Below are 144,179 nucleotides of genomic sequence, written 5' to 3' on the forward strand. Positions count from 1 at the left end.
AAGGAATGGTGAAAGATAAAAATAAAGTTATATTTTGATTATAATCCATGTGTCAATGTTATTCAACACACCAGCTGCTGCTGCTGCTGCTGCTGCTAAGTCGCTTTAGTCGTGTCCAACTCTGTGCGACCCCAGAGACTGCAGCCCACCAGGCTCCCCCATCTCTGGGATTCTCCAGGCAAGAACACTGGAGTGAGTTGCCATTTCCTTCTCCGATGCATGAAAGTGAAAAGTGAAAGTGAAGTCGCTCAGTCGTGTCTGACTCTTAGCGACCCCATGGACTGCAGCCTACCCAGGCTCCTCCGTCTATGGGATTTTCCAGGCAAGAGTACTCGAGTGGGGTGCCATTGCCTTCTCTGAACCTACCAGCTACATGTATAAAATATGTGAACTCCATTCCCATGGAGCAGATAATCTAGGAAAGATTTTACATGTGCACAAATAACTATAATGCAAAATAATATGAAATAAGTGCCACAATGGAGGCACAACCAAAATTCTTTAGTTCAATAGGCAGAAATATCAGTTCTGACAATGCTGAGAAGAGTAAGATCTGAGCTGGGTTTTAAAGGATGAGTGGTATTTAGTGGGCAGAAATGAGAGGGAGAACATGGTAACCTGAAGAAATATCTTGAACAGAAATGCAACAGATAAAACGAAGTGAATGTCTTAAAACCCTTTAGGAAATTCCACTTGTCTGGCAGCAGATGGTATGTGATGGAGGAGTGAGAAGCAAGACTGGAAACATGGATCGGGACCAGGAAATTAGACGTGGCCTTTATCATTGAGTAAAGGTTTGGAATTTATCTTACAGTTGGTCATTGAAGGTTTTTAAATGGGAAAAGTTCTACCAACTAAAAGAGCATTTTAGGAGTGCCTGAAGAATATGTTCAAAAGAAGGGCACGTGGAAGCAGAGAGACCAGCAAGGAGATCTCAGCCATCAAAGAACTGAACTGCCATGGTGGCGGAAGGGGTGAAAGAAGAGGGAGGTGCCAAAATTATTTTGAAGGAAAAATTAAAATATGTTTTTGATGAACGATGATGAATAATTAGATAGGGGGCTGAGAAAGTGGAAGGGAGTAAGGATAACTGAGGGTCTGAGACTGAGTGTTTGAGCTGGGGAGAAGAGAATTTTGTGCTTTATAAACTTGAAGTAAGTTGATGAAGAGAAACAGGACAATGAAAATGAGAGACTGGAGTCACAGAGAGGGCCTGAGGCAGGAAGTAGAGTTTTAGGAGACAGGTCTATAAATACAACCCAGAGAGAGGAAATGAGGACTCAAGGGAGTGGAGAGAAAGAAGAGAAGGGAATCAGCGACGAGCCCTGGGGAGAGACTGACATTTGTTGTGGCAGGAGGAAATGGATGGAGAGCAGGATGGAGCAGAGCAGGGACCCAGCGCTGTTCTCTTGGATATGCCAGGGTCTCCCAGTGCTTAGGCTGCCCCCAGACATGGATTAAATCAACCTGACCACTCTACCAGGTACTGTCTGAGAGTTGGCACACTAATTGTGGTGAAAGACCAATTTTCTTCTTTCCAATGTGTTGCCATTTTTTGTAAAATCAATAAAAGTTAATTAATAGAAAAATGATCCAGTGCTTGGATGTTGTGGCAATGTCAAATTGCTGTGGAACTTTCTGTGGGCTTTCAATTTCTTTACTTAAAATTTCTGTACTTACACATTGTGAAAATAAAATAAACACCAGCACACCTGAGTGGCACTAAGAGGAACTGGGTCAGGATGCTATTCTGGGCTCTGTCAATAGCACTCTGTGTAGGCAAGCTTTTTTAATTTCTCTGGGCTTACATTCCCTTGTTTGTAAAGTTGTTATTCAGTTGCCAAGTCATGACCCCATGGACTGCAGCACACCAGGCTTCCCTGTCCCTCACCAACAAGGGAATTAAATTTGCCCTAAAGTCTAGAATGTGTGGTCCTTAAGTATTAGTTCACACTGAAAGGCCCTGACTAAATTATCATTTTTGCCCAGACTCTCTTCCTTGCCCAACTGAGAAAGGTGTTCTTTTCCTGGGAGCCTCCCCTCACCACGGACTCTAATATTTTGAGGTGTATTGCTGTGTGTTGAGGCTGGAGGGCTAATCAGAAAAAAAGCAAGTCTCCAGGGAGCCTCATTTTCTGCAAAACTCTTCTGAGCTAATCTCGAATCATCTCTAATTGTGGCACATAGAAAACACAGGAAATTTAAAACAAAAATATTAACCCTGAAACAAAGGTCCCAGCTTACACAACAGGATCCATGACTCACTAGCTCAGGATTCCAGGCTACTGGCATCCTGCACACGTCTGAATGTGTGCATTCCCACATCCGCCAGCTGACTTGAGATGGTCAAGGGCATTTCCCATATTCCTGTTCATCATCTATGGTCATCATATGTGTTCATGTACGCTCATCATATATGTTTATCAAATGCTAACATAACATGAGGCATAGTGGAGATGTCCAATAACTCTTTCTCAAATAAATAAATGAACGAGAAAGACTCAATTCCTTCAAAAGCCCTCCATACCTCAGGCTAACACTACTAAACTTTTCTTTATTCACTGTCCCCCTTATTCTGTGAAGAAATTACCCATTTCTGGGACTTCCCTGGTAGTCCAGTGGCAAAGCTCTGGGCTCTCCATGCAAGGGAAGGAGAACTAGATCCCACATGCCACAACTAAGATCTGATGCAGCCAAATAAATTAAAAAAAAAAAACCTGTTTCTTGCCATTTACTACAGGCATTGTGATTCATTTCACAATAGAAAATGCCTATTTGGGCTAAATTGTGTCTGCCTTCTCCTCCCCCTGCTATTCCCCTGCCTTCCAAATTCATGTGAAAGCCCTAATCCCAGTGTGACTATGTTTGGAGATAGAACCTATATGAAGGCAATAAAGTTTCAGAGAAACCATAAGGAGATAAGGCTGGTGGCCTGATAAGAGGAGGAAAAGATTTCCTTCTCTCCCCACCAGTCTCTGCACCCCAGAGAGGACAGGCCTTGTGTGGACACAGTGAGAAGGCGGCCACCTGCAAGCAAGAAGAGAGTCCTCACTACAAACAGATTTTCCAGCATCTCAATCGTGGACTGTGAGAAACTAAATCTCTGTTAAGACACACAGTCTGTGGTATTTCGTTTTGGCAGCCCAAGCACACTAATATAATACCCTTACTTGATTTCTCCCATGCAAACATCAGAAAAAGGTGACTGAGATCCCCTCACATAGAAGGCTTCTAATTTCCTTTACCACAACCTGAAGGGGTCAGGGGATTATGTTTCTGGAGTTTATATTTCATACCTTAGAATCATCATTAACACAGCCCATCTCTCAAGGACAAAGCTATTTTTATACATGAGGCAACTGCCTGTACTAACTCAATCATTTTTACCCTTTTTGCAATCACAGACTCCTTTGATGACTGACAAAAGTTCTACAGTAGCGTTGTCCTCCTGAACTTCCTAGGATGATGAAAATGCCCCATATTGGCATTGTCCAATATGGTGGCTACCTGGCCAGAAACGAACTATCAAGCTTTTGAAATGTGGTTAGTGCAAACTAATGAACTGAATATCTAATTTGTTTAATTTTAATTCACTTAAAATTAAATAGTCCCCTGTGGCTAGTGGCTACCATATTGTATACCACAGCTCTTTAGTGTATAGACTTCTAAAAGTGCACATATATATTTACAATCAAAATGTTGCAAACCACTGTTCAGGGATCCAATAACAGCCATTAACAACAGTTTTATCTACTCAGGTCAGGTGACTTGTATTGAAAACAGAAACCTATGCAAGAATGAATTTTTTTCAGTGTACAGTTGATGTGTGGTCAGTAATTAGAAGTACATAGAGCAGATTAAGAAATCCAATTTCTTCTTTTTTTAATATGTATTTGGCTGCATCTTAGTTGCAGCATCTGGGATTTTGATTGTATCATACAGGATCTTTCACTGTGATGCATGACTCTCTGGCCATGCCGCATGAGCACAGCAGTTGTGGCACATGGGCCTCCGTTGTTGCAGTGTGCAGTGTCTCAAGTTGTGGCACTGGGCTTAGTTGCTCTACGGCATGTGGGATCTTAGTTCCCTGACCAGGCATTGAATCTGTGTACCCTGCATTTCAAGGTGGATTCTTAACCACCGGACCACCAGTATGTGTGCTTAGTGGCTCAGTTGTGTCCAACTCTTTGTGACCCTATTGACTGTAGCCCACCAGACTCCTCTGTCCATGGGGATTTCCCAGGCAAGAATACGGGAGTGGGTTGCCATGCCCTTCTGCAGGGGATCTTCCCAACCCAGGGATCAAACCCAGGTCTCTCACATTGCAGGTGGATTCTTTACTGTCTAAGCCAACAAGGAAGCCCCCCAAAGCCCAACTTCTGTTTCCAAAAAATAGTTAACTAGTGCTTACCAGGTTCTTAATATACACATCCATCCCAACCCCTCTGGCTAATGAAAGATGTCTATCAGTTCAGTTCAGTCACTCAGTTGTGTCCAAGTCTTTGCAACCCCATGGACTGCAGCACACCAGGTCTCCCTGTCCATCACCAACTCCTGGAGTCTACTCACACTCATGTGCACTGAGTCAGTGATGCCATCCAACTATCTTATCCTCTGTCATCCCCTTCTCCTCCTGCCTTCAATCTTTCCCAGCATCAGGGTCTTTTCCAATGAGTCAGTTTCTTGCATCAGGTGGCCAAAGTATTGGAGTTTCAGCTTCAGCATCAGTCCTTCCAGTGAATATTCAGGACTGATTTCCTTTAGGATGGACTGGTTGGATCTCCTTGCAGTTCAAGGGACTCTCAAGAGTCTTCTCCAATACCACAGTTAAAAAGCGTCAATTCTGCACCACTCAGCTTTCTTTACGGTGCAACCCTCACTCTTTCTATATCTACCCTGATTTCTGGACCTTTGGGGAAATAGCAGAGGTATTAAAAAAAAAAAAAAACACATGGCTTTCAATTTAATAAACCTGGATTCAAACTCCAGCTCCCTCTACTTTATTCAGGATAGATTTTTTTATACACTAACAACTCCCAGTTCTCAGTGTTTAACAAAATTTTCTTCTCACTTCTCAAATATCTGCTTGGTGCAACTACAGGGCACCATATTTTCAGTGGTGACTCAACAGTTCAGGCATTCTCCATTCATAGTTTAATCTCTCAGTACCAGGGGAGGGGAAACACTGAAGAATTTTGAGGGACTTTTTACCGCTATAGCTCATTGATAATAACTATTACTCAGCTCCACTTAATTACAAGGGAGATGGGAAGCAAACTTTTCAAGTTTAGGCAGGAAAACATTATAAATATTGATAGACACAAAGCGTTGTCTTCTGCTATGCTAACCTCATAAACCTGACAATTAATCTTTCTTAGTTATGTTACTTGGAAAATAGTGATGATTATATCTACCTCATACATGTGTTAAGTTTATTGTACAATGTTTTGCAAATAGAGTGAACTCAGTGATGGTGGATTCCTTTTCTTCAATAGAAAGGGACTGCATAGCAAACTTGCCACAATACAACATACCATGTCTCAGTTCAGTTCAGTTCAGTTCAGTCGCTCAGCTATGTCCGACTCTTTGCAACCCCATGGACTGCAGCATACCAGGCCTCCCTATCCATCACCAACTCCTGGAGTTTACTCAAACTCATGTGCACTGAGTCAGTGATGCCATCCAACTATCTTATCGTCTGTCATCCCCTTCTCCTCCTGCCTTCAATCTTTCCCAGCATCAGGGTCTTTTCCAATGAGTCAGTTTCTTGCATCAGGTGGCCAAAGTATTGGAGTTTCAGCTTCAATATCAGTCCTTCCAATGAATATTCAAACCCAGGTCTCCAGCATTGCAGGAGGATTCTTTACCAGCTGAGCCACAAGGGAAGCACAAGAATACTGGAGTAGGTAGCCTATCCCTTTCTCCAGGGGATCTTCCCAACCCAGGAACTGAACTGTGGTTCAATCCGCCTGCATTGCAGGCAGATTCTTTACCAGCTGAGCTGTCAGGGGAGCCCCTACCATGTCTCAAACTATCATAAATCTAATCCTTCCTACTTTTAACTATTTTTCCTCCCACTGGTCCTTAACATGGACCTTTCATTTTTTCTATTAGCACATATGGGTAATTAACCATAATTATCCCAACCAGTAGCTCCTATAATTAGTAACTATACAGAGAAAGCTTTAATATAAAATTACAATAAAGTCAAGTTCTAACATATCAAACTCATAGATAAAAGGTGCTTTTCTCCTCCTTCCTTCTTATTCATACATGCTACATAGCCTGAAGTGACTAACATATTTGCTATATACTTGCAATTGTTAGTAAAGACAGATCTGAATAACACTATCAATCACTTTGATCGAATTGATTTTTATACAAAAACATATCTTGCAACCATAGAAGAGGTATTCTTTCAAGTCAAGTGCACATGGTTTGTTCTTTAAAGTAGACCAATGCTAGAAAAACAAGTCTCAATCAATTTAAAATGACTGAAATCACAGAGTCTGCTTTGACAACTGAATTAAATTATAAATCAATAGTAAGATATTTAGAAAAATTCTCTAATTTAGAAATTAAACAACAGACTTCTCAATAGCCTATGGGTCAAAGAAGAAACAAATAAGAAAAACTAGAAACTATTTTGAATAGAATGATAGTGAATATTAAAGTATGTAAATGAAACTAACTCAGTGCTTAGACAAAAATTTATAGTTCTGAATGCTGATTTCAGCAAAGAAGAAAGGTCAGAAATAATGGGTTAAGTTTAGAGCTCAAAGAACTAACAAAAGAAAAGCAAAATAAATAATAAAGAGAAGGTATAAATACCTTGAAATAAAACAAGCAAACAACAAGGAAAGTTATCAAACTCAAAAGTAAGTTCTTTGAAAAGATCAACAAAATTGATAAAGTTCTAGCTAGAAAGAATTTTCAGTATAAGAAATAAAGTATTTCCACAGACCTCACAAACATTAAAAAGACAATAAAAATATAATGGATAACTTTATACAAATTTGACATTTTAGATGAATGGACAAATTATTTGAAAAATAACACCAACAAACACAAAAAGACAGACATTTTAATAGGCCTCCCTACATCCATTAAAGAAATTATATCTATTATCAAAATTTTCTCAGAAAGACTATAGATCCAGGTGACTGCACTAGCGTAGTCTATCATATATTTAAGGAATATAGAATCTTAGATGCTGCTGCTGTTAAACGGCTGCAGTCACATTCAACACTTCGCGATCCAGGCAAGAATGCTGGAGTGGATTGCCATGCCCTCCTCCAGGGGATCTTCCTGACCCAGGGATTGAACCCATGTCTCTTAAGTCTCCTGCATTGGCAAGTGGGTTCTTCACCACTATTACCACCTGGGAATCCCAAAATCTAACATAAATTTTATCATAATCTTACATAAATCTGGTCAGTTTATAGAAGATGAAGTTTTCCCAACTAGTTTTATGAGGTCAGTGTGTCCAAAATATCAAAAGCTCCCAAAAATATTGCAAAATATAGAGAAAGAAGAAAGACAGACACTCAGAGAGACTGAATGAAAGGAAGGAGAGAAGGGAAAGGGAAAGATTACAGACCAATATATCTCATGAACATAGGTGTAAAATATCCACAAAATATTAGCAAATCAAATTCAGCTACATATAAAGTGGATAATACATTATAACCAAATAGTGTGTATTACGGTTAGTTTAACATTCAAAAATCAATGTAATTCACAAAAACGGGGGAGGGGGAAGTATTTGATAATTTCAATGGGTAAAAATAAAGCATTTAATAAAATTCAACACTCATTCATGATTTTAAAAGTCTGAGTTTTTTTAAGGAGAAGGCAAGCCTTACTTGGAGTACATATATACAATTTTTTATTTTCAGAGTTCCTTCAATGTCACAAAGAGTAAGTTATTTGAATTTTTTAAAGTTAGTGTACTGGTGGTACACTGATAATCATCATTCAGAATGGCAACAGGCATGGCAGCCACTCATGCCACAAGTTCTAAATTTATTATATTTAAGGATTTGCAACTTGAGAGTCCTGATAATTAGATCTTTTACTTTTTTTTTTTGGCTGCACCACAGGGTGGCATGTTGAATCTTAGTTCCCCAACCAGGGATCAAACCCAAACCCCCTGCAGTGGAAGCAGAGTCTTAACCACTGAACCACCAGGGAAGTCCTGAGAATCAGATCTTAAAAAAAAAACCTCATTAAAGTTATGAATAGAAGGGACTTTCCACAATTTGATTAAGGTCATTGCCAAGAATTATAAACAGTTAAGATTCCACTCTACTTACAAGTTAACCAAGTCAGCCTGTCACGGAAGCTAGCAGCAGACACGAATCTAGCTCCACTGTAAAGGATAGTTTATTTCTCATTAACAACAGTAGTACCTGCCATATTATCATTTTCTTGTGCTACTTTCTCAAACCCCAGTTTCACAGGGTGACACAAAAGGGCTAGAAACCACCTGCACACACAGTGGCTTGCCTTGCAGAAGAGAAACACTGTTTCAGCTCAGTTCAGTTCAGTTCAGTTCAGTTCAGTCGCTCAGTCGTGTCCGTGTCCGACTTTTTGCGACCCCATGAATCGAAGCACGCCAGGCCTCCCTGTCCATCACCAACTCCCGGAGTTCACTCAGACTCACATCCCTCGAATCGGTGATGCCATCCAGCCATCTCATCCTCTGTCATCCCCTTCTCCTTCTGCCCCCAATCCCTCCCAGCATCAGAGTCTTTTCCAGTGAGTCAACTCTTCGCACTGTTTAGTGAACCCAAATCTCTTGCAACGGGTTGCAAGCAACTGTACCCAGCATTTGCCCCAGAGGGAGACATTATCATACCGGACAGTAAACATCTGATCTGGAGGGAGACACTATATATCCAAACCTTTTTTGCTATACAAATATCCTTGAAAAAGTAGTCCAGAACAAAAGAGTGCTTCGTATATCTGCCTGCAAGATGTGTACCCACAGGATACTCATGGAGAACTGTCTCCCCAAAGGTGACGTATACCCTATAGCTAACACAACCAATGATAAGTATCAAATGCTTTTGTCACAAGATCAGGAGAAAGGAAAGGATGCACAGTTATGTCACTTCAATCCAGCATTGTACTGAAGGTCCTAATCATAGTAATAAAACAAAAGAAGAAAAGCATAAATTTAGTTTAAAAAGCAGAACTATCTCTATATGCAAATGACATAACTGTTCACATGGAAAATCCTAAGGAACCTACAAAACAACCTTTTTTTGTTGTTGTTAAACATTTACTTAAATGATAATAAGGTTACATAATCATTAATATGAAAAAATATATTTTTATTATACTAGCAGGAATCAAATAACTGAATACCATTCAGAATAGTGTAAAACCCATAATATTCATTAGTAAGTTTTAAGTATTCAAAATATTACACTGGAAGTTACAAAATACTGCTGAAATAAATAAAAGAAGACCTAAATAAATGAAGAGCTATACCATATTTATGAACTTCCCAGGTGGCTCAGTGATAAAGAATCCACCTGCCAATGCAAGAGACACGGCTCAATCCCTGGGTCAGGACGATCTCCTGGAGGAAACAGCAACCCAACTCCAGTATTCTTGCCTGGAAAACTCCATGGACAGAAGACCCTAGTGAGCTGCAGTCCATATGGTCACAAAGAGTCGGACATGACTGAGCGACCCATATTCATGGAGTAGAAGATTTAATCTTATTAAGATGTCAATTCCTGGGAAAGAACAAGTTGGCGGAGGAGTAGGTGGACGTGCAGCACATCTGTCTCCATGAATACATCAGGAATACACCTTCAGACATGCAGACATGCAGAACACCAGCTGAGAGCAGACAGGAGTACCTTATCAGAGGAAAAGAATACATAGAAATAGACAAAACTCAGCAGGATGAAGGAACTAAGGGGAAAAACAGGAGTGTTAGTAGGACTGGACGTGTCTTCAGCGGGTGGGGGAACTGAAGCAGGAGTCTGATCCCCACAGTGGGGCAATTATCTGAGTCAGAGGAGAAACATTTAAGGCTGAGAGTGAAACAGCAGATCTGTGGCAGCCTAAATGGAATGAGACTCAGACAGACCTTGCCGGAGCCATACATATCCTAGACAGGAATGCTGGTCCCCTGGAAGGCACAGCAGCTGGGAGCTGGAGTTTAGGGATTATTGAGCAATCCCAGGGCAAGGGTCACTGTTGACTGTGGAGAAACGGATTGAAAGGATGTGAAGGAGGAGATCGTGGTGGGAAATGCCACTGGAGAAAAGTCAGGCAGCCATGGAAGCAAGGCGATACTACTGAGTCATGTGAAGGGGATGGAGCCATCACCATAGCTTCTCTCTCCACACAGCCAGCATCCGCAGCTGAACAACAGAGAGGCTGGCCCATCAAGTGCCTGATGCACTGAATTACAGAGTAGGACCCCACCCAGGGTGCCCCTTTAAGTGCCTGACACACCAAACAACAGAGAAGGACCCCAGGCAAGGGAGCACTCTAAGTGCCTGAACCAGCAGAGCTATGGAGAAAGACTGGCCAAAGAGGCCTCCTGACCACCAGCTACACAAGAGGCTCAAAAAGACTCTGATAGGGTCATAACTTCTGTGGCAGAGGCAGTCTGTGTTCCTGCACACTTGGTGCCACCAGGGTACCCACAAGCCAAGCAGCTGGGCCACCTTCACGCTCTCAACTCTCACTGGGGCAGAGCTGCCACAGGCAAAAAAAGTCTTGCACCTGTGCATACAGGGTCACTTCAGGAGTGTCTGACTTTTGTTACTCTGTAGACAGTGGCCTGCCAGGCTTCTCTGTTAGGGAGGGGGGTTCTCCAGGCTATACCAGAGCGTATTGGCCAATACTGGTTGCCATACCCTTCTAGAGCATTATATTTCCTGCTGCCCTAGCCACCAACTCCTGAGTACCCAGGGCTGCCAGAATCCCTGAAACCCAACCAGCTGCTCCACCTCCACACCTGGCCCTCACAGAAGCAGACCCAAGTCCTCCAGGGTAGCCTCAGGAGCAAACCCCAGTGGACAACACACATGTAGTGGTAGAAATAAAACCATAATTGAAACCCAAGCACAGTGTGGCTAAGGAAGAAGACCCAAAACCTTCCAAACAGCTGTACAAGCTGCAGATTAAATCCATATGATCAACTAGGCAGACTCTTGGTCTATGGAATATATAAAAGGTCATCAAGAGCTCCCACAAAGGAAAATCCACTAGTTCTGAGAGCTGCGGACATTGAAGGCAAGAACACGTAGGAGTAGGACTCAGGTTAGAATCTGAGTTGCCCCCAAAGCAGGTCCAGAGATCAGCAAAGTGTTGGAGGGTATCCAAGGGAGGTAAGGTGGACTGTGACTTTCAGCGAGGGAAAGGCCTCTGATAGCAGTGACTCAAAAAACATTTATTATTCTTATTTTTTGACTTGTTCTGTAGATTCTTTTGGATTTTTTCCCCCTTTTTCTTCACCCTCTGTTGTAGTTGTTGATTTTATTGGCACTATGAAATCCAATTAAGCTTTTTGCTATCACTTTTTTAATTGTTACAAACCTCTGCCTCTGTGTTGGGCTTTTGCAGTTCTGTGGAGTTTTCCTTTTTTTTTCTCTCTCTCTTTTTTAAATTTTTTAAACCGATTATTATTTTTTCTACATTTATTCCTTTGTTTGCTTTTCCTACTGTTCTTTCCCCCTTGTAATCTTTAATGCATATAAATCTTCTTCTATTTAATTTTGCATATCTATTCTTTCTTTCCTTTCCTCTCAACATAATTATTACTTTTATTTTCACTGCTTTATTCCCCAATTGGCACCTTGATTTAGTTTTGTTTTCCAGTTTGTGCTTTAGTTAGTTTTGTTCTTAACTGGTAGATATAATTTTTGGCTTCCTTTTTTTGCCGTGTCAATCTATTGTACTTTTATTTTTGTTGGACTGTTTTGACTTTGCTCATGGGTGTATACGTATATGTGTATATTCCATTATTTTAAGTATTATTTGCCTGATTTTGTAACTGCCATTTGTCTGAGGTTCATCTTTGGTTTCTCCTTTTTGGATATTTGTTTTAATCTCACTTAATGCCATAACAAACCACTTGTGCAATCTTCATTCCTGACCAGAGATCGAGCCCTGAGCTTTGGAGTGGGAGCACTGACTCCAAGACCCTAGACTTCCAGAGAACTAGGGAGTATCAAATAGTGATAACTCACACAAAGGAAACCACTTGAATATAGGACCCAGCAACACCCAACCACCAGAAGCACCCTGTGCAGGATGCCTCATCTAAACAACAAACAAAACAAAAATACAACCCAATCATCAGCAGACAGGATTATCGCCTCACTCAGCCTTGCCCATCAGAGGAATAACAAACAAACAAACAAACAAAAATTTTACACAAATCTCACTACAAGCTCACACAAACCACCGGACCAACCTTAGGAGGGCAGAAACCAAAAGGAAGAAGGAATTCAACCTTCTTCAAGGAAAGAATTCAACTTTCCTTGAAGCCTGGGAAAAGGAGACCTCAAACACAATAAGTTAAAAAAAAATAATAGTGAAAAGACAGAGAAATACTACACAAATGAAGTACAAACTAGAAACACAAAAGTCCAAATAAATGAAGAAGAAATAGGCAAACTACTTGGAAAAGAATTCAGAATAATGATAGTAAAGATGATCAAAACCCCTGAAAACAAAATGGAGAAAATGCAAGAATCAATTAACAAAGACCTAGAAGAATTAAAGAAGAAACACACAGAGACAGCACAATTACTGAAGTCGAAAACACTCTAGAAGGAATCAATAGCACCTGAAGTAGAAGGACGAATCAGTGAGCTGGAAGATAAAATGGTGGAAATTACTTCTGAAGGGCAGAATAAAGTAAAAAGAATGAAAAGAACTGAGGACAGTCTCAGAGACCTCTGGGACCACATCAAATGTACCAACATTCGAATTATAGGGGTCCCAGAAGAAGAGAAAAAGAAAGGGTATGAGAAAACTTTTAAAGAAATTATAGTTGAAAATTTCCCCAATATGGAAAAGGAAATAGTCAATCAAGTCCAGGAGGCATAAAGAATCCCATACAGGGTAAACCCAAGGAGAAACACGCCAAGACACATACTAATCAAACTAACAAAGACTAAACACAAAGAAAGAGTATTAAAAGCAGCAAAGGAGAAGCAACAAGTAATATACAAAGGAAACCCCATATGTTTAACAGCTGATCTTTCAGCAGAAACTCTGCAGGCCAGAAGGAATGGCAGGATATATTTAAAGTAATGAGAGGGGAAAATCTATAATCAAGATTACTGTACCTGGCAAGGATCTCATTCACAATTGCTGGATAAATAAAAAGCTTTTCAGACAAGCAAAAGTTAAGAGAATTCAGTACCAACAACCAGCTTTACAACAAATGTTAAATGAATTTATATAGTCAAGGAACACAAGAGAAGAGAAGAAAAAAGGTCTACAAGATCAACCCCAAACAATTAAGAAAATAACAATAGGAACATATATATCAATAATTACTTTAAATGTAAATGGATTAAATGCTCCAAAAGACACAGACTGGCGGAATAGATACAAAAACAAGACCCATATACCATGCCAGGTATGTCTACAAGAAACCCACTTCAGACCTAAGGACACATATAGACTAAAAGTGAGAGAATGGAAAAATATATTCCATGCAAATGGGAAGTAAAAGAAAGCTGGAGTAGCAATCCTCATATCAGACAAAATAAACCTTAAAATAAAGCGATAAGGAAGGACACTACATAATGATCAAGGGGTCAATCCAAGGGGAAGACATAACAATTCTAAAAATCTATGCACCCAACATAGCAGCACATCAACACGTAAGACAAACACTAACAGACATAAAAGGAGAAACTGACAGTTACACAATAATAGTAAGAGAATTTAACACCCCACTCACACCAATGGATAGATCATCAAAACAAAATTAATAAGGAAACACAAGTCTTAAATGATACATTAGGTGAGATGGATCTCATTGATATCTTCGGACATCCCATCCAAAAGCAGAAGAGTACACCTTCTTCTCAAGTGCACATGGAACATTCTCCAGGATATTAATTACAAGAAAAAAAAAAGTAAGAAACACAAACACATGGAGTTTAAACAACACATTTCTAAATAATCTACAGATTCCTGAAGAAATCAAAAGGGAAATCATAAGAAATTTTAGGAAACAAATGACAATGAAAACACGACAACTCAAAACCTAGGGGATGCAGCAAAAGCAGTTCTAAAAGGGAAGTTTATAGCAATACAATTCTACCTCAAGAAACAAGAAAAAAATAAAATAGATAACCTAACTTTACACCTAAAACAACTGAAAACAGAACAAAAAAAAAAAAACCAATTAGTAGAAGAAATCATAAAGATTCCAGCAGAAATAAAAGACAATGAAAGAAACAAGAGTAAAGATTAATAAAACTAAAAGCTGATTCTTTGAGAAGATAAACAAAACTGACAAACCTTTAGCCAGACTCATCAAGAACAAAAGAGAGAAGAATCAAATCAACAAAATTAGAAATGAAAAAGGAGAGGTTACAGCAGACAATGCAGAAATGCACAGGATTATAAGAGACTATTATGAACAATGATATGGCAATAAATGGAGAAGGTAATGGCAACCCACTCCAGTTCTCTTGCTGGGAGAATCCCATGGACGGATGAGCCTGGTAGGCTGCAGTCCATGGGGTCGCTAAGAGTAGGACATGACTAAGCATCTTCACTTTCACTTTCATGCGTTGGAGAAGGAAATGGCAACCCACTCCAGTGTAATATCTAGGAGTAAAATTACCTAAGGAGACAAAAGAACTGTACACAGAAAATTATAAGACACTAATGAAAGAAATCAAAGAGGACATAAACAGATGGAGCGATATTCCATGTTCCTGGATAGGAAGAATCAATATTGTGAAAATGACTATACTACCAAATGCAATCTACAGCTTCTTTGTGATCCCTATCAAATTACCAATGGCGTTTTTCACAGCATTAGAACAAAAAATTTCACAATTCATATGGCAACACAAAAGACCCTGAATAGCCAAAGCAGTCCGAGAAAGAAGAACGGAGCTGGAGGAATCAACCTTCCTGACTTCAGATTATACCACAAAGCTATAGTCATCAAGACAATATGGTACTGGCAGAAGAACAGAGACACAGACCAATGGGACAAGATAGAAAGCCCAGAAATAAACCCTTGCATCTGACAGCAGTATAACAACAGTAGGGGACTTTAACATCCTGCTTACACCTGTGAGTAGAACATCTATCCAGAAAATCAATAAAGAAACAGCTGACGTGAACACTCTAGATCAATGAAAGTTCATATACAGGACCTTCTATACAACAGCAGAAGAATACACATCCTTCTCAATGAGGATGGAACACACTGCCCAAGAGAGATCTTGTTAGGTCACAAAACAAAGTCAACAAATTGAATAAAACTGAAACCATTCCAAGTAATTTTTATAATCACTTGGAATAAAACTAGATCAACAACAGGCAAGGCATCTGGAAAATTCACAAATAAGTGGAAACTAAACAACACTCTCTCGAATGGTGATTGGGTTAAAAAGAAAACAAGAAGAAAAGTTTAAAAGTACCTTCAGACAAACAAAAATGAAAACATAGCATGCTAAAAACTATGGATGCAGGAAAGGCAACATGAAGAAGAAATTTTTTACTGATAAATGGCTACATAAAAAAAAAGAAAGAGTACAAATAAACAACCTAATTTTATACCTGAAGGAACTAGAAAAAGAAGAACTAAGTTCAAATTTAGCAAAAGGAAGGAAATAACAAACATCAGAGCAGGAGAAACAGAGACTAGAAAGACAATAGCAAAGACCAAAGAAACTTTAACTAGACGAAGAAAAAGGAGAAGACACAAAATCAGAAATAGACATTACAACTGATAACACAGGAACACTAAGGATCGTAGAAAACTACTATGAATAATATATGCCGACAAATAGAGACACTAGAAGAAACAGATGAATTACTAGAAACATACAATCTACCAACATTGAATCATGAAGAGAAATTCTGAACAGAATGATAAGAAAATGGAATCAGTAATCAAAATCTTCCAACAAAGAAAAATCCACGATGATGGTTTCATTAGTGAATTCTACCAAACATTTAAAGAAAAATTAATACTAATCCTTGTCAAAATCTTCCAAAAATTTGAAGAACAAACATTTTCAAACTTACAAGGCCAGCAATATCCTAATATCAGAACCAGACGAGAACATGACAAGAATTCTTAGAGCAAGATGCAAAAATCCTCAACAAAATACCAGCAAACCAATTTCAACAGTACAATAAAGGAATCATACACCATGATCAGTCGGTCAGTTCAGTCGCTCAGTCATGTCCAACTCTTTGCAACCCCATGAATCGCAGCACGCCTGGCCGCCCCGTCCATCACCAACTCCTGGAGTTCACTCAGACTCACATCCATCAAGTCAGTGATGCCATCCAGCCATCTCATCCTCTGTCATCCCCTTCTCCTTCTGCCCCTAATCCCTCCCAGCATCAGAGTCTTTGCCAATGAGTCAACTTATCGCATGAGGTGGCCAAAGTACTGGAGCTTTAGCTTTAGCATCATTCCTTCCAAAGAAATCCCAGGGCTGATCTCCTTCAGAATGGACTGGTTGGATCTCCTTGCAGTCCAAGGGACTCTCAAGAGTCTTCTCCAACACCACAGTTCAAAAGCATCAATTCTTCGGCACTCAGCCTTCTTCACGGTCCAACTCTCACATCCATACATGACCACTGGAAAAACCATAGCCTTGACTAGATGGACCTTAGTTGGCAAAGTAATGTCTCTGCTTTTGAATATGCTGTCTAGGTTGGTCATAACTTTTCTTCCAAGGGAGTAAGCGTCTTTTAATTTCATGGCTGCAGTCACCATCTGCAGTGATTTTGGAGCCCAAAAAAATAAAGTCTGACACTGTTTGCACTGTTTCCCCATCTATTTCCCATGAAGTGATGGGACCAGATGCCATGATCAAGTGGGATTTATTCCGAGGATGCAACGATGGCTCAACATATACAAATCAATAAATATGCTACATTGCATTAACAAAATGAAGGATAAAAATCACATGACCATCTCAATATATGTAGAAAAACATCTGACAGAATTTAGCATCCTTTCATGGTAAAAACTCTCAACAAATTAAGTACATGGTAAAAACTCTCAACAAATTATGTTGGGATAGAAGGTATTCCAAAATAATAAAATCCATTTATGGATAAGCCTACAGTTAACATTCAAGGAACGGTAGCTGCGCGGGCACAGGAGGGCCTAGAGGAGCTATCCCACATTAAAAGTAAGGAAGGGTGGTGGTGAGGAGATACCCCTCATCCAAGGTAAGGATCAGCGGCTGTGCTTTGCTGGAGCAGCCATGAAGAGATACTCCTCGGCCAAGGTAAGAGAAACCCAAGTAAGATGGGAGGTATTGCAAGAGGGCATCAGAGGGCAGACACACTGAAGCCATACTCACAGAAAACTAGTCAATCTAATCATACTAGGACCACAGCCTTGCCTAACTCAATGAAACTAAGCCATGCCCGTGGGGCAACCCAAGACGGGCAGGTCATGGTGGAGAGGTCTGACAGAATGTGGTCCACTGGAGAAAGGAATGGCAAGCCACTTCAGTATTCTTGCCTTGAGAACCCCATGAACAGTATGAAAAGGCAAAATGGTAGGATACTGAAAGAGGTACTCCCCAGGTCAGTATGTGCCCAATATACTACTGGAGGTCAGTGGAGAAATAACTCTAGAAAGAATGTAGGGATGGAGCCAAAGCAAAAACAATACCCAGCTGTGGATGTGACTGGTGAGAGAAGCAAGGACTGATGCTGTAAAGAGCAATATTGCATAGGAACCTGGAATGTCAGGTCCATGAATCAAGACAAATTGGAAGTGGTCAAACAAGAGATGGCAAGAGTGAACGTCGACATTCTAGGAATCAGTGAACTAAAACGGACTGGAATGGGTGAATTTAACTCAGATGACCATTATATCTACTACTGCGGGCAGGAATCTCTCAGAAGAAATGGAGTAGCCACCATGGTCAACAAAAGAGTCCAAAATGCAGTACTTGGATGCAATCTCAAAACGACAGAATGATCTCTGTTCATTTCCAAGACAAACCATTCAATATCACAGTTATCCAAGTCTATGCCCCAACCAGTAACGCTGAAGAAGCTGAAGTTGAACGGTTCTATGAAGACCTACAAGACCTTTTAGAACTAACACCCAAAAAATATGTCCTTTTCATTATAGGGGACTGGAATGCAAAAGTAGGATGTCAAGAAACACCTGGAGTAACAGGCAAATTTGGCCCTGGAATGCGGAATGAAGCAGGGCAAAGACTAATAGAGTTTGCCAAGAAAATGCACTGCTCATAGTAAACACCCTCTTCCAACAATGTAAGAGAAGACTCTACACATGGACATCACCAGATGGTCAACACCAAAATCAGATTGATTATATTCTTTGCAGCCAAAGATGGAGAAGCTCTATACAGTTAACAAAAACAAGACCAGGAGCTGACTGTGGGTCAGATCATGAACTCCTGATTACCAAATTCAGACTTAAATTGAAGAAAGTAGAGAAAACCGCTAGACCATTCAGGTATGACCTAAATCAAATCACTCATGATTATACAGTAGAAGAGAGAAATAGATTAACGGGCCTAGATCTGATAGAGTGCCTGACGAACTATGGAATGAGGTTCGTGACATTGTATAGGAGACAGGGATCAAGACCATCCCCATGGAAAAGAAATGCAAAAAAGCAAAATGGTGGTCTGGGGAGGCCTTACAAATAGCTATGAAAAGAAGAGAAACGAAAAGCAAAGGAGATAAGGAAAGATATAAGCATCTGAATGCAGAGTTCCAAAGAATAGCAAGAAGAGATAAGAAAGCCTTCCTCAGCAATCAATGCAAAGAAATAGAGGGAAACAATAGAATGGGAAAGACTAGCGATCTCTTCAAGAAAATTAGAGATACCAAGGGAACACTTCATGCAAAGATGGGCTCGATAAAGGACACAAATGGTATGGACCTAACAGAAGCAGAAGATATTAAGAAGACGTGGCAAGAATACACAGAACTGTACAAAAAAGATCCTCACGACCCAGATCATCATGATGGTGTGATCACTCATCTAGAGCCAGACATTCTGGAATGTGAAGTCAACTGGGCCTTAGAAAGCATCACTACGAACAAAGCTAGTGGAGTCGATGGAATTCCAGTGGAGCTATTTCAAATCCTGAAAGATGATGCTGTGAAAGTACTGCACTCAATATGCCAACAAATTTGGAAAATTAGGAGTGGCCATGACTGGAAAAGGTCAATTTTCATTCCAATCCCAAAGAAAGGCAATGCCAAAGAATGCTCAAACTACCGCACAATTGCAGTCATCTCACATACTAGTAAAGTAATGCTCAAAATTCTCCAAGCCAGGCTTCAGCAATACGTGACCCATGAACTTCCTGATGTTCAAGCTGGTTTTAGAAAAGGCAGAGGAACCAGAGATCAATTTGCCAACATCTGCTGGATCATGGAAAAAGCAAGAGAGTTCCAGAAAAACATCCATTTCTGCTTTATTGACTATGCCAAAGCCTTTGACTGAGTAGATCACAATAAACTGTGGAAAATTCTGAAAGAGATGGGAATACAGACCACCTGACCTGCCTCTTGAGAAATCTGTATGCAGGTCAGGAAGCAGCAGTTAGAACTGGACATGGAACAACAGACTGGTTCCAAATAGGAAAAAGAGTACATCAAGGTTGTATATTGTCACCCTGCTTATTTAACTTATATGCAGAGTACATCATGAGAAACGCTGGACTGGAATAAACACAAGCTGGAATCAAGATTGCCGGGTGAAATATCAGTAAACTCAGATATGCAGATGACAGCACCCTTATGGCAGAAAGTGAAGAGGAACTAAAAAGCCTCTTGATGAAAGTGAAAGTGGAGAGTGAAAAAGTTGGCTTAAATCTCAACATTCAGAAAACGAAGATTATGGCATCCGGTCCCATCACTTCATGGCAAATAAATGGGGAAACAGTGGAAACAGTGCCAGACTTTATTTCTGGGGGCTCCAAAATCACAGCAGATGGTGACTGCAGCCATGAAATTAAAAGACGCTTAGTCCTTGGAAGAAAAGTTATGTCCAACCTAGATAGCGTATTCAAAAGCAGAGACATTACTTTGCCAACTAAGGTCCATCTAGTCAAGGCTATGGTTTTTCCTGTGGTCATGTATGGATGAGAGTTGGACTGTGAAGAAGGCTGAGCACTGAAGAATTGATGCTTTTGAACCGTGTGTTGGAGAAGACTCTTGAGAGTCCCTTGGACCTCAAGGAGATCCAACCAGTCCACTCTGAAGGAGATCAGCCCTGGGATTTCTTTGGAGGGAATGATGCTAAAGCTGAAACTCTAGTACTTTGGCCACTCACGCGACGAGTTGACTCATTGGAAAAGACTGATGCTGGGAGGGACTGGGGGCAAGAGGAGAAGGTGACAACAGAGGATGAGATGGCTAGATGGCATCACCGACTTGATAGACACTGAGTCTGAGTGAACTCCGGGAGTTGCTGATGGAGAGGGAGGCCTGGCATGCTGTGATTCAAGGGGTCACAAAGATTTGGACACGACTGAGAGACTGAACTAAACTGAACATCATATTCAATGAGAAAAAGCTGAAAGTTTTTCTTATAAAATCAGGAAAAGGACAAGGATGCCCATTATCCCCAGTGATAAAATTCAATAGCAAAACACACACACACACACACACACACACACACACACACACACACACAATCTAATTGAAAAATGAGCAAAGTACTTGAACAGATATTTTTTCCAAAGAAGATATCCAAATGGCTAACAAGTACATAAAAAGATACTCAACATCACTAATTATCTGGGAAATGCAAATCAAAACCACAGTGAGGTATCCTCTCACATTTGTTAGGGTGGCTATTATTAAAAAGACCAGAGGTAACATATGATGGCAAAGTTATGAAGAAAAGGAAACACTTGTGTTGTTGGGGGATGTAAACTGGTACAGTCACTATGGAAAACAGTATGGAAATTCCTCAATAAATTAAATAGTACGACCTCATGATCCAGCAATCCCATTTCTTGCTATATTTCCAAAGAAGTAAAATTATTATTTCAAGGAGATATCTGTACTCACGTTATTCACAATAGCCAAGATTGTGAAACAACCCAGGTATCCTTCAAAGGATGCGGATAAAGAAAATATGATGTATATATACACTGGAACATTATTCAGCCTTAAAATAGGTAGTCCTGTCATTTACAACATGGATTAATCAAGGCATTTCACCAGAAATAAGCTAGACAGAAGACTAATACTTCATGTTACCCGTTACATGTAGAAACTTTAAAAAAAAAAACAAAAAAGGGCTAGAAACAGAGTTAACTATTGATCATGCCTATGTAAGGAACAGTAATCCCAACAGTATAGTGTTTAGGTATCTTCTAGGTTGGCAGATAACATCCACTCTGAGAGGACGATGCACCCCAACTCCACAGCAACAGAAGCTTCTGTACCGGGACTTTTCCAGACCTCACTCTTCATCTCGCTGCTCATGTGTGCTCTTCATCATATCCTTTAGAAACTGAGCAGAAACAGAGTAGAATGGTGATTTCCAGGGGCTGAGAGAAAACGGGAGGGGAGGGGCGGGTGAAAGGATATATAAACTTTCAGTTATGAGTAAGGTATAAGATCTAATTATAGTGTGGTAATTATAGTTGATAGCACTGCACGACTGAAATTTAGGTAAGAAAATCAATCTTGAGCATCGTCATCAAAAAAAAAGTATGTGAAATGATGGATATGTTGTTTCAATTGTGAGAATACTTCACAAACTATTCATATCTCAAATCATCACATAGTACACTTTAAAACAAACAAACAAAATTAATCCACTCCCCTAATTCTGAAAGGTAGATATGAAGGGCAGGGAAGACAGCAAGTAACTGCAAGCAAACACTGGACAAACTGGATGCCTTGTTTTTCAATAAACTAAGTGGTGAGGATCTCAAACATAAAGGAGGCTAACCATATCATACACCTCCTTTCCCCATTAAAAAAAAAAAACCTAAGAGAAAGACATGATTTTTGATAACTGCCATCTCCAGAATGCTTAAATGCTTAACCTTGTGCTGTTCCACTGCCCTCTGCTGGATGTGATCATTCTTTCATCAAAACTGCAAGTTCTAGAGTGGGAACAGTTATTTATAATCACTATCATCACCACACTAGCAGCAGCAAAGAGGTCAAGCACTATGCTAAATGCTTTACATACATCATTTCCTTCAACCCTCCTAACAACTCTATGGCTAGAAAATGCTATGCTCCCTTTGTAGGTGAGGAACCTGGATGCTCAGTGACAAGGGAACCAACCAACATCCCAGAAAATTACCACAGAATTAAAATATCGGCTCCAAAGACAGCTCTTAGCTACTTCCTGTTTTCTAAACTTCCATGCTATCAGCTATACTGGGAGATAAATCTGGAAGGTTATCACCTTTTACAACCAGTTGGTAAACTGTTAATAAAGGAATCACAAAAGTAACTTGTTGAAAAACCTCTCAAAGTATCTTCCTCTAATTTTTCCCTCTTAAGCCCCAAAATTTATCAAAAAAGGAAGTTCACTCAGCTAAGAGCAACAGAGTGTGTTTCTTTAGTTTCTCTAAGTGTGATCCATGAATCAATCTCCTACAATAAAACCTTGAGTTGCTGGTTTAATACACAGAGTTCCAGGCACCAGACAAGTTGTTGAAGTAGAAGACAGGACTCATTTTCTGAGAGACATGAAATTTATCAGTGGGATGGGGTGGACGGAGGGCAAGAGGATGACTCAGGGTTTTGGCTTGGCAGCTGGGTAGGTAGCAATGATGTCAAGTGGATAGAATTGAAAGTGAATGGGTTTTCATGTTAGCATTTTGGTTACAGTAGGTGCTGTTTGGCAGTGAATATAAAACCAGTTTTGCTTTAGACATCAGTTCAGTTCAGTTCAGTCGCTCAGTCGTGTCCGCCTCTTTGCAACCCCATGAATCGCAGCACACCAGGCCTCCCTGTCCATCACCAACTCTCGGAGTTCACTCAGACTCACGTCCATCAACTCAGTGATGCCATCCAGCCATCTCATCCTCTGTTGTTCCTTTCTCCTCCTGCCCCCAATCCCTCCCAGCATGAGTCCTCTCCAATGAGTCAACTCTTCGCATGAGGTGGCCAAAGGACTGGAGTTTCAGCTTTAGCATCATTCCTTCCAAAGAAATCCCAGGGCTGATCTCCTTGCAGTCCAAGGGACTCTCAAGAGACTTCTCCAACACCAGAGTTCAAAAGCATCAATTCTTCAGCGCTCAGCCTTCTTCACAGTCCAACTCTCACATCCATACATGACCACTGGAAAACCATAGCCTTGACTACACGGACCTTAGTTGGCAAAGTAATGTCTCTGATTTTGAATATACTATCTAGGTTGGTCATAACTTTCAAGGAGTAAGCATCTTTTAATTTCATGGCTGCAATCACCATCTGCAGTGATTTTGGAGCCCCAAAAAATAAAGTCTGACACTGTTTCCCCATCTATTTCCCATGAAGTGATGGGACCGGATCCCATGATCTTCATTTTCTGAATGTTGAGATTTAAGCCAACTTTTTCTCTCTCCATTTTCACTTTCATCAAGAGGCTCTTTAGTTCCCTCTTCACTTTCTGCCATAAGGGTGCTGTCATCTGAGGTTATTGATATTTCTCCCAGCAATCGTGATTCCAGCCTGTTTCTTCCAGTCCAGTGTTTCTCATGATGTACTCTGCATATATGTTAAATAAGCAGGGTGACAATATACAGCTTTGAAGTACTCCTTTTCCTATCTGAAACCAGTCTGTTGTTCCATGTCCAGTTCTGTTGCTTCCTGACCTGCATAGATTTCTCAAGAGGCAGGTCAGGTGGTCTGGTATTCCCATCTCTCTCAGAATTTTCCACAGTTTATTGTGATCCACACAGTCAAAGGCTTTGGCAGTCAATAAAGCAGATATAGATATTTTTCTGGAACTCTCTGGCTTTTTCGATGATCCAGCAGATGTTGGCAATTTGATCTCTGGTTCCTCTGCCTTTTCTAAAACCAGCTTGAATATCAGAATGAGAGATACCAAGGGAAATTTTCATGCAAAGATGGGCTCGATAAAGGACACAAATGGTATGGACCTAACAGAAGCAGAAGATATTAAGAAGACGTGGCAAGAATACACAGAACTGTACAAAAAACATCTTCACGACCCAGATAATCATGATGGTGTGATCACTCATCTAGAGCCAGACATCCTGGAATGTGAAGTCAAGTGGGCCTTAGAAAGCATCACTACAAACAACGCTAGTGGAGGTGATGGCATTCCAGTTGAGCCATTTCAAATCCTGAAAGATGATGCTGTGAAAGTGCTGCACTCAATATGTCAGCAAATTTGGAAAACTCAGCAGTGGCCACAGGACTGGAAAAGGTCAGTTTTCATTCCAATTCCAAAGAAAGGCAATGCCAAAGTATGCTTTAGACATATCTGAGATTAAATAGGAACAAAATAAAAATGAAAGAGGAAATTACAAAGGAAATAACTGACACTTACTAAATGTACAACTATGTTTAAGATCTAGCCATGCTGTTTCATGTGTATCTATTATGTATTTAATGGCTGTACAGGACCTGGTATCTCAACCAATGACTATTTCCCATATTACTTCCAAGTCCTGTCACCAGAAACAGAACAGTTAACAAGCATCCTCCTGTATGTTCCCTTTAATAATCAATATATGTTGTGTGTATATATATACATAGGACTCTATCCTCAGTTCCTGACAGTATTCCTAAAATCCTTCAACTCCAAAGTGATAAGAGCACTAAGAACATCTTCTGTTCTGTCAAGATAATTTTGAGTGGGCTCTTGGATTGTACTCATAACCAGAAAGACCAAGCCATGCTTAGAAGTGTAGAATTTTCAGTCCCACCTCCCCATCCTCCAGAGAAGAAAGAGGGCTAGAAACAGAGTTAACTATTGATCATGCCTACGTAAGGAACAGTACTCCCAAAAGTATGGTGTTTGGAGATCTTCCAGGTTGGCAAATACATCCACTCTGAGAGGGTGATGCACTCCAATTCCACAGCAACAGAAGCTTCTGTACCGGGACTTTTCCAGACCTCACTCTTCATCTAGCTGCTCATGTGTGCTCTTCATCATATCCTTTAGAAACTGATAAATGTTAAGTGTTTCCCTGAGTTCTGTTAGCCACTTCAGCAAAATTACTGAACCTGAGGAGACACACTTAATGTGACCACTTACTACCAGTTTCCTCTCTAAAATGGCTATTCCACAAAGAAAACCACCAACAAAAGATACAGCCTACTAAATGGGAGAAAATATTTGCAAATAATGTGACTGATAAGGGGTTAATATTCAACATAAATTAATAACCTATGCAACTCACCATCAAAAAAAAAATCTAATTTAAAACTGCACAGAACTGAATAGACAATTTTTCCAGAGGAAAAGCAGATGGCCAAAAGGCACATGAAAAAATGTAATATTATATATCACTACCATAAAAGAGGCAAGGAAAAAAATGCACAAACAGCTCAAAGAAATCTGTAGTTTACTTAATAGTATTGTATCAACATTAATTTCTTAGTTTTGCTAAGTGTATCATGGTTATGCAAGATATTAACATTAGAGGAAACGAGGTGAAGGATGTACAGGACTTGAAATTCTTCTTAAAATATAAAATTATTTCCAAAAAAAAGTTAGAAAAGAAAAAAAACACTATCACCATTTACTACTACATATGCAAATCAGACATTTAAAAATGACATGAATATAAAAAATAAACTAGATATGAGGGCTTATAAGACTGTCGCACATAATCTGAATCCCAATTCTAAGTTCATCAACAACTTCACTGTTCATCAAACCAACCCCATTTTTCTTGAGTGCTAGAAACCTAAACTCATTAAATGACACATTTATACCATTAACATATCCATTGTTATTTTGGGGTTGTCATTTCCTTCTCCGGGGGTATTCCCCACTCCTGCACTGCGGGTAGATTCTTTACCAACTGAGCCACCAGGGAAACCCTATTTTATATACTAGGCATCCATACCAAGATTTCAATAGGAAAAAAAATTCTGAAACTAATAAGGTTTGACCAACAAAATCATTTATGCCACCTAGTGGTGACTGAAATAAATGACTATTAGCTTAAAATAAGATTTAAAATAATATTTGAGAAGATATATACTTACAATAAGAGAAAATGTTGACAGTATAATACCTATTATTACATATCATTTACAGAGTCAGACACGACTGAAATGACTTAGCAAAGGTATTAAAAAATAGGATATTTCAGTAAAATCAGTGGAGTGCTTAGTTGCTCAGTCATATCTGACTCTTTGCGACCGCATGGACTGCAGCCCACCAGGCTCCTCTGTCCATGGGGATTCTCCAGGCAAGAATACTGGAGTGGGTTGGCATGCCCTCCTCCAGGGGATCCTTCCAACCCAGGGATAAAATCCAGGTCACCCACATTGCAAGCAGATTCTTTACCGTCTGAGCCACTAGGGAAGTCCAACATCAGCTGAAGATTAATTTAAATTAAAGAGTAACCTGGTGGCATACATGAGCAAGCAGGCTATTCAGTCATTATTTTCATTATGGAGATTTCCTTAAAACACAAAAACTGGGTTACAATTGGAAAAGGCAGAAAGATAAAGGGGCACTGAAGGTAGGGAAAAAAAAACAAACCTAGAAACTAACGTTCCTTAAACGCAGTCAGCCACTCCTGGTATGTGCAGGGATGAAAAAAACAGGGACAAGGGCAATGAAGCAGTGACAAAGAGAATGTAAATGGAGTTCTCAAAGGACCTGGCTTCTACTCCTTGGCTCTGTGAGTGTTCTTGCACACTTACTCTCTCTGAACTCCCAGACCCAGATCTATAAACTGTACAAACAAAGGGACTTCTTTAAACTTTAATATTAACTTCATTTTAATGTTAATTAAACTTAATTCAATTGAAATTTTAATATTCTATCCCCTGGAGAGGAAATGACAACCCACTCCAGTATTCCTGCCTGGGAAATCCCATGGACAGAGGAACCTGGTGGGCTATAGTCCATGGGGTCACAAACAGTTGGATGGACACAACTAAGCGTGTATGTGAGCACACGCACACACAGGCAATCACAGTAAGAAAAATATTCTTGAATCCAGAATTACTCTGGAAGTATTAACTTAACAAAATAAGCAACACCACTTAATTTCCTGGTGCACAGTAAGTACTTCATCAATGTTAACTATTTGCTGATAGGAGACTTAGGGAGATAGAGGGAAAACAAAAGAACAAAGAGCAAGAGAAAAGAAGGGAGAGGGAGTCTATGCAGTATTTTCTAGTCCCAGCTCTCACACACATATACACATTTAAATACCTTCCTCATAAATGTGAACCAAAAATACTCTTATCATTCTGTATATTTCTACACTTAAAAAGAATTATTATTAAGAAAAATGCTATTACCACCTTTTTGATAAGAAGCAAGAAAAACAATCTCTTTACACTCACTTTTATTAAACAAATAAGGCTGGTAGTGGAACTTTTTTTATTTAATGCATAAACATAAGTCTCTTTATTAGAGAAATTGTACATACTGGTGAATATGGTCAATGGTCACATCTATGGGTTAATTCCTTAAAAATCAGAACCAATAATTAGGATAGATTCTATGCTCTCTTTGTTACATCGTGAAGTGTCTTGTGTAGTCATATTCTATTGTTGGAATGACAGCTTGTACAAATTTCAAGAAAATTAGAAGATACCTAAAGGTTTTTAGCTAAGGAAAATAGATTGGTAAATAGTTCTCATTTAAGCTAACATTGTAATTACCCATTTTATTAAGAAAGTAACTCCTCAGAAAATATATAGAAGACAGAATCTTAAATCAAGTATATTAAAAAAACATTCATTCACGCAAGCTGGTGTCTATTCAACACAAGGCTCTCTACAATTTTAAGAATGCTTGACTTATCCCGATTTAATATTTGCATGTTAAGACTTCTTAAAGAGTACAAGTTCTTATTAGCCCAAGTATTTTAATATATAAATAAGGACATTGCTGCACATATTTAAATGAGTGGGAAATGGCTTTTTTATTGCCTATAAGTTTTTGAGAGTATGTTAGAAAATGAGACTGTGAAGAATATAAAAATACTGAAGCAAAAGAACAAAAAATAGGTAAAAATCCTCCATAAGGACTGATTCTTGGTTAGTATATGTACCTGCCATAGAATCTGCTATACTGGACTGTCTTTTAACAAATTCCTGAATTTTTTTCCTATGTTCCACTGCACTTAGAAACATTAAGAGCTTAATTTTTATTGATGACTCAATTAGAATTACATAGAGTCTTCCAAGTTGCTATATAGCTTCAAAAATAGAAATGAATGCTCATATTATGCGTAACAGGCTTTCAACAGTAAATCTGGTTTGGACCAAAAACTCCTGGTTGTTTCAATATCACACCAGCTCAATGTTTCTCTAAGGCACACACATCCTATTGGCAATGCTCATGTTATCTATAGTTCCAAGACAGTGGCAACCCCTCAGTCTACATCTAACAGTGAGTGGCACGAACCACTCATTCAAGCTGTTTGGTATTATTGGCTGCTTTTCACAAATCCAGGCTATGGGCATGTGTATTTCAGGATCCAGTAGTTCACTTAATTCCTCTTGTCAACCCCAGAAAAATAAATGGGTGCTCTTATCTGGACAAAAATGAGAATACTGTATTTGAAGACTACCTGAAATAGAATTCATGTGCTTTTTACTTTTCTTCACTTCAGAGATCTCAGACTGACAAAACCCAGCTTTACTTTTTACCTGATAGGAAACTATACTTTTGATAACATGCTAAATTAGGAATATATCTGAGGAAAAGATATTCATGTGTTATCCTCTAAATTCATAGATTACACATCTTTCATCAACAGATTAAGCGTTTTGAGTTTCTTTTCCATCAAGAGTTAACAGTTGAGAATTGTATACTCTCAGCCATTGCCTTCTGAACAAAGGCACTTGGCAAGCTGCCACCTGGAAGCACATATTGCTCTGAAGCACTGTAACAAAGTAGAGTGAACTGGTTCACAAAGGGATATGTGCTCAACAACTGAACAAGGCCAGAACTATCACAATGCAACATTTTCCAAATAAAGACTCCCACTAAGATTTCCACATCTGAGGGGCTAAATCTCTCAAAAAGGGGGAAAAAAAATCACAGAAGCACTTTGCCTCTAGTCACATACACAGACAGGTAAGGATACATATGAACACCAAGTTCTCCCCCTCCTTCTGCAACAGTTTCAATGATTTTCTTCATCACCTCTGCATGCCTAAATGCAAAAGAATAAATATTAGTATAGATCAACTGGATCAAAATAGGAAAAGCAAGTTTTTGTTTGTGAAAATTTGTAAAAATGTTTACTGTCAGTGATTTTAATATATAACAGTAATTATGTAAAATATTCTCCTCCATACTCTCCAACAAGCCAGACTGTTGAGTCATGCAGAATTTTACTGGAGGAGGGGTTAATTTTCAAAAGCTATGGTAGTCACAAAGGAACACAATGGAACTAGTTAGCTTTCCTATGATGGGGGTGGAAGTGGGATAGGGCAGAAAATCAGAGAAAGGGAATCATGCCAGGGCACAATTGCAGAGCAAGGGCTTTCTGTTCTGAGAAAAAAACAAGAATCCAACCAGACAAATTCAAAAAAGTTACATGAAAATGGTTGGTAAAAAACAACAACAACAAAGAGGTATTTATAATGCTGTGATTTTGACTGCTGAAATATTTAACTGAGAATAAGCCAAAACTGAGTTAAAGAAAAGCCAGTTGGTCAAACTTCATACATATATTTTTTTCAGATAAAAATTATCTGATTCTACTTAGAAAAAAATTTTTTGCCTTTATATAAAGGATATTTACCTAAAGTTTTCCACAAATCTTTTCAGGGCCAACTGGTCAATCTCCTATGCTACATAAAATGGTGATATCAGAGTAATTACCTGAGTAAATTAACTGAGTAAAGGGCATCATACAGAAGAAATGAACTTTTATATGTATCCTGGCTTAAATAAAGCTACTTCAATCTCTGAATACAACCTTCATAACAGAGGCAGTCAACTTAGAAGATGAGAGTAAATGTACTGGCCCTGAGAATATGAAGACATAATCTCAAGCAGCCAATGGCAAGCCTAAAATGCCTTGATTATGTATATAGACTCAGTTTCACTTTTTTAGCCCTGTGAAAACACACTGATACAAAAAAATACCAAATTAGAAAATGTACTTGATTTGGCAGGGTTGAGAAGTTAGTTAACTGAAAAGTAGAGGAAAATAGAAATTTTGCATACATCTCCCTTCACTAACCAATAAAAGGAGATTTATAGGTCATCTAGAAAAAGCACAAAGTTAACTTTATATTCCACATTCACAAAAAGATATCACAACAGAACAAACCATTAGTATTTTTTAATCTAAAAAGAATCTTCCAAAATATTCTTGGAGCTAATAACAGGAGTAAAAATCACAAAAATCTATACTGTAACACAATATACAAAAAAAACATTCTTAATGAATTGAAACTTAGAAGAAATTGATAAATTTTGGGGGGTCTTATATATTACTTAAACACAAACATTTCTAAGGAAGACAACAGAATTTTATTTATGGAGTAAATTTTTTTCTGTTCAGACACTGTTTATACAGACTCTCAAGTGGTAAATCCATGAAGTGTACACACACACACACACACACACACACACACACACCTGCATGGGTGAACTGAACACATAGGAGGTGGTGGGAGATGAGGGTGATTTTCAATGGTCACTGTTTTCTTCACATGATCTTGACTGATGTCTTCGTACATGTGCTCAACTGTTAAAGGCTGCCGTTGCTGAAACCATAAAAAATGCTTTGAAATTACTGTTTAAAAACTTTTAGGCCTAAACTTTAGTCTTTATAAATATACTTAGCCCCACCTTCCACATCACTTGCAATTTCAAATTCTATACTATTTAGAATCACCAGATTATTTGGGGCAAAGTACCAAATAGGCATGGAGGAGAGTTTGTCCATCAAGGCTATGTGACATCAGCTATCATCTAATACAGAAAAAAGTCCACAAAAAGGCAAGTTCAGAGCTATCAAAACATTTTATAACTTTATAACATCTTTTAGGCCTATTTGTTTTCCTTTTATAGTCATTGGAATGACAGGTTAAACAAGTTAATTTTATTTTAGTTTTCCTTTAATTCAATTAAGTGAAAGTCTACAGGGAAAAAAACCTCACATGCAATATGATCATTCTGCACATGTCTATCTATAATCCCAAACAAAATTTAATATAACAAACCAACTTCAATTTTCTTCACATTTCGAAGGGGTAAGCTCTAGGGACCAAGGAATAAACGTTAACAGATTATTTCTGTTTAATCCTTAGCAATGTTGTTTCACATTAAATAATTCCTAGTTTCTTCAAAAGAAGAATCGAATTCAACATGAATCACAAAATTACAAAACAAATGATTCCTAAAACTTTAAAGGCCAAAATATATACCCATAGACTTAATGACAAAAGAATTCAACTCTCAAATTTTAAATATTTACACTAAAACAAATTTTTCTTTAGTTTTACCTCATCATAGCCAAACAACCATAGTCGTGGTGTCTGGTAATATTTATCATAAGTGATGTAAAGATCATATGTTCTGGTTTGCAAAATAGCATCTTCACCTCCAGCATCAGTTTTAGCTTTACAAGCTTCTACTATTTTCCTTGTATCTAGAGTAGCCTGGTAACAGTGGAGAAAAATTTACAACCATTAAAATCACTATGTGGCGTTTTGGCAAATCCTCCCATCCTATGTATTTTTTATTCAACAGCAGATATAACAAAATTCAAGCTAAAATGTTATAATGCTATAAACAATGTACACATAAAAAACTCATTTGATAGATCAAGATATTAAGAACACTATTCCCCAAGTTTACTCGTTAAAAATTAACTAAAGAAAACTCGATTTACAAACCTCATCTGTTTCCAACAATCCACTCTCTTCATATTCTGTTATAAAAAGCAACAAAAGATTAATCAAGTTCAAAATAATTTCCTAAACCAAATTACATATTACTTCAGAGAATGCAAAACCTGGGTTTTTGCTTTAGTTTTGACTGAAGATATTGAATAAATGAGAGAGCTAATTCTATATTTCTAAAGAAGCAAATACTTTACCTAACAGTGCCAGAGAAAGTCGGCATACTTGAGGCTTGATCTATTACTAATACTAACTGGCACGATAATACTACAGAGTCCTTGGTGACTCCATAGGGTAGGCAAGGATATTCATATAACTGGATAAGACATGCTCATTAAGGTCATCAGTGATTTCTACTTGCTGAATCCAATGGTAAATTCCCAGTTTTCATCTTCAGTTCAGTTCAGTTGCTCAGTCATGTCCGACCCTTTGCGAACCCATGAATTGCAGCACGCCAGGCCTCCCTGTCCGTCACCAACTCCCAGAGTTTACTCAAACTCATGTCCATCGAGTCAGTGATGCCATCCAGCCATCTCATCCTCTGTCGTCCCCTTCTCCTCCTGCCCCTAATCCCTCCCAGCATGAGCGTCTTTTCCAATGAGTCAACTCTTCGCCTCTTAAGAACATCTGGCATGATTTATTTCTTCTTCCTTGCAACGTTTTCCTTCCTTAGCCTTTAAGATACTACATTTCCCTGGCTTTCCTCCCACCTCACTAACTTTTCCTTCACTATCTCCTATGCAGGTCCTGTTCAACATCTACAGTAACCAAAAGCTCAGTTTTGGGAACTTGCCTCTTCTTCATCCACACCGACTCCCTTGAAGATTTCATCTAGTCCCAATGACTTTAAATGCTGATGACTCTTGAATTTATTCCCTTACTGCAAACATGGATACCCAACTGTTTATTTATGACTCGCATGAATGACTAGGGGACAGCACAAGTATCACATGTCAAAAACTGAGCCCCTGACTTCCCCTCCAAAGCCATTAACTCATCTGAATAACACCTTTCTACACACTCAGGTCAAAAACCCTGGAGTCACACGAGACCACTCATGTCACATTCAATTCAGCAACAAATATTCTTTTAGCCCTACCCTCAAAATATCTAGAATCTTCAGTTTCTCATCACCTCCAGTTACCACCTGAGCCCATATCACAGCTGTTTCTTGCCTAGATTATCAAAACAGATGCCTGTTGTCCCAAACCCCTTCAGTCTTTATTCCCAACACTGCAGTCATAGCCATTCTTTTGAGATCTTAAAATCTCATTCTGTTGTTCCTTAAAAAAACCCCAACAGCCTCTCATCTCAGAGTTAAAGCCAGGGCCCTACACCATCTGGTTCCTAGGTTACCGCTCTAACTCCACGCCTTATTACCCTCTCCTCACGCCTCTCTAAACATAGGAGCCTCCTTGCAGTATTTATGTAAGTCGTACGTGTTCCCACTTCAGGGCCTTTGCACTCTTCCTCAGATAATCAAACAGCTTGTCCACTTACTTCTTGTCAGGCTATACTCAAAAGGCATATCCTCAGTGAGGTTTCTCTTAACCAACCTATTTAAAAATTACAACACTCATCCTATTACAAGCCTCCCTGTCTCTGCCTGCCTTTACTTTTCAGCCTAACACTTACAACCATCTGAGACAGTTTACGTTTTGCCTTATCTGTTGTTTTTGTCTGTGTCCCCTAAATCAAATATTAGCTCTGTGAGATCATGTCTATTGGTTTATCTCCAGCACCAAATGTAGTCTCTGATATATAGATACTGTCTTGCTCAATAAATATTTGCTGAAAAATGGATGAAAATTAACTACTGTATTAGGTACCAATGACACTTTTTAAGCTAAATTCCATACACAGCAATTCTTTCTTTAATTCTATCCAAGGGAAATGTAACAAACATACTAGAAGGTGGTCAGATATTTAAGGCAATTCTATAGCTTAAAACTCTAAAAACTGTTCAGGTCAGTTCAATTGCTCAGTCGTGTCCGACTCTTTGCGACTGCACGGACTGCAGCACACCAGGCTTCCCTGTCCATCACCAACTCCCGAAGCCTGCTCAAGCTCATGTCCATCAAGTTAGTGACGCCATCCAACCATCTCATCCTCTGTCATCCCCTTCTCCTCCTGTCTTCAATCTTGCCTAGCATCAGGGTCTCTTCTTACAAGTCAATTCTTCACATCAGGTGGCCGAAGTACTGAAGAACTAAAACAGTACTTTATTCATAACGTTTCCTGCTCCAACTTAACTGCATACCATTCAGAGACAGAATCCAGAAATGAGCATTTGTGCAAGAAGGTGGTCTGACAACTATGAGACTTCCATGTGGAAATAAATCTAAACAAGTAGATCTGGGTTGGGGTTTAAATGCAGATGTCTTGAGCATAGACATGGTATATGAGGTTCCTGTGATCAATTTTGGTTACAAGTAAACTCATCTGGATTTCTTCAACGAATAGGAGTATACATGGAAATAAGGATAAAATTCTTAGTAGAATCCAGGAACAGATATACAGCTAGGTTTCATGGAAGCTTAAAAGCAATTTAGGAAACAAAACTGAAAGGTACTTATTCTTTTTGAAAGGTACTTTTAAGTCAAAGGCTTCCCTGGTGGCTCAGATGGTAAAAGAATCTTCCTGCAATGTGGGAGACCTGAGTTTGATCCTTGGGTTGGGAAGATGCCCTGGAGGAGGGCATGGTAACCCACTCCAGTATTCTTGCCTGGAGAATCCCCATGGACAGAGGAGCCTGGCAGGCTACGGTCCAACCCATGAGGTCACAAAGAGTCAGACACAACTCAGCAACTAACACTTTCACTTTTTAAGTCAAGGCTACTCTGGTTGACTAGGCTAAGCTGCCACCGCCTCTTCAGCAAACACCACTTGCCATCTCTACAGATACCACCTTCTACTTCTGCATTCTATCTCACTAAATTCTAAGTACTGGGGGGATTTGGCCACCTTACAGCCTCCAAAATGCCTGCCCTGTTATTTTTCATAGTCTCTTTTTCCCAACTGCTAACCCTCTCTATATATATACATATATTCATATTTAAACTCTCATAGAAAATCTAATGCAGTTTACACACCATTCTTCCTGCCAGACTACAGTCTCCAATTACAGAAATTACAACAGTAGATAAAAATCTACCTGGGAGTATAGGGAGTGAGCAGAAAAAGAGAGTGAAACACCATAAAACAGTAACATTTAACAGCTAAGCAGAAGTAAAAGAATCTGGGAAGCAGACTTAGAAGAAACAGTCAAGGAAGGAGGAAAATCCCACATCATAAAAACCAAGGGAGGAAAAGGTTAACAGAATCAAACAAATATAGAGAAGGTTAAGTATTATAAAGACAGATTGGGCTTAATAGAGAGGTTGTCCTGGTGACAGCAATTTCTTCCATCTACTTTTAAATATCTGAAATTTCATATTAAAGATTATCATGCTAATGAAATATGAAGTTTTGAATAGCCATATACTTTTAGACCTGTATTACTGTGTTCTGTTAGTACAATGGGTTTCAAATCTCTTGTAACAATGATTTACTAACACATGAAGTCTAAACTCTCAACTGGCAATCCTAGGAAGGCACTTCAGATTCTCAGGAAGCAGTGGGAGGATTCCATATAGTTTAAAAGGCTCCATTAAGAATAACTATCATAAGGTTTAAGTAGTAAGATGCTATCAAAAAGGAAAAAGAAAATACTAAATCCCTAAACAAATTTTCTTCTGTTCTGAAAGAATTTAGGAATTAGCTTAAGAATCTGTATCTTATGGCTGTCTCTAGCATTAAATATTTATGATCAATACTGATCCAGCAGAAATAATGCTATCAAGGCCATGCTCTGGGTAAAATCCAAGAGCAAGGTAAGTTCTGCACTGATTAAATTTAAACTAAACAAATCCTCTCTAGGCTGTTAAAATTCAGAACTCAATAAAGTAGAATTCTTAATCCACACCAATTAAATATATTCTATAATCAATACTCTATTGTGATTAAAACAAATCCATGACACAAATACCTTCCATATCTGCAGCTTCTCCTTCCTCTTCCTCTTCCTCCTCCTCACATAAAGCTGAGCAATCTTGGAGTTTTATACTGTCCTTTGAAATTAATTAAATTTAAAGTCATTTAAATATGTTCATGAGTTCAAATACTGAGCATCCACATGCCAGCACAGTGCTAACCACTGCAAAAGTAAGCATGATGAGATATTTCTTATACTCAAAAAGCTCCTACTTCATATGATAAACCCATAAACCAATCATTAAAAACCATGTGCTAACCTGGTTAGCACTGAAAAATATAGAAAGTATCATAGAAGCACCAGGAGTCATTTAAAAATTGTTGCCAGTTGCACTTCTGACAAACAATATTTCTAGCTAACCAATTCACTAGTATTAGAAAGTCAGTTCAAAGTTAACTCGTACACTTAGAGAAAAATAAGTATATATATATATTTATAAATCACAATACATTTACATGTTAATATTATAAATCAAATACTATCATATTCTCTAATTTAACATTCCTGGTTGAATTAAGCAATTACAATTATTATAACACATAAGATTTCAGTTCAATTTAACTATATCTGCATTAAAATGACATAATGCTAACCAAAGACAAGCCTAATATAATATACAATTACCACTTTCACAAAATTAATATTCTAAAAATCTGAAGTCAATGTAGTAGGTCAAAAAACTGGACATTTAGTTTCACCTAATTTATAATTTTATTTTAATAGTATGTATTCTAAGCCCTAAATTAAAAAATCATTTAAATTCTGTATTAAATAGGAAATAACAGGGAAGATAAATTCTAGTTGTAAATCATTCCAAGTACTCAACCATTAGTAAGACATGAGAATGCTAAGTGGGATACTAAGTACCATATTAACCATTATTAAATTTATTAAAAATTTCTGAGAGGGTTTATCATAAACCTATCAAAACAATGGATCCACACTCTGCCATTTGTTATTCCCAAAGTCTGATCCATACACATTAATCGCTGGAATAAACAAGAGCTTCTGAAGCAGCAATGCCATTTATGCAATTTCTCCTTAGTCAAATTCTCCAAAAAGCAGAACTTCAAAAGGATGAATTCTCAGACTAATGAACTGAACTGTAATCCCTAACAAGCATAAAATTGTACACTGGAAAAAAAAAGAAAAAACCTTGTTTGGGTTTTTAACACCTTCTGTTAAGCCCCAGTAACAAATCCCAAAATATCCAGGTGACAAAAACACGTAAAGACAAGGATCTTAATCTAGGAACTGCTGCAGCTAACTGTTTCAGAAAGACAAAAAGAACAGTTACTCTGTCAAATATTCTATCCTCTAAGAGAATGGAGTATTTAACAAAATAGTTAAGAAAACATAAAGGTGAAAGTGTTTTGCATTATTTTATATTATTTCAAACTACTATACAAAAATATGAAGACAACTATAATCATTCTTTAGAAATGAAAAGCTAGTATAGATAGTCTAAATTATTGAAAAGTTTCAAGCAGAAAATTTCTACCCGATTGTATATTTTTACCCTTCCTTCAAATAAACTGTACAATATGACCCAACTGATTTAGCTTCCACTCATTCAAAACGTCATGATTTTGGACGCTATAAAGCTTCCTTTAAATTTTCAAAACAAAAAACAGAACAAAAAACAATAACCCCTCAAATCAGCAGTAAATTAAGAAACTTCAGAAGAAATGAATAAACTGCTTAAGACAATGTTTAAACTACAAATTAAACACGATATTATCAGCAATCTATTATAGTAATCAGCAAGTAAGTAAACCCCCTCAAAAACCTCCACTTACAGAATGTGTGGGAGTTCTGTTTAAAAATAAAAAGCCATTTCTTGTAAACTGGCCTAGAAATCTTCCCAAATAGTAAAAATTTATAGATTTTAACCAGTTAGTCTCAAAAAATGTTTTTCTTAACCATTTGACAGAGTAAAGAAAAGAAAAGCTCTGGGAAACAGTGGTGTTTTGGTATGCTGATGCAGAAAAATGAGAGGAAATAAAATAACTGGAATTTAAAAGAGTTGATAATAAATACTGATAGTAAGAGTTTGTATATGAATGATATGAATAACCTCAAAACAAATATACAAGCAAATAACTAGGTCACTGAATTTAAATACATAACTAATAACCATTACCTTGCTTTCCAGTGTAATCTCCTTAACTGCTTCGGTTATTCCTGCAATACCTGTTTAAAATTCAGCAGAAAATAACTAAAATTAAGTTGTAAAGACCTTCAATTTACCTGATTTGAGCAATATAAAAACTTTTAACATTATCTAAATTCTCCAAGTTCTCTGAAATGAGAAAGCAATGTTAGCAGCACTTTTACAAATGAACTCTAATGGGAATAAATAATCACAAAGGTACTTCTCAAAATTAAATAACTATTAAAGTATCAGTTTAATATTTTTACCATAAATTATCCTAGCCTATCTTTCCTCATTTAGTATCCTTCATTTATTTTATTTACTTGCCTGGCATGAGCCTATCAGAATAAATATTCTCACAAAGTAAAGAGACTATAGGAGTCATATAACCTGCAATGAAATTTTCTCAATAAGATAGATAATGGTTATGTTAAATATGCTATTTGCTTCAGAGATCTAGGACCTCTAAAGGAAGTAATATCACATCAGATTTATATGAGACTTTCTATTTTACTGCTTCTGTATTTTATATAGTCCTCACAAACACTGTTTTGTAAGGAGGTCACAGTAATGGTTTCTCCCTATAAAGAAATGAAGTCTCCAGAGAAAGAAACTTATATAAATCTCACAGTTACATGAAGAACCTGGGATTCAAATCCACATCTGCTCTTCGGTTCAATGCTCTGTCCACTGTACCTCATTAAGCAGCTACCTTGGAAACCATTTATCTCAATGAAGGTGACATTAAGAAGATGGCAGGATCGTAAGTCAGCTAAATAATATTTCTAATTCAAAATATCCATCGGTGTTTTCAAATGATTCAACAAGGATGGGAAACAGTAAAGAAAAATAAAAACAAAAAACCTAAACACAAAATATGCTTTGCTCTTTTGTTTATCTTCTGAAGCTTTGATTTATCTGTTCAATATATCCAATCCAAAGAGTCATTTTCAAATAGAAAATGTCAGTCACAATCCATAGCTTGAGCATAAACTTTTATATCAGAGTAGTTTTTCTAGAAATTATTTTATAATAGTATGATTATTAACATAATGGATATCTATTACAACTTACTGAGACTACTTCACAGAAACAAAGAAAATAAACCTCTTCAATCCATCTAAATATAATGCAGTAGCATCCCATTAAATCAGACTCTCCTAAAAGGAGGACATACTGGAAAAGAAAAAGAAAGCTGAAAGGATTCTAATGAAGGTAACACTGTACCAGTTGTGATGGTTAATCTCATATGTCAACTTGGGTCGGTTATTGTATCCCATAGTCCGATCAAACAGCAGTCTAAATGTTACTTCTGAAGGTTATTTTTAAAATGTGCTTAACATTTAAATCAGTATACTTAAGAGTAAAGCAGATCACTCTCCATAATGTAGGTGAGCCTCATTCAATGAGCAGATGGTTAAGAAAAAGAGACTTAGTCTCTTAATAGACTTTTTTTTCTTAAGAAAAAAACAGTTTGTAGAGGAATTAATTCTGCTTCCAGACTGGCCTAGACTAGTCATTCCAGACTCTAGCTGTATGAACTGACCATTACAAGTCTTCAGACTGCTGGCCAGCCTGCCCTTTACATTTCAGAACTGCTAGCTTCCACAATCATGTAAGGACTTCCCTAATGGCTTAGTGGGTGAAGAATCTGTCTGCAAAGCAGGACACCCCAGTTTGATTCCTGGGTCAGGAAGATCCCCTGGAGAAGGGATAGGCTACCCACTCTAGTATTCTTAGGCTACCCTGGTGGCTCAGACCGTAAAGAATCCGCCTGCAATGTGGAGACCTGGTTCAGTCCCTGCGTTGGGAAGATCCTCTGGAGGAAGGGATATCCAGCAACCCACTCCACTATTCTGGCCTGGAGAATCCTCATGGACAGAGGAGCCTGGCAGGCTACAGTCCATGAGGTCTTAAAGAACTGGACACAATTGAGTGACTAAGGACAGCACAGCACAATCATTCCAACACCTGTTTACCTCTGTGACGAATGCCTTTGTAAATATGCACCTGGATTCTGGGACAGGGATTAAGGAACACAACTAAACAACTGAGAGTTTCACTAACTTGACATCAGAAACAGAGTGCTATAACCAGTGGCTCTACTCTGTCAATAGGCAATTTCTTACAGACCTGCCATCCACATCTTCCATTAATGAAGACAAAAACAGAAAACTGGAAAGATTTTGGGAAGATGCAGGGGAAAAAACATACAAAAAGTCTAACAGCACTATTCAGCTGAGGACAGAGGATGATTCTGAAATTATTTTAAGAAGTTGTTAAAACTGCTATTTTCTCTAGGCCTTGACATAACAATATTCAACTCATTAAGGAACAAGAAAGCTTCAAGGAACTCGGGTCCTGAATCTGTTTCTGAATCATTTAAGGAAACAGATGGCAGTGTCCTTTAGTCAGAGCAGAGGAAAAACAAACTTAAAGAGGTACTTTTCCCTGTGCAGATTATTTAGCCCTCTGACTACTGCAGTGAATCTCAACTGAGAGCAATAATTTTGCCTTCATGGTGTATTTGGCAGTGTGTAGTGGCAAGCAGCACAGTACTATAAAATGTGGTACACTCCAAGGGCATTTTTTCCTAATTTGTTCTCCAGCTTCTTTTCAGGTAAAAATCTTCTGGTACAAAACTATGCCTGTGTTGCTTTCTTTATTTTTTAAATCAAGGCTGTTATAAAAGATTGCAAAAGAGTTAGAACAGATTAAACACATGCCATTCTATTCTCCTCTTACCTGTATTATGATAAGTATCTACCCATCCCCCATCACCATCATCTTCTTCAATGATAGCTTCCAATTCATCTGAATATTCCATCTGTTTACACCGCTTGTAGCACGGAACTATAAAGAAATGGCAAGGGCAGTTACTAGGATATATTTTGCTTCCTGTAAATCCATTTTAAAAAGAGTTTATTCCATAAAATATATTCCTACCACCAAAATATTAAGTGAATATTATTTTTATTTCTAGTAAGAGTATTTAAGAGTTACACTCAACCCACAGACATATAATTATTTGATGACACTTATTTTTCCCTAAATAGCTTTGTGAGAAGACAAGTAGAAAGGCTCTACTGAGAGTGTTCAAAGTACCCTCTACCTTTATGATCTGTGATCAGCAAACCTAAAGTCAGAGATGACATTGTTCAACCTCAGGCTAATGAATAACATATCAGTTTAGTGACTTTACTCTCAGAACATGGAGGCACTACTTGTCATACTCGGAGGTGGTAGAGGTGACCTCTGGTTTACAATGTTGAAGTAACTTTCAATATGAGCTTCATAATTTGTATTTAAGCTCCAGCGATTAATAACAGATAAACCAGTGTAAAGTTCACTAATCTGCTAAACTTTACTCTCTTACAAAAACTGGTGCCAAGTTCTTCATATAGCATATGCTTCGATCAACAGGTATTATTCATATAAGCCTAAAACTGAAAAATCATAAGGTAAAAACATTACAATGTGGGGTCAACAAAGTGCTATTAATCTCTTGATTTTTTTTTTTTTAAAACAAGCAAGATAGACATGACCAATCCCATAAAAAACTATACTGTAGGAAATAAAAAACTGATGTTTTGTACATATTTTCCCTTTCCTATAATGAGCAGAACACAAATCAATGCATTGTTATATGTCATTACACTGTGACTGTAACAACCTTTTGATGTTGTTTTCAAATTAGCTTTATAACAACCTCATTAATTTCATAAATATTTGTTTCAGAAACACATCTGTGCCTACAGGTAATCTTTCAATGACACAATGGATAATAAAACCTCTAGCTTTGAGATTTTAAATATCCAAGGTAGTATCAATTATATCTTCCATGAAAAACTTAGGTTTAAAAAAGACTGATATTAAGTAGCTGAAAAGATTATAATTACGAAGTCCACTTAAAAGGTCCAACAAGGGTATCTTTTCACCTTGCTTATAGTTTCCTTTGTTGTGCAGAAGCTTTTAATTTTAATTAGGTCCCATTTGTTTATTTTTGCTTTTATTTCCAATATTCTGGGAGGTGGGTCATAGAGGATCCTGCTGTGATTTATGTCAGAGAGTGTTTTGCCTATGTTCTCCTCTAGGAGTTTTATAGTTTCTGGTCTTACGTTTAGATCTTTAATCCATTTTGAGTTTATTTTTGTGTATGGTGAAAAGACAGCCTTCAGAATGGGAGAAAATAATAGCAAATGAAGCAACTGACAAACAAGTAATCTCAAAAAATACAAACAACTCCTGCAGCTCAATTCCAGAAAAATAAACGACCCAATCAAAAAATGGGCCAAAGAACCAAACAGACATTTCTCCAAAGAAGACATACAGATGGCTAACAAACACATGAAAAGATGCTCAACATCACTCATTATCAGAGAAATGCAAATCAAAACCACAATGAGGTACCATTTCATGCCAGTCAGAATGGCTGCAATCCAAAAGTCTACAAGCAATAAATGCTGGAAAGGGTGTGGAGAAAAGGGAACCCTCTTACACTGTTGGTGGGAATGCAGACTAGGACAGCCACTATGGAGAACAGTGTGGAGATTCCTTAAAAAACTGGAAATAGAACTGCCATACGACCCAGCAATCCCACTGCTGGGCACACACACAGACGAAACCAGAACTGAAAGAGACACGTGTACCCCAATGTTCATCACAGCACTGTTTATAATAGCCAGGACATGGAAGCAACCTAGATATCCACCAGTAGACAAATGGATGAGAAAGCTGTGGTACATATACACAATGCAATACTACTCAGCCATTAAAAAGAATACATTTGAATCAGTTCTAATGAGGTGGATGAAACTGGAGTCGATTATACAGAGTGAAGTAAGCCAGAAAGAAAAACACCAATACAGTATACTAACACATATATATGGAATTTAGAAAGATGGTAACGATAACCCTGTATGTGAGACAGCAAAAGAGACACAGATGTACAAAACAGTCTTTTGGACTCTGTGGGAGAGGGAGAGGGTGGGATGATTTGGGAGAACGGCATTGAAGCATGTATAATATCATATGTGAAACGAATCGCCAGTCCAGGTTTGACGCATGATACAGGTTGCTTGGGGCTGGTGCACTGGGATGACCCAGAAGGATGGTATGGGAAGGGAGGTAGGAGGGGGGTTCAGGATGGGGAACACATGTACACCCGTGGCATATTCGTGTCAATGTATGGCAAAACAAATACAATATTGTAAGGTAATTAACCGTCAATTAAAACAAATACATTTATTTTAAGGGGAAAAAAAAGGTCCAACAAGGGGACTTCCTTGGCAGTTCTGCTGATACGACTCTGCACTTCCACTGGAGGCAGCACGGATTCAATCTCTGGCCAGGGAACTAAGATCCTGTATGCCACTGCAGTCAGTGCAGCAAAAACAACAACAACAAATAGCCCAGTAAGAAGTCCAATTTTGCTTAGAGCCATTCTCATCATAAATCTACACTTTTTGGCAAAAAAAGAAATAACAAAATGGAGATAAAATCAAGTATGGAAAAAATAGTCTAACATAGGGAAAAAAAAACTTTACCATAGGGAAAGGCTACCCACTCCAGTATTCTGGCCTGGAGAATTCCATGGACTGTCCATGAGGTCACAAAGAGATGGACATGACTGAATGACTTTCACTTTCATATAACATTCAGAATTTCATTAAATACCCAATTTTCTGTCGGAGAGAAGCTAGAAGTACAGCTTTAAGTACAAATTACAATCAGTAAGGACGAGGAACAAGATGGCAGAGTGGTAGGTGGACATGGAATACATCTCTTTCCAAGGATACATCAGGAATATACCTTCAGACACAGAAATGCTTTTCTTCCAAGGAGCAAAGGCCTTTTAATTTCATGGCTGCAGGCATCATCTGCAGTGATTTTGGAGCCATTTAGGCTGTCACAAATCAGCTGTTTCCCTCTCGGCCTTAAATGTTTCTCCTGTGACTCGGATGCCCCAATGTGGGGATCAGACCCTTGCTTCAGTTCCCTCACTCACCGAGGGCAGAGGATGAGATGGTGGGATGGCATCACTGAGTCAATGGACATGAGTAAACTCCAGGAGTTGGTGATGGACAGGGAGGCCTGGCATGTTGCAGTCCTTTGGGTTGCAAAGAGTCGGACACGACCGAGCAACTGAACTGACTGACTGAAATGGAGTGAGAATCAGACAGTCCTTGCCGCAGCCATACATACCTTACACGGTGCAGTGGCTGGGAGCTGGAGTTTAGGGATTGTGGAGTAATCCCAGGATGAGGGCTGCTGTTGACTATGGAGAGACGGATTGAGGGGATGTGAAGGAGGAGACTGGTGGGAAATGCTGAGGGAGGAAAGCTGGGCAGCCAAGGAAGCAAGGCAATACGGCTGAGTCATGTGTAGGGGGTAGAGCCATAACCATAATCTCTCTCCCCTGACACGTCAGCATCAGCAGCTGAACAATAGAGAGACTGGCCCATCAAATGCCTGATGCACTGAATTACAGAGTAGGACCCCACCCAGAGTGCCCCTTTAAGTGTCTAACGCACTGACCTACAGAATAGGATCCCAGGCAGGGGGCCCCTCTATGTGCCTGATGCGCCGAACAACAGAGAAGGACCCCACACAAGGGAGCCCTGTAAGTGCCTGTACGGGCAGAGCTACTACGGAGTGAGACTGGCCAAATAGGCCTTCTGATTGCCAGCTACAAGAGGCTCAAAAACACTGATAGGGCCATAACTCCTGTGGCAGAGGTAGTCCATGTCCTTGCACACTTAGCGCCGCGAGGGTACCTGCAAGCCAAGCAGCTGCGCTACCTTCATGCTCAACTCGCACTGGGGTAGAGCTGCCACAGGCAAAAAAACGTCTGTGTCTATGCACACAGGGTCTCTCAGGTTGTGTCGAACTCTCTGCGACCCCGTGGACTGTGGCCTGCCAGCCTTCTCTGTCAGGCACGGGAGTTCTCCAGGCAAGAATACTGGAACATATTGGCCTATGCTGCTGCTGCTAAGTCGCTTCAGTCGTGTCCAACTCTGTGCAACCCCATAGATGACAGCCCACCAGGCTCCTCTGCCCCTGCGATTCTCCAGGCAAGAATACTGGAGTGGGATGCCATTTCCTTCTCCAATGTTGGCCAATACTAGTTGCCAAACCCTTCTAGAGCACCATATTTCCTGCTGCCTGAGCCCCCAACTCCTCTGAGTACCTGGTGCTGCCAGAACCCCTGCAACTCAAGCAGCTGCACCACCTCCACACCTGACCCTCACAGAGGCAAACCCAGGTCCTCCAGGGCAGCCTCAGGAGCAAACCCCAGTGGACAACCGATATCCAGAGGTGGAAATAAAACCATAATGGAAATCCAGGGGCAGTGTCACTAAGGGAAAAGACCCAAAACCCTCCTACCAGCTGTACAAGCTGCAGATTAAATTCACACAATCAACTAGGCAGATTTTGAGTGTGCAGAATATATAAAAGGTCATTGAGAGATCTCACAAAAGGAAACGCACTAGTTCTGAAAGCTGTGGACACTGGAGGCAAGAACACGTAGAAGGACCATATTAGCATCTGAGCTGCCCTCACAGCAGGTCCAGAGATCAGCACAGTGTTAGAGGGCATCCTAGGGCGGTGAGGTGGAAGTACTCTGACAGCAGTGACTCAAGAAAAACATTTAGCATTCTTATGTTTTGACTTGTTCTCTAGATTCTTCTGGATTTTTTTTTTTCCCTCCCTCTGTTGTAGTCACCAATTTTATTGGCACTATGAAATCTAACTAAGCTTTTGAGCTTTTTTTTCCCTCAGTCACATTTTTTATTGCTGTTATAAACCTCTGCCTCTATATGGGACTTTTGCAGTTAGGGGAGTTCTTTTTTAATTTTGATTTTTTAAACCTATTATTATATTTCTACATTTATTCCTCCATTTGCTTTTCCCCTTGCAGTTAACCTTCAATATATATAAATCTTCTTTATCTCTATTTAGCTTTGCATATCTATTCTTTCTTTTCCTTCTTTACTTTAGTCTCAACATATTTGTTAGTTTTATTTTCATTGCTTTCTTCCCTAATTGGCACCTTGCTTTAGTTTTGTTTCCCAGTTTGTGTTTTATAAAGTTTTGTTCTGATAGATATAATTTTTGGTTCCCTTTGTTCACCAGGTCCATTTATTGTACTTTATTTTTGTTGGACTGTTTTGAATCTGCTTATGGGTGTATATGCATATGTGTACATCCAGTCAAGCTTTTAATAGTCATTATAAACCTCTGCCTCTACATTGGGCCTTTGAAGTTTTGTGAAGTTTTCCTTTTCCTCCTTTTCTCTTTCTTCTTCTGTGTTTTTTCTTTTCTCTATTTCATAAGTATAACTTTCTTAAACCTATTATACTTTTCTACTTTTCTTCCTTAGTTTGCCTTCCCTACTGTTCTTTTCCCCTTGCAGTTAATCTTCAATGTATATAAATCGTCTTCATCTACCTCTATTTAACACTGCATAGCTACTCTTTCTTTCCTCTCAACATACTTGTTACTATTATTTTCATTGCTTTATTCCCCAACTGGCACCTTGCTTTAGTTTTGTTTTCCAGTTTGTACTTTAGTTAGCGTTGTTCTTAACTGGTAACTATAACCTTTGATTCCCCATGTTCGCTGGGTCAATCTATTGTACTTTATTTTGTTGGACTGTTTGGACTTTGCTCGTGGGTATATATATGTGTGTATATACCATTATTTTAAGTAGTATTTGCCTGATTTTATAACTGCCATTTGTCTGAGGTTCATCTTTGGTTTCTCATTTTGGATATTTGTTCTAATCTCACTTAATGCCTTAACAAACCACTTGCGGAATCTTCGTTCCTGACCAGAGATCAAGTCCTGAGCCTTTGGAGTGGGAGCACTGACTCCAAGACCCTAGACTTCCAGAGAACTGACCCTAGGCAGTATCAAATAGTGAAAACACCCACAAAGGAAATCACCCGAATACAAGACCCAGCATCACCCAACCACCAGGAACACCCTGTGCAAGACGCCTCATCTAAACAAACAAAACAAAAATACAGCCATCGGCAGACAGGATTATCACCTCACTCAGCCTTACACATCAGAGGAATAACAGACACTCAGCACAAATCTCACCCTATAAGAAGCTTACACAAACCACTAGACCAACCTTAGAGGGTAGAAACCAAAAGGAAAAAGGAATTCAACCTTGAGGAATGGGAAAGAGAGACCTCAAACACAGTAAGTTAAAAAGAAAAAAAAAAAAAAAAAACAGCAGAGAAATGCTACACAAATGAAGGAACAAACCAGAAACACAGAAGTCCAAATAAATGAAGAGATAAGAAGCAAACTACTTGGAAAAGAATTCAGAATAATGACAGTAAGATGATCAAAAACCTTGGAAACAAAATGGAAAAAACCAAGAATCAACTAAGACCTAGAATTAAAGAAGAAACATACAGAGACAAACAACACAATTACTGAAATTGAAAATACTCTAGACGGAATCAACGGCAGAATATCTGAAGCAGAAGAATGAATCAGTGAGCTGGAAGATAAAATGGTAGAAATAACTTTTGAAGGGCAAAATAAAATAGAAAGAATGAAAAGAACTGAGGACAGTCTCAGAGACCTCTGGGACCATAACACACGTACGAACATTCGAATTACAGGGGTGCCAGGAGAAGAGAAAAAGAAAGGGTATGAGAAAATTTTTGAAGAAATTATAGTTGAAAATTTTCCCAACATGGAAAAGGAAATAGTCAATCAAGTCCAGGAGGCATAAAGAATCCCATACAGGATAAACCCAAGGAGAAACATGCCAAGACACATACTAATCAAACTAATAAAGACTAAACACAAAGAAAGAATATTAAAAGCAGCAAGGGGGAAGCAACAAGTAATATACAAGGGAAACCCCATATGTTTAACAGCTCATCTTTCAGCAGAAACTGCAGGCCAGAAGGAATGGCAGGATATATTTAAAGTAATGAGAGGGGAAAATCTACAACCAAGATTACTGTACCTGGCAAGGATCTCATTTAAAATTGATGGAGAAATAAAAAGCTTTTCAGACAAGCAAAAGTTAAGAGAATTCAGTACCAACAACCAGCTTTACAAAAATGTTAAACGGATTTATATAGTCAAGGAACACAAGAGAAGAAAAAAGATCTACAAGATCAACCCCAAACAATTAAGAAAATGGCAATAGGAACATACATATCAGTAATTACTTTAAATGTAAATGGATTAAATGTTCCAAGCAAAAGACACAGACTGGGGAACGGATTCAAAAACAAGACTCATATGCAGGCTGTCTACAAGAAACCCATTTCAGACCGAGGGACATATATAGACTGAAAGTGAGAAAATGGAACAATAAATTCCATGCAAATGGGAAGTTAAAAAAAGCTGGAGTAGCAATCCTCATATCAGATAAAACAGACCTTAAAATAGAGATAAGGAAGGACACTACATAATGATCAAGGGATCAGTTAAGGGGAAGACATAGCAATTGTAAAAATCTATGCACCCAACACAGGAGAACCTCAATACGTAAGACAAATACTAACAAACATAAAAGGAGAAATTGACAGTAACACAGTAATAGTGGTAAACTTTATCACCCCACTCACATCAATGAAAAGATCATTAAACAGAAAATTAATAAGGAAACACAAGTCTTAAATGATACATTAGATGAGATGGACCTCATTGATATCTTCAGGACATTCCATTCAAATACAGAAGAATACACCTTCTTCTCAAGTGCACGTGGAACATTCTCCAGGATAGACCACATCTTGGGTCACAAATCATACCTCACTAAATTCAAGAAAACTGAAATCGTATCAAGCACCTTCTCCGACCAGAATGCTATGAAACTAGATATCAATTACTAGAAAAAAAGTGTAAGAAACACAAACACATGGAGACTAAACAACACATTTCTAAATAACCAACAGGTTCTTGAAGAAATCAAAATATTTCTAGCAACAAATGACAATGAAAACACAACTCAAAACCTAGGGGATGCAGCAAAAGCAGTTCTAAGAGGGAAGTTTATAGCAATACAATCCTACCTCAAGAAACAAGAAAAACCAGACAGACAACCTAACTTTACACCTAAAACAACTGAAAACAGAAGAACAAAAAACCCCCAAAATTAGTAGAAGGAAAGAAATCATAAAGATCCCAGCAGAAACAAATGACAAAGAAATGAAAGAAATAACAGTAAAGATTAATAAAACTAAAAGCTGGTTCTTTGAAAAGATAAACAAAACTGACAAACCTTTAGCCAGGCTCATCAAGAACAAAAGAGAGAAGAATCAAATCAGCAAAGTTAGAAATGAAAAAGAAGTGGTTACAGTAGACAATGCAGAAATACAAGGGATTATAAGAGGCTATTATGAACAACTCTATGGCAATAAAATGGATAACCTGGAAGAAATGGACAGGTTCTTAGAAAAGTTCAATCTTCCAAGACTGAACCAGCAGGAAATAGAAATTATGAACCCAATTGCAAGCACTGAAATTGAAGCTATAATCAAAAATCTCACAAAAAAACAAAAGCCCAGGACCAGATGGCTTCACAGAATTCTATCAAACATTCAGAGACGAGCTAATGCCTATTCTTCTAAAACTCTTTCAAAAAATTGCAGAGGAAAACACTTCCAAACTCACTCTACAGGGCCACCATCATCCTGATCCCAAAACCAGGCAAAGACAACACGAAAAAAGAAAACTACAGGCTGATATCACTGATGAACAGAGATGCAAAAATCCTCAACAAAATTTTAGCAAACAATTCAGCAACAAACCAAAAAGCTCATACACCATGATCAAGTTGGGTTTATTCCAGGAATGCAAGGATTCTTCAATACATGCGAATCAGTCAACGTGATACACCATATTAACAAACTGAAAGATAAAAACTATATGATCATCTCAATAGATGCAGAAAAAGCCTTTGACAAAATTCAGCAGCCATCTATGATTAAAACTCTTCAAAAAATGGGCACAGAAGGAACCTACCTCAACACAGTAAAGGCCATATATGATAAGCCTACAACAAACATGCTCAATGGTGAGAAACTGAAAGCATTCCCCCTAAGATCAGGAACGAGATAAGTGTCTACTTTCATTACTACTATTCAACATGGTTCTGGAATTCCTAGCTAAAGCAGTCAGAGAAGGAAAAGAAATAAAAGGAATCCTGATCAGAAAAGAAGTACAGCTCTCACTGTTTGCAGATGACATTATACTATACATAGAAAACCCTAAAGATAGTATCAGAAAATTACTAGAGTTTATCAGTGAATTTAACAAAGTTGCAGGATATGAAATCAATACACAGAAATCACTTGCATTTCTATATATTAACGTGAAAAATTAGAAAGAGAAATTAAGGAGTCAATCCCATTCACCATCGCAACAAAAAGAATTAAATATTTAGGAATAAATTTACCTAAGGAGACAAAAGAAATGTACACAGAAAATTATAAGATGCTGATGAAAACAAAGAACCAATCAAAAAGTGGAAAAAGACCTAAACAGACATTTCTCCAAAGAAGACATACAGATGGCCAACAAGCACATGAAAAGATGCTCAACATCACTCATTATTAGAGAAATGCAAATCAAGACCACAATGACGTATCTCCTCACACCAGTCAGAACGGCCATCATCAAAAAGTCTACAAACAAATGCTGGAGAGGGTGTGGAGAAAAGGGAATGCTCTTGCACTGTTGGTGAGAATGTAAACTGATATAGCCACTATGGAAGACAGTATGGAGATTCCTTAAAAAACTAGGAATAAAACCACCATGACCCAGCAATCCCACTCCTGGGCATATACTGAGGAAACCAGGGTTGAAAAAGACACATGTATCCCGTTGTTCGCTGCAGCACTATTTACAATAGCTAGAACATGGAAGCAACCTAGATGCCCATTGACAGATGAATGGATAAAGTTGTGGTACGTATACACAATGGAATATTACTCAGCCATGAAAAGGAATGCATTTGAGTCAGTTCTGATGAGGTGGATGACCCTAGAAACTATTATACAGAGTGTAGTGAGTCAGAAAGGCAAAGATAAATATCATATTCTAAAACACATATACGGAATCTAGAAAAATTGTTCTGAAGAATTTATTTACAGGGCAACAATGCAGAAACAGACATAGAGAATAGACTTATGGACATGGGGAGAGGGGAGGAGAGGGTGAGATGTATGGAAAGAGTAACATGGAAACTTACATTACCATATGTAAAACAGACAGCCAATGGGAATTTGCTGTATGGCTCAGGAACTCAAACAGGGGCTCTGTATCAACCTAGAGGGGTGGGATGGGGAGGGAGATTCAAAAGGGAGGAGATATATGTATACCTATGGCTGATTCATGTTGTGGTTTAACAGAAAACAACAAAATTCTGTAAAGCAATTATCCTTCAATAAAAAAGTAAAAAAAAAAAGTTTAGTAAGTAGTAGGGTTTTTTTTTAATATATACGCAACAATTCTTACCATTTTTGGTGACCAAAAATTGTTTGCCTGATGGTAGGTAAGCCTTCACTTTCAATTCTTCCCCTGTGGCCCTTTAAAAAGAGTGAAAAGCACCAAAATACAAAAAACATTTTAAAAGGCAAAAACAGAATATATCACATGTTAATCCCAACACCACACAACCCACACCCCTGAGAAAACTATTTTAGGATTGCTTTGGGAAGGATCCAAAAAGTGATGTATGTTGGGGCAATGAAGAGCATAGCAATAATATAAGTGAAATGTATTTAAGTGAAATGTACTAAGAGACTGCAGACAGACTAAGAGAATTTAGATTAAATTAAAAAAAAGAATAATATGGAACTATATTAAGCAACTATTATGTCTTCCTTGAAACAAAAATAATCTGAACCAGATTTTTAAAGTAGGGCTGATTAAAAGACCAAAAGGAGGCAGAAAAATAGCTGCATGATATTGCATAACAAAGTAGGCAGTTGACAAGATTCACATTCATACTGCTGCATTAAAACTGGAACTCAGAGATAAGATGCTTTGAATCACCAGGTAATGCTGAGAATAATAATGGCAGAAATAAACTATAAAACCTTTTATTGAGTGCTTCCTGGTAGCTCAGTTGATAAAGAATTTGTCTTTTGCAGTGCAAAAGACCCAGGTTTGATCCCTGGGTAGGAAGATCCCCTGAAGAAGGAAATGGCAACCTACTCCACCATCCTTGCCTGGAAAACCCCATGGACAGAGGAGCCTGGTGGGCTGCAGTTCATGGGGTTGCAAATAGTCCGGCAGGACTGAGCGACTAACACTTTCACTTTATTTCTATTAAGTACAGGATCTAGAACTCCAACATGTATTATTTTCATATAATCCCCAGAAATCTAATTAGTGAATAATATTAATAGCCCCAGTTTATACGTTAAACAAAAGTTTAAAGAAGTCACATTGCCCACAGTCACAAAACCAGAAGGTATAAACAAGCAAGGATCAAGTCAAGTTACTCTGGGGCTCCTGCTCTTGAATACTGTGCCCTCTGTGGGTCAGAGCCAGGTATAACATCTCTGATTTGGGGGGCTACTCTGGAATATCTCACTAAGAAATTTCTTCAAAGATTATTCTGAGTTGACTCTTACTAGAACTGGTCAGAGCTGGGGTGGCATGTGGTATCTGTCACAAATATAAATGATTTGGAGTTCTGTTGCCTTAAGCTTCCATCTAAACTTCAAATCATAGATTTGAGCCTATGATAAAGAGGAAATGCCCCCAAACCATCTGTCAGGCTTCTAGGATTTTTTAGACCATTCCGAAGTGTCAAACTCAACAATGAAACGGTACTGCCTGAAGTTCTGAGGGAAGATGACATAATACAGTCATGACGGCACATGTAAACATGAACATACAGCACAGAAATGGTCTGCTTCTAGCACAGATTTAAAGTTGTTCCTCTAGCCCCAACAGTTCAGCCAGAAGCATAAACACTGGAGTGTGATACAACTGAGTTCCAAGCTACAATAAAATTATTCCAACCATCATAATTCGTGAAGTGGGAACTATAAATACTATCTGCTAAACGATGATTCTGTCCACGGATATCAACCCTTAAAACAATACTATAAATCATATAATTAGACAACTAAGGACTACAACAATCAAATCTGAATAAAGAAAATGTCTATCTATCACATATGTATTGAAGAAAATCCTTTAGTTCTTTTCCTACAAAATGACTTATTTTAAATGTTATACACCTATTTGACTTGAAATATATATTGATATACTATAGATCAGAATGTAGCTAAATACAGTTTTAACAACTTAGAAGATGGGAAAAAGTCTAAATCTGAGAGCTTCTATGATATGAACTCAATTTAAAATATGGAACAGAAATACACACAAGAAAGACAAGACATAAAAGTAAATGAACCTGACATTTCAGCCTTTCTTTGGTACACAGGAAACAATGTTCGAGAAGAACTATTTTGGATGTGTTAAAATATAAAAATTAAAGGTAACAGAATAGGCCACAGATGAAAGAGAGTTCCAACTGTGATTTTAAATTGTTTACTTAAGCTCTTTAGAAAACATTATCAATTAGAACCTTGTTAATCCTAAAATCCCTGCTCCCCAATCAAAACTCTACCTTTCAACTACAACTGAAAAAGTGTCACTGGGAAAAAAAAGGATGTAACAAGTTGAACCACTCATATCCAAACAAGATAATAATTCTAAATAATTCTAGCCTAAATAAAATAGTGTGCCAGTATTGGATCACTTTTTCAGCTACTGCCAGGTAGCTTTATCATAAGTACTCAAAGTAATGAAACTAAATTTATTATTATTCAGATATTTTAATGATATATTATGAGAACTGCTAAGTTGCTTAAATTACTTTATAATTAAAAGAAAAGTTAATGAGAAAAATAAAAATTAGAAAAGTCTGTTACAGATAGATTTCTAATCAAGCCTTTATTTGGCATCATGAATCTCTCAACTTTTGAGCTAAAATTCCTAAAATTGGGGAGAAACTTTTGAACCTCAAAGAAGTTCTTATGGTAAAGACACAAGAGATTCTGAAAAATTCTGTATCTATTAATGCCATAAAAAATTCAATACTTTTTAATTTGAAAAATAAGCTAATCAAAATTATTAAATTTTTGAAAATATTTTTTAAAGACCTACCACAAGAACTGACAAACACTGTAAAGAAAGGGAATACTGGCAAAGGAAGGCACTGATCTCAAAAATATCCATCTTTTGTGTTAGCACAGCAAAACAAAACAGGTGTAACATTCAATTTTTCTTTATTTCACTGAGCAATACTGGGAAACATTTAAACAAGCAATCTATAAGAGGAAAATTAAACTGGTTATTCTAGTTTTCATGCACCAATCTATTTGTAAACTGCCATAATCATGAAGTCATACCTTATATGAACTTTGTGTTCCTCAATCAAGAGTACTTACCATTGCCATGTTGGACAGTGGTGGACTAAGTGATCCCCAGCTGCCACAAACTATTCAAGATTTAGAAGAAATATGAAAAAAAGAGAAAAAGAAAAATTGAACATCACTGAATGTAAGGTGGCAGAATACCAAAGGGATCATCTTGTGTAATCTTGATACAAAATAGTCAATTAAAATGCAAACAGCACCAACTTGCTCTACAGCCTGAAGATTTATTTTTGAATATGTATTAAAACTACAAATTTTAACACTCAAAAAAGTCCAAATTGATTTTAGTAGAGTACTAATTTTTTATTCAATTTTGATCACTAGATGAGATAATGCCAAAAGCATCAGTATCATGAAATGAATAAAAGTAATATAACAGTATTTTAAAACACCAAAACCACTTTATGGGTGAATAAAATGAAGAGAGATTCTTGCTAACAGCTGAAAACTCAATGAAAATCTTTGAAAAAATTACTAAATAAACACAGTTCTATGATGTAAGAATAGTTTATTACTTCATAGTGTACAGTTTTTCTTCCTCATTTGTTAAAAAAATTTAAGTAACATAATTTTGAAAGCTTTTTCACACTGTTAAAGCAATCATTAATAAAAGAGAGAAATGTACTGCCAACCAATGGGGAAAAGTGAATTGGAAAAAAAAACTGAATTGGAAAACAATAAGAATTAAGAAATTGAATCCTCCTAACAAATCTTGGTACTTTCTGGTCAGGCTGAATATTGTACAAGTTTTTGTTTTTCTTCAAAAATTCAGAAGACACTTAGGAAGAAGTAGTTTAACCTTCTGAGAATTTCCATTATAAGTGAGCATGGACTGATCTTAATTGCAAGACAGAAATTCTGCTTATTCTTAAAAGCAGAAAATGAGTCTGTTAAGCATAACTGCAGTGTCCTGACTCAAGCAATACGCACACTTTCCCAATTCTATTTCACAACAACAGCTCTAACTTAAAATTATGTAGTGTTCATATGTTTATTACATAGCAAAAAAATTACATTATCTTTAATCTTCTAATGCCTTTCTGAGAAAAGTATTTATATATGTGATATCCTATTTTAATTTGAGAGTAAAACTCTTAAGAATTCTACAACTTCTAAGAAGATAGATTAACAAGATTTAACAGCATACTCCCAACAGCAACTTTACAAAATGTTTCTATTCTTGTATTTAAAGAATGTCTTGACTATTTAAAGTGATTAGGTAAAGACAAAAACCCAAATGAAAGCAATACTTTCTTCCCCAAGTTTTATGCATTTTGGGTCACTGCAATGCTACATAACAACTCTGTGGTTATCAGGAATTAATTCATCACTAACACAAAAGTATTAACAAAATGCAAGCAAAACAAAGAATTTAAAATTTTAAAATTCTTTACTGGTATTGCTTTGAGGTCACAAGACTCTAGTATTTATTCCCTAGCACCTCTGGTGACATCTACTGAAAAAATAAAAACACTGTAAGATACAGAAAACTATAAAACATAGCATCGCAATGATATTTAGTATATGTTATCTCTTGCTCTCATTAGCAGTGGCCATTATTTTTATTACATGCTTCCTATGTTCAAATGAAAGATTCAAATTTCTGAATTCTCAGTACTGCTTACTTTTAGTGATTAAACACTGGGTAACTCTAACAAGATGGAATTAATGTTAACATTCTGATAAGCAGCTTTATTCTTCAAGCCATTCTTTATTACTAGTACTCTACTTACTCAAGCCATATATATGTTGTACATTGAAGTATTTTTAGTCCAAAAATTTCCATATTAATGCTTGTCCCTTGTTTTAAACACAATACTTCCACATCTCTCAATGAAAACAAAAACACAGCTAAATGCTGTCAGCCAGAAGCCAAGAAACAGTAAGAGAAAACAACTGAACAGACCAAATCAGTATAGTATTCCATCAAACCAGTCAATCCTAAATGAAATCAATCCTGAATATTCTTTGGAAGGACTGATGCTGAAACTCCAATATTCTAGCCACCTAAGCAAAGAGCTGACTCACTGAAAAAGACCCCAATGTTGGGAAAGATTGAAGGGAGGAAGAGAAGGGGGCAGCAGAGAATGAGATGGTTAGGTAACATCATTGACTCAATGGACATGAGTTTGAGCAAACTCTAGGAGACAGTAAAGGACAGGGAAGCCTGGAATGCTGCAGTTTATGGAGTCACAAAGAGTCGGACACGACTTAGTAACTGAACAACAACAAAGCATTTTATGTCTTCTGATCTTCTTCGTCTAGGCTCATTCTAAACTAAATCCTGTAATTGTGCTCTATTCTCAATCCAGGATTATGTGGTTGGTACCCAACTGAGCTCGTTTTTGCTGTGCATTTGTTTAAAAAGGGGGAAATTTATAACTCACTTCATGATACAACTAACTACATTGTAGGATTAGTAGCTGTTTTAAAACAGCTTAATTCTATTCAGTGACCACAGGCTTGCATCTCTAACTCCAGCTATCCATTCATCAATGTCACTTCCACACAGAGGAGATAAAGCCAAAAAATATAAGAAAAACAGCATACATTCATCTCTGCTCTTTATTTTAGATGGTGAGTTTTAAGCCAAACTCCTCATCTTAAAATAAGGAAACATGAGGCTTGTGCCTAGATAGCTTGATTTGTCCAGGTCAGAATAGGAGAAATAAGAGAAATGGGTCTAGAAGGCAAGTCTTCCAGGTTTTGTCAGCACCACTATGTGTCTTCCCTAAAAATAAAGACAATTTTAGATAAAACTGTCGGTTCAGCACACCATTCTTTGAACTTAAAAGGATTTGGAACTGAAGAGATTACATCACAATTGAAAACTGAAAAATCAGTTAATTCTTTGACTTCAGGTCTTAGAATTTACAACATGATCATGTAACATGGCTCATTTCAAAATGTTTCTTTCAAAACAGTGAGTTAAGTTCCATTGCCAATGACTGGTACTTTTAATGAGAGCTGAAAGTGAAGATTAAATTATTTGTCATTCATCAACAATAAAAAATAAATGTGATGTAACTGTAACTACTCATAAAACTGGAGTCCAAAAGGATTTTTAGACCAGAATTTATTTCTCTGAAGACAACAAAATAAATTATCTAAAGAAAAAGGACAACTTTTATTATATAGGCTTGATGAACAAGCAAAATGATTCCTCAAAAGTTCAATAAAACACAACTGGTCTATAAGAGAGCCATGAGTTTTAGCATTAAGCAGATATTGTTTGGCTAGTAGAAAAAGTGAAAAGAATGGTGAAAAAATCAGTGTTAAGTATGTAGCAATAAAATATGTAAGCTGAATACTGATAGAAAACTTAATATCCAAGCATCAAGCCAAAGTTTCCAAATGGAATGCCATGAATACTTATGTTTGGGGTAGAAAGAATCAAGACATAACAAATATCAGAGTCCAATGCACAGCTCAATATAATACAAATATGATTGAAGGATAAATGACTACAGGAGTCTTTTCCATTTCTTCTCCCACCCTCATTTTTAAACAAAGAGGAACTACAGAAAAATATGAGAAATGACAAACTGGGAGGGAAGTTAGTTACATTTTCTTTTATGGGAAGTAGAAATCCTTACAAGATTGCTAATACAGTCAACAGCATCTAATTTTACTCAAGATTACATTTCAAGATGTTTTCTTATAAAGCAAAAAAGTCACCCAGTTTTCTGTAACTATAGAATATAACAGCTTTATAATATTTTCAATACTCACCTCTTCTGGGGTGATAACTCCTGTTTCCTTAAACTTTGATTCCTAAAGAGAGTAAAAAGAATAACAGTATTACACTATCTCTCACTTTCGACTGAACAAACATTTGTGGGCAACTATTTGCCTGCCACCAATCTAGGTAATGGAATGACAAAAAAAGAATCTGTCTCTGGTACCTGACCTCAGGATTATGTAGTAGGGGAAATGGACATGAAAATAATTAAAATACAATGTGATCAACGCTACATTAGAGCAAAGCTCTTTGGAAAAACATTCAAAGGTTTATACAAACACTAAATCTCAAAATAATTTTGTAAAATGACCAAATATCATTATTTTACAAGACAGTAAAAATATCTTAAGATGTTTGACATCTTACAATTCAATGTCTCACTGAAATCAAGTAATATTAGAAACCCAATCTAGAAGTCCTAAACCATTTAATATTTTCCCATTATTCTCATCCCATCAAGATAGTATACACTATACTCTCCCTAAAGCAAGGATGTTACTTAACAAATTTTTCTAAAGTTTAAGTTTTACATAAGATTTTATGGTAGAAATCTACAAAAATGAAGATCCATTTATGAACATTACTGATTCAACAAATACCAAATAATTTATACTAAGCGCTATTTGAGTAATAGGGACATAGAGTGAATAAAATAGACCAAATGCATCCTTGTCTTCATAAGAAGTTTAAACTCTAGTGCAGGGAGAAAAGCCAAATGGTAATCAATACCAGGAAGAAAAATAAGGCAGAGAGCATACTAGTGGGGGTGGAAAGAGAGAGACGGTTATTTCAAATGGGATGGTGAGGGAACAAAGACTTCATGGCTGGGTGACTGTACAGTAGAGACCTTAAGAAAAGGAAACAGCCAAATGTTGGAAGAGCATTTCAGAGCAAATGCAAAACCCAAGGCAAGAGAGATTTTTTTTTTTTTTTGAGAATTCTTGATAGATAATATAGAGGTTAGACTGGCTTTTAAGCAAAAGTGACCAAGAGGTTTTGCTTAAAAACCAGTAGTAGGTGAGATAGGACCCTTTATCAAACCAGTATGGGCTTCCCTGGCAGCTCAGTGTTAAAAGAATCTGCCTGCCAATGCAGGAGACTCCAGTTCAAACCCTAGGTCAGCAAGATTGCCTGTAGTAGAAAATGGCAACCCATTCCAGTATTCCTGCCTGGGAAATCCCACAGACAGAAGAGCCTGGTGGGCTACATACAGGCCATGGGGTCCCAAACCGTCAGAAGCCACTTTGCGACTAAACAAAAACCACAAAACAAGTATAGGCTTGAAGATCCCTGTAAGGACTTTGGCTTCCACTACACATATGCCTTTCAAACCACGATTTTTCTTAACTTTTACTTCCTAAGAGAAATCATTCTTTCTTTCCCAGGAATTTAGTTTTTTCCCTCCTTGCCTTCCCATGTCTAGTAGGAAACTATCAATACAAGAATTAGTTTTGTAAACAGGGAAGTTTGCACAGGGAAAAACAAGAAGAGGGTCATTAATTCTTTTTTCCTTATTACTAAAACTACATACTGAGAAGCTAAGACATTTTTTCAGTTTGGTGAACAAGCAGAACACTTCCTAAAAACATAATCTTTTGTTAAATACAACTAGTCAATAAAATAGCAGTTTCATATTTAAGAGTCTTTTTCTCTTGCTTCTCTCTCCCTGAAACTACAAAATTTTAATAAGCATGTATTATTTAAATGCTGTATGCCTAGTTAGACATGTTTCTGAAGAGATGGCATAATATGCATAAGAATCACTTGATTTAAATGTCAAAATCATTTTCAATTTCAATAGACTGAATAATCTTAATTAGGATGGTCTTCACACTAAACAAATATAGGCATAGCAAGTGTTGGAGTTCTCATTTATAAATTTTTTTTAAACTTGGCCCAACAAGGTATAATTTTAAGCAATTCTTAAAAATAAGTATTTAAAAAACACAGGATTAACATTTCCCATTGTCCTGAAAAGGGAGTAAAGTAAAATTTTAAAATACCAGAGTAACTACTTGAATAAAGAGGAATCATTTCCAAGGGTATTTCATCCCCACACTAAGAAATGTAAAATTTTAATTGAAAACTTACAGAAAAAAACACTCAAGCAAGAAATCCTATTCATTTATTTTTCATCATTGCTCACTTTTCAGAAAGGAAAAATAGTTACAATAACAAAAAAATTACCCTGAGTTATAAAAGAAAAACTCGAATGCACTTCGAGAAATTTATTTTTGAAAATAAGAAATCAGTCACCGGTTTAATAGGTAATATGTCACAATTTTTACTTTTAAAATGCTGTTATTGCCAATGTAAAATAAAATTATGTATTTAGAACGGTCAGGTTGCTCACGTCCAAGATGAACTAGTTTCAGCTACTTTAAAACCTGAAAAAGGGGGGCTTTGCCTGTAAACTGGGTTCAGTGGTACTGAAAAAAATGTTGCAAATTTCACCTTGTTCTTTTGAAATCTAACAAAGCTGCGACCTCATTCACAACTATTTCAAACCCCTAATTATAAGAGACTTACTATGAAATTTGAAAGAAAAAAGTGACATGTCATCTCAGTATCAAACACTGATTTTTTTTGAATATTTCTAAAACATAGAAAGTTTTATTACTTAGTTATTTTGTCGTAATAGGAAAAATAAAACTTTCTATGTTTTAGAAATATTCAAACACTGATTTATTTAAGATAAGCAAGAATCCTTCTTTTAAAAGTTCAAAAGATCTCCGATGTTAAAATTTAACGTTCTCAAACCCAGCTGGCTGCGGACCACCTTCCAACCCAAGGTACCTAGAGGAGCTGAGTTCCGACGGGAGTAGACAAGACTACAGACGCACACAGCGTCGCTCCGAGAACAGAATAACCGCGGTAGGGGGCTGCACCTTTTCCCGCGTACCACCCTCACCAGCTGGCTACACCGCTCCCCGCCGGACACCACAGTGACACCCCGGCGCCAGGTCCTCGGTCCCTGCAGAGCCAAGCGTGTGCCTGCCAGCCCCTCGCACGGCCGGCTTACCTTGAGGACCGGGGTCAGGTACTCAGCCACTTCCAGTGCCTTTCCCTTCACCGTGTTGATCACATTCTGCATCCTGGGGCCGGACGGGCGGCCGGCCCCGCGAAGGAGTGGAAAGGGCAGCAGGGGCAGGAACGAGAGTCAGAAAATGTCCCCGCTGCCGCCGACTCGCCTCAGCACCCGGCCGGCGGCACCCGAGGGGACGGGTCGCGACGGGACGGACGGGACGAGGGGGAGGGGCGGCCGGCGCGGCGCGCGAGGGCAGGGCGCGCGCTCCTCTCGCCCCAGGCAGCGCGCCACAGGCCCGGCCCGGCTATCACCTGGCCGCGAGGGAGGGCGACCGGGCCGAGTTGGCGGGGAGAAGCGGGCGCACGCGCACCCCTCGCCCTCTGGGAAGCTGTCTTCACCAAGCTTCACTCGCGCCCCTTCCGGCTTCCCCTTCTTCCTCTCACTCTCTCGCCGTAGCTCGGCCGCCACCTGGGCCTCACGTGACACAGGACTCTTCCCGACACGTGACGCGAGAAAGGCCGCGCTGGGGCGGGATCGGGTCGCTTCTCCCCTCCCTCCGGAAGCGTAACACTGAGCGCGCCTGCGCAATGGGCGGCAGGTCCGCTCATTCCCCGTCGGGTCGTTGTTGTGCTTTTTGTTCCGGAATAGGAGGGTCTTGTCCAGAGGCCTATTCGCCTTTCTTTTCCTCCCATAGCTCCCTCGCTTATGGACCGTAAAAGCTGCCGCTACTGCTGCTGTTGCCGAGCGAGACAGTTATTGTCTCAGCTCTAGGATGTGCGTGCTTCCACTAGAAGCTCTTCGAAGGGACCGAGGTAACCGCGCCCCCCGCGCCCAGGGCAAAGAAGTGCGCGTGCGTTTGAGCGGAGGGCGCAGCCGACCAGATCCCCCTTGCGCATGTGTGACAAGAAGGCGTTCCTAGATGGTGGAGAGAAACCTGTCCTCACCGAGGAGGGGAGATGTCTCTTTGGCCTCTGTAGGCTTAGGCCCGCTTGGGCTGTGGGTGTTGGCATTTTCAACCCGTCTCCCATCAGTTTCCCAGGTCCTGTGTGCTGTCTTTATACTAGGTTGATTTGGGCAAGTTAACTATCCTGCCTAGAGTTTAGTAGCCTTAATATATCTAAAGAAGGCCTTTTAGAGTCATTGATATTTAAGTTTTCTTCTACTTTCAACAGTAATTCAGTATAAATTAACACTAGTGTTTCGGATATTTTCATTTGGTCTTTATGGCAACGAAATCTTACCCACCAAGGGCTTTTTCATTCTATGGAAAGACGCTACTGCGGAGAAAAATACAAATCTGAAATTATTTTCTAGAGCAAAGTTGCTCGTAAGAATGAAATTTAAAGCACTGTTTTTCTGCAGAATTCTGCAGTCCTAAAGTGTCGTTCTAAAGTGTCCAGGTTAGAGGACAGCACTTCTAACCTGGCTCTTGTCTTTACTGTCTAAGGAGTTCCCCTCTCCTATCAGAGATTTGATAAAATTGACTCTTTCATTTCTTTTCCCCTGGTTCTCTTGTACTCCTCAATTTTTGGTTTAGGTGTAGCCATAGCTAGACATTTAAAAAAAATTCCTTTTCTGTTCTTCACAAATAAGTGGTACTTGTATTATGCTTAATCTGCCAGCATGGTTGCTCACGAACTTATTATTCTCTTTAAGGGAATTAAAAAAGAGTGGAATGGAAAGCAGTTGTGGTCATCCCATGTTAAGCACCTCGTCAGCAATGTATACATTCCTGCTGGGGGCCATATTCATTACTTTAAGCTCAAGTCGCATCCTACTGGTAAAATATTCAGCTAATGAAGGTGAGTTAAGATTTGGAATATGTATGGAGCAGTTCCATCTAACCACATTTTCTTGTTTTTATTTTCCTTATATATAAAATGGGAATAATACCCTTAAAAGTTGGCCACCATCTGGTGGCTCAGATGGTAAAGAATCTGCCTGCAAAGTGGGAGACCCCAGTTCAGTCCTTAGGTGGCAAAGATACCCTGGAGAGGAGAATGGCAACCCACTCCAGTGTTCTTGCCTGGAGAATTCCATAGACAAAGGAACCCGGTGGGCTACAATCCAGGGCTACAGTCCATGGGGGTCACAAAGAGTCTGACAGGACTGAGCAACTTTCATCTTTAAAAGCCCTCTGCTTCATGTAAATGATAAAACATGTTTAGATATGATTCTTTACTCTTACATTCCTACCAAGAAAAATTTTTGATGCTGAGTAAAATTTGGGTCAGTTAAGTACAGATCAAAACGTTTATAGAACAGATTATAACATCTGACTGTTGCTTCAGTCAGCAGGTGTTTCTGAGCATATAGCAATATATAACTCATTCTGAAACAGACAGGAGATATATTTGATCACCTGGCATTTGTAAGGTACTATTTTAATTATATTATCAGTGGAACAGTACAGGTTATTAGTTTTGGTAAATACATATTCAAGAAATCTTTTATTATTCCTGATGTAAAAATTTATATTTTAACAGCTTAATTCACACTGTGCTAAATGTTAGTATTAAGGTTCGAAATGCATAAGATGTAGACCTTATTCTCAAGAATCCACAGTTTATTAGTAGAGAAAATACATGTAAACGCGTCAAGAAAATACAGTATAATAAGTGCAGTTCTATACCAAAGATGCAGAGGTAGTTTAGAGTAGAAGGTGATATATTCTCTCTGCGAGAGCGTGATGTGGACTGCAGAGAAATCAGGGAACACTTCCCTGGTAAGGTGACAGTTGACCTACAAGAAGACAAGATGGGCAAAGGTATTCAAAACAGAAGCAGCAGCCTGTGAAAATGGGCAGATGTATCAAGAAGTGGGATGGATTGTGAGAACATGTCATTCAGAATTACTGAGAAAAAATTTTCAGGACTTGGAGGAGGGGAGGAAGGAGTGCTTGGCTAGAGAGGGCAGTAATGATCACGTAGTTGAGGACTCCACGGGCCATGCTAAGGATCTGACACTTTATTCCCTAGGCTGTAGATTCTGGGGGACAGGGAGTACTTGAAGAACTGTAAACAGCTGGGTAAAATGAGAAAGACTGTTACAATAGCTGGGTGAAGACAAGACTAAAGGAAAAGAGAAGTAGCCAGTTGGGGAGTTATTACAAATTCGAGCCACAGATGATGAAAACTAATGAAAGATTTTAAAGTAGGAATAGAGAAAAGAGAATAGATTCAAGAAATATTCTAAACATAGAAAACATAGGACTTGAAAATTCCCTGGTGGTCTGGTGGTTAGGACTCTACCCTCTCACTGCAGAGGGCCCTAGTTCAATCCCTGGTCGAGGGAACTAAGATCCTACAAGCTGTGTGGTGTGCCCAAAAAAAAGACAGGACTTGGAGAGTGTATTGAATGTGGAGATTGAAGGAGATGAAGTATTGGATAGCTCACTCAGAGGTTTCTGGTTTAGATGCCCAGTAGCCTAGTGATGCTCCCAACTGAGATGGAGACCAAAGAGGAAGAGGAGACTGGACAGAACTCATAGAGATGAAAATTTTAGCTATTGTACCTCACATGAGGCTAGGAGCTGTGTCCTGCAATGTGTAGCACTTCACACATGTCAAGGAACTGCCAGTTTAGTGAATAAATAGAAGATAGTTATTCATGTGGATATATTTAGTGAGCATTAAATGTTCCAGAATACAGATTTGGAAACATTAATATTAAATTGACATTTAAAACTTGATGAGCAGAGGGCTCATTCAGGGTAAGCACACAGAATAAGAAAATAAGAGCCAAGGATAGAAATCTGAGGAATGCCAATGGTTTAACAGGTATGCAAACACTCAGAAGGACCTTAAGAAGGAATTAGAAAGATGAGAGAACTAAATGCACGTGACTTGTAGAAGGGAGTTTGAAGACTGGGAGAGAACTGCAATATCAGGATGAGATAAGGATTAAAACCTGCCCTTTGGAATTACTAATTAGAAGGTGTAATCTCAAGGACTAGATAGTTGGAGTAGTGAGGTGGGATCAGAAACCAGACTGTTTGGAGACAAGATCTGAGTGGAAAGTGGGTGTAATGGAGTTGTTGTTTTTTAGGTTGGTAATTTTGAGCATATATGTAGGAGAGAAGAAGACAGTTAATAGAAAGACAAAGAAGATACACTGAAGCCGGAGGAAATACTTACTGTTACAGAGCTCCTGAAGAGAAGGGAAGGTTTTAATGGGGAGAATGGATGAATAGTGAGGCCATGGCTGTCCTCTCTGGGACTGAAGAGAACCCAGTAAGAATGGATGTGGTGTAGATAAGACTGTGAGTATGGGCAGAAGGTGAGTGGAATGATACCGTGGCATGATTTGGAATCAGCCATGAGAAAAATGCAAGGAAAAAAACGAATAACGAGAATGAGTTAAAGAGCAGGGACAAGAATTTGAAAGTTGTGGTCTGAGGCCCTCCATTTTTGTGTGTGCACGTATGCTCATGTATATCATGCCAGAGAATAAAGCAAGTATTGATGGAGGATAATAGAATGTGATTTCAGTCTAGCTTTGAGCTCAGAAAAGGGAGGAAAAGATGTTCTTAGCTAAGCTTTTAATGATGGACGAAGTTTAAGAGGCAGTTAAGTAAGTACCTGTAGTACAGAACACTTAACTGCCAGGTATAGGAAGATGACTAGCATGGTCGCTGTCTTATTAGAAGCTTACATTTTAAGGGTAAGACATACAACATAAAAAATAAACATAATACAATGTTAGAAGCACTGTTAAAAGATTTATAGGTAGTTACCTGAAAACTGGGTTCATCTCTTGGTGGGTGTTGAACCAAAAGATACAACCAGGCCGAAGATCAGGAGAAGAAAGGATTTATTACTTGTAGCAAGTAAGGAGAGCACCTGAGAGCTTTCCCAAAGCAGTGTCTCCCCAAACAGCAAAATTGGGGAAGTTTTAAGTTAAGCTGCATTTTATGAAGGGGCTTGGGTTATTGACAGAATCCAGACTGTAGCTGACTGAAGTTGCGAGGGGCAGAAAAGATCAACATTGCCATCCCGTAGGTTCTGGTCGATCTGGCGGTTGAACACTGCAGTCTCATCTTTACCATTGAAACTGAACTGGGAGTCTTTATAACTAATATGGTCAAATATCTTATGAACTGATATCTTTACTTTTATTGACTATCTTATGAACTGGTATCTTTACTGATATCTTATGAACTGGTATCTTTACAACAGTAAAATTGTAACAGTAAAACTGACTTGTTAGCAGTTACTTTTCTTGACTGATAACAGTTTATTCCTACATTCTTTTGTTTCCATAAGATTCTTAATTACTGAGACCTGTTCAGAGATAAGCATTGTGGCCAAGTTTAGGTCACAAGATGACTTAAGCTAAAAATGGCATCCCTTATGTCAAGAGAGCCATGCCTGTTCTCTTTCTCCAGGGACCCCCCACTTCATCTGCTTACAGTAGTGCTACAGGATTGGAGAAGAATAAAGGATTGATTATGCATGGGTTGAGAAGATCAGGGAAAACCACAGAATAGAGGAAAAAAGGATGTTCTGGGGAGAAAGAATGTTCAGTTGGCTTTTTTTCCTTTCTGCTTGGCCAGTTTGGTTTTTTCATATGACAACCAAGGGAAACAAAGCACATATTTTTTTTAAAATGCATTCCTCAAAATAGTACTGGATAAAATCTACTTTGTCCTTGGCAAAATTATAGAACAAGTTGTTTGTAAGCATTTGGAAAAAAGAAGTAACAGCTAAGTCAATATATACTAACCAAATCTCATTTCCTAATTAGATTGACTTGTAAGTTGGGACATCCCTTCCTAATGTGTCAGTGGGCTTGGATGTGTCTGAGAGCGTGTTTGTCCACCCCAGAGCCCTGGGCCAGTTGCCTCTTGCCTCAGGCTGCTTCCTTCTTGTTACCTCAACATCTGTTTGTCCCAAAGTGCCTATAAAATAATGTTTTCTATGTGGACCATGATATGAAACTGATAAGAAACCTCTGAGTTAGGGACTATCACAGAATGTATGTTGGTTTAAGCAAGGCACATAAGACACATAAGAGGAGCCATGAGCTGGGTAATAATTCAGCTACATAAGTTGATAGCTGGTTGATGAGTCAGGCCCTGATTGTTAATTAATAGTCCATTTAAACGGTAGTCTCTAACGCCGTACCACAAAGCTTTCTTTGCTGGTAGCCCTAGCCCCCTCAGCACATTTTTTCAACAACTTGAATGAAAACATGAGAGATGTAGCTCTCAGTTTCAAGGATAATAAAATACTGACTGAGGTAGGGCTAACTAACACATTAGGTGCCTTGATTCAAACATCGGAAAGAACAAAGCCAACTGGATGAAATTTAATGTAAACCAGTATTAAAATCTATTAAGTTTAGAAACAACTCTAAATTATTAACTGTTAGTATATATAAGCATTATATGTGTTTCCCTGGTGGATCAGTGGTAGAGAATCTGCCTGCCAGTACAGGAGATGCAGGTTCAATCCCTGGAAGATTCCCCTGGAGAAGAAAATGGCAACCCACTCCAGTATTCTTGCCTGGGAAATCCCATGGATAGAGGAACCTGGCAGGCTACAGTCCATGGAGTCACAAAAGGATCAGACACAACTGAGCAACTAAACAACAACAAACATTATGTAGACCAAAATTTATAATTAAAAAACATTTCTGTTTCATTTCAGAGAACAAATATGATTATCTTCCAACTACTGTGAATGTGTGCTCAGAACTGGTAAAGCTGGTTTTCTGTGCACTTGTGTCATTCTGGGTTTTAAAGAAAGGTGAGTCTTGACATGGTACTATATAACTGGTTAAAAATCAGAGGATCAAAAAATTTTAAAACTGAAAGGGACATTTTATGTCAGTTAGCCTAGCCCATTAATTGTATATATGAGGATGCGGAGATACAAATAGAAGTACGATTACCCATGTTTGGCAGGTAAGGAACAGGCTCAAACAGAAAGTGTGAGGTGGTGCCGGGTAGGAGGGGTCAGAGCCCCAGCTGTCCTAGCATCCTGTCCACTCTGTCTCTTGACTTGTTCCTGTGGTGTGTCCCATAGGGAGTAAGTTTGTATTCAAGTTCAGGATCATCTAAATCGCTGCTGTCTAACTTGATATGTAGCGTACTGGGCAGCAGTCTTCATTTCCTTTAGGGCAGGCGGCATACCACTTTGAAGTCAGAGAAACTATATTCTGGGGCAGATTATTTTACTTTTCTGAGTTCCAGTTTCATTAGCTATCAAATAAGGGTACTAATCCTTCCTCACATCTAAAGTAAGTAGCCTTTTGTGGCTATTAATTCTCCAGTTACTGAACCTTACCTCTCTTCTACTTTGGTCTGCCTTCCCACATCAGGTAAACAGAGAACTTTAGACTGCTAAAGGCTTGCCCCAAAAGATGTCTTTTCATTTTCTAAAGTTTCAGTCTGCGACGTTTCTAGTTGGTAAAATACATTTCTTATCTCATAAAATTTATGTGTTATTTACTAGGGCTTAAATTTAAATGGACTTCTGTCTTTTCATTTTATTTTACATTCTCTGTTATAGTACCTTGCTAAGTTTTTGGAAACCTAGAGATAGGATAATAACTCATACTAGGATGAGTAAAAGTTAATTTTATCTACTCCCCTCTATTTAAGTTTTAGTTCGTATCTCCCTTTTGTGATTCCCTCCCCCTCCTCCCCTCACATAGCCCCGCAGGGTAAAAAAAATTCCAGCACGAGTGATTGATTTTTCTTTCCACTTAAAAATTTTAACTTGTTGATCTCTTTTGGCTTTATGCTCAGAGTAGTAAGAGAAACTAAAGGTATCCTGAGTTGCATTCTTCAATGATACATCTATCTCAGGTTAGCAGAAATTAAGAAAATCATAATTCCTAAGGTGTTGCTGATACCAATGATGGGCACAGTGGTGGGGTGAAGAAAGACAGTAATGAAATCCTGTGTTGTCCTTGATTTCTCAAGACTAATAGTCACTTATGAAAGCAATTTGTTAAGCCTCTTTTAAAGAATTGTGTCAGGAGTCAATATAAGTTACTTCCTCTAAAAGTATGTGCATTCTTATCAAGGTCATATATTTATTGCTGTATTTCTTTCTCCAGAAGATCATCACAATAGAAAGTTGAGATGTGGTTCCTGGAAGGAATTCTTTAATTTCATGAAGTGGTCCATTCCTGCCTTTCTTTATTTCCTGGATAATTTGATTGTCTTCTATGTCCTTTCCTATCTTCAGCCTGTAAGTAAATAATGACAAAGAAAACAGCACTGAAAAGACAAGAGAAATTAATCCCAGAACTAACCTTTTTCTCTTTTTCAATTGTTTTCCTTACCTTTGTTAGTTTCTCATTGCCTCACTGGCCTTCCTAAGGTTTTACCAGAATCATCTGAGCACAGCCAATCCACTTGCCAGACTCTCCCACTGTGAAAGATAACTGTATTACACTTTGCTGACTGATCTGAGGGAGCTGCTTCCTGATCCCTGCATCTAGAGCCATCTCTGTCTGTAATCTTAACCTATCTGCCTATTTTCTGAGCCATCCTGTGGTCACACACCTCTAATGCTAATCTCAATACCCAGGACCTCCAAACTGACTCCAGTGTTCAACTCAGAAAATTATATTCTCAGTGTACCGCTCTTATACTTGTTTTAATGTAGCTGATGTGTGTTCTATTGGTATGATTGTCTTTCTGTGCTAGTCCTGTCATTTAACCAACAAGTTGTTTAAGGGTAGAGATTCTATCCTCCCAATCTAAATGCTGTCCATGACTGATAATACTAGACATGCTTTTTATCTCTCCTGGCATTCCCTGTGCCAATTTAGAGAGCCACTAGTAATCAGAATTAAACTTTGGTCTTCTGCTTTTGGAGCAGGAAGTGGGAACCCACTCCAGTATTCTTTGCCTGGAGGATTTCATAGATAGAGGAACCTGACGGGCTACAGTCCATGGGGTCTCAAACAGTTAGACATGACTGAGCGATTAACACACACTTCTGCTTTTACTTATTATTCATTTGGGATCACATGTATTTTTTCCTCTCTGTAACTTTATCTTATAAAATGAAGGTTTCTGTTGCTGTACTTAACAAAATGTGTTTTATTTTCAAGAGCAAATTCATTCATTTTGATTATAAGTAGGATTTCTGTTGACACTAATCCTGTGTTTGAAGCCTCTTTGCTGCTGCTGCTGCTAAGTCGCTTCAGTCGTGTCTGACTCTGTGTGACCCCATAGACAGCAGTCCGCCAGGCTCCCCCGTCCCTGGGATTCTCCAGGCAAGAACACTGGAGTGGGTTGCCATTTCCTCCTCCAATGCATGAAAGTGAAAAGTGAAAGTGAAGTCGCTCAGTCGTGTCCGACTCTTAGCGACCCCATGGACTGCAGCCTACCAGGCTCCTCCATCCATGGGATTTTCCAGGCAAGAGTACTGGAGTGGGGTGCCATTGCCTTCTCCGTTGACGCCTCTTTAGGTATAGCCAAATCAGTTTGAGAGTGGGGTGAAAAGGGGCGTTCAAGAAGGCACTGAGGTAGAGAACAGGAGTTTGATTCTTTTGCACAGTTTAGAAGATTAGAACCAGGCAAAACCAAACTGCTTGATAAAAATAGAATATGTTACCATACTAGCCAAAAGGCAAGGACCTGGGCCAGAGGAGCACCTGAAGTTCCTTCACCTGTGGTCTACTTTCTTAGTAAGGGTTCCTTGCATCTAAACTGTGTCCTTCTAAATTCTTTCACTTTTGTTTTTCAGATCTAAGAATTCCTGTACCCAACGACATAATTTTTCACATTCAACAAGTATATGTTTGTTGTGTTTTGTTGTTATCTAACAGACTAGATCTAAATTTATACCACTTTGCTAAACCCCCAGTACTGAAGCAAGATTGCAGCTTCCTGTTCTTACAACTTATTGCTTTGCTCTTCCTTCCTGATCACTTACAACCACAGATACTACAAAATAAATCCCTTGGCACTCATAGTCTGTGTATTGCTGTGCCCAAGCCTAGTGGGAAAGAATGAGAGATGCATGGCAGTTTGGGGGCAAAGAGCTCTGATAATTTGTTTATTCTGTACTACTGCCTGGACAGAATGGATACATTGCCCCAGGCCAGCAGGCTGTTTCACTGTGGACCTTTGCACTGCTGTTACTGTGACTTATCAGAGCCACCACTTTCCAACTTGCCAGCCACATGCTTTTCTCATCTCCTCTTAACCAGGGGTTCGCAAGCGTTCATCTACAGAGAAAACCTTAAAATAATGGTTCCCATAAAAATGGAGTGGAAAAAGAGCAATGTTGTATTCTTGGAGTTTTTGCTAGTTTTTATTGGATTTACTCATTTCTCTCATTCAGCTGTATGTTAGTCATGTTTACTGGTTGTATAGATTGTGGAAATTCTTTAGGGTTTAATCAATGTAAAGTGACAGGAGGAAGGCAGTAGGACTTGTTTTTAAAAATAATTAACATTGTCAGATCCAGTTATGAGGATAGTGATAAATTTCATACTTTCTGGGCCAAAATGTACATATATTCAGATTAATATTCTCATGTGCAATTTGACTAAATTCAGAGAAACAAACCTTTATAAAAATCTGGCTAGCACTTTTCTAATTTTTTCCCATTGTTCAGAACAATGGGAATAAATCCAAAGGACTGTCAAGTATGAGTTTGGTAATGAATCACTGATATTGAATCACTGTATTTCAACCAAGTAAATTGATTTCATTCTAGAACATTAAAAATGCTTAAAAACCTATACCTCTATCTTCCTAATGTATAAATGAGCCTAACAGTACTTGCCTTTTCTTTCTACCCACAGAATCAGCATTAAAAGACTATGTAAATCTCTTTGAGAGCTTGAAAAAATATGCTTTATAGTCATGATAACCATTATTTCTGGACTTAAACCTTTAGAGATTATAAGTATTTCCAGATCTGCTCATACAGATTGTTACTCAGGCATTTGCTGAACTTCACATTTCAACAGCCTGTACGATGATTTGATCATATCTGCATAAATTCAACCAGCAATAAAAATAGAATTTAATCCTCTAGTGAAGTAGTTGCCCTAATAACCCCCCTGGGTTTTGACCAAAAAGCTCTTTTTGTCAGGTGAACTTGCACCCAGCTGGGAGATTTCTGAGGTCAGTGCTTTGTTTGGATTGTAACTCTATCTTCTCTTTCTTTCTAGGCCATGGCTGTTATCTTCTCAAATTTTAGCATTATAACAACAGCTCTCCTATTCAGGATAGTGCTGAAGTAAGTAACATGTTGTGAAAGCATATATCATAAAGTAGCACCGCCTTGTTTCAGATGATATACCCTCTGAATCCCAAGGCTGGGATTTTATTGCTAATTGGCATTGTGTATTGGGCAGGTTCTCTAACCCATCTGGAAAGCAGCTACAGTGGTAGCCTGCGATTCAGAGTTTGAAATGTTTTTCCTTAGCATCTCAAAAAAAGAGACGAATGACTAGATTTTAATTATTTTAATTTTTAGTGCCAAATTTTCAACAAAGAATTCACTAGCTTTTTTCTTTTTTTAAACAGAATCTCTGTACATTAATAGGGAACCAAGAAGTTCCTAAAATTAATATATTTGTTATTTGGAGTTTGGAGATGATAAAAAGTGACAAATTGTTTTTATTAAAGTCCTTGAGATAAGTATATTATTTAAGCTTTAACTGGCAGAGGATTTGCGTCAAGTTTAAATTGGCTGTGCTGCAAAGCAAAGGGCAGAATGTCCTAAGGTGATAAAGGATCTGGGTACTTAACTCCGGTTTAATTTGTTATTTAATGATGGTGGTGATGATGGAAAATAAAGTAACTTTTTGTTATATTTGTTGTGATTGTTTTAATTTTACATTCACTTTCTGTTTTTAATTTCTTTCTTAGTGTACTGTGACAGAGTGTTTTCATAATTGATGTGCACAGAAGGGTGAAAGGCTTGGTACATAGGCACTCAGCAGTCATTTGTGGAATCCCTTGATGCATTTGGTTTAGAAATTATATGATATTCTTGAAAGATTTTCTTTTACCTTGAGGAAGCATTCAGTTTAATGCTTGATGTAAGATATGGGAGAAAAAATGAACATAGCATGTCAACCAGTTTAAATGTAGAGTAACTGAAATGTGCTTTTTGATCACCCTCTTCATTTATGAATTGTGAGAATAATTCAGTCCAACTAGTAAGTAAAGAATGCTAATCCAAAAACATTTTATAGTCTTTAAAGTCAGCATGAATGTCACTTAGTAGGATAAAAGTTGGCTTCTGAGGAGACATATGTAAGCAATTATATTTTTATATTGAGTACTGTGATAATATCGAGATTCATTTCCATAAAGGAAAAAATATTGGCTCTGACACACAAAAAGGCTCACTATTAGGGGAGCAGTGGTTTCGAAAACATGCATTTTTTGTTTTCTTTTGTTTTACTTTTAAGTTTAAAAAACGTTTTTTCCTATGATATGACAGTTTATGAGTATGCATGGTGTTACTATGTAATGCTTAAGTATTATACCAAAATTATATTAATTTAAAACTGATTTTATCAAAAAGAAGGGTAAAAGTATGTTATTGCCTGGCTTGAGATTGGCCAGTAGCTCTAGCTGTGCCCCAAGTTGGTTGGTTGCTTTTTTTTAGTGACTCCAGAACATGAACAGGGCCATAGGCTGAGATGAGGGCCACTTGGAAAAGCCCTGCCCAGGGTGCCCTGACTGCCATGTGGGCAGCCATGCGGGGAGGCTTTCCATCAGGCAGTGACCAGAAAACCCTAAGGCCTCCACGGGGCCTCTCCACCCGATTTTAACTTAATCCCATAAGGACCACTAATGGTAGGTGCAGTTAGACTGGGTCTGCCTGGAGCCCGGAGCCACTAAGCATTTTGCAGCCTTTGGGCAGCTCCCCTTGGCTGCAGAGGAGGGAGTCTAGGTGAATAGGCTGGGGGCAGTGGGGCGAACGACATTATGAACTATAGTTCAAACTTTTTTTTTTTTTCATGTATTTTACCTTTTAATATTCAAAGCAGTAATGATTCTTAGGCATTTGTTTACTTTGTTGTTAGTATCTTTTTTTTTTTTTAAGCTTTATATTTTGTATTGGGGTATAGCTGATTAACAGTGTTATGATAGTTTCGGGTGAACAGCGAAGGGACTCAGCCATGCATAGTATGTGTATCCATTCTTCCCCAAACATCTCTCCCATCCAGGCTATACAGTAAGTCCTTGTTGGTTATCCATTTTAAATATGGCAGTGTGTACATGTCCATCCCAAACTCCCTAGGATCCGTTCACTCCATTCTTTCCCTCTGCAACTGTAAGTTCATTCTCTAAGTTTGTGAATATCTCTTTGTTTTGAATACTTAGAAGTTACTTGGTAAAGAAACAATAAATCACTCCATTTTTATTATTTCCAGGAGCTTTAATTTAGTTCCCAGAGTAAGTCTTAGTTTGAGTAATTAACAAATCAGCCCTGAACTTACTTAAAATAGTAGAGCTAAAATATAATAAATCTAATAATATATTTTACGGAAATACCTTTTAAGTATTACCTGTTAATTTTAAAGTCAACTTTGTTCTGTTTTGATCTTTTTATTGGTGGTAATGTATGTTGCTTGTTTTCCCCTATGTAACTTAATTTTTGTGACACTTTGATGGTCTTTCGCAATAAAATTTTGACCTAAAAATAGTTTGAGTTTTATCACAAGTTCTTAATTTGTTTGCCATAAATAACTCATTTAGAATATTGAAGATCTTGTCTTATAGTTGACTCTGGCAAAGCCATCAAATACCTTTCCCATACAGGTAAAGAGTATAAGGCTATACAGGTAGAAAAAAAAAAAAAAGTCCGATGACTAATGCAGGAATATACTTGTAAGAATTTGAAAGTGAGAAAAGGAAAACTACCACTATCCAAATGTCTTATTCTAAACCCCATGTGAATGCATAGATTCCCTCTTTGAAGTGTAATTAATGATTCAAAGTGGAAATATAATGAGCATGCCTCAAAGCCCCATTGGTTTGCTCTTAAGGCTTGGTAGAGTTGTATAATCTTGTTTGCTAGGCTTTAGGGAATAATATTTCAACCTGAACATTGAGATTTGGGAACAGAACCAGGAACAGCACTTACTTTTACCTAAAAAATGTATATGAATTTCTCTGATTTCTTCAAAGGGCAGGGGAAAAAATTATTTAAAAACACATTTTGAAACTTTGATGGGTATCTTGGAAGTTGTGGTAAACTTTACTTTCAGAAGTAGCAGGAAAAACAGAAGTGCCACTCAGTAATATAAGCATTTCCCCCAAACCATTCACTCACATGATAACTATTTTTTATAATTTCTCATGATAAGTATGTCACTGGTCATCCTCTGTGCTAATTAGCAAGGTATGATGTGTGGTTTCTTGAAAAAAAGTATTTTTCCACTTAAATATTTTCTTGCTCTGCCTTGGTTTACCACCAAATATGGTATATATATGTATTGTGTATATGTGTATGTGCATATATATACACACTTTAGAAAATATAACTTAAGATATGTGAGTTTCCATTCATCATTCCTTTGATGAAGAGCTAAGGCCTTTCCTTTGTGTATATCTGGGATTTGCTGATAGGAGTTCTTTGGCTTTCTTGCTTGAACCTACCTTCATTACACATCATCCATGGTTTCCAGTTCCAGTTTCTTTAAAGTGGAACAAGCCTTAAAAATATTTTTATAGTAGATTCTTTATTATTCATTCCTCAATCTTACAACTCACCTGCACCTAATTCAAAGGCAGTTTTTTTTTTAATCTTGTGATTTGCCTTTAATCTTCCTAAAGCTTTCAACTTAGTTTTCATAAAAGTAGCAATCCTTTTTTTTCACACATAATATATGGTTTCTATAATCATTAAAATATATGATTAGAATAATGAGCTCACCTGGCAAAAACAAGTTTTGGAATGGACACTTTTTGAGCAAAAAGTTCACTTGGGAGGAAAGGCCCTCGGGTTCAGCAGGCAGCCTTCCAGTCAGCAGCCTTCAGCTCCACACACCAATCTGAATGTTTCACAGAGCAGTGGAGAGGTCAGTTGAGTGTCTGCTGTTGTTCTGTTTCAAACTTGTGTCCGACTCTGCAACCGCATGGACTGCATCTCGCCAGTCTTCCCTGTCCTTCACTATCTCCCTGAGTTTGCTCAAACTCATGTCCATTGACTTGGTGATGCCATCCAACCGTCTTATCCTCTGTTGCCCTTTTCTCCTCTTGCCCTCAATCTTTCCCAGCATCAGGGTCTTTTCCAGTGAGTCGGCGTTTTGCTCAAGTGAGGTGACCAAAAGTATTAGAGCTTCAGCTTCTGCATGAGTCCATCCCCTAAATTGAGGAGGACTCTTCTGGGCATAATCAGTCATCATTTCTAAGAGCACAGATTCTTAGCTCACTTTACAGAATAACTTACTGTTATATTTTCTTTGCTGAAAATCTATTTTCAGCCTAGTCCTTAGTAATTTTTAACCTTCCCCAGAACATTTTTAATGAGTAATTACTTGTATTAGGTACCATTTAGCTTGTATAAGGCTTTACTTTCTTTGGTTCTTTTTCCTCATTGTCAATATTAGTGAAAATTCTATAGCTTCTAAAGGACCTGTAGAGTATTATCATTGTCTCTTTTTATCTTGATGCATAGTAATTGCTTATATGATGATTCTTATAAATTAAGTGCTTATCTGTGTCTTTTCAGTTTCCATCACATTAGCTTTCTACCAGTGAAGGTGTGCCACTTGCACCTTCAGAAATGTGACTGGTTAACCGTTTTTGACCTCATGAAGTAAGACTATGCTAGTCCAATCACTAAGTGCTAGATCTGGTTATTTGAAAGTGTCTGCACAAGAATATATGATAATATGATCAGATAGTGCTGCCTTTAAGACTGTGTAGTTAGTTAGCAGTTTCACAGCATGAAACTCCATGGAAGCATTGGTGAGATCAAACCTGTATTCTCATATAGGCATACTGGGTACTCAGAATTGTATTGATATCCGGGAGGAGGACTTAACAAAACCATGACTCGGACTGCTTCCTTGCTCTCATGAATATATGACCTTAGTGAAGTCAGTTAACCTCTGAGAACACCATTTCCTGCCCTAGAACAAACCGCCTGACCCATGGTAGATGCTCAACAAATGCTCCAGAATTCTTCTAGTTCTCACCTGTTGCTTTACACGTCTGCCTTTGTTTATGTTGCTCTATATTCTTGGTATCCCTCTTCTTCATCTGACTGACTGATCTTCAAACTTGAAGATGTTGTCACCTCCAGAAGCCTCCTTGGCTGTTCCCACCTGACTGCCATCCTCTTCTTTCCTTAGTCAATGTACATTCTTTTAGCCTTTACATAGACTCTTGCCTCTGCCCGGATATATCATCAAGTCTCTTTTCACATGACAAAATTCCATTTATTTTTCATCTTTCAGCTTAAGTGTCATCTCTTCAAAGCAATACCTGATTCTATTTACAGACTCAAGTGTTCCTTCCTAGTTGTACCCTAGTTGTTCTGTGTATCACATGTCAAACGTTACATTGTCATCATTTAGGTATGACTCCCTATTAAAGTATAAACTGTTAGAGAATGGAGACCAAGTCTTTTTTCTCTTTGCAGAATGCCTGGCACATAGTTGCTACTCATTAAATGTCTGTTAAACTGAATTCAGAAGATGGAGTAATAATCATTACATCCTCTTTTTCTCAAAATGTGTTGTTGGACAAAGTAAATGAATACTTTGTCAACTGAAACACTAAAATATATATATATATGTTTTAACTTGTCTTATCCAACAGTAGTTTGGGGTGTAATACCTTATGATGAGGCTGTGGATCAGGGAGCTAGCTTCCTCAAATCATTTCTGGATCATGGATACTTTCGAAAATTTGACAGAGCTTTTAAGGGTCTCCTGGAGAGGGTGGGGAAGGCCAGAAATTCACCTATGTATTATGGAACCTTTGGCACACACTGTAAGAATTCACAGAAAAGTTCATCACATTTTCTTCCAATTCATGGAAACTAGACTAAGAATTCCTGCTTTAATGTACTTTATTCCCAGGTAAAAAGTGATTGTACCAAACAACTAAGATCAGCTCTCAAGGTAGAAAGGAGACTTGGTTAAACATAAAAGTTAGAAGGAAATTTACAATGTGAAGATCCCCTGAAGGAGGAAATGGCAGTTCACTCCAGTAATCTTCCCTGGATGATTCCATGGACAGAGGAGCCTAGGGGAGGTTGCAAAGGAGTCAGATATGACTGAGCGACTAAGCAACACCTAAGAGAAATGACTGGATGGCCTTAAGGGACAATTGCTCTAAAAAGTGAATAAAAATAAGTTCAGGAAGCAGGCTCACCCAACAGGTTTCCTTTGAACTTGAATTGTATAGAATGCTAGCAAAAATGGTGTGGTTCAGGCAACCAAATACTCAAGTAATTGAGTTTTCAATAGAAACAGTTGATGTGGGAGGGGAGAAAATGAGTAATTAAAAATCTCCTTTTTCATCTTTGAACAGGAGACATCTAAATGGGATACAGTGGGCTTCCCTCCTGATTCTGTTTTTGTCTATTGTGGCCCTCACTTCTGGGACTGAGACCTCACAGCATAGCCTGGCAGGACATGGATTTCATCATGACGCCCTCTTCAGCCCATCCAATTCCTGTCTTCTCTTCAGAAGTGAGTGTCCCAGCAAAGACAATTGCACAGCAAAGGAGTGGACATTTTCTGAAGCTCGGTGGAACACGACGGCCAGAGTTTTCAGTCACATCCGTCTTGGCTTGGGCCATGTTCTTATTATAGTCCAGTGTTTTATTTCTTCGATGGCCAATATCTATAATGAAAAGATACTGAAGGAAGGGAACCAAATCACCGAAAGCATTTTCATACAGAACAGCAAACTCTATTTCTTTGGTGTTCTTTTTAATGGACTGACCCTGGGCCTTCAGAGCGGTAACCGTGATCAGATTAAGAATTGTGGGATTTTTTATGGCCACAATGCATTCTCAGTAGCCCTTATTTTTGTAACTGCATTCCAGGGCCTCTCGGTGGCCTTTATTCTGAAGTTCCTGGATAACATGTTCCATGTCTTGATGGCACAGGTCACCACTGTTGTCATCACAGCGGTGTCTGTCTTGGTCTTTAACTTCAGGCCCTCCCTGGAGTTTTTCTTAGAAGCCCCATCAGTTCTTCTCGCAATACTTATTTATAATGCCAGCAATCCTCAAGGTGTGGAATACGTACCTAGGAAAGAGAGGATTCGAGATCTAAGTGGCACTCTTTGGGAGCGCTCCAGTGGGGTAAGTTTGTGAAGATGCTGCTGCTTCCCAAATTCAAAGCATGGTTATGCAAGAAAAGAAATAGATCAGGGCTGTTTTATCACAGGACATATCTGATCTCTGTGAGTTTAAAAAATCATTCAACATTTGTTGGACTCCTTGTGTGTAAGGGCTCATGATAGTACTGTCAGGGGTTGAAAAAAATTATAAATCGGAGTGTCAAGGGCCTTATACATTAGCTGTATCATAGAATATTATAGAGTCATAGAGCCAGAGATGCTTCATAGGTTATCTTGTCTAGTCTCCATAGTTTTACAATGAAGAACCAGACTCTAAGAGGCTCACTGGGTGACAGATGGTAAACTTGTAACAACCCCATGAGGTCTGACTCCTTATCCATTCATTACTCTTCTCACTTCACCATAGTTGAGGAAAAAAGCTTCTTTGATAAGAAAAGTTGATCTTCAACATTAGTAAGTCTTATTAAATGTATCACTAAATTGAAAGCCTGGCTGCTTCCATTTCTTGGTAGTTACTCATAAACCAGAGTGTTCCTGAAGGACTTGCCTTGTTTATCTCACTAAGAAGGTGGTCCCCAAAAGGATCTCTGCAGGTTGACCAAAACTGTTTTCTAGAAAAGTACATATGCAGTTATTCTGAATATTCTTCTAAGTGCTTATAATTGTTTTAGGAAGGTCTGCCAGTCATACTATTAGCAAATGAATAGTGATCTTTTGAAGGCTCAAGTTAGGAGTTAGATACATGTTTAAATAAAACATGAGATAGAGTCCTCTATCTAGGTTTAAATTTACAGTTCTCATGAACCCATGAGATAGTTCGCATAATAAACATACTTTGTGTGATAGTTCATACAATGAACATTTTACTCTGAGACAAAGTTAGCTTATTGCTTATTAGAGTTCCTGGCAAAACTTCCCTCATTAATGCCTCTGAAGTGATGATATGACAGATTCTTAAGATGGAAAAACAAGAAGCCTGCTTTGATCTTAGTCAGAGTATAGATTTATAAATTCTGTGTTCTTTTCCAAAGGTCTAATAACACCATTTGCCCTACTTTTTTAGGTAAAAGAAAATGAATTTAGGTAACAACACCTAGTTTATACCTATTTCTGCAACCTTTAGTCATTTCCCTTCAGGACCAGCAGAGGGCACGCTTTACTTTGCTCTTGTTAACTTTGAAATTCAAATACATTGAAGTGCATTCCAATTTTTATGATCTCATTATATGTCTAAAATTAACTTTCCAAGAATAAGTATTTCATTTCATTTAGCCAGATTATAGTTTAATTAAATAAGATCCATGATTTGTTAGTAAAGGTTCTTGTTAGTAGTCATTGAAAATGGAGCATTTCTAGTTTTGTCCTAATTAATTACTTATTTCATATTTCCTTTTAGGATGGAGAAGAACTGGAAAGACTTACCAAACCCAAGAGTGATGTTGAATCAGATGAAGATACTTTCTAAGTGGTACCCAAATAGTTGGCAGCTCTCACAAACATTTTCACTCTGTGTGATAATTATCTTTTCACTTTGATAAACCAAGAACATTTCTAAAGCATAAAACTCTTTGCATATATCTAACCATTCCCAAAATAATTCCAACCAAAGCTTAGAGGACCTAAAGACTAAAAAGTTCTAAGGAACTTACATAAGAGTAATAGTATGGAGACTGCATTAATGACGTGGTACTTAGTACATTGTGGGCTTACCAGGTGACACAGTGATAAAGAATCCATTACAGGAGATGTGGGTTCGATCCCAGGGTTGAGAAGATCCCCAGGAGTAGGAAATGGCAACCTGCTCCAGTACTCTTGCCTGGACAATTCTTTGGACAGAGGAGCCAGGTAGGCTGTAGTTCATGGGGTCTCAAAGAGTAAGTCAAGATATATTTGCAGATTATTTTCCTCTTCCTCCATTCCAAAAAAACCTTGTGATAATCATGTTAGCTTTACCCTATAAGCATACAAATAGAGGTCAGTTTGCCAGATTTTCATAATTGTGTGGTTCTGCTCTGCATGCCATAGTCTTCCCTTTTTTATCATCATAAATGTCACTTAGGTAGTCCTTTGAATTTTGAGGTCATGGAGATAGTCATTTTGTAATTAAAAAGCAGTGTGACTCTTTGTAAAAATTTGATTGAAGGCCACAACATAGGTTTGAGAATAATGTAGTCTGTGCTAAATATTTTGCCAAAGAAACAAAATTTTGAACAAAAATCTCAGAATTTTAATTTTTAGGAATTTTCAGAGAATTTTAGTTTTAGTGATTTATCCTTTGATGTTTTTCTATACACAAAAAGCTTCAGTTTAGGTGAAAGTTGGTTTCCAGTCCTCAGTTATCTCTTGTATTTTACATCAGTTACAGCTGTGATGGGTTTTTTCTCCACAGTTTGAGCATGTCACTTTTGGATTATTCTATTTCAGAGAACTAATAAGCCACTTTTATTAGTTATTAAATAGAAGTTATGATTGTTATATATATTTATAGCATATTCTGTTCCTAAAGGTTAAGCCACTGGCTTCAGATCCTGCCAGATTGTTGGTAAGACTAGGTGCCGAACACTTTCTTTTAAAAGGGTCACTTTGCAAACAAATGACTTTTACTGAACTATGAATAGTGTTACTCTAAAAAGAGGAAGGCTAGTCATAAATAAAGCACTTTATGGTAACTTATTTCACACTTAAACTGCATGGTATTTTTAGAGGTATTTTTGCATGCATCCAATTGAGTCTATGAGTTAGAAAAGTCAGGTGATAGGTAATTTAAAAATGAGGAAACAAATGATTTGCCCAAGACTGTATAGCTGGATGGCGATAGGACAAGAGCTGACTTCAGCTAATAGGCCTGTGTGTTTACAGAGTACTGTAAATATGAGCTTTAAGGTGTCATTTTCATACAGTTTGTATGTCTTTTTTCCCCCTAATTTTCATGTAGATAAATATAATGCTATTAATCCATCTGTGATAGCCAGAATAATATGAATGGCAAGAATTGGTGGAAATTTATAAATAAAATAATTATTAAACCCTTACCTTGTGTTGCCACTTTATCATATGAGGTGGAATACAGAGTATTTTTAATTTCAAAAGTTTTAAAACTTTCAGGAGATCTTGACTTCTGAGAATAACAAAATTCTTACCTTAGTAATAGCTTTTCTATCAGAGTACTGTGAGCAGGAAGGTTACCTTATTATGGCAGTTCATTTTAAAGGCAAAGAAAATCAGCTCTAGGAAGACCTCACTTTGAAGAAATATAGCATACAAAACATACTTATGAGACAGATAAAATTGCAACAATATTTGTGAAGGTATTGCTTACAGAATATGTTAAATAGCAGATTCCACTAATTCATAGAGATTGGTTTCCTCATTCACAGTTACTTTTTTTCACCGTCTTCAGGAAAGCATTGCTTGCCTAAAGTAAGGTTTACTTGTGCTAACTTACAAATTAGAAGGAAGGAGCGGGAACTGAATAAAATGTGAAGTTCTGATATGGATGCACTGGAGTATAGTTGACCCCTCAACATGGTTAACCTGCGTGGGTCAACTTACATGCAGATTTTTTTCCCCAATAAATACGGTACTATATGATCACTGGTTGGTTGAATCCTCAGATACATAACTGAAGAAATGAAGGGCAGTCTGTGGGACTTGAGCATCCTCAGCTTTTGGTATCCTCAGTAGGTCCTGGAACAAATCTCCTGCAGATCCCAAGGGACACCTGTACTTTGTGGGTGCTACTGTTTGAATAATAAGAGAATAATTCTCTTCATACCTTCGTAAGGTAAAAAGTCTAGAAACCACATCTTATCATCTTGGATGTTCCTGTATCAAGTGCATAATCTGAGAAGAACGAAGGTCATGTGGAAAAAAGTAGACTTCTGTTCTAAAGAACAAGTTATGAGGTAATGCTTATTCTCTCCTTCTAAGAAGGCTCTTCTAACAAATGGTACTTTCCAACAATGGAGAGGGCCCTCCTGAAGAGTAATAAAGAGGAGTAGTAAACTCTCCATCACTGAAGTGTTAAGGAGAGAGTCTATCAACTGGATGATTCAGAAGCGATTCTGTCATTGGTATAGAAGTTGGACTAAGTGATTTCCAAGGTCCCTTAGGAGATCAGCCCTGGGATTTCTTTGGAATGAATGATGCTAAAGCTGAAACTCCAGAACTTTGGCCACCTCATGTGAAGAGTTGACTCATTGGAAAAGACTTTGATGCTGGGAGGGATTGGGGGCAGGAGAAGAAGGGGACGACTGAGGATGAGATGGCTGGATGGCATCACGGACTCGATGGACGCAAGTCTGAGTGAACTCTGGGAGTTGGTGATGGACAGGGAGGCCTGGCGTGCTGCGATTCATGGGGTCGCAAAGAGTCGGATACGACTGAGCGACTGAACTGAACTGAACTTCCTATTTTTAGATACTCTTCTAAGCAGTTATGACCTATAACTAATGCACTGGATCTGCTCTCTCCATAGTTTTTGAATAGCCTTCGGTTGGACCACAAGTTTGTCCTGCAGTGACCTGATTGCAGCTTTGTCACTGGTCCTAGGATCAAACTTCTATCCAGGAATGCACCTAATCCCGAGGGGAAGCAGGGTGTGGCCATTGGTTGTAGAGGGAAAGATGGCTTAGACCCAGGATCCCAAATCCTTAGCCAGCTGTGTCCTGCTGCAGAGGTTTTCAAGGTCCATATGCAGAGGAGACTCTAAGGAAAGAGTTTTGTTTATAACTAAGGCTTTTTGTGTCTGAATCCTCATGGGGAAGCAACAGCTTGGAGCTGAGTTGGGCCATGTGTGGCTGCAGGGAATCCTGCTCTTGTACAGGCCCAGCCCTGACCCAAAACATACCAGGTCCTCCTTTTACTTAAGTCCTGATTTTTCTTACAAACTCTTACCATTCTAGTATGGAGCAGAGACAGAAAAAGCCAAACCCAAAAGGCTCTCTAAAGCCTAGAGCAAACTTTCTGTAATTGAGTAATATATTTGTTGCTGTTGTTTAGTCACTAAGCCATGTCTGACTCTGCAACCCGTGGACTGTAGCCCGCCAGGCTCCTCTTGTCCATGGAATTTTCCAGGCAAGAATACTGGAGTGGGTTGCCATTTCCTTTTCCAGTAGCTCTATCTGTCCCAGAGATGGAACCTGGGTCTCCTGCATTGGCAGGTGGATTCTTTACCACTGAGTCACCAGGGAAGCCCCTGATAATAAATATCCTCCTTTAAAGGAAAAAAAAAAAATCCCCGATCTCAAGAGTTAGCCATTTTCTACTTTACTATAAATGCCTACAAACATAAAGTATAAGTGTCTTGCCTATAGCTTTTGTATGAAAACAGAACACTTACAATTAAAGAATAAAGCTATAAATTAACCAGTAAATTTTCAATTCAAATAGTTTAGTGAGAAGGTGCTATTTTGCTCAGATGGACTCAACGATAAGCTCCCTAACAGATCTGTGGAATTTCTGTCCTCACTTGCTGTTTTACTAGCTTCACACTCCATCCTGTCTCTGCCAAGATAACTGAAACCTGCTGACAGTGCTGGTAATACATTTAATCCTGCTGCGATTTATCAATCCATGTCCCCAGCAATCCCATACGGATGTGGTGTGGGTCGAGCTGCCAACTCCCATTGCCCGCAATGCCCTGGAAAGACTTTTAAAACGTCAGCTTTCTGTGTTCCCTGAAGCTTTGAAAGAGCGCACCAATAAAATCGCCTAGGCATGGCACTTTTTTGACAAGTACTTTTCCACCCACAGTTTTCTTTGTTTCATCTCATCTCTTCTTGATTTACTCCATTTATGTTTTAACCATCTAGGTTTTCAAATTTATTTCCATAGGGATTTATGAATCATTCTCATAATTCTTTTCATTTCCTTTTTTACTCTAGTCTATATTCCTTCTCATTTTTGACTTTGTGTTTGAATAGTGTCTCTTGTCTTTTTAAAAAATAGATCAATGAGCAGTTTCTAAGTAATTTTTACTTTATTAAAGTTTATTGTGCCCTGCTTTTCTGAGGTTTAATTTGTTGTTTTTCCATCTTATCTACTTCAAATGCATTTATTTTCTTTCTTGCTTGTTAATGAACATGTTTATAACTAGTAGAAAAATCCCCTGGAAGTAGAGTGTATCCCAAACACTTTAAAATATAAAATTGTCATTATTTTTCTAATTCTGTTTTGAGTCAAGAGCAGTGTCATTGAGGATTTTATTCATACTTTTCTTAATTTCTAGTTTTTACACACTTGGTTGGAAGGTGAGATCTATACTCTTCCTGTTATTATTTGCATATTTTATTGAAATTTTTTATTGTTGTTTGACTCATCCTTTGTGTAAAAAGCTTTGAGAAAGTTGATACTGGTTTTATGCCAATTTGAAAGTTTCTTGTCATATTTTAGATTTATTCAACTTACATTTCTAGTCTGTTTCATTGCTAGTATTTACTTTTACATTTTAAAAAGCAAACTTCGAACTTTACATTTATAAAAATGTTTCAACCTCAAAATATGGTCATTGACTCCTTTCATTGAAAAATGTGGAACTTAGGTTATTGCATTTCCTTCCAACTCCCAATTTTTCTTAATAAGCTCTGAGAATTTTATCCAGGTCCACTATAGTGTATTTTATCTATTCTAGGACTCATATGTTTTCATATTACAATCTTTGAAGTTGGGATGTGTTAAGCAATGGCATGTTAATATAGCTGCTGCCTCCTGGCAGTAAGGATGAAATTGTCTTTGCTTACACAAACTGGCATTTGGCATGGGCATACAACTTCTTGATATTTCAGTCAACAAACCACTGAGAGACCATTTGAGGAGAGAATAGAGTCCTGGTTGTTGTATGAACACCTTTTGTGATACCTCCTGGTAAGATCAAGAACATGTCAGCATCAAATTTTACAGAATGAGTGTCAATATCTTGGAAGAAGATCTTGGAGACAGCAAAGAAACTCTCTTAAAATGCTTTAGCATCATCACATCTCTCAATGGTACAGGGAACTATCTGCCTGGAAAACCTCAGACATCTACAACTCTTGAGCGTTAAGAAGTGATTCAAGAGATTCAGGCTGGAAGATGTTTTAGAAATAGTTTAATTTATTTAGCTTGTATTTTCCTTTTTTATGCAATCAGAAAATGCTACATGAGAAATACAGAGTCTTTAAGACTCTTTAAACAAAATAAAAAAGGACAATTTTAAATGACTGGAAAGTAATATATTTAACTAACAGTGTTTCTTAGCATGACACAAAATGGTGGTGCCTCTTAGATTTGAGCTGTCCTGGATATGATGAAATTCAGAAGTTCTTTTTAAAATGATTTATTATGAACCTTTCCTTTCAAGAATTAATAGTTTGCCTTCTAGTTTATAGTTCCAATTATCATAGCTAATTAAACTATTTGTTCACGACATAACTTGCTCATTCATGGCTTTTGAATGCCAATTCATCCCAATAGCTGGGAGCTGTCTTAAAATAGAGTTTTCTCTTCTGAGACTGTCTTTGATACACTTCCTGAGGTTTTTTTATTTATTTTTTATTGTCTAATAACTATTAACTGAAATTTTTTTCTAGTCATATTACTACTCAAAGAGGTTTTGCATTTTTATTACTTTCTAAAACTAATATAAATGATGGCCTATCTGAAAAATCATTCTTGGCACCTTTTTTTCATTAGAAATCTCTTTTTTTTTATCATTTAGTGTTGCTGAGAAGTTGTTTCCCTGCTGTATTATACATGTATGTATTTCTGTATGTATATAGTCTTCCCAGCTGGCTTAGTGGTAAAAAATTCTGCCTGTCAATTCAGGAGACGTGGGTTTGATCTCTGGATTGGGAAGATTTATACGATAAATGCAAAGTCTTTACGATTCTGGAGAAGTCTTAAAGAAGATCCTCTGGAGAAGGAAATGGCAACCCACTCCAGTATTCTTGCCTGGAAAATCCCATGGACAGAGAACCTAGTGGGCTACAGTCTATGAGTTGCAAAGAGTTGGACGTGACTGAGAATACACGCATGGACATACTGTTTGTTTACAAACTTAACATTTGAGTGTCATTGCCCTGCTACAAAGATTTCCCATGTTCATGTATTTGAAAGGACCCACCAGACTCCAGAGAGCGCACTCAAGTAACACTTTTGTGTAAGGCAAAGATACAGGTGCAGCAAGAAGAGTGCAGAAAGGAGAGTGTAGACATTGGGATGCAAGAGAGAAGCCATGCCTAAACTCCCAGGGTCCTTATTATACCGAGACTGCACTGTCTCCAGCTGGAACTACCATGATTTATGGGAGGGATCCTGACTTTGGGAGAGCTCAAAGTAGAATTTCCCAGGATTTTTATGCCTCTCTAGCCATGCAATCAAGTTTGCATAATCTATTAGGCCAGCTGGAAAGCCATCATTAAAGAAATTAACCCTGAGAATCCCCAGGGTAAATTCAAACTTAACATTGTAAATCTCACTGCCCTTAACTTGGCCAAGAGTAAAAAAACAGACACCATAATGTCCCCAGAGATAAAGAGAGCTTTTCTAGTCTAACTTTAAACTAACTCGGTCTTCCATATCTATACCCTTATCTCCAAACCTCCTTTTTCCAATTAGGAAGTTAAGGGAAGGGAAAGGCAGGACATAGCATGTCACTTATCTTTGACCTCTCAGCCACAGCTGATTCTTGCCTGGGCCATAGACCACAAGTTATTTCTTGCATTTCCTAGTGCTGTTTCCCTCAGGTGGGGATGGTAAGTAGACACTGCTGCTGCTGCTGCTAAGTCACTTCAGTCATGTCTGACTCTGTGTGGCCCCATAGACAGCAGCCCACTCGGCTCCCGCGTCCCTGGGATTCTCCAGACAAGAACACTGGAGTGAGCTGCCATTTCCTTCTCCAATGCATGTAAGTGAAAAGTGAAAGTGAAGTTGCTCAGTCATGTCCGACTCTTTGTGACCCCGTGGACTGTAGCCTACCAGCTCCTCCGTCCATGGGATTTTCCAGGCAAGGGTACTGGAGTAGGGTGCTATCGCCTTCTCCGGTAAGTAGGCACACATCACTCCAATTTCATGCTTTGAGATCAAAGCTATTCCCTGGTTCCAATCCTGAAGAAGTTTTTTTCTAATATAAATTCATACTTATTGTTCATTTGGGTTTATTTCAGGGAGGGGGTAGTGTTTATGAATGAATTAATATTAGTGCCACCATCTTTCCATGGACATCCAGACAACTTCTTAAATCTGGGAGAGGTAAGAAGTTCCCAGGAGTACAAGTGCCTGCACTGTGAGTATCCAAAAGCCACTGAGCATGGTGACAATGAAGTCAATATGAGGTACTTGTTCAAATCATGTGGAACCTGACAGGAAGAGCAGTGGAATAATTCTAGCCGCCAAAAGACTGAAGAACTAACTGGAGAACTGTCATCACTTTTCTCTCCCCGGTCCTTTCCTCACACCTCTCCCCCCACCATTGATTCTATATTTCTCTATACTGTCTTATAATAGACTGTGTACATGGATGTTCTCTACTAATCTGTACTGAGAGATGTCCTTCAGCTCTGTATTCCTGGTTTCCAGCAGAAAACATAGAAGAATACCATAAATATAATAAATGTTAGATTCATCATGTAACTTGAGCATAACCTGAAAATAGTATCTTGGATTAAGAACTGGAATGACTAGATGGTTCTTTTTATACATCAAGGCTTTCAGCTATTTTTGATCAAGTCTTGTCAAATTTGGGTGTATTCCTGCCTCTGCCTACTCAGGTAGTGCTAGTGGTAAAGAATCCACCTGCCAGTACAGGAGATGAAAGAGACACAAGTTTGATCCCTGAATCTGAAAGAGCCCCTGGAGTAGGAAATGGCAACCTACTCCAATATTCTTGCCTGAAAAATTCTATGGGCAGAGAGCTTTGAGGGCTACAGTCCGTGGGGTCACAAAGAGTCTGACACAACTGAGTGACTGAGCACACTGCCTACCTTGTTCTAATATGGCTCTCTGAAGAGTGCTCACAGCAAGAAGCAAGCCAAAGCTAGAAAAGCTAGAAAAGAAAGCAAACAGAATAACGGTGAAATCTGTAGGACGAATTTACTCTTTCTCCAACATTTTTAGGAAGAAACGTGAGGCTTGCTTACAGAGATTAGCAGTCTTTCAGAAATGGCTTGCAAGATGTTCCCTACTGCCTGTCTTCAACGAACTTCCCCCGTGTTGTAGATGTCCTTGGAAAGGGTGGGACTTTTAGCCTGTCAGTTACACCTAATCAGTTGTAGCCACCTGTTCATGAAAGCCAGAATGGTTCATGAAAGAAGAGGGAAGGAGAAAAGGGCCAGGAGAGAGGAAAGGAATGCTGATGGTGAAGGAGAAAAGCCAAAGAAAATTTTGCCCAAGGTCAGTTTTGGATGTTTAAAATCACCCCACCCCTTCACAAGCAGCCTCCTTGGCATATGTATTAACCCATGGATTGAGGATGGAGGACCATACTTTTGCTTTCTAGAAGGAAGCATTAATAGTTATCTAGAGTCTACCCGAGGGCTGCATAGTTTTCCAAGCTTCAGGTGATGTATGTGGTCCTCAAATTAGGAAATTAAGCATATGCCTGTTGAAGGGACTCCTTAAATGTTCAGGAAGCTCACAGTCCTTGCCAGCCTGAATTCCTTGGAAGCTCAAGCCTGAAGGCAATGATGAGGATGCCAGTGTGTTAGAGGTGACGACCCCTTTGGATCTCTGCTGCAGCAGTGCACTGTGCTGGGAAGAATGTAGTGAAGTTGCTTAATTCCTTCCCCATTCCCATAACAACTTAGAACTGGATTCTGAATTTTGAAGTCTGAGTTATCTGAGAATTTAACATTGATTGGATGATAGGAAATCTCTGAACTTTGCATTCTATTACCTAAAAGCCTATCTTACTTGGAAATGAGAAACTAAGTCCTAGGGAAAGTTAACAGGTCAGGGCAAAGACCAGGAGTTGTCCCAAGTCCAGTGGCCTTTTTGAAGCACCTATCAAATTCTGTTACAACTGGCCCTTTGCCTCTCACCACTTTTAGCTTTTTTGATTGTAATGTAAATGCTTAACATTAAATTTTTGATTGTCAAGGCATCCATTTTCAAAGAATCCATCTCGAATAAGCATGTTGCCAGCTACACAGCTACCTAACGATCCAGCAAACCCATGAAGTTCCCCTATTGGAGACCCCTGGGTCACCTACATAACTAACCCCCACTCTTATGTTTTAAATTCACTAATAAAGAGTAACCCGCAAACCTCACCTCAACCCCAATACAGGCAGAACCCCAGATCTTTGCTCTCCCTCCAGCCTTGTTGTGTATATATCCTCCAGGACCTGTGAATAATAAACCTTTTTTTTTCTTACAAAGTTTCCTGATGTTTGATGAAATAAAACTCATATTTTATGGCAAGATGAGAAAAATTTAAACATAAAATCTTTCTTTGCCTATTTGGGCCTCCTCCCCTCACCCTACCCCCTGTAGGGTGTACTGTGTGTGCGTCTGGATTAATTAGGCCTCCCTAGAAGATAACCTTCCTTCTTAACCCCATCAGGGGCTACTATGACCCATGACCTGCTACTCGCTCTGTACATGTTGATCTGTAAACTGTCAAATGACACATAATCATCTGTCTCAAGAACTCACGTAACCCTACTTTGATCTCTGATGGGTGGAAAGACCATCTCTCAGCTTATAATCCTCAGGTTGGCTCAAAGAGAAACTTCTGTTTCTTTCTTAGATCAACTATTGATTAGCTTTTCATCAACACAGTTGTTGCTGAGGTGCGTTTTGTGATCATGATGCAGACCACAAAGGCCAGTCCACAACACTGGGTCCTGTTGGAAAATGTCTGTGGGGGCGACCTCAAATATGCAGGCCCAGGTAAGTGCCCCGGGCATTGCTAGCTGATAGCATCACCATTGACAGACTAAGATCAGAAGAAACACCGCCCTGACTTTGATTCTTGAATTCTTAGTAGCTAGTAACATGTACAAAACTAAGGAAAATCTTGCACTGGGAGCTTTGCACCAACTCCGAGAGGACTGAAGAAAGGAGTTAGCGTTTTACCTGAGTTGGAAGTTAAGAGTATGCACTGACCACACCCTCTATTTGCACACCCCAAACCACAGAGCAGCCACAGAGCAGAAAGGATTCCTCATTAGCAAAGGGGAATTAGTGGTGGCACAGATATGGACAGAGGTTCTTTTCAAGAGGCTTCTTTTTTTCTGGAATCTCCATATACTGCTAAGTACTGAGATTATCCATCAGGGACGGCCAAGGCCATCGTACACCCTGGCCCTGAGCTATTTTTATGCTCAAGGTTTCAGGAGTTGAGAAGGTGTGGGCTTCATTATCAGCTATAATCTAGAGTATGAGACCAGAGGGCTCCACCAACTCTGCTGTGTCTGGGCCACCACCCTCTGTGGCAGGGGAATAATCTCTCTGCTGAATTAACGTTCACCTTAGAGCCCTGGGCTTCCCTGTGGCTCAGACGGTAAAGAATCTGCCTGCAGTGTGGGAGACCTGTGTTCACTCCCTGGATTGGGAAGATCCCCTGCAAGAGGGCATGGCTCCAGTATTCTTGCTTGAAGAATTCCATGCACAGGGGAGCCTGGCAGTCTGCAGTCCACGGGATTGCAAAGAGTCAGACACGACGAAGCAACTAACCCTTTCATTTCACTTTTAGAGCCCTGGGACTTCTCTGATGAAAAACAGTTCTTGGAATTTCATGGAAGGGAATTATGGCAACTTGGGTGAGGCAGTGTTCTTTTCAGTCTTTCAAATTTCCCTAACTCAGTTGGGTGCTTTTCTTTCAAAATGCTATAATTCCATAATCTTTCTCAAAAATTAGAATTTATTTGTATTTTACCTTTTTTGTTGTTGTTGCTGCTGTTTGGGGAAGGAAATGTTTTTATTTAAAAAAAAAAAAAACAATACCCAGACTTCCAACTACCAAATCTAGAAAACAGAGATTCAGGTTACCTTATTTTTCAGTCCTCCCATTTGCTAAGATTTACTCTGTATTTTCACCGATTCTAGGATTTGAGGACATTTACTAATAGCATCTTCCTCTGAATGTGTGTCCCTTTGCTGAGCTGTGGCTTCTTTATTCTACAGTCCCCTAAATGATTACCCACGACTTCTCCACCCACTCATCAGAGCGAAGAACCATTCCAATGGATTGCTAAAGACCATCTCAGTGCCGGTGAAACCAGAAGAATGCTTGAAAAAGTAACCTCATGTTATGAAAAAGTATTCTCTTTCTTCGGGTGCAGGAGCTAGAACCTTAATAAAATTATTCTATAAGAAAATGTTTATTATTCCTATCTAATTAGTTTCCTTGGAAGATGAAACTCCTTCATTTTTGTATTTCCTGAAATCGAGACAATTTGGGCCCCTTACTTAGATATTGCCCCTATGTAATTTCAGAGGCAATAATAAATAAACCCATTTTTATTGGCAATTTTAAGCTGTGCTTCACCTTGCCAACAATTTAAGCGCAATGCACATCAGCCTGGTTCTTGCACCTGCCCTCCTCAAGCAGCTGGTACAGACTGTTCTAGCAAAGAGGAGGAAAGATCTCCACCATGGGAGGAGAGGTGAACTGGAAGCATAATTTATACAATAAGAAAAGTGTGCTCTGAAGTCACTTGTACTTTCTGAACTTCAGTTACCTGTAAAACAGGTAAGAATGAATGGTCTTTACGGAGAATAAAGGGCAAAATAAGTAATCCCTCAAGTTCATTTGAGGTAGAAATTCCACTTTTACTGTAATTATAAGAAAGTTCAGATGAAGTAAAAGACAGATTTGTGCAAATAGGCACAAATAAGTTAAATGCTGATTGTATTCACATGTGACTTGACAGCAATTATTAATATCTGGGCTCACTAAGTCAATAACCAATAATCAAGATTATTTGGAAGATCAATTTTAACAACAGTGACAAAAAGAAAAATTAGCATCCCCATTACTGACAGAGGCTGACACTATCAGGATGCTAAAATCCAGGGACTCTGACTGCCTGCCTTCAGGCAAGCTCGTACATATTATTTGGTCATTGTTTGCTGGTAAAAAGTAAAATAGTATAGAAGGAAGGAGGGGAAAGAGGGAGGGAAGAAGGGAGAATATTTAGTTTATATGCCATATGTGAAAATCAATGCTCTATTTCAAAGACAAGGATTATATTTTGCACTCCAGTTATAATTTTATCCACTGTAATTTAGGAACACTTTCCTTTGAAGAAAAAAAGAATGCCTGAAAATAATCTCCTTTGTAGTTTTATTTTACAAGGTGCCAGTGTGTAATGGACCCATTAGCAAGCATGCTCAGGAAGTCAAGTGTGAAGAGTCAAGGTTTCGCATGCTGGGAATTCCATGGTACCTGATGGAACTCTGAAAGTGTCACCTTTAGCTGCGCAGCCAGTTCTGGAGGTGACTGAGGGTTTCCTTTCCCCTGACACTAAAGATAAGAGAAACAGGGCAGGAAGTAGCTATGCTAACAAAGTGGAGTTTGGTACTTGCCCTGGCTTTGGAAGTCAGTATCACTGGACTCCTCTGGTATCAAGCTTCAGGAAAGAAACTCACAGTATAAAGCAGAGCCCTCTTAATCATTTTTAGACTGACATTTCAAAAAGGGTTAAGACGCTATCTGCTCTGTCTGTTCCATCTGCTCAGATGTTTATTTGAAAACATCTGTGCTGTGATCTTTAACAATCCTAGTTTTCACTTACCAATTAATACTTTTAAAAAAGTAAAACAGAGGTATAAATACTTATTCTCCAGTTAGAGAAGCAATTCTTTTGAACATCTTTATGATTTAAGGTTTCTTGACAACTCATGAGTAGGCAAAATGTTGCTATTTATTTAATCTTGGAAGAACACTGAAAGAAAAAGGCAGGGAGTGCAGGCAGTGTGGAAGAACTCTCCTTTATGTAGCTGGCCACATGTGACTTTAACAGTTGCAGGGGAAACTGGCTGAGGCTAAGGTTACATATTTCTGTTCAGTAAGGATATCCATGGTGGTAACTCTCATGATGACGGTAGTCATCCTGGTAACCATCCTGGTATCCTTGATGGTAACTATGGTAACCATAGCCTGCATACTCATCTTCTGGACAGCGCATCCCCAGTGACTGCTGAATGGCCATTTCCTGTCTCCGGAGTTGCATCGAATCAATTAAATCATACACAATCACCATGGACCACATTGGGGAAGGATACCAGGATTTCACATTTCCATCTTTTCCAACTAGAAGCATGGAGAAGTACTCTGGGCTCACTTGGAAATAGTTGCGTATGTCTTTCACCAAATGGGCTGGTACGTCTTCTCGCTCCACAACAGAGCTCCCTAGAATAGGATTAGAAAAGCTGTTAGTGGATTAAAGAGGCAACACTCAGGAAAGCATCAAATGAGAAGAAATCACTGTGAGAACAGAGAAAGGACCCAAGGATCTGTTCTCTACAGCCTAAAAATCCAATTTAGGAACTTTGCTGGTCTTTCTACTAGCAATGAAATGGTCCTGCTATTCTAAAACATGGATCACATTTTGAGGCAAATGTCTCTTTATAGGAGTGTTATAAAATATAAAACCAATTTCTTTATTTAATCCTTGCAAGATCAACTGCCACATCAAGATCAACTCTGGCATCCCTTGTTCACTGATATGGCAGGAAATATTTAATTTCTCACGCTTTATAAAACTACCACAAGAATTAAATGAGATAACATAGGTGAAAATGCTTTGTAAGCCAATAAAGCCCCATGCAGACAAAAAATAATTACATATCTCTACTAAGAAATGAATATCTTTGCTGTCACTTGTGAATGGTTTTTTAATAAAAACAACCTGAGTGCTTATGCTCCCCTTCACATTCTGTGTATACATAAATTCTCACACCCATACACACACACACACACACACGCATGGGGCACACACCAGGACCTTCAACTGAGGGTACATCCATTGCTTACATATGAATTAATATAACTTCATTGAACTTATCAGTAGTTTATACTCTTTTAAAGTAACAAAACTTTACCATTAATTGGGAACAGTTCTAAAACGCCCCCTACTTCCTCTCCAACACCTAAAAGCTTCAGAACCGTTATGTGGCGCAGACCTGAGAGAAAAAAGAAAGCCATAGAATCTGTAGTAAGTCTTTTGCTTCCAAAGACTGGATATCTGACAATTAAAATCTCTTAAGTTTAAAAGGAATATAAAACATAACCTGATTAAGTAAAACAAGTCATTAAAATCTTTTCCATAAAAAATGCATTTAAACATTTATAAAATCTTGAAAAGAGACTAATTGCAGATTTTAGGATTAATAACAGGGTCAAATGTGATTTTGTTTTGTTTTTGCAGATTGAAAAAGAATTTGCTCTTAAACTGTGATACTCACTCTGTTAAATGACAAAACAAAAATGAAGCCATTGGAACTTTAAAGTATCTGAGATGATCTAAGCTGATCAGTCTTCTGGAAAAAAGTCACGGCTGATGTTATAACAGCTTACATGGATAATTTAATTTTCTCTCAAAGAAAAGACTACAGAGCGAGCCAATATGATTGCTGAAGAAATTGCACTGGCTTCCCCAAACGAAAGTTTGTCTGCTCATTGGGCGGGTTTTTATCCCTTTTTTAGAAGACTCAAAGGGGTGGCACTGAGGGAGGCACAGCTTGCTTCCCGCCCACCCTCAGCTAAAGTTTCAGGAAAGGAAAGAAGGTCACGGCTTGGTAGCTTGCTGGAATTCTTTTGAAGACGAAGCCCTTATGAAAAGGTTCAGGAGAAAGAACATAGGAAAGCAAGGGGGCTGTGGAGTCATCCTATTTAGATTTCATGGTTTTAGACAAAATCCGAGCCTAGTCACAGTAGTAACTTGGAACTATTAATAATAAATATGAACGTTGACAGTGTTGATTGTCCAGGAGAGAAAACTAAAGAAGAGCTGAAATCCAGGCAAAATGCTATTCAAAAAAAATTTTAATGGGCTTTACTCTTCTCTCAGAGAAGTGAAGCATTTCTGTTCTGCATGTTAAGTCATGTTTTCAAAAGGGAAGATCATGAATTTAATTATCCTTTTAAAACATGACTTGTTCACATTCCCCTATCTGCTACAAAAGAGTTTGACTTAGACTCTTTGTGTAGCGATTCAAAATGAAACATCACCTAATAGCTGCTGCAAAGATGTCTTTAGAAAATTAGCAAGCCATGATCTTATGTATATATTCATATCATGGAGGGTCATTAACTGCTCCAAGAACTTCTGTCTTACCCACCACTGTTGGTGGCTGTTAATAATTTAAATTATGCCTAAAAATACTGGCATAATCAAATCTTCCTTACATATGTTGATATAAATTTTTAAAGCATTAATCTTGATAATAAGAGTATAAATAAACATTTACAAATTTTCTAATTATCCTTACTGTTATAAGCTTGTTTTCTGCCTTTTTTTAAGTTATTATTTTACATCTTAAAACTAAAAAGTTTTTATTATTTATAGGTACCTGGTCATAGCAAGGACCCAGTCTCCGTTAATGTTTTACAAAACTTATACAACCACCCCTCCCTTTTATAAATCAAACACAGTTTTAGAACTAAAAAATGATTCTTCTTCCTAATAGAAATATCAAAATAATGTGGGTTCATCTATGTCCCAATTATGAAGTTTTAAATATGTGGCCACTAGCTACTTTCCACCTCTCTAAGTGAGTGAAGTCGCTCAGTCGTGTCCAACTCTTCGAGACCCCATAGACTGTAGCCTATCAGGCTCCTCTGTCCATGGGATTTTCCAGGCAAGAGTGCTGGAGTGGATTGCCATTTCCTTCTCCAGTCCACCCCTCTACTGACTCTCAAAAATTCTTCCTCTGCAGAGGTGTATCTTAAATAAAATTTTTGTAGTGATTCCAACTTTTGAAATTACCATTATCTCTCTGGTTCAACATTGAACTTATTAATAATGTTCTATGTATTATGCATTTATTTTCTATATGTACATATTCAGAATAGTATTAGCCCTTTCTGACCACTAAGATAATAATGTTTGGTAAAGAAAGCATATATTAGTTTTCAAAACATTGAGCAATTCACTGCAAATAATGATAGTATAATAAACAGCATTTCTCTTTGACCTACTTGTCTTAAAGCATAAGGCACTGTTTAACAAATCTTGCTGTCTTCCTAGTACTTAGTTAGAGATCAAAATCCTTTCAAAGGGACTGGTAATATAGTACAGTGGGGTTCAGTTCATTAATTAATTCTCAAAGGCATTCCTGTCTTACAAAAAATACTTAAATCTATGGAAAAGTACTCAGTGTTTGTACCTAATTATTACCTAAGTAATTGCTGATATCTGAGTTATATGATCTTGAGACAATTTTTTTTAAAGCAAATAAGAAGACACATAATACAGATCACTGTAAGTAAAGCAGCAGGTATTTTCAAACATTTCAGTAAAAAACCTAAGAGGGGAGAATATTGAAAAAAGAAAAACAGACCCCAGTTGACTAAGATTCCAGTCTGAAAGCAACTTTATCCTCAATATAACTGAGTAAGTGTCTGGGAATCTACAGTCTGGGCTGGGGAATATTTGGATGACCTAAGCTTCTGTGTTCCATTTTAGACCAGGAAGAGGGTGGTATGGGAAAGCAGTGATGACGAGGCTTCCCACTCACCAAAATTGCATGCCTGACCACTGAGGGCAGAGAGCTGCTGTGAATAGGCCCAGTCTTCATCATTAGGGGCCGAGATCACCAGCAACCGCCTCCTCCAACGGAACCTGGAAAAGAAGTAGAAGACCACAATTACTGCTTCAAACAATAGAGGCCAGTGTGAAAAAGCAGAGTAACGTCGACTGTCACTTTTTTCCTATGCCTCAAATAAAAAACCAGTAACCTTAGAAATATTTCATAGCTCCTCAAAGCCTGACATTAGACTGTATGACCACCTTTCTTGCGCTTTTTCCTCTATAACTTCATGGTCTGCCTATTGTAGCATTTGCCTGATGTGTCAGGCATGAGTCTGGTCACCAGGACTGATGAGGTCACATAGGGAGAGAAGACATTCTCAGATACAATGAAAAATAGCTGAAATTGTTTGTCAAATTATAGCAACAGAAATAAAGGAATTAGAAAATAACTGAAGAAAACTGAAGTTCTGGTCGAATTCCCTCCGGTTTGGCAGCGAGGGTGGTGGTGGCGGTGAATACAGACAGGAAATAGTACAGAAAAAAAAAGAACTGAATTTTAAGTAGATGGCAGTGACAGTAAGAAGGAAAAGAGAAAAGTGTCTTAAAGGGTCAAGCAAGGTTCCTGGAAAAATAAAACTCTATGTACCTTCAGTAGCCAGTGGTTCTTCCAGAAGCAAATGCTAGTTCTAAGATGTACCCTATCATCATAGTAAGAACCATCACTTACAGAGTACCCCTAAGAAGCAGAATGGACCTAAACCTACAGTCATAGGATTTTAGAATATATAGGAAACTTCTTCCTGTTCTTATAGTTCCAACACAATTGGGCAGTGGAAAGAGATTTTGCCTTGTAGCCAAGAAACTTGACCTATATTTTCTCACTGCTACATTTTTTGGGTTCCTTGAGCATGCCACTCTGTTCATCTAAGTTATAGATTTTCCTTAGCTTTAGAATCAAAAAGAGCATTACCTCAAAGAGGTGTTAAAAGAATTAAACTCCAGGGACTTCCCTGGTGGTCCTATGGCTAAGACTCCACACCCCCAACGCAGGGGGCCTGGGTTTGATCCCTGGTCAGGGAACTAGATCCCACATGCCACAACTAAGAGTTCACATGCTGTAACTATACATTCAGAGTAACGCAACTAAGACCCAGGCAGTCAAATGAGTAAATATTTAAAAAAAAAAAAAAAAGAATTAAAAATCCATCAATGTAAGTTATCCATGTGTTGGCATAGATATTGACAGTGCCTTAGTCTGCAAGCTTTAGATTTAAAACACTGACAGATGGATAATGTCCATTGTTCATTAACAGATTTTGGACATTATCTATCATGATGCCATATGATAATCAATTTAATCCTTATGTTTGTATATCATTTTACAGCTTGATTTCACCTACACAACACACATTGCTCACTGGAGGGCTTCTCTGGTGGTTCAGTGGTAAAGAATTGGCCTGCCAATACAGGAGGCATGGGTTCTATCCCTGATCCGGGAAGATCCCACGTCCTCCAAGAAGCTAAGCCCGTGCACCACAACTGTTGAGCCTGTGCTCTAGAGCCTGGGAACCGAAACTGCTGAGCACACTCTCCCTAGAGCCCATGCTCCCCAACAGCAGGAGCCACCGCCGTGAGAAGGCCACGCACCTCAGCTGGACAGTAGTCTGTGCAGCAACGAAGACCCAGCGCAGCCAAAAATAAGTAAGTAAATAAATAATAATTAAAAAACAAAAAACATACATTCCTCACTGGAGTTCATCGAGGGCATGGCTTGCTTTCCCCATTTTGCACATAAAAAACAGGGTTTAGAGAAGTGAAGTGACTTGCCTAACCAATAAATCTAAGAGGTGGTACCAAAACTCAGATTTTTCTAACTCCTGGTCCAGTGCTTTCCCTGGTCTACCCCTCTCAGAGGTGCTAATGCTTGGTGGGCACTGTCAGAGTCCCTAAGGGGATATGAAGGAGAGGGGGTGTGCATCCAGAGAGAGGCTGAGTGCAGTTGTCTCAAAGTCCACCTTCACTGGAGAAAGGGCTTTTGCTTTCTGCCTTCAATGTTGCTGACTGCAGGGTGTCAGTGCATTCAAGGAACCAGAAGCCAGTTGATTATATTCATGGCTTCTCTCCCTGTGCCCCTTCTAGCCTCTCAGTGAACAGGAGAGTTTTCAATCCCAAAGAAAATGGCCTCTTGGGGGAATAGTGGTTTGGGTGAATGAGAGAAAATGATAGTCTGATGAAATACAGCATGTGAATGGATGCCTTAGCAAGACTCGCCAAGAGTTGCTTGCTGTGACATTACGTTAGCTTCCTCCGCTTGTTTTTCTTCAAAGGGAAAGAAAAACTTAAATCTCCACTGAGGATAGAAGATGAATGTATCTGGCACAAAGGAGGGAGGGGAGAGTCTGAGACTGTCTGAGGTTTCCTGGGAAAGGGAACAGGACTGGTGTTGGGTCACAGAAGACGGTCTCCTGTGCTTCCCCTGCCTCCTTAGGAGGCCTGCCAGAGCAGCATCCCCCATCCCCACCCCTTCCCAGCCAGCACCCACACCAGGCCAGCTTTTCTGGCCCCCATACAGAGCTGCAGGGTATCCTGGAGGGAGCTATTTTGGGTGAGGTCTATTTTGGCTTGTTTACCTGTGTGCACCACTGAATGCTGCCGGACTAGAGAGGGCTGGGATCTGAGACTTGTGGCAGACACAACGAGAGAGGGTCGTTGCCCCTAAGTGGTGATTCTTTATCCCACAGACCTTCTTATTAAGATCCAAGGCCCCAGCTCCTAACCCTAAAGGAACAAATGTCAATGGAACTACTTCTGTGGAAGTAAGAAGAGATGTGAATGTGGCCCAGATCCTTACTTTGGACAGATTGGTTTTCTGTCACTTTAGTGTGTCCGTAAATAAAAACTTTAAGCTGTGTATGTATTTGCTTTTCTTAGCTGGCATTCCCAAATTAGTGTGCGTGTGCCCACTCTTTGGGGCTTCTGTCTTAGAAAAAGATAATTATAGCCTGAACCAGATGAGTGTCACTAAAGACTAGACTGGCTTCAGAGTCTGGTCAGCTGAAACCAGGCTTTGTAGACCCACCAACTCAGCAAATTTGAAGGAAAATTCCCATTTGGATACTAGTTTATTTATAGAGCTGTTATATAGAAAAGAAAGAAAAAATTTCAGTTCTTTTTGCTTGGGTTTCAGTTCTGAAGGTGTTTATTAAGTCTCCTCTTTAGATTTAAGGGACTAGATCTGATAGACAGAGTGCCTGATGAACTATGGACGGAGGTTCATGACATTGTACAGGAGACAGGGATCAAGACCATCCCCAAGAAAAAGAAATGCAAAAAAGCAAAATGGCTGCCTGGGGAGGCCTTACAAATAGCTGTGAAAAGAAGAGAAGCGAAAAGCAAAGGAGAAAAGGAAAGATACAAGCATCTGAATGCAGAGTTCCAAAGAATAGCAAGGAGAGATAAGAAAGCCTTCCTCAGTGATCAATGCAGAGAAATAGAGGAAAACAACAGAATGGGGAAGCCTAGAGATCTCTTCAAGAAAATTAGAGATACCAAGGGAACATTTCATGCAAAGATGGGCTCGATAAAGGACAGAAATGGTATGGACCTAACAAAAGCAGAAGATATTAAAAAGAGGTGGCAAGAATACACAGGAGAACTGTATAAAAGAGATCTTCATGACCCAGATAATCACGATGGTGTGATCACTCACCTAGAGCCAGACATCCTGGAATGTGAAGTCAAGTGGGCCTTAGAAAGCATCACTACGAACAAAGCTAGTGGAGGTGATGGAATTCCAGTGGAGCTATTTCAAATCTTAAAAGATGATGCTGTGAAAGTGCTGCACTCAATATGCCAGCAAATTTGGAAAACTCAGCAGTGGCCACAGGACTGGAAAAGGTCAGTTTTCATTTCAATCCCAAAGAAAGGAAATGTCAAGAATGCTCAAACTACCACACAATTCCACTCGTCTCACACACTAGTAAAGTAATGCTCAAAATTCTCCAATCCAGGCTCCAGCAATACATGAACCGCGAACTTCCAGATGTTCAAGCTAGATTTAGAAAAGGCAGAGGAACCAGAGATCAAATTGCCAACATCTGCTGGATCATGGAAAAAGCAAGAGAGTTCCAGAAAAACATCTATTTCTGCTTTATTGACTATGCCAAAGCCTTTGACTGTGTGGATCACAATAAACTGTGGAAAATTCTGAAAGAGATGGGAATACCAGACCACCTGACCTGCCTCTTGAGAAACCTGTATGCAGGTTATGAAGCAACCGTTAGAACTGGACATGGGACAACAGACTGGTTCCAAATAGGAAAAGGAGTATGTCAAGGCTGTATATTGTCACCCTGCTAATTTAACTTATACCCAGAGCACATCATGAGAAACGCTGAGCTGGAAGAAGCACAAGCTGGAATCAAGATTGCCAGGAGAAATATCAATAACTGCAGATATGCAGATGACATCACTCTTATGGCAGAAAGTGAAGAGGAACTAAAAAGCCTCTTGATGAAAGTGAAAGAGGAGAGTGAAAAGAAAGAAAGAAAGTGAAGTCGCTCAGTCGTGTCTGACTCTTTGTGACCCCATGGACTGTAGCTTGCCAGGCTCCTCCATCCATGGGATTCTCCATGCAAGAGTACTGGAGTGGGTTGCCATTTCTGGTTGGCTTAAAGCTCAACATTCAGAAAACTAAGGTCATGACATCTGGTCCCATCACTTCATGGCAAATAAATGGGGAAACAGTGGAAACAGTGTCAGACTTTATTTTTTTGGGCTCCAAAATCACTGCAGATGGTGATGGCAGCCATGAAATTAAAAGATGCTTACTCCTTGAAAGGAAGTTATGACCAACCTAGACAGCATATTGAAAAGCAGAAATATTACTTTGCCAACAAAGGTCTGTCTAGTCAAGGCTATGGTTTTTCCTGTGGTCATGTATGGATGTGAGAGTTGGACTGTGAAGAAAACTGAGCACCGAAGAACTGATGCTTTTGAACTGTGGTGTTGGAGAAGACTCTTGAGAGTCCCTTGGACTGCAAGGAGATCCAACCAGTCCATTCTAAAGGAGATCAGTCCTGGGTGTTCATTGGAAGGACTGATGTTGAAGCTGAAACTCCAATACTTTGGCCACCTGATAAGAGTTGACTCATTGGAAAACACCCTGATGCTGGGAGGGATTAGCGGCAGGAGTAGAAGGGGACGACAGAGGATGAGATGGCTGGATGGCGTCACCGACTCGATGGACATGAGTTTGAATGAACTCTGGGAGTTGGTGATAGACAGGGAGGCCTGGCGTGATTCATGGAGTCACAAAGAGTCAGACACAACTGAGCGACTGAACTGAACTGAATACTGCTAATCACCAGTGTTTATTAATTACTTGCTTTGTGCTAAGTTCTAAGCTATCATTACCTTTAGTATTTCCTTTCATAATGATCTTAAGAATAGATAAACTTATTATCTCCATTTTGCAAATGAAAAAACTAAAGCCCAAAGAGATTAAGCAATAAATCCAAGGTCACACGGCTGATAAGTGGAAAACCAGGAATCAACCCATGCCTTTAACTAACATACTATTCCACTTTAATTTTTAAGATCAATGATTATTATCAGCACAATGAGTCCATGAGTTGTGACCATAAGTAATAGATAGCCATAGGACATCTAAATTATAATCATAGGCTATTCTGAATATCCATAAGAGATGTATATTCTTGAAACAGCAGTGAATATAAGAACTTGTAGCCTTCCACACTGGAAGGAAAATACATTTGCTTATGTGTTGTAGGGCCCTATCTAGTTCAAAAGACTTTAGATGCAAAATATGTATAATTTCTTAAGAATAAAAAAATGCAAATGCAAATCAGTGACCAACTTGAACGAGCATTGCAAGCTTTGTGAGTGAACAAAAGTGAGATGATGCCAGCTTTTCCTTTGAAGTTTTGAAACCCGTGACATTGCGATTATAAAAAGAACTTCTGCCTGGAAATGGGACGAATAATTCTTCATAATGTTTGAAACTGCAGGTCTCATGGCTGGCCTAAATCCTGAGTTGTAAATAATATCAATGAGCTAGACAATAACTGTCTGCTTTACAGATCAGTCTATCTGAGTTTAATGGGTTGGTTCAATAGGTATATACCTTTCAGTCTTGGAAGATTTAGAATTAAGAAGAGGAAGTTTGGAAAGAATCAAAATTATAGTAATAATATATTTTTCTAAGAAGGATCCTGATTTTCTTTATGAATTTATGTTCTTGGGAAACTTAAGAGTATCTGGCTTGAAATGATAGCCTTGAAACTCCAAACTAGGAAGTGTGATTGAGTATGTGGTTTAGTTGTATGGTTTTAGGTTGAAATCTTACTAAGCATATACAGTTACTGGAACATGTGAGAAAACGTTACCATATTTACAAGATTAACTTATTAAATTTACGGATCAAATAAATACTCAGAAAGATTGTGTTTATTTCAAGCAATTGAAAGAAATATGGTAAATGTAAAATGACTATTTTGACACCCAAAACTCTGTCTCCAAGATTTGATTCAGCACTGGTGCAAAGAGGCCGAGCTTTCAGTATTATTGACTCTAACTCAGTGATGGAAGTTATTTGATCTCCGTTAGCCTGAGTGGTCTCCATTAGTGTGAGACTAGTTACAGTATTTAGATCATGGGATTGTTGTGAAACAACAGGAGGGAAGATGAAGTGCTTGGCACAAAAGGTGATATGGCAACACTGGAGTGGAGGGAGGGCTACTTGCTCTTGTTATTCTCATGAGTGAGAGATTTTAAGACAGGTTAATTGGAAGCATAGGGACAACATATCTAGAAAATTATAAACTAAAAACTTGGATGAATGGTGAGTCCTATGCTCTTTACACATCATGATGTTATTTCCTAAGAGACCCAAGCTTCCCAAATCTAGAGGCATTCAGATTATCTGTTTACTAACCATAGAATTTTTGCTGCTGTAGGTGAAATTTCTGCATCCCTGCACCCCTTAAAGTCCCAAATATCTGTAGAATTTTCATCCATCATGGGGGAAGGGATGAAGAAGGGAAAAAGTAGAGTGATTTTTAAACACTTTTTTGTGTATGTACCAGAGTTTCCCTACAAGGATTTTCAACAAACCACACTCCCCAAGGAATCAGGGATCTGGGTCAAGAGAATTTCTCCTTTTAAGGTCTTAGTGGAACTTCTGTTGTTCTCTGCAGAGTTGGAAGAAAGCAGAAAATCAAGCAGTGTTCCAAATCCCGTTTGGAACTAGAAAGGGCCCAATAAATATAAGCACAATATACAAAGCTCCCCAAATTGACTGAATGAATTAACCCTCACAGAAGGTCAGAAGTATGTATCAGTGTCCCAAAAAAAGCAGAAGAGAAAGAAAAGACTTATCCAAAGCCACCAAATCAACACTCAAGCTTGGAACTGATCCCAGCCAGCCTTGCAACCAGAGCCATTTCCAATAGGACAAGAATAAGCCTACTGGGCATAGTGCTGTGAAGCAGACAGACACTTCCCTTCTCACAGGGAAGGTCACCCTGCACAGATGCGTCTGCTTCGAGTTTCTCTGGGGTTTTCATTAGCTCAGTCAGAACGCTCTCCTGCCTTCCTCCTCAGTGTCTCCAAAGGAGATGTACCTGGATAGGAAGTTTTCCAGTGACTGCTTCTTGTCTTCCTTGCAAATGATGCCGTCCTTCTTCTGCTTTTCCATGTCTTTGATTCGGGACTGGAAAGTATCGATCAAATCAAACACGGACTTCATTGCTATAGGCACCTCATAATATTGCTGTTGAAGGAAAAGTAAGAAGTATATAATGCATTAAAGGTGTTTCTTCCCTCTGTCCAGAGGGTGGAGAGCCTGGGAGAATTCATGAGAGCTCTGGGGAAAACAGAGCCTGGAGGGCTCTTTCGTTTATAAACTCTCTCCTGCAATAGTACCTCTGCTGATGTTTTGAGGTTCTGAATCCATGAAACAACTGCCTTTACCTTCCATGAGGATTTCTTCTTTACTTAACACTTTTTACTGGAAAGGGTCCATGCCCTCTTTACCACACATATCCTAGATTTACTTCCTTATCTCTGGGACTAACCTGGTTCCTGTTCATTACACAACTGGAAAGTCAGAAACTCTGTACCTAACACAAAAAATCAAATGCAAGAACATGTAAGAGTATCTGACCTCAGCAATAAGGGTAATTTTCCACCAGAAGGATGCCTGCTCTCTGGTCATCAGGAATCTACATGGGACGCCCCTAGTGGTCCAGGGCTAATTAAGACTCCATGCTGCCAATGCAGGGACTATGGGTTTGATCCTTGTTGGGGGAAGATTACACATGCCTTGTGGCACAGCCAAAAAAGTAAATAAATAAATGAATAAACAATCTATATAAACTCTTTGTGATTCCCAGGGACTATTTTATTGAGTGAGCATTACTTAAAATTAGGTAATGTTTGCTAATGCATTCTCAGGAAAAAATTTTGGAAATCTAAGTTAAGGATAATGAAATTCAGTTTCCTGCCTCAAAGCTGTCTGGACTTAGAACAGCAACCTGAAATGGATTTGGGAGCTGGCTGAGAGTAATCAGCGTAAGCTAGAGAGAGAAGTCTGGACATGGCTTGGAGCTGTGCCCTGAATGGGAATTTAGTAAATCATGAAATGTGTAAGCTGGCAGACACCTTAGGGATCATCTAGTTCAAACTTTCACATTAGAGGTGGCAAAACACAAAAGCAGAATGAATTATTGAAGGGATCTCTCTCCAGATCCAGAAAAATACTCCAGGCTGAACCAGGTACTCTAATAGCCCAGGCAGCCTTTTTCCTAAGGATTTTCATATAAGCATGGGCTCTGGAGCCAATCTGTGTGCATATGAAGTCTAACATTAACTGGGCAAAGTTAGGCAAGTTACTTAACAACTCTAGATTCCTGGCCTCTCTGAAACAAAGATAATATTTGTTATTTCTCTTAGAGGTTTGAGATGAAATTGTAAACATTTAAGGTGAGTGCTTGGCATAATGAAAGAACTCAATAAAGTTAGTTATTATTGTTATTATTGTTATTATGACTACATGGCATAATTTTTCATGGTTCAGAACTTTTGTCCCTATCACAGGAAGAAATTAGGTGTAAAGCCCTACCGTCTTGCCCATGCTGAATCAGGAGATAAATTTCCGGGTTCTTCCAAATTATGCCTTATATTAAATCTGAGTTTTCTTAAAACAGAAGCTAAACGCTCTTCACTTTTTCTCACCAGGGTCTGACACATCATAGCTATTCAAAAAGTGTCTGGTGAATTCATGACTTTAATGTTATGGAAGAATTTAGTCTGAGTCAAGTAACTGAACTACAGGGGGGTCATCCAATTTAATATTTTCCATAGACCACAAATTCTAGAGGACAGTGGTAACTATTTGGACCATTTCCAAACTTTCCCATCTATGAAATAATTTGTGCTCAGTCGTATGTGTAATAGACTCACTGATCCCCCCAAAATGAGTTTCTCTCTTAAGGAATGGCACTGCACCATCCCAAACAGGAACCCATACCTTGACTCTGAGGTCCACGTCCGTGAGCACCATAAAGAAATCATTGTAGGTCATTCCATACTCCTTCCTCAGCTCGCTGATGAGATGCTGGTCTACCAAGTCCTCATCATCCACGACTCGCATAGGTTTCTCATTGTCTTAAGGCAAATGAAATGTGAATAAATATGGATGTGACAAAAACAGAAATCAGTGGGAAACCAAAGGGTGGAGGAGCTGAGCCTCCATCCCGAGTTAATTAGAACTGCCTTCATTAGTTGCACACATTCAAAGAGTACGTTGTTTGAACTAATGTTTCCAAAGTGAACAAATATAGAAACAAACGAATAAATAAGCTCATTTTGAAAGTCACTCTTCCAAAGATGATCGAACCCCATCTCTGCCCACGCTGGTTATAGTGAATCAGAAGGAGCAACATTAGAATGAAGCTACTGAGTCATTCCTGGAAGAAGATTGCCAACTCAACCTGGGATGAGTCATTATTGTGACTTACCAGGGAAACAGACCCAGATTCTTTGGTTAAGCTTTATTTCACTTAAAATTTTATTTTAGTTTTAGTTATTTATTTAAGTCTAAAATTGGTGTCTGTTCCTTCCTTTTATTAGAGCATTTTTTGGGACACAGTAAACTATGTCATTGCTATGTGTGTGTATATTAGTCACTCGGTCGTGTCCGACTCTATGTAACCCCATGGACTGTAGCCAGCCAGGCTCCTCTGACCATGGAATTCTCCAGTCACTGCCATAGAGAAAAATAAAAAGCCTATGTTTAAATCTGGTCATTTGACTCCAAAAAATCAAGCTTTTCATAAAATAAATTTTGTAAGTGAATACAAGGTTAAGTAAAATGTTACCGAATTTCTAGAAGTTCTTAATGTTATATATATTTTCAAATATCAAGCCCTGAAAACTATTATAATTCACAGTGGTTCCTGCAGGTGCCACTGGGTTAATGGGAAGTATGAACATGACAAACCATTAATACCGTGCCTGGAAAACACTTTGAAATGATAGAAGGGCTTATTTACTTCTTTGCTCCCATACAGGTTACAATGCTTCCCTCAACCCTATTAAAATTTTCATTGGTAGAATAATTCCCTATATTAAAAAAATTACAAATATTAAACTTAGCAAATTTGTAATAATAAACATATTACAGAAGGAAACTTATTTGGTTATTATCAACACTGTTACCCAATGAATAGCACTACAGTAGAAGAAAAACACAATTTTGTAGCTACAAAGGTAATCTAGCCAAGTATCACAGACTATTCTGCTTTTATTGATATAAAGGGGGCAATTATAATTTAGGTATTACTTTGGTTTACTTGATTAAGATTGTTGAAAGTATATAAATAAGATGCTTGATTCTCCCAAGTAGATCATAATGAGAGGGAAAAGAATACTATCATTAATAAAATATGTTAATTTAAAAGAATTGTTAGGTTCTTCATGCTGTTGGTTTCTTTTTTAATTTTTTAAAAATTTATTTATTTATTTATTTTTTAAAAATTTTACTTTACAATACTGTATTGGTTTTGCCATACATCAACATGCTGTTGGTTTTTGTTTAGTTTATCTATTGAGTAAAAATAGCAACTTGAAGAATAAAATACAAAGTATGATGTTGCTGCTGCTGCTGCTGCTAAGTCACTTCAGTCGTGTCCGACTCTGTGTGACCCCATAGACGGCAGCCCACCAGGCTCCCCCGTCCCTGGGATTCTCCAGGCAAGAATACTGGAGTGGATTGCCATTTCTTCCTCCAACGCATGAAAGTGAAAAGCGAAATTGAAGTCGCTCAGTCGTGTCTGACTCTTCTCGACCTACCAGACTGCAGCCTACCAGGCTCCTCCATCCATGGGATTTTCCAGGCAAGAGTACTGGAGTGGGGTGCCATTGCCTTCTCCAAAGTATGATGTTATTCTTGGTTAAAAGGAAATAAAGCAAAAGAAAACACATCCATATGGGAATATACATAGGAAAAAGTCCAGAAGGACATAGAGCTAATAATAATAGTTGTCTCTGGGGAGTGAGAAGAGGTGAGGTAGAAACTTTGACTGTTTATGTGAGCCTATATTATTTAAATTTTAACAAGGAGCATATTTTATTTTGTGATTAATAATATTAATATGAATTATGATGATGAAGGAAATCATTAAAAAACTGATTTGTAAGCATCCTTAACAACTAACGTTCTGATTTTAACACTTTACAAATCAGATTTTATCTTGAACCTAGGAACTGCTATTTTTAATTCTCAACATACATTCATTTTTGGTTTTTTATTTGGAACTTCTTATTAAATTTATCCAGATTCTGCAGAAGCTCTCTAGTCTTCGTCAAGGGTGGCAGGGCTTAAAAACAAACATTCCTTAGAATACATCCTATAAATTGTCCACATGGTCCCAATCCAGATAAAATGGTTCATAGACCCAAGCCCATTTTGTGGGATTTGGTCATTTCACACAACCTGCCCCTGGACCTAAGATTTTTGAGGAGGGCCAACAGGAAGGGTGAGCTCTGCTGTGTGCTGATGAGGACTGGCCCTATAAATGAAGGACTTGCCTAGTTTCCCACCCTTTAAGAACTCCAGCTCCAAAAAGTCAGTGGTTAAATTCAGGTAGTAGTAAATTTCTTCATGCATTTGTTTTTCCATGTCTGACTATAGACAGCAATGACACTGCAGAAAAATTCAGCTTCAAAGGCAACTTATTAAACACCAACTGTATGCCAGGCATTGCATCTAAAGCCTCCATCTGTGACTGCTGCCTCTCAGTGACACCCATGGTTTCTCCTCCTCCTCCTTCTCATTCCTATATTCAGGCCATTCTTCCAATGTCCTGGGACAACTTCAGCTCTCTGTTTGCTCTGGAGCTCCAAATCTGCTCTGGCAGTTTTTCAAAGTAGGATTCACTGTATACCTTCATCATGAACACCTGGAGTGCATGTTAAAATTACAATCCTTGGACCCAGATCTATCTGGCTCATGGCCCCAGGAGCACCAATCAGTTGTCTCAGGGTCAGGAACCGGGCAATTAGGAAATATCCTGCAGCCCCAAGCCTAACCAGCTGTTCACCCAGCTCATCTGTGTTTCCCATGGAAACCCCAATAATAACCATGGTCTAGGCTCTCTCTTCACTCTGGCTTCTGCTTCCTGACCAAAACTTGGTGTTCCTCCCATGACCTTGTGAGGTGTGGTGCAATTTCCTCTTTGAGTAATGAATGAGTAATATATTCCATTTTCTTTTGGCATTCTGACTTTGCTGCACCACCAGACCTTAATAAACCCTGTCCTGAAGTAATGCACAATGTAAATAAAACATACTTATAAGGCACTTAAAATATAATTATCCTATACAAGAAGTCAATATAGACCAAAAATCTCTTGGTTGCATTTTGGATAAATCTGGAGGTAAAGACTCCAGCAGAGGCTGAATTGTTTTTAGTTGATAATGGATAAATTTAACTAACTTTGTTGTCAATCCGCTTGTTCCTTCCTGTTTTACTCTGTGAGTGAGTTGTTTCCCTGCCTAGCACCCAGTTGTGGGATGAGTGAGTGACTGAATTGAATGGGTATGTGAGACTAGCCTGGACATTTCTGATCTCAAAGCTGAAGCCCGCATTTGGTTCCTAGAAAGAACAACTTGTCTTATCCATGAAGAATGTGTCCTGTCAGGTGCTTTTCTGTCCTACAGACTGACTACTAAGAAGTATAAGAAGTTATTTAAAATTTATTTGAAAAATATGTTTAGAAATCTTTAGTGACTTCACTTAATTTACCAAATTAAGTTTGAACTCTCTCTCCTGGTATTTGAAATTCTCTAAAATTGGGTGCCAATCTACATTTCTAGACTTCTCTTCCATTCTCTCTGCCACTCAACTTTCTGCTCTAGGCCAAATTTAACTGCAAATCAGAATCACTTGAGAAACATTTTTAAAACAAACTCCTGAACTCCACCCCCCAAACTGGGTCAATATCTTATAAGGAATACCTATAAATTGAGATTAAAAAGACCAACAACTCAATACAGAAATAAACAAAGGACACTAAAAACAAAATATAAAGTTGCCTGAAACATATGAAAAAAATCTTCAATCACATTTATAAAAAGAAAAATGCAACCCAATACTATACCACACTAAGATACCATTTTTCACATGCAGCATTGGCTAAAAACATTCACAAGTCTGATCATACATTCTATTGAAGATGTTTGGAGATATAGACATTCTTACACATTTCTGGTGGCTCTGCAATATCATACAACTTGCATGGAGAGAAATTTGGTGATATCTACCAAAGCTAGATATACTTTCCATTTGACCCAACAATCTTACTTCCAGAATCTATTGTAAAGAAATGCCCGCATACATAAAGTGATATGTGTACAAGGTTAATTCTGAAATCTTTTATAATAACAATATACTGAAAGCAATCCAAATGTTCCTCAACAAAGGGAGTGGTTAAATAAACTACGGTAGAATCTCAGAATGGCTTAATAAAGAATGAGAAAGATCTCTGTGTACTCATAAGAAAAGATCTCCAGGAAATACACTTAGGTGGAAAAAAAAATGCAAAACAGATATATAATTACTATTATATGTACCAGAGATCAAATTACCAATATCAGCTGGATCATAGAAAAAGCAAGAGAATTCCAGAAAAACATCTACTCTGCTTCACCGACTATGCTAAAGTCTTTGATTGTGTGGATCATAACAAATTGTGGGAAATTCTTCAAGAGATGGGAATCCCAGACCACCTTACCTGTCTCCTGAGAAATCTGTATGCAGGTCAAGAATCAACAGTTAGAACTGGACATGGAGTAACAGACTGGTTCCAAATTGGGAGAGGAGTACGTTAAGGCTGTATATTGTCACCTGTTTATTTAACTTATATACAAAGTACATCAGGCAAAATGCCAGGCTGGAAGAATCATAAGCTGGAATCAAGATTGCCCAGAGAAATCTCAAAAACCTCAGATATGTAGATGACACTACCCTTATGGCAGAAAGCAAAGAGGAACTAAAGAGCCTCTTGATGAAAGTGAAAGAGGAGAGTGAAAAAGTTGGCTTAAAACTCAACATTTGAAAAAATTAAAATCATGGCATCTGGTCCCATCACTTCATGGCAAATAGATGGGGAAATAATGGAAACAGTGACAGACCTTATTTTCCTGGGCTCCAAAATCACTGCAGATGGTGACTGCAGCCATGAAATTAAAAGACACTTGCTCCTTGGAAGAAAAGCTATGACAAACCTAGACAGCATATTGAAAAGCAGAGACATTACTTTGCCAACAAAGGTCCGTCTAGTCAAAGCTATGGTTTTTCCAGTAGTCATGTATGGATGGACCATAAAGAAGGCTGAGTGCCGAGGAATTGATGCTTTTGAACTGTGGTGTTGGACTCCAAGGAGATCAGTCAATCCTAAAGGAAATCAGTACTGAATATTCATTGAAAACACTGATGCTAAAGTTGAAGCTCTAATACTTTGGTCACCTGATGTGAAGAACTGACTCATAAGAAAAGACCCTGATGCTGTGCAAGACTGAAGGCAGGAGGAGAAGGAAACGACAGAGGATGCCATGGTTGGATGGCCTCACCAACTCAATGGACATGAGTCTGAGCAAGTTCTGGGAACTGGTGACGGACAGGGAAGCCTGGCATGCTGCAGACCCTTTGGGGCAAAGGGTCAATTTTTCAGATGCTTCTGTGGGGTCACAAAGAGTTGGACACGACTGAGTGACTGAACTGAACTGATTGTTTGTATAAAAAGAAAGGAAAAAGAATAAGGAACTACTGTGCAACACAGGGAACTGTATTCAATGTTCTGTAATAATCTGTAATGGAAAAGAATCTAAAAAAGAGTTTATAATTATATATACACAAATCACTTCGCTACACACCTGGAACTAATACAACATTGTAAATCAGCTATATATTTTTTTAAAAATATTTTTCCTACTCAAGGTAATAAAATATTTTTCTGTTTAAAAAAGAGAGAGAAGGGGAATATAGGTGTCTATATTGATTTGTGTTTGCATAAAGAAGCCATTAAACGGATCAAGATGGAATCATAAATATTACTGTGGGAGCAGAGAATAATAAGGGTCAAGAATGGGTGTAAGACTTGTCTGTTAATGCCTTTTTATATAGTGTTGACTTTGGAATCCAAAAAGTGTATCATTTGTTTAAAAACCTGAATAAAAACAAAAAGTACTTTTGATAGAGTCATTATCAAAAAAATCTACTCAGTTTCAAGGCTCCTCCTTTAAATCCACTCCCTTTTCAAAACTCTGTGATACATACAATACTGTGACAACTATAACTAGAAGAGCTTGTCCCTTCACCACATTCTTCAAGCACTTGTTTTACACACTTGACTTATCAGGTACTTTTAACCCCTTGTTTGTCAGGGTTGATCTTGACAGCGATAAGCTTGATGTTAGAGGCAGTGCAATGGGTGATCACACAAGTTAGGGGACAGGGTGATAATCAAAACCTGAATAAACAGAGAGGGACACCAAGGCCCAGCCTTGTCTCCTAGCACAGAGTGGCAGGGTCTAGAGAAGGCAGCTGCCAGGCATTGTCACCACTGAAGAAGGGAGGAATTGGGACAAAGGGTCAATTTTTCAGATGCTTCTGTGGGGAAGCAGCATTTCTGCCTTGTTATGGATCCAGATGGTTGTGAGGTTGTCCATAAAGGACTCTTCTCAACAGGATCAAAGACAGAGTATTCTAGGCTGAAATGGATTCTATCAGTCTCAGGTATAAAAGTTACTCCAGAGACTCACCTAGGAATTCCCTACTCATGAATCAGGAATCAGTGCTGCCTCTCCTTGTGGCCACATTCCACTCCCACCAACTTTTCCCCCTTCCTTTTCCCCTTCCTTCAGAAGAAGCTATCAAACAATTGCCTTCCCCTCCAAAAAATGTCCTATGTTTTAGCTCTTAAAGTTTAGTGATCAATACCAGTGTCAAAATATTTTTCACCTATATATTTTGCTAAGCATATAAATATACAAATATTCATGCCCGCTATGTTTTCATCTCTCTTCTCTTTTCATTCTGTAATAAAATGCCTTTAGCCAGCTACTCCTTCCCATCTGATAACTTCCTCTATAATCCATCCTCTTAGCATAGACACCAATATTCCTATCTCAAATTGATACTTTAAATATCTCTGACAATTAAGAATGCCTTTATGTGTTAGGTCACTCTATCTTTTATCTTTAATTTTTTTTCTTTATTTTTAATTTGTGTGTGTGTGTGTGTGTGTGTTAGGTCATTCTTAACCTCACATATAATATACTCTGGACTGCCAAAACTGGATAGGCTTATTCTGCACTGGAATTCGCTCAAGAATGAATAACTTTCATTAGGCTAATGACTGAAATCTTCAATCTTCCTGGTGTTTGTAGGTCTATCACCTATAATTCAAAATACATTTAGCAAGATGGACCAGCTGGTGAGTACAGCCCACACTGTAGCTGGATGTGGGCCTCTGTTTTTAAGGCCCTGTGAAAAGTCTGGAAGAGTAGAGAGTGCTTGATTTATTTTCAAGGAAAGTAAGGCCATCTGACAGATTTCCAACTGAAAATCGGTCAAGGCTGGAGATTGGTTTACTGAGACCATGGCGCATGCCAGCGTCTATTTTCTCATGGCTGACTCCCAGTCTTGGCTGAATGCACTACAGCCTTTCCCATAAGGGTAACCTGGGACATGACACAAGGAGAGACAGGCCTTCCAGGAATTAGATGAGGAACAAAATCAAAGGCTCCTCAAATCATGTCCAAGCTGCCATTCAATGAGTGGCAAACACTCAAATCACAATACCTGACTTCCAATAAGGCAGAAAAGGAAATCTTCATTCTCTACAGTTCATATTCAATCCAGATGTCTACAAGACAGCAGGATTCATGCTAACACGTTGCCAAGGCAGCACCAGATGTTTGTAACAGTTAGGACCATGCACAGGTCAAGGTGGAAGACATAATGATTTTTCCAAACTTCTCTGAAATGAGGAACGAGAATTCTTTGTGTGAGTTGGTGGGTGACACATTTGACACCAGGAACACCTGGTGGAGGATGGCTTTCATCACCAGCCAGCAAGTCTCTGTACTGGATTGTATGCCTACTTCCTCTCAAGACATCTGGATTATAATCAAGCTCACTGGCTCCTGCTATTTGACAAGACTGGAAGCCAAAGGTTGACTCCCAGTTGAGCACCAAATATATGGCTTTGCAGTAATAGTCTCTCAGGCTTCAGTTTTGTCACTGACAGGATTAATGTAGCCTGACCCTGAGGAGCAACTGTGAGGATTCCTTGTTAATGAGCAGAAAGCAATTACAAGTATTTTTCAATTATAGTGCTCTAGGCCCTCTGACAACTCATTGACCACAGTAACAGCATTAAATCCTCATCATCGCCTATGAAATGCATATAACCACGTTCTAAGCTGAGACTTAGGCAGTAACTTGCTCAAGGTTACATGCAAATACATTGTGACTGTGGATTTGAACCTCTTTGACTCTAGAACCTCTTTTGTGTCTTTTGCATGTATGACTATTGGTTGTTGTTGGTAAGGACACTCTCTTTTTGTTCTCCGTGAAAAACATATGCATTGTAAGAAATAAATGTCCACAAATCAATCACTGCTCCACTAATGACTTATGTTAAGACATTGGAAAAGTGAAGCTGCTCAGTCATGTCCAACTCTTTGTGACCCCATGGACTATAGCCTGCCAGGCTCCTCCATCCATGGGATTCTCCAGGTAAGAATCCTGGAGTGGGTTGCCATTTCCTTCTCCAGGGGATCTTCCTGATCCAGGGACAGAACCCAGGTCTCCTGCACTGCAGGCAGACTCTTTACCATCTGAGTCACCAGGGGGTCCCAAGACATTGGAAAAGATGCTATTTATTTTCCTTTTGAACTAGCTCAGGGAAAAATGAGCTAATAAAAATAGAGAGTGCACAGCTGAAACTTCATACCCAAATAAATTAGGGAGACCTGCTGGCCAACACTGTACCTATAGTAAACAATACTGTATTGCACACTTCAAAATTAGTTGAGGATAGATCTCAAGCTAAGTGTCTTTACAAAAGTAAAAATATATATATGATTTAGAAAGCTAGGCTATATTAAAAATCAACTGACATTATCATGACTTAATTACAACGATATGTGTTCATAGCACCAAGAGTATGTGACACAGAAATCCATGAAGTAACATGTTATATATACTGAAGTTAAATGTTAATTAATGGAGGGACTTCCCTGGTGATCTAATGGTTAAGATTCTGTACTTCCACAGGAGAGGGCAAGGGTTCAATCCCTGGTAGGTGAAGTAAGATTCCCACATGCCGCAGTAAGGCCCCCCACTCCCTCACAAATTGCTAACTAATGGGGAAAAGTATGCTTTATGTGCTTTCGGACAAAATATATTTTATGAAAAATACCCAGGATATGCAAATGGCACAAGAAGGATTTTCATTATAGTTGAAACAACAGTAAACAAAAGTAGAGAAATTGTGTAAGAAAGAAAGAATTTTGTTTTTAAATAAAGCTCTAGAGATGTAATAGTTATAAAAGACACTGGGTGGGTCAGATCTGGGGCTTCTGACCATGAGGCATAACTACTCACAGTAAATTTGCCATGTTCCCACGAGAACCGCAGCGAGTTAGACCTTAGCTGCCCAACACTGAGTTGTACGCCTCATATGCATCATTAATATGAAAAATTGTGAAAACTCTACATTCAGCCAAATTCTTCTGCTTTCCAAAAGGACGTGGGCGCCATTCAGTCCATATTTCCACTGACTTTTCATTTAGTTTCACAGCTAATCTCAGCCCCCGCTCACTCTCCCCAAGCCTGGCCAGAGTCAAGGACTCCGAAGGGTGTGCGGGACCCATTTATGAGGGAGTTACCTACAACATAGAGGCTGAAGGAGGATCAGATGGTGCTGCTCACAGGCAAGAAGACTCAGGATACAGAAGAAAGTGTTAGAATATCTCTCTGGCTATTCTTTATCAGAATACCTCCCCGACTCTGCCCCACTGAATTACTTCTCTCCTTTTCCTCCATCTTACTGACTTTCAAACTGTAGACTGTTGGCATATTTTTCATTTTAGTGTTCAAAACTTAAGCCAGAACCATCCAGGACAGTTATATAAGTAGTTAGGCAGACTGACCTTTGTTCCCACAAGCAAATAGCCCTCTGGAAACCCCAATTTTCCTTTTGATTCCCCACCGACCTCTCCCATAAGGTATGCCCCACCTTAGCTAAGAGAAAAGCAGTAATATAATCATTAAATTGTTTCAGAGAACCTAGCTGGAAGTGGTCAATTTTCATGGTGCTGTTGCTGACAGGACCGAAGATGGTGATCACGGAGACTTTCCTGGTGGCCATCTTGCAGAAACTTTCCAGATACTCATCTCGCTGCTGCACATACATGCTGTTTTCAGCCTTGGGAGCAGTGATCAGCTGGAGGAGGGCAAAAGCAAGCAAAAAAATTAACTCACAGTGATAGTTTCACACTGAGGGAGATGTCACAGGGATGATCTAGAATAGAGGACTGATGGTGACTGACAGGGTGTGTGTGTTAGTTGCTCAATCATGCTCGACTCTTTGTGACCCTACGGACTGTAGCCCACCAAGCTCCTGTGTCCATGGAATTCTCCAGGCAAGAATCCTGGAGTAGGTTGCCCTTCCTAAACTAGACTGACACCTAAACTGGATCATTTTGTTGGATAGTTAGCATAATTAAAGCCAAAAGAGACCATTTGGAAAGGCCTTAAAAAAAAAAAATGATTCCAGACAGTTTAGAGTTTCTACTCACTTCCACTATCATCTGCCTTCATTATCAGTCTCCACGTGTCTTGGTTTTCTCATTTATGAACTCTGCACAGGAATACTTCTTTCACAAGGCTGTTTGTTGTAAGTATTACATGACACTTAGCGTGCAATAATTGTCCAATAAATGCTATCTCTCTCCCTTTATTTTGATCTTCATTACCTTAATTGGCTGCTCAGACACTGGTGAATTCAGTGGCTACCACTATTATTTCACATCTTACAGGGCTGAGTTTCATAGCCAGGTCTTGGGCACTATGAAACATTCCACGGCTTAGAATTTTCATTAGGTAAAATTCAGAGAATTTTTAGAATGGCTCTTTGGCCCAGTTCTGTCTCCGAACATAATTATTGTCACACTGGGCCTGCACAGAGCTCCTGGTGGATGTCTGTGATGCTGAAACCCTCCAACAGGATGAATTTTTCTCTTTCTGTTCAGCATTCTTTCCAATTCAAACCTGGCATTTTTCACCTAGCCCCTGTGTCTCTCACTCAATTTGACCCCCTGACTTCAGAAGACAGAGCAATAAAAAGAGATGCTTTGGTCACCAGCTATGTGGGAAAACACAGACTTCACTATTTTGGATAAAATGAGGATACTCTTATTTTTCAAGGTTCCTCTTGAACTCTCTCCCTAAGAATGCCTCAATGTTGTAATCTAGCCAGATATAAAAGCCTTTCTACTATGGTGATTATTTTTGTTGCCTTTTTCCTGAGTCTTCTCCAATTTTATTAGCTTCTTCTTGAGCAGAAACCAGGATTGTGTAGCACATCTGACAAATGTTTGGGCATGTGCTGTTTGCTCTGAGGTGGAAGGACATGAAATTTGATTCTGATGATGACTAGATTTTTTTGATCTCTCTAACCCTAAACAGCTTGATCGGCTGATGTCTGCAAAAAACACAGTTTAGTCACCCTATGCAGGCTTCTCATTAGCTCAGAGGCCAGCCTCTAGACCAGGGACTGAACTGGACCACCAGAGAGTTCCCCCATCTATACACTTCCTTTCATTTGACCAATTTATCAAGCACTTTTCTACTTAAAAAAAGTTAGTCCCATCTAACCTTACAAAATATTCCTGACGTTTGTGGCTATTAGCTTGGCATTTTGCAGAAGGGAACTCACCATGTTGTTAAACTCTTTATCAAATACTTCATCAAGATAGTAATAAATCTAGTCCCAGCTCGTTTTGCTGTTTATTTTGCTCTGTCTGAAATGTATTTATTGTGGCCTGCAGGCGTTCCCTTCGAAGAATTATCTGTGCTTGACAAAAATACTATCCTTCATGGAAATCAAAATGAGTTCAATAGCTTTTGAGTAGAACATTAACAAAAATTTTTCCATGATGAAGCTTTTGTTTATGTTTTCTCAGATTGTTATTTATTTTAACAAGACATGATTTCATCTATTTTTGAATTTGTGTTTATGAACCTCTTCAGATGGACAGGGTGGGTAGGAAATGCTTGGTTTAGAAATATAATTCCCCAAGAGGAAAAATAATAAAATTTCCCTTAATTTATTCATTGATTCACACTTAGCCTTAAAAAAGATTTAAGGAGGCTGTAGAAAGATACAGTGATGGTATTTTTGCTTTGTTAGTTTTTTAATTAGCTACATGGCATTTGAAAATATTTCTTTATGTTTTGATGGTAGTCCACATCCAGGTGTTTTGTTTTCAGTTGGTATATTTTAGTCTTTTCTTTTTGGCTTTTCTTTGCTCACAGATACACTATTTTGAAATACATAAAATGACTGTTTAAGTGAAAACACAAAATAGTAAAAAAAAAAAAAGAAAAGAAAGTAACATGTCCTGGTAATGATTTTGGACTCCCTGACCTAAAGGAAGGCTGAAAGAAAGTAAAAGTGTTAGTCGCTCAGTTCTGCCAGACTCTTTGAGACCCCATGGCTGTAGTCCACCAGGCTCCTCTTTTCATGGAGTTCTGCAGGCAAGAATACTGGAGTGGGCGGCCATGCTCTTCTCCAGGGGATCTTACCAACCCAGGGGTTGAACCCAGTCTCCTGCACTGCAGGCAGATTCTTCACTGTCTGAGCCACCAGGGAAGCTCCAAAGGAAGGATAGCGCATATTTAGAATATATGCTAGATGACTGATAACTCCCTGGCTCTGAAACTTCAGATCCATGCATAGACTCCATTCCATTCATGGACCCTTGCAGTCCATGGACAGATCATGCTATGACAGGATTTTAAGAGTTCTCAAAGCCCCTTCTGCTCTCTTTCTTCCCCTTGTGCATAACTGAGAATTTCAGAGAATATACAATCATACCATACCATACCATACCAAGCTGCCAGGCAGCTTCTCCCATGTGTCTCTGAACACAGTAGCCGTAGACTGTGGATACCCAGTGGGAACTGCACTTAAATAAGCAGAGGGCTCTGATGTTTACTTTCACCTCAGGCCCTTTGCCCAGGGAAGCCTTAACCCACCTGGGAGGTGACATTCATTTCGCGTGACTCACTTCCTAGATTCTAGCCCTCCACAACCTGGCCTCAGGCTCTCTCTTGCTAAACTTTCCTCCTATTCCTCCCTTAAGTGACCTCTTCACCCTGTAGCTGGACTGTGGCCTAAATTAGGAAATGAGAGGAATCTGAGTGGCACAGAGAAAGGGTGACGGTCGTCAAAATCCGAAGATCTGCATTTTTGTCCTAGTTCAACCCCTGGCTACTCTGTAGCCTCAACAAAGCCTTTTAACCTTCTAAACCTTGGTTTTCTCATCTTTGGAACAACTTCCCTACGAACTCATAAAATAGTGAGAATCAAGCATACGTATTAGTATATATATTACATAAATATATACAGGCTATGTACACCAAAGCATCATAGATGTATGCTGCCTTTGAAGAATTCACTCACATTCCTTCCCTTACCTTCACCCATGTCACCCTTCTCACCCAGAATCTCCTCCCCTCCCTTCCACCTTATCAGAATCTGAGTCATTCTTCAAATGCAGCATCCTCCTTAAAGTCTCATCTATTCCACAACAATCACTTTCTCCTTTTAATTACTGTTCTTATTATGTGCATGGCTCACCTGGAATTTATGTATTTCCTTGATTTACCGTTTTGTTTTATGTTTATGTCACATCTCTGTAACTAGAGTGTCAATTCATCAAGGCACTGAAGCCCCAGCCCCACTACTGCCTGGTAGGTAGTAGGAGCACAAGGCTCCTCAGGTTACATCAATCTCTCCTGCTGGAGGTGTGGTTCCCTGCTAGATGCAGCCCACAGACCATTGGTAAAGACACTCTCCTTTACATTAAATCTGCTTTTTGAGTTTGCAGCACAGAAAGTGCTGCAAAATGAAGGCAGCTGATCATCTGAACATATTTCAGTGACTCTTTCCCTGTGTACTGACATCTATGTCCCATTCATTTTCTAGCGTGGCAGTACTTCAAACAGAGTTTAAAATGGTAACCATTTCCAGTCTCCTCTTTTTAAAAAGAGCATTTTAGAAGACTGAAGAGACTTAGCACAGAACTTCCCAGTAAACATTATTGTCTGGCACTTGGCCTCTTTCTAGTCTGGTGGTGATAAATCAGGGCATGTATCGTGAAGCTAGAATTGTGTTGTTCTTTCTTATGTTTCTGTTCCAACTTTCCAACTGGCATGTTGGCACAAGGAGCCTCAGGCTATAAGGAAGCTAGTTTGCATAAGTAAAGGGTGCAAATGGAAATGGGAAGACGCTGGGGGGTGGATATTTTAAGTCAGTTTACTCCAAGTACTGTGTTAAGCTCAAAACATTAGACTCTTACAGGATTCTGAGAAAAGGCATTCCAGCTGGTAGTCTGCCTCAGAAAATAGGAGGTTTATATTCTTTTCTAAAATTAAATCAAGTAAGTAGATTATTGTCCCAATATCCAAATTTCTGTAGTAAGGTTAAAAGTACTAACATACTTGAATTACGGGAGATCCAATCTCCAAAGAATACTTAACCTTGAACTTGAATCTATGTATTTCAGTGTGATGAGTCTTCTTGTTCATTGACAAACAGGTCCATGGGCACAGAGAACAGCATGATGACTTTTCAGCTATACCTTACGTATTCCAATGTTTCCATGATAAAAGACTCATCCATATTCTCAATTTTGTCATCCCCAGACCAGCATCAATCAGTCTGAGGGATTAGATTAACTGGGATTCAATCTATTGTTCTCCACTTGACTAGGTGGAAAGCCAGTGAGTTGAGGTACAAAGAACTAGCTGAGTATTAAAGGCAGAAATTCTACATTGGTGCTCAGCACAAAATGTTGACAATTGGTATATCTTACTGTTTTTCTGAGTAATTCAAGATTGAAAAGGAATTTTAAAACACTTGTATTACTAACAGGTTCATTTCTCAGTTTCTGGTTCCTTTTATGGCACAAGCCCACAGTAAGCTCACATCCCTGGGAAGGCAGAACAGGGAAGTGATTGACCCTGAGTTTAAACTCAAACATATCTCAGTTTTAATTCTGGCTTTGTCTTGTATTGATTGGCTATACACCTTGGGAACCTTCTCAATCTGTCTAAACTTCTGTAAATGGAGTTAATTAGTCCGTCCTCATGGGATTGTTGTGAAAATTAATCCACAGTCTCAGCAAAGCACTTTGCAGGATGTGCCCCTTTTGATTGACAGACTGAGAGACAGAAGATTAGGAGGTGTGACCTCTGACCTAACTCTACCTGTAGCTCCTCTGAAGACCACTAGGATGCTATTCATCCAACTATAAGCTGTACCATCACTGCCAGTGTTTCTCTAAGTAGTTAAGTATGAAAGAAGGATATAAATAAACGCAAAGGACTAGGTTATTGTCACTGAGCACCAGGTTACTGAAAATCTGGAAAGAGAATCTAAAAGGCTTGCATAATTTCTTGGATGCAAATCTCACTTCAGTTTGAGTAAACTGGGTTAGGTTGAGGCCAGTTGGGAGGGCTATGTTGTCATCTGTACTTTAATAGCTTGGAAGCTGCTGTGCCTTAATGAATATTAATTAAATCACTGAAACTTCCTGAATAATATCAGCCATGTTTGACAGGAAAAATGAATGGAAAAGAGATAAGCGGTACCAGCAAAATATTTCTGCCAGACACTGGTCTCCTCTCTGTCTGGTTAAAGACTTCTCTCCATCTTTCAACTTTCCATTGCATTTATTTTATAATGTCTTTTCTAATCCATTTTTATTTTTTGACATTATTAGCTCTTCAGAGAACACAGTTCTGATATGACCATCAGCCAGGCACACATGGGACTGAAATGCAAGGCTAAAATGCCTCCTGTTGGTATTTTCTTTCTAATAACAATCCTAGATCTTGGTCCAACCCCAAAGAGCAACGCTGCCATGAGCAAGCCCAGCTGGTTTCTGTTTTGCCTCACATGACATCAGCAGAAGCTGTTGTCTGAATTTTCATTCGCTAGAAATTTATGATCAGGGATACTGTTAAAAGCAGAAAAGACCCAGCCGGGCTTTCAAATCCCTGACTAAGGGAGTGGAAAGAAATGAAAGGCATGACTAATATCAGGGATATAGTATGAAAACCCCTTTCTTCTGACTCATGAGCTACAGGCAGTGGAAGTATTTGCCAGATGGGTGCACAATTACAATCCTGACATTTTACCCATGATTATTCCCCCCCTGGTTAAAACCTGACCATGCCAGACAAAGTTCCAGGTACTCAGAAAGAGAGCAACAGAAAATGCTACTGACGATTTCCCATACCCCAAAGAGAGCAGTTTGCCTCCAAAAGTTCTGTACTAGGTAGAATTCTACTCTAAAATCAGTGATTCTTCTGGTTTGGGCTGGAACATTCCCACTTAAACCTGCGTACTCCGGCAATAACCAAATAGTTGTTAAACTACTCTAATAGCCTATCTTCTGTTAACCTAAGTTTACAGAGTTACTTTAAGGCTCTGGTTAGAAACGAGTACCAACATACAAAATATATATAACAAGACAAACACACACACATGAATCTGTAGAATCAATCAAAATTTAAGTTTTGTTCTATTACAAAGATATACTAGATGGAACAGCTAAGAGAATTTGGGGACATGCCCCATCCATGATAACTCTCACAATGGATTCTGCTCTGAATAACATTTCAAAGTGAGCACATTGAACTTTTTGAAACCCCTAAAAGATAAATGGGCACCAGAGTCACTTCGCTCAGATCATTAATCCAAATTTAGTTAGAAAAATGAAAAGACTCTCTAAGAGATGCCTTGAGAAATGAGCATCTATCTCTTTTGGCTGTGGGAATGCAGGGCATGGAGTCACCTTGTGTCTGCAGCAGGACAGATGCTGTCCTCACATGAGACAGCTCCCTCTCAGGCAGCTAGCTGAATTATTCCTGACTCAGGTTACCCAGCATTAACTTACAGATCTATTTCTCTGAATTAACCACATCATGCCCTTTTTCTCCTAGTCATCCTGGATTAAAATGCAGCATTAAGAAGCTAGGGGCAAAATCTTGGAAGGGCACTAAAATAAGGGCAAGGAGACACTGAGAAAAGATGAATCATTCCCATCAATGATGAAAATTTCCCATACCTTTAAGATGATGCTTATTCTTGCCCAAAGCCCTCTTGGGTCTGACTAGACTCTGGTGTCATTCTTTGGATGGTGGCAAGGAACGGCCAAAAGAGTTACTGAGATGGACCTGGGACTTGCTCAGTACCCAGGGCACTCAGAACCACAGGCAGTGTAGAAATAGGACTGCATGTCTCCTTCTTCACACACACACACACACACACACACGTTCTAGAGGCCCAGGAGAAACTGACATGACATCTTGACTCCAAATTCAGATATGCCTCTAAGGGATCAGAAAATGGAGCAATTAACCCAGCTTCCACACTTTGTTCATTTTGCTTCTTACTAGTAGTTGGGCAGTTGTGGGGGAGGCAGGCTTTAGGAGAGAAAATTTTAGCTAGCTGGTTTAAAAAATATATTTGTGGGGCCAGACAAACAAGGACCCACTCCCCAACCAGGCTGCCACACTTTCCCCCTTTAAGTCTCCCAGTTGTTGGTATAGACCTAACTGTTGATATAGACCTGCTATTTTCCCATACACATGCTTCTAGTTTTTAAGCTCATGCAGAAAGAAATCTTTTTCCTAAATTTTGACTGCCATCAATGCATTCCATTTTATTAATTCTTTTATTCTTCTTTGAACTTGGCAGAAGGGAGTTGTATTTAGAACCTTCTTGTGGAAGAGAGCCATAAGAGGGGGATGGGTCTGGTGGGTTTGGAAGAAGTTGAGCACAGAAGAAGCTGAGTGCTTCCTTGGGCTCGTGGCTAAGATCCCCCAGTCACTCACTGCTTAGGGCCATGGGTCTGTGTGGATAGAGGTTCATAGAATATCTAAGTCAAAAGGAGCTACTGGCCTGGCTGTCCTTCTTTGACAAACCTCCTGATCTTCCTGACAGATTACCTGTTTAGCCATAGCCTGCTATCCAATAATGTGATTTTAGAAAAATAACACTCCAAGTCCTAACACTGCCACAGCCTACAGAACAATACCAAGGAGAAGATTACTTACAAGCAGCCTTCGTTTGCCTTCAAAGGGCCCCAGTAGGTCGGTCACCGACTTCCTGGGATTCTGAGTGAAGGGTTTTGCGGGTTTCAGGTGGGCATCCTGCTCTGTCCTCCCCACCTTTTTCTTCTTGTTCTTCTCTTTCTCCTGCCTGCTCTTTTTCTCAGCCTTGTCCTTCTTCACTTGCTTTTCACTCTTGAGTAACTTGTCTGCTTTCTCACTCTTCACCTTTTTTTTCTTCTCTTTCTCGGGTTTCTCAAGCTTTTCGTGCTTTTTAGACTCCTTCGCCTTTTTGGGGGGTATATTTCCCCCCTGCAACTCCTCCTCCAGCTGAGAGGTGGTCGGCCGGCTGAGGTCATACTCATTGCTAAGAATTTTGTCCTGGGCTTTCTTTTTGGGAGGTTTCCCCTTTGCTGGCTTGTGAGGACCTGGCACCACATTGGGGTCCCGGGGGCCATGCTCCCGCCTGTCTGTGCGGTTGTCCCGGAAACGGCCCGCGCCGGCCCTGGTGCTGGGCTCGGAGATGGCGATGGAAGGGGCAGCTGTGAAGACCTCGAAGCTGGTGGCCTTGCTGGGCCTCCTAGTGGTCGGCGGCCTCTCCCTGGGCTGCTCCTTCCTGGGCGGAGGGTAGAGATTCTTGGAGGCCACCGGCCCCTTGGCAGTGGTCACCTCGGCTGTTGCCGGGGGCCTGTGGGGGGCCGAGGAAAGGTGCACTCGGGGGGTCCAGGGCCTCTGGGTGGTCGGAAAGGCCGTGGTGGTTGTGGGTCTTGCAGCTACCGTCACCACCCGAGAGGTGGCCCGCGTCACTGTTGTGACCGGAGCTGGAGGCAGTGTGGTGGCCCGTGGGGTTGGAGGAGCGGGGGGAGGAGCAGTGGTGGCCGGTTTTCTCACCACCTTCACCCGACTCTCTCTGGTGGGTGGCACTTGCGCTCTCCTCTGCTCCTCTTTCCTCTTCTCACTGCTCGGGCCTGGCCTCCCTGCCTCTCCACCATTATTCCCCTCCTCCACCACTTGGCCCTCAACTCCAGAGGCCTTACATTTTTGCACAAAACCCTTCTGCCTGATCTTCTCTATCCTGCGGATGGGTCCCTGGTCGATGATTTCATACATGGCCTCCAACCTGACCGGGTAAGGGTAGCGTTCCTCCACCTGCAGTGTCTTCTTCAACAGCACCATGCCGAATTTGCCCTTCTCCAGCTTCAAGAAGCTCATCAGCTTTGGGATGAGGCTGGGGTCCAAGGGCTGCTCCAGGACGCGGCCCTCACTGGTGATCCTTCGCACCTTGCCTCCTTCCTCGCCTGCCTGGTGGAACAGCACGATCTGCTGGATGTGCCTCTCAGCCAGCTCACAATACACGTCGTCCTTCAGCAGGCTCATCATGAGCCGGTAGTAGCCGTCCGAGGCATGTGGGGCCGAGATGACCCATACCCTGTTTTTCCCTGCAAAGCTGGCAAGGATGTTGGGAGAGCTGGACCCAGAGGGGAAGCGCAACATTCTTGACCGAGCTAAGGACCCCTCATCTCGGACCATCTCACGGGGAGAGCTCCGAGCTGCTGGGCTCTGCTGAGTTCTCACTGGGGCCCCACGGATGCCCAGCGAGGCTGGCGGCGCGGTGGCATGAGCTACTCTCAATACCGGTATGCTCCTCCTTCTTTGGAGAGGCTGAAGGTTTGGTTCTTCCAGAGTGGTTCTCTCAATTCCCTGAGACCTCCCTGTGTGCCTCAGTAACCGAGCTGGCCTTCTGTTGACGGCGGAAACCAGAGGCACTTTCTGCCCTCCGCGGCTCCCTCTATTCATGGTCTGCCCGTGGGGTTCTGATCCACACACCAGCCACAGTGCCAGCAGCATAGTAAAACTGGGTCCCATTCTCCATGTCATTGTGCAGTCCTCTTTGGGGAGACAGCAGGGTCAAAACAGAAAGGGGAGGGCAGAGAAAAAAAAAGAAAGAAAATCATTTAATTGCAAACAGAGCTGGGCATTATCTTTATCTGTCTTGGCCAAGGAGAGGGGGAAGGGGTGGTTGGAGAAGAAGGAGGGAGGTCAGAGAATGGAAAATCGGATGAGATCCTGTTGCTTTTAAGTCCCTGTAATTTGTCACTGCTTAGCAGAGACAGTTACATTAAGCAGGAAACTCAACTCAGTTCCCCATTCAGCATGCTTGCACTGTTTCAACTGTCTGATGCTCCAGAGAAAATGCACACTGAGCATATTAATTATGACAACATTCCTATTTCATTTCTTCAAATAAATGACAAAGAAACAAACAAACACAGTAAAGACAGGCAGGATTACACACTTACATAGTGGCTCATGGAGATGGAATGCAGAGGTTTTAAAAAGCAATCTGAAGTGTGCTCCCAGGACAGTTCCTAGACGAAATACTTTTCCTCCCAATTCTCCTTCTCCTTTGCAAGGCTGGCTGATACAAAGGGGTTTGCTGCAGCCCCAGGTCCCAGAGCCGCACACAGACCACCGCCTGTCCGGTCCTGAGGGCTGAACTTTCTTCTTTTTCTTGCTGGCTGTGCTTTTTTACCTTCTTGACAAGTAGAATGAGGTGAAAGGAGCTGTCCTTTTAAGTCTTTGCATCTCCATTTGTCTGCAGCTTCTGCTCCGGCGGTGTGTCTGCGAATGCCAATCCCCCCCGGCCGGCCGACAGCACTGGACACCCCTTAAAGTGGAGTCTCAGCTATTTCTAAATCTCGCTCTTTCTCTTTTTCGAGTTCCAGGATCCTTCTTATCACCCTTTCCCCCACAGTCTGGCTTAGTCTCTTTGTTTCCGAGCGTAAAAGCACTGGGATTAATATGTTTTCCAGGCCGAGGGAAAACACAGGAATGTGATGTTGAAAAGGACTTTTTTCTTTTCCTTATGCTTCTCTCCTCCCTTTATTTCTTCCCACCTTTTCCCTCCTCTCTTCCTTCTCCTTTTTCTTCTTCCTCTTGCCTGGATTCAGTCCCAGAAATGCCAGGACAACCTCAGTTTTGATCCAAACCAAACTCAAACAACAGCAGCCACTGGAAATCAAGGAAACTTCACTAAGAATTTAACAGATCAGCAAAACACCGCCTCCTTCCCATTTCAGCATGGTGAGCGGTGAGCCTGGACTGGGAGGGAGAGAAGGGGCTGTTCTTTGGGTGGGGGTGTTGAAACACTGCACATCATCATAAATCACTTTGGAACAGGATGGCTGAGGACTTAACCCCTTCCCTACTGAGTCATCAGGACACTGTCCCTTCCTGTCTGTACACACTGGGCTTGGGAAAGGGAAAATTCTCAGATTTCTACATCTGACTGCTTGATTTTCCTAGAGACAGATAGTCATTTGGGTCAGGGTGCTTGGCTGTACATACACAGACAGTATATATATATATTTATAGTTCTATGAATGTATTTTTATCTCTTTCTCCCTGCTTCGTGTGTTTCATTTGAGGTTGGAAATGCCGATGGAAAACATGGCTGGGTTGTTTTTATTTTATGCTAATTGGGGATCATATTACTGTATTCTTATTCCTAGTTTCTCCTTGGCATGAAAGGAAGCTGGTAAAAGGTTAGAAATGCAAGCAATGGCTGCTGTTCCCCTGAGATTGTGGTCAGCCATTACACAGGGAAAGGCCACTACGACCTCCAATTCTGAGATCTGGCTGTGGTAGGCTAAGAGCTTCCTCAGAGGGCACAAGTGTACGTACGTGTGTGTGTGTGTCTGTGTGTTGCAATATCTTGCACTCCAGAGGCTTCCAGTATCCAGAAGGCTTTAAACAGTCCTTAGAAATAGCTATATTGGAGATACTGAAGCAGCTCTGTGGATCCACCTCACAGATTTGCCATGAGGAATCAGCTTTTAGCAGGGAGGGAGGGTGCCTTGGGTTACACAGATATTTCTTCCAGCCTCTCCAAGTGCATTCAGTCAGTATTAACTGCCCCAGGCAGTGGCAAGTCAGTGTTTTCAGGAGGCCCCTTGTAAGCTAGATCATGTTAATGTCTACACTCTCTGGAATAAACCTGGTCCCTGGGTGTTCCTTTTCATCAGCACCATCTCCGACTGGTCATTTACCTTTCCTTCACATGAGCTCCCGGCACTGAATTGAAGATCTGTGGAGGGTTGAGTATCAGGTTGTCAGTCCACAGCATGAAGACCTGGGGGTGCCAAGGAGGAAGAGCCTTTGCAGAGCCTTTCTGTTCTGGCCTTCTGTAAGTCCGGAACAAACATGGGCTTCAGGCAGAGACTTTCTGTTCCCTGAAGACAGAGATTTCCCCTTTCATGGGATTCACCTGTTAAGTTGATCAAACGCCTAGTGGTGAACTGACAGTCCTGGATGTGACTTCCTTTCGCACATCATAATGTGTTCTACACAATCCCTTGCTGAGCCACCTTCCTTCCTTCCTTTCTCTTCCTTTTGTCTTCTCCCTGCTAATAATAACTACCATTTATTGAGCATGTTCACATGAGGCTCTGGGCTTGGCACTTTCATATATGCTTTTATTTAACCCTCACAGCATCCCCAAGAGACAGCTGGGATCATCCCCTATTTGCAGATGGGCAACCTGAGACTGAATGAATTTAAGTAATTGCTCACTGTCACACAAATGCTAAGAAGTGGGCCTGAAATTTGAACCCAGATGTAGAACTATCTACAAAGCACTGGGTTATCCTGCTTCTTCCTCCTTTCATTTTCTTCCCACACCTTCTCTTTCTTCTTTTCCTTCAATTGGTTTTTGTGTCCTATATTCACAGAAAAGTCTCATTAATTTGTTCAACTAGACCGCTTATAGTTTTAGAGTCTACTTTCTAAAATAATTGTGTAGCAGTACTTTTTGCCTTTCTTAATAGGTCCTTAACATTCAGTTCAGTTCAATTCAGTCGCTCAGTCGTGTCCGACTCTTTGTGACCCCATGAACCGCAGCACGCCAGGCCTCCCTGTCCATCACCAACTCCCGGAGTCTACCCAAACCCATGTCCATCGAGTCAGTGATGCCATCCAACCATCTCATCCTCTATTGTCCCTTTCTCCTCCTGCCCTCAATCCCTCCCAGCATCAGGGTCTTTTTAAATGAGTCAGCTGTTCACATCAGGTGGCCAAAGTATTGGAGTTTCAGCTTCAACATCAGTCCTTCCAAAGAACACCCAGGACTGATCTCCTTTAGGAAGGACTGGTTGGATCTCCTTGCAGTCCAAGGGACTCTCAAGAGTCTTCTCCAACACCACAGTTCAAAGGCATCAGTTCTTCGGTGCTCAGCTTTCTTCACAGACCAACTCTCAGATCCATACATGACCACTGGAAAAACTATAGCCTTGACTAGACAGACCTTTGTTGGCAAAGTAATGTCTCTGCTTTTTAATATGCTGTCTAGGTTGGCCATAACTTTCCTTCCAAGGAGTAAGCATCTTTTAATTTCATGGTTGCAATCACCATCTGCAGTGATTTTGGAGCCCAGAAAAATAAAGTCTGACACTGTTTCCACTGTTTCCCCATCTATTTCCCATGAAGTGATGGTACCAGATGCCATGATCTTAGTTTTCTGAATGTTGAGTTTTAAGCCAACTTTTTCACTCTCCTCTTTCACTTTCATCAAGAGGCTTTTTAGCTCCTCTTCACTTTCTGCCATAAGGGTGGTGTCATCTGCATATCTGAGGTTATTGATATTTCTTCCTGCAGTCTTGATTCCAGCGTGGCTTCCTCTGTAAGGCCAGACCCCAGGGCCATGATGGGCTGCCCCTCCTCTCCCTCCCGCCAGCAGGGGAAGTCCCTAACGGAAGGAGCCTCCCAGATCCCAGGGACCAATGACAGCACACTTCACCAGCTAAACCCGCCCCATCCCAGCCAGGTAGAAGAACCTGTCAGCCCGAGACGCTGTGACCTGGCGACCTATCCGAACCCCCGTCCATCTAGCCTGACCATCCCTCGCAACGAACGTATAAACGCCACCCCCAACACGGTCTGAGCGTGGACTTCCTCGACCTGCCTCGCCCGGGTCCAGGAACCCTGCCTGGGAGCCCTTCGCCATTAAAAAGCCTGTTAGACATTTTTTGGTGTCCTGGTCTTTTACCTAACATCCTCCAGTCCAGCGTTTCTCATGATGTATTCTGCATATAAGTTAAATAATCAGGGTGACAATATACAGCCTTGACGTACTCCTTTTCCTATTTGGAACCAGTCTGTTGTTCCATGTCCAGTTCTAACTGTTGCTTCCTGACTTGCATACAGGTTTCTCAAGAGGCAGTTCAGGTGGTCTTGTATTCCTATATCTTTCAGAATTCAGGTCCTTAACATATTTTATCCTTTTTCTTTAATATCTCATGGCTTCTAGAAGCCTCCCAACGGTGTGCACAACATTCGTCACCTTTGCCACGTGTAGAGTTGAAATAAAACCACTTAGGTTTATTTGACCTGTACTTAACCTTAAGGGGAAGCCAGCCCAATCCTGAGCTGTGTCTTCCGGACTGAGGCTTTCTTCTTTTTCTTCTCTTCCCTTCCCTTCTATGAGCTTCTGCCACTAGATGGCGCGCTAAACACATATGCGGGAGAGGGACGCTCCAGGGACTCCCCAATGCCCCATATCCCACAGCCATCCCACAGCCACCCCACAGACACACAGGCAATATGCAGCTTCTCCTGCCTGTTCAGGATTTTTCAGCCTCAAAACCTAAGGCCTTTTCTAGGACCTCAGAAAAGCCTGCCAGGCAAGTTCTGGGAGCACATGTCTGATAAGAGCTGTTAGGAAGCAAGTTAGTTTGTACCCCTTCTGGAAAAGCCCTTAATGATACAGGATTTGTAATAAATCAATTTCTAGTCCATGATTTAAGAGAGTCTCCTACCTAGATCTGTCCACTTTTTTCTGTAACCTAAGAAAGAAACACTAATGGCAGATAAAAAAGGGAAAGAAAGGAGAGAGGTGGGGGGATTGATGTTGAGTCAGAGAAAGGTAAGAAGAACAAAATTCAAAACTAGATTTTAGAAATGCTAATTTAGGAATTCACTGACAAGACCCTGCCTGACACTGGTAGCACAGTGATTTGGAAGCAGGGAAGGAAAGAATAAGCAAAACACATTTGCTTTAGAGACTCTAGGATAGGGGTGATTATTTGATGAAAATGCGAGTAAGTGGAAGGACGCTTCCAGAAGAGGATGGACTAACTGATCGGAACCAAGGCTCCAGTGACCTCAGACCAAGATTTAGCAAGATATCCTTTCCCAGGCACCGGAGAGAAACTTTGAATTCTAGCCTAGTTGGTTCCCTACACAGAGTAACACCTGATGGACCTTACTGACTAGATTCATTGCATTATTCCATTGCCTGAAAAAACCATTTGCTTAAGAGGAAACAAGAAAAAACGTAAAGAAGAAAAAAACTTGTAAACTCTTCAGTGTGGTCTTGAAGGGAAACCACCTCTCCCACTCTGTGATAACCTATACCCTCAGCGGGAAGAATAACAGAGCCATTTTTTCACATTTTTGTGACAGAGACACAAAACAATATTCACACTAAGAATAATGCTGTGTGCTTTTCCTTTCCATTTGTAACTCTAACTAATGTTCAGTCTCCAGCCACACTTATGTCATTATGAATGAAAATGAACCCTTCTCCTTCTCAGGATTCACATTTTTTAGTATTTGTAGCACATTCATTGTAGCATTCTTTAGTTTGTGTAGGACAAACTAAAGAAAAAAAAAAAAATGGCAAAGTCAAGGGGAAAGCCCACAGTGACCATGAACTCAGCCTAGAGAAATCCTGAGAAAGGGTAATCCCCACAAAGAAACACTCTGAAATCGTCTCTGAAATGTCAACAAACTCACAGGTTTAATCTGAAGTTGAGGTATACATATACTTCCTTAAAAAATAAAAGTTATTTGATGGTGGCCAAAACTATTGGGAAGAATAGTTTTAATTTTTTAAAAAATTCACTTAGTTTTGATTACATTCAGAGATTTTTTTTGGAGGGGGCCTTGAAGACTTTTATTTTCCAGATGGGAAGTTGTTTAATTAAGAAAATGTTGAAGTCTTAATTAGAGCAATTTGAAGGGTTCCCCACTCCCCCCGTCCCCAGTAGAGATTAAGGGACTTTGTGAATGACTTAATGGCTCTTTTAAAATCTCTAATGCTTAAATTTTAAATCTTTAACCACTCAACTTGATGCTTGAAGGTTTAGTTGTGAATTGGGAGGGGGTGAACTATACTGAGTTCAAGGTTAACTATTGGCTATTAAATGCATACAAAAATTTATTTCAATCAGGTTTCAAGAGGACAATTCTGAGTATGTTGCTCTCCATGCCTTTAGGTATAGCCGGGTGAAGAACAGTGATCCAATATCTTTCTCCCTTCTTTTCAACCTTTCTCTCAAATGTTTGTCAAGAGTTCAGGCTTCATACCAGGAATGAGATAGTACCAGGCAGTCTCTTCTCCTAAGGAGCCCACGGCCCATTGGAGAAGATAAACAAGTATTAGTCGATTATACTGTCTGCAGCAGTACTGCCAGCTTTCTCTTCATGTAAAAATTCTGCGCACGACTATGGGTCCATTCCTAGAAGACTTTGCCTCTTTGATTCACGGGGCAGGCTTTATCGTGCCACTATGTGACACCCAGAAAACTTGCTTGGTTTATTCCATCAGTTCTAAAGTACGCTAGAGCCTACAAGAGTCCAAGATACTCTGTCTGGAAGGATGTGCTGGATTGCCTGACAGGCCTTTGGTTCTCATTGCCCCCGTTCCCATCTTGGCTCCGTCTCTGGCGTCTGCCCTGCTAGGATTGCCCTGTCTCTCACTCATTTCTCCGTACTGACCTGGCACTTCAGGCTTCAGTCTCATCACTCAGAACATCACCGTACTCACACAAGAAGGGGTTGACCATGAGGATGGCAAGTCATTCATTCAACAAATATTTATTCAATGCCAGGCATTGTTCTAGTCACTGGAGATACAGCAACAAACACTCCCTGATTTCGTGGAGCTTCTGTGCCAATAATAGGAATCAGACAAGAATATAGGAATAAATATACAGACGTAGACATGTGCTTGAAAGAGAATTTTAAGAGGAAAGGGAGTGAAAGGTGATGAAGAGAAGGAGGCCATTTTATTGGGTTGGCCAAAAGGTTCATTTGGTTAACGAATACATTGTCCAATAAAATTCTTGGCGAAAATGAAAGTTGTATTCAGTTCATTCTGCAACGAACAGGCCCTGTAACTATCTCTTCCACAGAGTTTCCCCAGAAACTCCAATAGGAATCTCTTTCCTTCCTCTAAGAAGATATTCAGTAGAGCACATCACTCTCCTGAAGTTTCCATACTTAAAATATGGATTCTTGTCCTTCCAAGCAGATCTTTAAACTTCTGAGAACATAGAATAGCTTTACATTTATTTTGCATCATTCCTAATACCCTGCATATAGTTAAGGGGAAAAGTATTATAAATCTATACCATTCAAATGCAGGTATAAGAAGCAATGACAAGATACCAGAACACAACCCAAGTACAACATAACACTTTAAAGAAGAAAAGAAAAGAAAAAAAACCCCACACTGTTAATGAACCAGAGCATTTCTTTATCTTGATTAAATAATAATATTAGAAACAAAAGATGTAGCACTATAAACCATTAAAATTAAACCTTATACTTGTATTGAGTTATGAAATTGTGACATTGAGGCATAACATTTTATGTAACAATATAAATCTTTTATTCATTCATTTATTTGAAAACCACTTATAGAGCACCTTTTATGTATTGGGCTTTATTTCAGTGTTGGGAATACAGCAACAGAGAGAGAAGTCTCTCCTCTCATAGAACTTACATTCTGTTAGTGAGAGATAAGCACTCTAAAGAAAAGCAATGAAGGGAAAAGCAATAGTGAATGAAGAAAGATACCATTTAAGATGGGGTGATCAGATGTGGTCAGGGGCTAGTTTCATCAAAGTGGTTTTATGCTGTATGTCAAAGAATCAGGCATGCCTTCAACATTGATCATCAATTCTTCAACCTTTGATGCTGGAGTTGAGTTTTAGTCATATTCTCTAGGAGCTAAGTCTGTTGAATGAGGTGGATGATCAAATTTATAATTCTGGTTAGGGTCAAAATAATAAAAGACCATGAAGTAAAAAGTTTCCTGCACAATTCACTAACTGGCTTTGGAGGAAATATGAAAAAGGAATTTAAAAAATGCCCTGAATGTCTAGCATAGAATAAGGACTTACTATGTGTTTCAATGAATGAATAATTGGTACATCATTATCTACAGTCTCCCAAGATGACTACATTGAAGTCAACGATATTAATTTGAACTCTAGTTTTTTTTAAAAGTCACATTCATTTGTAATCACATTTCAAAAATCTTTGTTTAAAAATGGTATTATTATAACTTAAATGCTTTTAACCAAAATCTGTTGCAAAAATTCCAGAATGAAGTTCAAATATAAAGTGGTCTTCAAAGCAAGTTAAAAAGCTCAAAGTAGAATTCCTTCTGAATATGTTAACAGGTAACATTCCAAAGTTTTAAATAATATTTTTACTTAAAAGTTAAGTATGGGAAATAAAAACATGTGGTCCCCTTTACAAATAATTTGTGATGGTGGATTTTGGCAGAAGCCTTGGCAATAACTATTGGGAAAATACAGTCAGCACGAATAAAGGTTAGTGAGTAACTGCATCAAAATGAGAAGAGCAGCTTAGATTGAAAAAAAATCCTGATTAGAGAACTGTTTCCATGTTTGGAGATTTCACTCATTCATTGGATAAGATTCGTTTTGCCTTTGAGAAAAGAGCACAAAATTTGCAGCCAGACAAACCTGAGACTGGAGTCTTCATTTCACTGTTCACCAGCTGAGTGACATGGGCAAGGTGTCGCCCTCTCTGAACTATTTTGTAGTTTCTTCATCTACAAAAATGTGAATAGTGTTTTTTAATATAAGTAATAGGCTTCAATTTTTTCTGAAGATTATTTTATTAGAGAGCTTCATGGTTCAAATACTAGCAAATTTACTGCTAACTGCTGTAAATGACAGGAACTTTGTCAGCTCACACCAATAAAACATCCTGAAGTATGGGAAGATTATTGGTTGATTTGCTTCAAAAGTTCCAAGTCTTTTTTATTTATTGTGGTAAAATACACAATATTTTACCAATTGTATTTTAATGATTTTAAGTGTAGAGTTTGACAACATTAACTCCATTCATGTTGTTATGCAGCCATCACTTTGTCCACCTGCTAAACTTTTTCATCTTCCCAAATTGAAATTCTGTACTTATTACACAATAACCGCTTGTTCCTCCTTTTTCCCAGTCCCAGGTAACCACAATTCTACTTTTTGTCTCTATGAACCTGTCTCTATTGAGAATGGCTATTTTTAATGTATGAAATATGGCTAATACCAGCTCAATGGTGGGAGAAATGGTGTTCACACCAGAGCAGTCATAAACTCAGACTTCCAGCCTAAGGCAAAAGGCAAGTGAAACAACATGGGAAGGAGCTAAAGGGTCAGACAGAGGTGCTAAGCATCAAACATAAAGAAGAATGATTACGCATTGGATGGAGATTCACTTATTCCATATTTTGTGCCAATCTATCATGAAATCGGAAGCCAGAGCAGTGTTTACATTTTGTGTCTTCTGTTGGCCCTCATTTCTAAGGCTGTAATAGTCTTCCAATTGGTTTTCTGGCCACCAGACTCATCCTTTCCAATCCATCCTCCAAATGATTGCCACTCTCATTGTCTTCAAACATTGATGCTTCATTCCTGCTGCAGATTCCTTAATAGTGAGCAGAGAACTTCAGCTCAAGGTTCCCCTGGCCTGGAAGTGAGATGGGAAAGCTGACATTGATGCTAGCAGTAACAATGGAAACCTGATGATGCTGTGAAGTTGGATTAAGTTGAAAGGAGGAATGAGACAGTATGCCTGCAATGTTATACCCATGTGGGGCTTGGCACCGTGAGCTTGCCTCCTGCAAAGAAGATTTTGAGCTTTAATCAACAGATGAATATGGTGTAGAAAATGCCTTGAGGAACAAGAGAAATGTGTGGACTCAAAGCCATGGTCTTCGGGAAAAAACTACTTGATAGTTTGAGTATTAGCAGCACAGAATTCACTGGAACTATCAAACCCCGTAGAGATACATCTCACCGGGTACACTGAAAAAAGAACACCACCATATTTGAAGGGAAAGCAGAGCCCAGAGCCTCTGTTTCCAACTAAAGAGCAGCTCAGTTGTATGATTTGGAAATTGAAGAGCACTGATTTCATTAATTATGGGTCTTAACAACTTGGCTATTAGAAAATTTGCCTGAGTGTAAACTTGGAATAAGATGAAAAGAATTTATTTTCACCATGGTGGACCTAAATTAACCCAGTTATATTTGAAACTTAGAAAAAGGAAAAAGACAGTAAAAGAAGATTGTGGTTTTAATTTTATTTTTATAAATAAAATAATTTATGTTAAAAGAAAGATTGTGACTTTATTTTTAATTTAAGATCTATCAAGGTAGAAGAACATTGTAATGTTCTTACATTAGTAGTGTATATAATGCATATACACTATTCATGGTAAGCTAGTATGTCTAAATTTTCAAGATTTCTGTATGTGATTATAAATAGAAATATAGCATCAAGCAATATTTTAAATCCAGAATCATCTTTAAGAAGTTTTTTAAATGTTACTTATTTTAAAAATTCTTTATTTTTTTAAACTATGAAAGTTTGATAACACATTTACAGGAGACTTGAAAAATAAACAAGGTTACATATAGCTCCACACTACATATTACAATTATTTTTTAAGTAGATAAATTAAAAATTTTAGTAGGAATTTTGATATCAAACTCTCAAAAATTAACAGAATGAATATGTAGAGAAATAGAAGGATATGGTAGACCTGAAAAGCTGAACTGAAAAGACCTGAACTGTGAACCAATTCAACATAATTAAGATTTATACAATTTTCACACAACAGTAGGATAAAAATTCTATTCTAGTTCCCACAGACTATAAACTAGGAGACACTGGAACACATCCAAGGACAGAAAACAATGTGCACAGATTTCATGGTCTAAAGGTATTGAAATCGCACAGTCTCTTCTCTTATCCCTGTGAAATTATGTTAGAAATCAATATCACATTTGAAAACAGCACACACATTTTCAAGTGCAATGTGACATTTGCCAAAAGAAATCTTTGATGCTGAAGCTGAAACTCTAGTACTTTGGCCACCTGATAGGAAGAACTGACTCATTTGAAAAGACCCTGATCCTGGGAAAGGTTGAAGGTGAGAGGAGAAGGGGATGACAGAGGATGAAGTGGTTGGATGGCATCACCGACTCAATGGACGTGAGTCTGAGCAAGCTCCTGGAGTTGGTGAAGGACAGGGAAGCCTAGTATGCTGCAATCCATGGGGTCACAAAGAGTTGGACATGACTGAGCAACTGAACTGAACTGAAAGTCTGTCCCACCTCTGCCTCTGACCTCTGCTCCACTGACCCTGTCTTGGCCTCTTGACCAACCTCTAGTGTTTTGGGGTCCAGTACATCAGTCTGAGTGCCTACTAGAGTTAATTTCTCCTCCCACAATCCTCACAGATATGTTGACCTAAACAAAGAGGTAAACTGAGTCAAACTCAAAAAATGAGTTTACTTGGAAATAGCAAAGTAATTGCAATTGGGATATGCAAGTTGCAACAAGCTACAGGTGAGTCAAGTGAGGCTGTATTATAGGCAGCGGATGTTGAGGGGAGAGTTCAGTTAGAGTCAGTTAAAATAAAAAACAAGTGAAAGGACTTCCCTGGCATTGCAGTGGGTAAGAATCCACGTGCCAGTGCAGAGGCACTGGTTTGATGTCTGGTGCAGGAAGATTCCACATGCCGCAGGGCAAATAAGCCCATGCGCTATGACTACTGAAGCCCGCAAGCTCTAGGGCCTATGAGCCACAATCACTGAACTCCTGGGCTGCAATTACTGAAGCTCTCAAGTCTAGAACCTGTGCTCCACGAGAGAAGCCTCGGCAATGAGAAGCCCATGTACTGCAATGAAGAGTAGCTCACCACAACGAGAGAAAGCCCTAGCATAGCGACGAAGACCCAGCGCAACCAAAAATAAATAAATAAATAAATAAATTGAAAAACAAATGAAGATCAGCCTTGAAAACTTTCTGAGCAGACAAAATCAGTCTAGCCACACAAAGTTCAATCCAACCCACTTTGTGAGATCCAACATGACCTGACTCCTCTCTCATTTGTGCTTTTGACAAAACTTCCTAAGGTTATGAGACAACCTCTGACCAACCCCCATCATATCAGAAAATTCTGACACCATCAGTTTTCTGTAAATCAGGCATTTATTGTAATTAGACTCTTAGTCCTTATGTTTTGTCTTCCTTGAGGGCATCTGTGAGATTTTCTTTATATTTTCCAGTACTAGTTTAGATTAAATTCTTCTACAGGTATTACCTAGGGTTCTTAAAGTAAATATATCTCTACTCCAGAGTTCCATCTTAACAGTAAATTATTAAGATAGACTGTTTTGGCCAGTCAAAATTTCTAGTTTACTGGAAGCCAATTTGGTTCCTCCCTAGTCACAGAGAAATGCCCCGGAGAGAGTTAGGAAGGTCAGAAATCCTGGCACAGAGGTGGATGTTTAGGTCTTCTCCTAATTGAGCTAGGAAGGCTTTGGAGGAAGATTCAGATAAGATAGAGCTTCAAATGTAGGCAAGAGCCCAAAGATCAATCCAAACAGCATTTCTTGACCTTTCTGGTATTTCCCTTTCTCTTTACAGAACTCATGATCTCACATGATGACCACAAATACATTGGCATTTGGGCCAAGGCAGCACAGTGCAACTTTGGAAGAAAGACCCTAAGGTAGCATTCTCCTTGATGGCAATTTTTCACTTATTTGCTCATCACTGCAAGAAAGGACTTAACCTCTGGCTGCCTCCCTTTACAGTATTACATAATCCATTCTTCACTGAGGGCCCAACCCTAGTTGCTGGTTGCTTAATCGGATGAAGAGAATTTTAAATACTGGACTTTAAATTTTTAAAAGGCTTATCTGTGTGGCTTAGTGTCATTTCCCTCTATGTTGGTAAATTAATTCCAAATGTGTTTATTTAACATGATGACTTTTACATGAAGTAATAGGATAAAGTCTTCAGCCACCTATCTTGCTCCTACTTAGTTCTCCTTGTTTTAGGAATAGGAAACCCAGTCCCCTGTTTCCCCTGGCTCTAAACAAACCCAGAGCAATCCCTGAAAGCTCCTCTGTGGGACATACCAAGACAGTGTCTCACACTCTGTGGAGTTCATCATGGAAACAAGACGTAGATTAGAAATATGTAGACCCTTCTCTGTGTCTGTCTTCCAGACACCCTGTGAGGGCTAGCAAAAGTGTTCTTATTCTCCAAATATTCACTGGCAATGAATTTGTGTAATAAAATTATGTTTGGGGTTTGTAGTTGGTTCTTTTAAATGAACATCTGTTATTCTCTTTCAGTTGAAAGTTTCTGAACACTGGGCGGGGCAACTTGGCTTCCTCCACCACCTCTGCAGAGTGACAAATGGAACCTGTCGGCTGTCAGCTGTTTGTTGATTGGCTGACCAGTCATCATTGTCTCCCACAGCTGTTTCGCCTCTGAGAGGTTGGAGTGTGGGGAGGAAGGAAGTCAGGGTCAGCTTGTTCTGTGCCTGTAGCCCATGGGAGTTCCAGGAGTAGGAATATTTCATTAAACTGCTCTGATCAGCCATTATTGGATGATGTGTGGGTAAAGCAGGCAGAGGATTTGTACTTTTTGGAATGGTGGGTCATAGCAGTTTTGTTTTCAGAGCAATTGTTTTTACCTCTTGGTGTCTCTCTTCCCTTTGTCTATGGTACAGATTTTAGATAATGTGACCTGTGCAAGGCAAATGAGAGATGTAATTACCGAGTGCTTTATTTTCACCAAACACATATGTGTTTTGGATCTACCTCATGAGTTCCATAGTATTCAGAAAAGGAAGCTTATTTTCTTTATGCTTCAGTACCAGCAAATATTGGGTTGGCTCAAAAGTTCATTCGGGTTTTTCCATTATATCTTATGGAAACCTGAATGAATTTATTGGCCATTGGCCAACCCTGTTCAAAAATACTTCAAGTTCCCCAGACCACTCCAACTGTGTTAGCTTCAGGACTCTGGCTTTCAAGAGGACCAACATCAGTTCAGTTCAGACCAGTTCAGTCCCTCAGTCATGTCCAACTCTTTGTGACCCCATGAATTGCAGCACGCCAGGCCTCCCTGTCCATCACTAACTCCCAGAGTTCACTCAGACTCACGTCCATCGAGTCTGTGATGCCATCCAGCCATCTCATCCTCTGTCATTCCCTTCTCCTCCTGCCCTCAATCCTTCCCAGCATCAGAGTCTTTTCCAATGAGTCAACTCTTCTCATGAGGTGGCCAAAGTACTGGAGTTTCAGGTTTAGCATCATTCCTTCCAAAGAAATCCCAGGGCTGATCTTCAGAATGGACTGGTTGGCTCTCCTTGCAGTCCAAGGGACTCTCAAGAGTCTTCTCCAACACCACAGTTCAAAAGCATCAATTCTTCGGCGCTCAGCCTTCTTCACAGTCCAACTCTCAATCCATACATGACCACTGGAAAAAACATAGCCTTGACTAGATGGACCTCAGTTGGCAAAGTAATGTCTCTGCTTTTGAATATGCTATCTAGGTTGGTCATAACTTTTCTTCCAAGGAGTAAGCATCTTTTAATTTCATGGCTGCAGTCACCATCTGCAGTGATTTAGGAGCCCAAAAAATAAGACCTCAAAAGCTGTTTCCCCAAAGCCTTAAGTAAAATCATAGCAGCAGTGGTTAACATCCATTTGATACACTGTTGGTGTTTCTCTTCCCTATGTCTATAGTACAGATTTTAGGTAATGTGGCCTGTGCTAAGTCAAATGAGAGATGTTATTAGAAAGAGTGTTTTATTTGTATACATTTGATATACTGTTGTAGGATGATTACTCTTCCAACTCACAGCTCCAGTCATTTTACTGTCTTACTCAAACTCCGTTAATGGCTTGCAGCTGTCAACAATACAAGTCATATTCTTTCACCTTGCATTTAGAGTCTGCTAGGATCTGATCTCAGAGAAGGCAATGGCACCCCACTCCAGTACTTTTGCCTGGAAAATCCCATGGACAGAGGAGCCTGGTAGGCTGCAGTTCATGGAGTCACTAGAGTCGGGCACGACTGTGTGACTTCACTTTCACTTTTCACTTTCATGCATTGGAGAAGGAAATGGCAACCCACTCCAGTGTTCTTGCCTGGAGAATCCCAGGGTCGGGGGAGCCTGGCGGGCTGCCATCTCTGGGGTCGCACAGAGTCGGACACGACTGAAGCAACTTAGCAGCAGCAGGATCTGATCTGGGAGAAGGCAATGACACCCCACTCCAGTACTCTTGCCTGGGAAATCCCATGGATGGAGGAGCCTGGTGGGCTACAGTCCATGGGGTCAGTAAGAGTTGGGCACGACTGAGCAACTTCACTTTCACTTTTCACTTTCATGCATTGGAGAAGGAAATGGCAACCCACTCCAGTGTTCTTGCCTGGAGAATCCCAGGGACGGGGAAGCCTGGCGGGCTGCCATCTACAGGGTCTCACAGAGTCGGATGCGACTGAAGCGACTTAGCTTAGCTTAGCTTAT

General features: G+C 39.3%; 3 protein-coding genes across 10 annotated transcripts; 1 reads left to right on the forward strand and 2 right to left on the reverse strand.

The window, feature by feature from the left end:
• Positions 1-27,705: 27,705 nt before the first annotated feature.
• ATG3 (autophagy related 3) lies at positions 27,706-62,136 on the reverse strand. Its single transcript, XM_004002919.6, has 12 exons — positions 61,645-62,136; positions 58,613-58,654; positions 54,893-54,942; positions 51,939-52,009; positions 41,184-41,291; positions 38,427-38,476; positions 36,278-36,359; positions 32,245-32,279; positions 31,852-32,007; positions 30,983-31,110; positions 29,475-29,543; positions 27,706-27,974 (listed from the first exon to the last, which is right to left on the reverse strand). The coding sequence occupies exons 1-12, from the start codon at positions 61,714-61,716 to the stop codon at positions 27,893-27,895; spliced, it is 945 nt and encodes a 314-aa protein (XP_004002968.1). The 5' UTR covers positions 61,717-62,136; the 3' UTR covers positions 27,706-27,892.
• A 107-nt stretch (positions 62,137-62,243) lies between these two features.
• SLC35A5 (solute carrier family 35 member A5) lies at positions 62,244-82,947 on the forward strand. Of its 8 annotated transcripts, none has more exons than XM_060417659.1 (7): positions 62,244-62,462; positions 63,307-65,928; positions 68,301-68,399; positions 69,718-69,851; positions 72,799-72,866; positions 79,136-79,916; positions 81,312-82,947. In XM_060417659.1, the coding sequence occupies exons 4-7, from the start codon at positions 69,774-69,776 to the stop codon at positions 81,378-81,380; spliced, it is 996 nt and encodes a 331-aa protein (XP_060273642.1). In that variant the 5' UTR covers positions 62,244-62,462; positions 63,307-65,928; positions 68,301-68,399; positions 69,718-69,773; the 3' UTR covers positions 81,381-82,947. The 8 variants fall into 8 exon arrangements, with proteins under 8 accessions (XP_060273642.1, XP_060273643.1, XP_012045829.1 ...); XM_060417660.1 differs by having other exon boundaries at positions 69,721-69,851; XM_012190439.4 differs by having other exon boundaries at positions 63,307-63,452.
• An 11,792-nt stretch (positions 82,948-94,739) lies between these two features.
• Positions 94,740-129,619, reverse strand: CCDC80 (coiled-coil domain containing 80). Its single transcript, XM_004002921.6, has 8 exons — positions 128,830-129,619; positions 126,536-128,418; positions 118,472-118,628; positions 108,143-108,279; positions 106,236-106,384; positions 98,579-98,682; positions 95,942-96,022; positions 94,740-95,249 (listed from the first exon to the last, which is right to left on the reverse strand). The coding sequence occupies exons 2-8, from the start codon at positions 128,405-128,407 to the stop codon at positions 94,903-94,905; spliced, it is 2,847 nt and encodes a 948-aa protein (XP_004002970.3). The 5' UTR covers positions 128,408-128,418; positions 128,830-129,619; the 3' UTR covers positions 94,740-94,902.
• Between the last annotated feature and the right edge of the window lie 14,560 nt (positions 129,620-144,179).

This window comes from Ovis aries, chromosome 1 (assembly GCF_016772045.2).
Source record: "Ovis aries strain OAR_USU_Benz2616 breed Rambouillet chromosome 1, ARS-UI_Ramb_v3.0, whole genome shotgun sequence".
Lineage (NCBI taxonomy): Eukaryota > Metazoa > Chordata > Mammalia > Artiodactyla > Bovidae > Ovis > Ovis aries.

Bases quoted from the DNA above. Each gene is read 5' to 3' on its own strand.
- ATG3 (XM_004002919.6), bottom strand. From the start codon at position 61,716: ATGCAGAATGTGATCAACACGGTGAAGGGAAAGGCACTGGAAGTGGCT. The intron at 41,292-51,938 runs GTAAGAATTGTT...ATTTCTTTATAG, and splicing joins ATTTTTGGTCACCAAAAATG to TTCCGTGCTACAAGCGGTGT. The intron at 29,544-30,982 runs GTGTGTGTGTGT...TTTTGCATTTAG, and splicing joins TGTTCAGTTCACCCATGCAG to GCATGCAGAGGTGATGAAGA.
- SLC35A5 (XM_012190439.4), top strand. From the start codon at position 63,326: ATGGAAAGCAGTTGTGGTCATCCCATGTTAAGCACCTCGTCAGCAATG. The intron at 63,453-68,300 runs GTGAGTTAAGAT...GTTTCATTTCAG, and splicing joins AAAATATTCAGCTAATGAAG to AGAACAAATATGATTATCTT. The intron at 79,917-81,311 runs GTAAGTTTGTGA...ATTTCCTTTTAG, and splicing joins TTTGGGAGCGCTCCAGTGGG to GATGGAGAAGAACTGGAAAG.
- CCDC80 (XM_004002921.6), bottom strand. From the start codon at position 128,407: ATGACATGGAGAATGGGACCCAGTTTTACTATGCTGCTGGCACTGTGG. The intron at 118,629-126,535 runs GTAAGTAATCTT...GCCCTCCTCCAG, and splicing joins AAGGCAAACGAAGGCTGCTT to CTGATCACTGCTCCCAAGGC. The intron at 96,023-98,578 runs GTGAGTGGGAAG...TTTTTCTCTCAG, and splicing joins TGGTCAGGCATGCAATTTTG to GTCTGCGCCACATAACGGTT.